General features: G+C 45.0%; 1 protein-coding gene across 1 annotated transcript; it reads right to left on the reverse strand.

Annotated features, from left to right (window-relative positions):
• Positions 1 to 29823: 29823 nt before the first annotated feature.
• On the reverse strand, positions 29824 to 83057 carry IRAK3 (interleukin 1 receptor associated kinase 3). The gene is made up of 11 exons (XM_069764668.1): positions 82921 to 83057; positions 73127 to 73303; positions 68012 to 68163; positions 65953 to 66017; positions 59990 to 60104; positions 57823 to 57941; positions 39355 to 39553; positions 34289 to 34351; positions 33544 to 33708; positions 31979 to 32408; positions 29824 to 31142 (listed from the first exon to the last, which is right to left on the reverse strand). The coding sequence occupies exons 1-10, from the start codon at positions 83036 to 83038 to the stop codon at positions 31995 to 31997; spliced, it is 1587 nt and encodes a 528-aa protein (XP_069620769.1). The 5' UTR covers positions 83039 to 83057; the 3' UTR covers positions 29824 to 31142; positions 31979 to 31994.
• Between the last annotated feature and the right edge of the window lie 61122 nt (positions 83058 to 144179).

Below are 144179 nucleotides of genomic sequence, written 5' to 3' on the forward strand. Positions count from 1 at the left end.
GATCACTGGTGACATTGTACACAGGACCTCTGTATATAGTATACAGTGTATAGTGTCAGTGTATAGGTAACACTGACTCACCAGTGACGTCTCTAGGTGAAGTCCTTCATCTTTCATCCAGCACAGACCGCCATCACTTCATCCAGCCAGGACTCGTCTCTGCAGGAAATAAAACAGTTATCTCGAGTTCCGCTTGTAGAACACATTACTTAATTTTCCCAACTTCTACATTACACCACATGAAGAAGGCAACATAGTATCACTCTACACAGTAACAGGACCGCCCCCCCCATTTAAAACAGTATACTCAAAAAATAAAATAAATACATCACTGCAATAATAATATCACTTAATTAGCCCCTATGGTAATATTCGCCATCCTAGCCCCCGTGTGTCTCATTCCAGGCTCCAGCCATATGTTCTCCCATTCTGCCCTCATGAGTATCCATTCTGCCCCATATGATCTCCCCATCCTGCCCCATCTGTCTCCATCGTATCCATCCTGCCCCATCTGTCTCCAATCTTGCTGCCCCATCTGTGTCCAGCACTCTGCCCCATCTGTGTCCAGCACTCTGCCCCATCTGTGTCCAGCACTCTGCCCCATCTCTGTCCAGCACTCTGCCCCATCTCTGTCCAGCACTCTGCCCCATCTCTGTCCAGCACTCTGCCCCATCTCTGTCCAGCACTCTGCCCCATCTCTGTCCAGCACTCTGCCCCATCTCTGTCCAGCACTCTGCCCCGTGTCCAGCTTTCTGCCCCCCATGTGTCCAGCTTTCTGCCCCCCATGTGTCCAGCTTTCTGCCCCCCCCGTGTCCAGCTTTCTGCCCCCCGTGTCCAGCTTTCTGCCCCCCTCCTGTGTCCAGCTTTCTGCCCCCCCTGTGTCCAGCTTTCTGCCCCCCCTGTGTCCAGCTTTCTGCCCCCCCCTGTGTCCAGCTTTCTGCCCCCCCTGTGTCCAGCTTTCTGCCCCCCCTGTGTCCAGCTTTCTGCCCCCCCCCGTGTCCAGCTTTCTGCCCCCTCTGTGTCCAGCTTTCTGCCCCCCCTGTGTCCAGCTTTACTGTCCCCTCTGTGTCCAGCTTTACTGCCCCCTCTGTGTCCAGCTTTACTGCCCCCTCTGTGTCCAGCCTTCTGCCCCCCCCTGTGTCCAGCTTTACTGCCCCCTCTGTGTCCAGCTTTACTGCCCCCTCTGTGTCCAGCTTTACTGCCCCCTCTGTGTCCAGCCTTCTGCCCCCCCTGTGTCCAGCTTTACTGCCCCCCTGTGTCCAGCCTTCTGCCCCCCCTGTGTCCAGCTTTACTGCCCCCTCTGTGTCCAGCTTTACTGCCCCCTCTGTGTCCAGCTTTACTGCCCCCTCTGTGTCCAGCATTCTGCCCCCCCTGTGTCCAGCTTTACTGCCCCCTGTGTCCAGCCTTCTGCCCCCCCTGTGTCCAGCTTTACTGCCCCCCTGTGTCCAGCGGCCTTCTGCCCCCGTGTCCAGCTTTACTGCCCCCTCTGTGTCCAGCTTTACTGCCCCCTCTGTGTCCAGCCTTCTGCCCCCCTGTGTCCAGCTTTACTGCCCCCCTGTGTCCAGCCTTCTGCCCCCCTGTGTCCAGCTTTACTGCCCCCCTGTGTCCAGCGGCCTTCTGCCCCCCCGTGTCCAGCTTTACTGCCCCCTCTGTGTCCAGCTTTACTGCCCCCTCTGTGTCCAGCTTTACTGCCCCCTGTGTCCAGCCTTCTGCCCCCCCTGTGTTCAGCTTTTCTGCCCCACTGTGTCCAGCGGCCTTCTGCCCCCTCTGTGTCCAGCTTTACTGCCCCCTCTGTGTCCAGCTTTACTGCCCCCCTGTGTCCAGCTTTACTGCCCCCTCTGTGTCCAGCCTTCTGCCCCCCCCGTGTCCAGCTTTACTGCCCCCCTGTGTCCAGCGGCCTTCTGCCCCCCCTGTGTCCAGCTTTACTGCCCCCTGTGTCCAACGGCCTTCTGCCCCCCCTGTGTCCAGCTTTACTGCCCCCTCTGTGTCCAGCTTTACTGCCCCCTCTGTGTCCAGCCTTCTGCCCCCCCTGTGTCCAGCTTTACTGCCCCCTATGTCCAGCCTTCTGCCCCCCCTGTGTCCAGCTTTACTGCCCCACTGTGTCCAGCGGCCTTCTGCCCCCTCTGTGTCCAGCTTTACTGCCCCCTCTGTGTCCAGCTTTACTGCCCCCCTGTGTCCAGCCTTCTGCCCCCCCTGTGTCCAGCTTTACTGCCCCCTCTGTGTCCAGCCTTCTGCCCCCCTGTGTCCAGCTTTACTGCCCCCCTGTGTCCAGCCTTCTGCCCCCCCTGAGTCCAGCTTTACTGCCCCCCTGTGTCCAGCGGCCTTCTGCCCCCCGTGTCCAGCTTTACTGCCCCCTCTGTGTCCAGCTTTACTGCCCCCACTGTGTCCAGCCTTCTGCCCCCCCTGTGTCCAGCTTTACTGCCCCCCTGTGTCCAGCGGCCTTCTGCCCCCCCTGTGTCCAGCCTTCTGCCCCCCGTGTCCAGCTTTACTGCCCCCCTGTGTCCAGCGGCCTTCTGCCCCCTCTGTGTCCAGCTTTACTGCCCGCTCTGTGTCCAGCCTTCTGTCCCCCCCCCCCCCCCCCCCGGATCGCCGCTCTCAATAGAAAAAAAAAAAAAGTTCTGCTTACCTGCCGCGCTCCTGATCTCTCCACGCAGCTGCAGTGTGCACTCGCCGGCGACTGACAATGACATCAGACGCCGGCGACCTGCACGCTGCGGCTGGCGGCTGTTAACTATTGACGTGCGGGCACGGGCCCGCATGTCAATAGCGTACAGCTGTAGCGCCGGCCGCTGCTAAGGGCCCGGTTCAGCCTGCGGCTGCCGGTAGGGGCCCGGTGAGCAGGTAAGAGGGGGCCCGATGCGGGCCCCCTCTGCTCACCGGGCCCCATACGCCAGTCACGGCTGTAATGCCCTGATGGCGGCCCTGCGCACCACACACACTCACAAAGTACCGCACACCCACACACACAGCACCGCACACATACACACACGCAGGCACAGACTCACACAGAGCAGCTCACCTCCCGGGCTCGGCGTCCTGCTTCCTGTCTGAGACAGCCCAGCTGGATGACGTCATCATCCAGTGTGCTGCTGTCTCAGTCAGAAAGCTTCCAGGAATCCAGCGAGGAAGAGGCAGCTGGAATGAGCTGCTGCTGCGGGGAGGTGAGCTGTGCTGCGTGCCTGCGTGTGTGCCTGCCTGTGTGTGTGTGTGTGATGAGCTGCGGTGAGCTGTGTGTGTGTGGTGAAGGACAATGATATAAGTGGGGGAAGACAATGATGGAGGTGATGGGCAATGATGGTGGTTGGGGGAGACAATGATGGAGGTGATGGGTAATGATGGTGGGGGAAGACAATGATGGAGGTGATGGGCAATGATGATGGTGGTGGTGGGGAGGCAATGATGGAGGTGAGGGGAGGCAATTATGGAAGTGATGGTGGGGGAGGGAATGATGGAGGAGATGGTCAATGAGGGTGAGGGGAGGCAATGATGGTGGGGGAGGCAATGATGGAGGTGATGGGCAATGATGGTGGTGGTGGGGAGGCAATGATGGAGGTGAGGGGAGGCAATGATAGAAGTGATGGGCAGTGATGGTGGAGGAGACAATGATGGAGGTGATAGGTAATGATGGTATGGGAGGCAATGATGGAGGTGATAGGCAATGATGGTGGGGAGGCAATGATGAAGGTGATGGGCAATGATGGTGGTGGGGGGAGGCAATGATGGAGGTGATGGGCAATGGTGGTGGTGGGAGGCAATGATGGAGGTGATGAAATGGGCAATGGTGGTGGGGGGAGGCAATGATGGAGGTGATGGGCAATGATGGTGGTGGGGGAGAGGCAATGATGGAGGTGATGGGCAATGGTGGTGGTAGGAGGCAGTGATGGAGGTGATGAAATGGACAATGATGGTGGGGGAGGAGGCAATTATGCAGGTGGTGGAATGGGCAGTGATGGAGGTGGTGGGGGAGAATGATAGGGGTGGTGGGGGAGAAGGCAATGATGGAGGTGGTGATGAGAACAATGATGGGGTGGAGAGGGACTGCATTATACTTTATGAGGGGGCTACATTATATTCTGTGGGGGGACTGCATTATTCTCAGGGGACTACATTATATTATGGGGGACTACATCATACTGTGTGAGGGGGCTACAGTATACTCTATGGGGAGGCTGCATTATATTCTGTGGTGGGGCTGCATTCTCTCAGTTGACTACATTATATTCTGTGGTGGCTACATTATACTATATGAGGGGGGCTGCATTATACCCTATGAGTGTGCTACATTATATTCTATGGTGGGGACTGCGTTATACCTGAGGGGGTTGCATTATATTTTGTGGGGTGCTGCATTATATTCTATTAGAGGGGACTGCATTATATTTTATGAGGGGGCTAAATTATATTCTGCAAGGGGGCTACCCCAACCCTTGCTACATAATTAAGACGCGTACTACCTTATATTATACCCTGATATTAGTGCTTTTTACCGTACAATTGGTGGTCTTGTATCTATTTCTACTTAGCTACATAGTGGGCCCCAAGAATGATTTTCTCTGGTGGGCCCAAGGTGCTCCAGTCCGACTCTGGACGGTAGTAACAGTAACTCTTCACAGTCGCCGAGCTCAGCACAAGACCCAAAATATCTGAAGAGCGGTGAAGTTACTGATGTCACGGCTTTTCAGAGTCACCGGGTCTGATGCTGCGCAGCGGAACCAAAAGTGGCAGTAGGCAAAGTTTATGGAGCATCAGAATGAGGTTACATAGCCTTTGGTTGTCTCATCCCTTCATTATCTATGAGATCCAGTTATGTAGGTAAAGTAGCGGCTTTTCTTGGTACTGCAACTAAAATCAATAAATAGGACTGAGCTGTAATGCTGGATACAGCTGTAATTATATGTTATATAGTCGTGTTACACTCCCCTCACTTCTTTTAACCTACAAGTGTACAAAGATATTATACAGTCACCATGTGACAAGTGGGTGCTGTGTAACTTCAAATGCCAGGGTCAAATTTTAGTCCCAGTCCGGCCCTGGTGTACAATGTCATTCTTGAGCGATCAAAATTGTCAGTCTAATTGGGAACTGCCACAGCACACACAGGGATAGATTTATCTTAACCAAATATCCATAACCAGGGAGAGTGAGAGTACTTTCCCATGATCAGTGTTTGTTCAGACTTTCATTTACCTGAATTTCCGTATGAATCAGGCACCTCAGTTCACTTGCGTTTTTGCAGCATGCATTTTTTAAGCGTTTTTAACTCATGCGTTTTTGTCTCACTTTGTTATTAGATGTGCAAAGATAGAGATTGATAGATATGGGCTAGATAGATATGTGGCGCCCCAGGGTCCTGGTCATCACAGTAATGTTGCTTTCCTCCAGGGGAGAGTGATGCTACGTTCGGAGGCAAGGAAGGATAACTGCATCCAGGTATCACAAACATGCAACACATTTCATACTTCAGGCCACCAGAGGGAGCTTTTGATCCTATTTACTAGGTGACTCCCCATATATATATAACTGATAGTCTGTAGGGAAAGTTAGAAAGTTCCAGACATCCGTCTTAGGAGGGCAGGGGGTCGACGGGGCTGTGCATGCCCTAAGAGATGCAGCTCCCAGAAAGAGACATTTTGAAGGCAGAATTGTATTGCAGCAAGCGTGAAGGAAATCAAAGCAAAGGAGAGGATACCAGAAGGGGACCAGCCCTGAACAGGCTGCCTCCTTCTGAGGCGCAGAACACCGGTAGCCGGAATACCGAGGTAATAAGGACCTCTATGCCTTACTTTAGAGACCGGCAGGACAGCTAATTGCATGTTACCTGTCCGCACCTACACCCAGGAGGCACGGTGACACCCCTCAGAGGCCGGGGTGTTATGGCTGGCAATCAGGCAACACAGCGTGCAGTAATCAGCGCACATACAGAGATCTGGCAATAACCAAAAACAATAGGACGAGCTCTGAGACGTGGAATCTCTGTAGACTGCAGTACCTGATCTATCCTCACACAACTATAAGCAGCAGTGGATTGCGCCTATCACTACCTATGCAACTCGGCACTGCCTGAGGAGCTGACTAGCCTGAAGACAGAAATACAAGCCTGACTTACCTCAGAGAAATACCCCAAAGGAATAGGCAGCCCCCCACATATAATGACTGTTAGCAAGATGAAAAGACAAACGTAGGAATGAAATAGATTCAGCAAAGTGAGGCCCGATATTCTAGACAGAGCGAGGATAGCAAAGAGAACTATGCAGTCTACAAAAAACCCTAAAACGAAAACCACACAAAGGGGCAAAAAGACCCACCGTGCCGAACTAACAGCACGGCGGTGCACCCCTTTGCTTCTCAGAGCTTCCAGCAAAAGTTAATAGCAAGCTGGACAGAAAAAACAGAAAACAAACTAGAAGCACTTATCTAGCAGAGCAGCAGGCCCAAGGAAAGATGCAGTAGCTCAGATCCAACACTGGAACATTGACAAGGAGCAAGGAAGACAGACTCAGGTGGAGCTAAATAGCAAGGCAGCCAACGAGCTCACCAAAACACCTGAGGGAGGAAGCCCAGAGACTGCAATACCACTTGTGACCACAGAAGTGAACTCAGCCACAGAATTCACAACAGTACCCCCCCCTTGAGGAGGGGTCACCGAACCCTCACCAGAACCCCCAGGCCGACCAGGATGAGCCACATGAAAGGCACGAACAAGATCTGGGGCATGGACATCAGAGGCAAAAACCCAGGAATTATCTTCCTGAGCATAACCCTTCCATTTGACCAGATACTGGAGTTTCCGTCTAGAGACACGAGAATCCAAAATCTTCTCCACAATATACTCCAATTCCCCCTCCACCAAAACAGGGGCAGGAGGCTCCACAGATGGAACCATAGGTGCCACGTATCTCCTCAACAACGACCTATGGAATACATTATGTATGGAAAAGGAGTCTGGGAGGGTCAGACGAAAAGACACCGGATTGAGAATCTCAGAAATCCTATACGGACCAATAAAACGAGGTTTAAATTTAGGAGAGGAAACCTTCATAGGAATATGACGAGAAGATAACCAAACCAGATCCCCAACACGAAGTCGGGGTCCCACACGGCGTCTGCGATTAGCGAAAAGCTGAGCCTTCTCCTGGGACAAGGTCAAATTGTCCACCACCTGAGTCCAGATCTGCTGCAACCTGTCCACCACAGAATCCACACCAGGACAGTCCGAAGACTCAACCTGTCCTGAAGAGAAACGAGGATGGAACCCAGAATTGCAGAAAAATGGAGAGACCAAGGTAGCCGAGCTGGCCCGATTATTAAGGGCGAACTCAGCCAACGGCAAAAATGACACCCAATCATCCTGGTCAGCAGAAACAAAACATCTCAGATATGTTTCCAAGGTCTGATTGGTTCGTTCGGTCTGGCCATTAGTCTGAGGATGGAAGGCCGAGGAGAAAGATAGGTCAATGCCCATCCTACCACAAAAGGCTCGCCAGAACCTCGAGACAAACTGGGAACCTCTGTCAGAAACAATATTCTCAGGAATGCCATGTAAACGAACCACATGCTGGAAGAACAAAGGCACCAAATCAGAGGAGGAAGGCAATTTAACCAAGGGCACCAGATGGACCATTTTAGAAAAGCGATCACAGACCACCCAAATGACCGACATTTTTTGAGAAACGGGAAGGTCAGAAATGAAATCCATCGAAATATGTGTCCAAGGCCTCTTCGGGACCGGCAAGGGCAAAAGCAACCCACTGGCACGTGAACAGCAGGGCTTAGCCCTAGTACAAATTCCACAGGACTGCACAAAAGCACGCACATCCCGTGACAGAGATGGCCACCAGAAGGATCTAGCAACCAACTCCCTGGTACCAAAGATTCCTGGATGACCGGCCAGCACCGAACAATGAAGTTCAGAGATAACTTTACTAGTCCACCTATCAGGGACGAACAGTTTCTCGGCCGGACAACGATCAGGTTCATTAGCCTGAAATTTCTGCAACACTCTCCGCAAATCAGGGGAGATGGCAGACACAATGACTCCTTCCTTGAGGATACTCGCCGGCTCAGATAACCCCGGAGAGTCGGGCACAAAACTCCTAGACAGAGCATCCGCCTTCACATTTTTAGAGCCCGGAAGGTATGAAATCACAAAATCAAAACGAGCAAAAAATAACGACCAACGGCCTGTCTAGGATTCAAGCGCTTGGCAGACTCAAGATAAGTAAGGTTCTTATGATCAGTCAAAACCACCACGCGATGCTTAGCACCCTCAAGCCAATGACGCCACTCCTCGAATGCCCACTTCATGGCCAGCAACTCTCGGTTGCCCACATCATAATTACGCTCAGCAGCAGAAAATTTCCTGGAAAAGAAAGCACATGGTTTGAACACTGAGCAACCAGAACCTCTCTGTGACAAAACCGCCCCTGCACCAATCTCAGAAGCATCAACCTCGACCTGGAACGGAAGAGAAACATCAGGTTGACACAACACAGGGGCACAGCAAAAACGACGCTTCAACTCCTGAAAAGCTTCCACGGCAGCAGAAGACCAATTAACCAAATCAGCACCCTTCTTGGTCAAATCGGTCAATGGTCTGGCAATGCTAGAAAAATTACAGATGAAGCGACGATAAAAATTAGCAAAGCCCAGGAATTTCTGCAGACTTTTTAGAGATGTCGGCTGAGTCCAATCCTGGATGGCCTGAACCTTAACCGGATCCATCTCGATAGTAGAAGGGGAAAAGATGAACCCCAAAAATGAAACTTTCTGCACACCGAAGAGACACTTTGATCCCTTCACGAACAAGGAATTAGCACGCAGTACCTGGAAAACCATTCTGACTTGCTTCACATGAGACTCCCAATCATCTGAGAAGATCAAAATGTCATCCAAGTAAACAATCAAGAATTTATCCAGATACTCACGGAAAATGTCATGCATAAAAGACTGAAAAACAGATGGAGCATTGGCAAGTCCGAACGGCATCACCAGATACTCAAAATGACCCTCGGGCGTATTAAATGCCGTTTTCCATTCATCTCCCTGCCTGATTCTCACCAGATTATACGCACCACGAAGATCTATCTTGGTGAACCAACTAGCCCCCTTAATCCGAGCAAACAAGTCAGAAATCAATGGCAAGGGATACTGAAACTTAACAGTGATCTTATTAAGAAGGCGGTAATCAATACACGGTCTTAGCGAACCATCCTTCTTGGCTACAAAAAAGAACCCTGCTCCCAATGGTGACGACGATGGGCGAATATGTCCCTTCTCCAGGGACTCCTTCACATAACTGCGCATAGCGGTGTGTTCAGGTACGGACAAATTAAATAAACGACCCTTAGGGAATTTACTACCAGGAATCAAATCGATAGCACAATCACAATTCCTATGCGGAGGTAGGGCATCAGACTTGGACTCTTCAAATACATCCTGAAAGTCCGACAAGAACTCTGGGATGTCAGAAGGAATGGATGACGAAATAGACAAAAATGGAACATCACCATGTACTCCCTGACAACCCCAGCTGGTTACCGACATAGAGTTCCAATCCAATACTGGATTATGGGTTTGTAGCCATGGCAACCCCAACACGACCACATCATGCAAATTATGCAGTACCAGAAAGCGAATAACTTCCTGATGTGCAGGAGCCATGCACATGGTCAGCTGGGCCCAGTACTGAGGCTTATTCTTGGCCAAAGGTGTAGCATCAATTCCTCTCAACGGAATAGGACACCGCAAAGGCTCCAAGAAAAATCCACAACGTTTAGCATAATCCAAATCCATCAGATTCAGGGCAGCACCTGAATCCACAAACGCCATGACAGAATACGATGACAAAGAGCACATTAAGGTAATGGACAAAAGGAATTTGGACTGTACAGTACCAATAACGGCAGAGCTATCGAACCGCCTAGTGCGTTTAGGACAATTAGAAATAGCATGAGTAGAATCACCACAATAGAAACACAGTCTGTTCAGACGTCTGTGTTCTTGCCGTTCTACTTTAGTCATAGTCCTGTCGCACTGCATAGGCTCAGGTTTACTCTCAGACAATACCGCCAGATGTTGCACAGATTTACGCTCGCGCAAGCGACGACCGATCTGAATGGCCAAGGACATAGACTCATTCAAACCAGCAGGCATAGGAAATCCCACCATTACATCCTTAAGAGCTTCAGAGAGACCCTTTCTGAACAAAGCCGCTAGTGCAGATTCATTCCACAGAGTGAGTACTGACCACTTTCTAAATTTCTGACAATATACTTCTACATCATCCTGACCCTGGCATAAAGCCAGCAGATTTTTCTCAGCCTGATCCACTGAATTAGGCTCATCGTAAAGCAATCCCAGCGCCTGGAAAAATGCATCAACATTACTCAATGCAGAATCTCCTGGTGCAAGAGAAAACGCCCAGTCCTGTGGGTCGCCGCGCAAAAAAGAAATAATAATCAAAACCTGTTGAATAGGATTACCAGAAGAATGAGGTTTCAAGGCCAAAAATAGCTTACAATTATTTCTGAAGCTCAGGAACTTAGTTCTGTCACCAAAAAACAAATCAGGAATCGGAATTCTTGGTTCTAGCATCGATTTCTGATCAATAGTATCTTGAATCTTTTGTACATTTACAACGAGATTATCCATTGAGGAGCACAGAGCCTGAATATCCATGTCCACAGCTGTGTCCTGAAGCACTCTAATGTCTAGGGGAAAAAAAAGACTGAAGACAGAGCTAAGAAAAAAAAATGATGTCAGGATTTCTTTTTTCCCTCTATTGGGAATCATTGGTGTGGCTCCTTGTACTGTTATGGCTGGCAATCAGGCAACACAGCGTGCAGTAATCAGCGCACATACAGAGATCTGGCAATAACCAAAAACAATAGGACGAGCTCTGAGACGTGGAATCTCTGTAGACTGCAGTACCTGATCTATCCTCACACAACTATAAGCAGCAGTGGATTGCGCCTATCACTACCTATGCAACTCGGCACTGCCTGAGGAGCTGACTAGCCTGAAGATAGAAATACAAGCCTGACTTACCTCAGAGAAATACCCCAAAGGAATAGGCAGCCCCCCACATATAATGACTGTTAGCAAGATGAAAAGACAAACGTAGGAATGAAATAGATTCAGCAAAGTGAGGCCCGATATTCTAGACAGAGCGAGGATAGCAAAGAGAACTATGCAGTCTACAAAAAACCCTAAAACGAAAACCACACAAAGGGGCAAAAAGACCCACCGTGCCGAACTAACAGCACGGCGGTGCACCCCTTTGCTTCTCAGAGCTTCCAGCAAAAGTTAATAGCAAGCTGGACAGAAAAAACAGAAAACAAACTAGAAGCACTTATCTAGCAGAGCAGCAGGCCCAAGGAAAGATGCAGTAGCTCAGATCCAACACTGGAACATTGACAAGGAGCAAGGAAGACAGACTCAGGTGGAGCTAAATAGCAAGGCAGCCAACGAGCTCACCAAAACACCTGAGGGAGGAAGCCCAGAGACTGCAATACCACTTGTGACCACAGAAGTGAACTCAGCCACAGAATTCACAACACCGGGGCATGCTAGAGTCCCTATAAACAGCCTCAAGCCACCAGTAATACGGGTTTTGTCCTATCCAACTACGTGGGACAGAGAGACATCACATCTGTGAGGACCTTATTTGAAGCTTATGCAGTAAGGGACTACACCACTACAGCGCAAGGGAAGGCCATTGATTTCCACCTGGGCAAGGGGACTCTGGACTTGCCTCCGAACCGGCCGGACTCTGCCTGCCCTGTGGTCTGGTACCCTGGACTGTGGATGCTGAAGTCTTCAGTAAAGGTAAAGAGACTGCAACTTTGTGTCCTCATTCTTCACTGTGCCATTCACCATTCACCATCTACACACTGGAAGCCCTGGGGATATACTTCACCTGTGGGAAGGTATACCATCTAGCTGCCATAACATCACCCCAGCAGACCCCTTAAAGCATCGTCGGTCACCTTGACCGAATACCACAGGTGGCATCACGAACATAAACTTTATCCCTTTAAAGACCTTTCCCTTTTATACGGACGTCCCAGGGCCACGGACTGGGTCAGCCACCATGACATTCCCCCTTTGAGCTAACTGCACCTGGTTCCGAGTACCCCACAGCCCTGATGGGGCGCTCCAGATACATGTGGGGTAGATAGCTAGATAGGTATCTGTGAGATAAATAATTAGTGCCTTGTGAGTGTCGTTTACTGTACAGGTGTTAACTTAAAAAATAAATGAAAAATATTACTTGGGGGTCCCTCCTATTTTTGATAACCAGCCAAGGTAAAGCAGGGGGCTGACATTATCAGGATGGGAAGGTCCCTGGCAATTAGACCTTTCCCAGCCTAAAAATACCAGCCCGCATCCACTCCAAAGTTAGCGCATCACATTAGATACACCAATTCTGGCACTTTGCCCAGCTTTTCCTGATTGCCTTGGAGAGGTGGCAATCGAGGTAATGGTAGTTGGGGTTCATGACAGCTGTGATTTGTCAAAAAATCAGCTGTGATCAATCCCTGGGGTTAATAATGGAGAGGTGTCGATCAGACACCCCTATTACTAACCCGGTAATAAAAAATAAAAACACACATAGAAATGAAAACTTTATATGAACAAAGACTTGCACACGATCCCTCGTTCATCAGTTTATTGAACAAAACAAAATCCCATGCAGGTCCGCAGTAATCCACTAAATCTGATGTACTCCAGAAATGAAAACCTGAAAAAAAACATAAAAAGACATAAATAAGCACAAGAGACAGCCCCTCGTTCACCGATTTATTTGTAAAAATGTTCCCATGAAGCTCCGATGTAGTCCACGTTCTCTGAATTTTACTCTGGCGACTGTGAATAGCAGAAAAGTTTCTGCATCATTGCAGGGCATGTTGCACCATACCCCGTGTCGGTGTGGGGGCATTTCCCTTCATCTGCCGCATGAATACAGGGCATGTAGTCCCAGCACATCATATAAATGAAGATATACACTCAGTCGCATCATTATAATGCATCTCATTTCATGTGTTGTTTTAATGTGTTCAGGGTATGTGCCATAATAGGCAGTACCATCGACGTCACTAAGCGACTTAATGATGCAATGAAGTGGGCGGCACTACTGACTGTCACAGACGTGGTTTGTGGAACCACTCTGCCTCGGATCGGTGAGAGCCTTGAGGGGCATGACTAAGCGAGCACCGGACTGTTCACTTGAGCCTCTGATGGTGAGGTTAGACTTGGTTCCCGATGAACGCCAGGTGCCACTCCAGGACAGACCAACGGACGCTCGGCAGCTAGACCCAGAAGGGCAGACTGGATGGTGCAGCAGGCAGTGTTTGAATCAGAGTGTAGCAGGCAGCGTACATATCGGAGTGCAGCAGGCAGTGTGTGTGTTAAAGTGCAGGAGACAGGATCTGCACCAGAGTGCAGCAGAAAGGATCTGCAAGAGGGCAGCAGGCATGATCTGCACCAGAGTGCAGCAGGCAGGATCTGCACCAGAGTGCTGCAGGCAGGATCTGCACAAGAGTGCAGCAGGCAGAATCTGCACCAGAGTGCAAGAGGCAGGATCTGCACCAGAGTGCAGCAGGCAGGATCTGCACCAGAGTCCAGCAAGGACTGGTATGCAAACTTACACAACTTAGACTGCAGAACAGGAAGGTTGCTCAGGCACCTCCCCAGTGGAGAGGAAGCAATAGATACATAATGCCCCACAGCCATTGGCTGGGGAGGAAATAGCAAGTGCACGCGCTGATCCTTTAAGAAGGCGGGAGCGCGCACGCATGCTCTAAAGATATGGCTAGAGGCCCGGCTGGAAGCTCTGCTGGAAGCATGCAGAGCATGGGGAAGGGAAGCTCCAACTGCAGCACGGGTGAGTGAAGTGATAAGCCGGAGATCCTGCTTGTCAGAGCAGGGATCCGGCTTGGTGCTAACACTGATGTCACACTCTCATATTAGTTCCGGTCTTTGAAAGACATTAATAACCAGGCAGAAGGTGGGTCACATAGTCCATAGCACCACGCAATTTCTACCTTTCATATCACTGCTTTTACACAGAGGTTATTACATTCTCCATAATCTGCTAAGCTTAATTTGTGTATATGCATTTAATTCACAGTGTATTTGAGCTATATTTCCAATTTTTTCACTGAAGACAACAAGCATCATTGGACCCTGCTATGCAAATTAATAACTTCCACATGTCAAGGGTTCTCCTTTATTGTTTCTATTTGCCTTTTTTCTGTTTATTTTTTTTATTATTTTTATATTTCCATTTTTTCATTGTTGGAACTTTATAAATCACTGAAGGTGACTTGCTTCATAAATATCTTTTGTAACTTTTTTTTGCCTTTTATCTAATTGTGGGTCACATATTCTAGTAACTCAGTAACAGGCATAATAATAATAATAATCTTTATTTTTATATAGCGCTAACATATTCCGCAGCGCTTTACATCACATTATCATCACTGTCCCCGATTGGGCTCACAATCTAGAATTCCTATCAGTATGTCTTTGGAATGTGGGAGGAAACCGGAGTGCCCGGAGGAAACCCACGCAAACACGGAGAGAACATACAAACTCTTTGCAGATGTTGTCCTGGGTGGGATTAGAACCCAGGACCCCAGCGCTGCAAGGCTGCTGTGCTAACCACTGCGCCACCGTGCTGCCCAAGGCATACATTTATATATACATAAAATTTATCAGATTATATTTGGAAAAAAAAATTCTAAACATTATTACTAAGTGACATAAAGGGTGTTTTTGACATGGACAGATATTCCATAGTGACAGATTGCTATGGCTACTAGCTGAATATTGTATTTATTTATTTGTTTCTATTTTTCTTTTGTACCTTTACTTGTATATATAGGACATTATGTCAGTCCTTATCAATAGATGATTATATATTGTAAGGAGGCTAATGGCCGTGTAGTCAATGGGAGGAATGTGTTGCAGTGATGGCTGCTCTCTGTGATGCAACCCAAAGTATTTTTCTTTAGTGTACGTGAGCACTAAGATGTTGTTTAGTGTACCTGGGTCTGGGTTGCGGGTAGCTATGGGTCTGTAGTTTGGCACATGGTCTGTGTGCAGAGAGAGAGAAACCTTCCGGTGTTTGGGGCTCCAGACCGAGCCTGAGTTCTGGACATTGCCCCAGTCTATGTGCCCACAGGCATGAGGGATCAGAATCCGGCTAATGACATTTGTGTTGTTATGCCTGCTCTAAAGGCCGTGAACCTTTTGCTGTTACTGTTGGGTTTATGAAGCAAATAAACCCACATGAACTTTTAAGGCCTCTTTCACACTTCCGTCTTTTCAGATCCGTTTTGGGGAAAAAACGAATCCTGCTAATGTGCCCGCAGGATCGTTTTTTTTTCCCAGACTTGTATTAGCGATGGATCGCAACGGATGGCCACACGTCGCATCCGTCGTGCGACGAATCCGTCGTGTTTTGGCGGACCGTCGTCTGGAAAAAGCGTTCAATGTAACGTTTTTTTGTCTGCGTCGGGAAAACAGTGGATCCTGCGGCATACGTCGTTCACTAGAATGGAAGCCTATGGACGCAGGATCCGTCGTGACACGTTGTATGACGGAATCCAGTGCTGGAATCCATTTTTTTACACTGAGCATGCTCAGAATCAGGAATTTGTAGCCAATTGGTCAGACATGCCCCAAATCTATATAAACCTGGCCTGGGGCGTCACCCCCAAATGTGCCAGCAAGACTCCTGCCAGCCTGAAGACAGCCAGCTAGTCAATATATTGGTTTCCCTATTTTCCAGTAGCCAATCACATTTGGGAGACTCCCATTTTTAGGCATGGAAAACGGATCCGTAAAAAAAACGGATGAAACGGATGGTAAAAACAGACAAAACGTATGCAACGGATCCAGTTTTTCGACGGAACTGTCTAGCGGATTCGTCGAAATACTGGATGCGCTGCATCCGTTTTTCACTATTTTTGACGCATTCATCGAGCCGACGCATTGTGACGGATTAAAAGAGTGAGTAAGAAACCCTTACAATATGAATTAACACTTTTTTTGTTTTTATGTCACAAAGGCCCATACTGTAGGGCCGAAACGTTACATTTTTTAGTTATTGCCTTACAAATAAATAATATATTCTTTTCAATTTTGACTGCCAAGTACTTTATAATGTTATCAATACTGAGTGGATCCATTACTAGAGAGCCAACATTTTGAGTGTCGTATATCTATTACTATATCCTGTCTAAAACAAAGAGAGGTGCTGGCCTCCCTCCCTTTTTTTGTCTCAAGGCCCACTGCATTGGCAATAACTGATTTATGGGGGATGCCAGTTTCCAGCCCCCCACAGATTGGACATTGATGATCTAGGCTAAGTAATTAATAATTATTTGTATTATTATTATTATTATTATTATTATTATTATTATTAAAGGTCATCCATATCATTGTAGTTGAAAGCCTTATTTAAAGACAAAGTTGAAACCACATAGATATTTTTCTTTTTTTTTTTAGACAGAAAATTATTACTTTGCATTAAAATTCTTGTTACATTTCTGATTAGGTGAGTATAGAAATTTTTGCCATTTTATCAATCTTCCTCTATAGACAAGTCTATTGGCTGGGCTTCAGATAACATTCAATTAATAGAATATACTGTAAAATATTGAACATGAAACTGAATACCGTAGTTAATTTATAAGCATCTGGTGCTGCTGTCTATCTCTCTTACAGACTCAAAGCTCCCTCTTGTGGTGATTTAGACTTTTAAGTGCCCAAGTCATCTGTAAATCGTATTTATAGGTGTCATTGTGTGACATTAGTTCTGTTTTTTTGTTTATTTGTGTTGCTATGATGTATTTACTAAGTTCTGCACCTATTGGCTAAATTAGGTTGCTGGACTTTTTTCATTGCATTTGTTAGCAAACTTTTTACATGCATTTTTTTATTGCGTTTAAGACATTGCGTTTTTTGTCTCATTTTGGTATATGAGTGAGCTTAAAATTTCTATAAATCCCATCCACTTTGCCTGAAACGTAAATCAAAAATTCAGCATGGGAACTGAAGTGATCAAATAATTGCAGGTTCAACTCTGATGGGGGGGCTAAAAAATAATGTAAAAATAAAAATGTTATAAAAAAATTAAACAAATAAACAAAAGTTTACATTTACCTCTTTCCCATAAAATATTAAAAAATAAATATACCTTTTGTTTGTCTCCCTCCCCTCCTTTAGTTTGAATAAACATTGCGATTGTTGAATAATCATAATGAGAATTATATTGGTTATTAACCACTCAAGTGGTTCTTAATTGTTAATATTTTATAATACCAATCAGTAGTATTATTCATCAGCTTGTTAATGCGCAAGATACATGATGTTGTTGTAACGCATTTCTTAATTAACATGTAACTCTACTTGGTATCCTGTTGATCTACTTGATTGTACCTTTCACTTTTACTCTTTTTGCTTCACTTAATAAACATGATTTATACAAAAAATAAATATACCTTAAACTGTCATATCCATAAAAGTCTGATCTATTAGTATATAAAATTATTGAAACCATATGTTAAAGGGAACCTGTCACCCCGTTTTTTGAGATTGATATATAAATACTGTTAAATAGGGCCTGCGCTGTGTGTTACTATAGTGTATGTAGTGTAGATGCAAACTCGGCTTTGGGAAAATGGCCGCCGCGATCTCTAATGCGCACGCGCGGCATCCCGCGGCCATTTTCCTGAAGCCCCGTGCAGCAGAGCACTCGATCTGCGCACGCGCGGCCCAAGGAAGATGGCCGCCCCCACCGACGAAAGGGATGACAGCGCAGATCGCGCGCTGCTTGTTCACATGCCCACAGTGGATTAGTCACCTCAACATGCGGACACCACTACGCCACCAACGTAAAGCTGAGGAAGAACCAGCGCTGTGAACACGCCCTCCCGAAATGACCAGCCTGATTGACAGGCGAAAACGGCGACTTTGGTAAGTTATTTCTCAGCATAGGTGGGGAATCGGGGTACACTACATACACTATAGTAACACACAGCGCAGGCCCTATTTAACAGTATTTATATCTCAATCTCAAAAAACGGGGTGACAGGTTCCCTTTAAATGCTAAAAAGAAAAATATTAACCTTAACTTAAACACCAGAATTACCATTTTTGGTCACTGCAAGTCCCTCCCAAAAAAGAAGTAAAAGCAATCAAACAAATTGCACTTCCCCCAAAAAATCAAGCCCTCACGCAGGTCCACTGATAGAAAAATAAAAATATTTTGGGTCTCAAAAAGTGGTGAGGCAAACAAAATTTGCTTTGCAAAATTCATATTTTCTGAAACCACTGAAATATAAAAGTAATGTTATCAGTTAAAAAAGAATGGAACTTAGGTACTACGATTTATATCCTTTTCATGTTCCAAATTATTTATTTGTTGTTACGGGTCATTAAATGTACCCATACAGAGCAGGTGCTATTTTCTTACTGAGCGCCAGATTACTACATTTTGTTCATAAATATAAACATATTGCCTAAAATGTTACCGCAAATATGTGAATTTATACATGTATGTAAACCTGCTCTTTTCCCCTACCGTTAGGGGTTTATTTTCTTTCCTTATTTTATCCCCTCCCCTTCCTCCCCTTCCTTTCCTGTTTTTTTTCCTTCCCAGTTAAAGGTAAAAGTCTAATAAAAATTATTGGAACAAAAAAAAAAAAAGAATGGAACAACCAGAGCCCAGACCTGAATATAATTGATTATATGTGGTTTGACCTGAAGACACAGGAGATGCCCTCACAATCTGACAGATTTGCCGCATTATTGCAAAGAAGAGTGGGCAAAGATTGCCAATTCTAGATGTGCTGATAGAATCCTTTCCAAAAAGACTTGAATGCTGTCATAAATTCAAAGAGACCGTAACAAAGTATTAGGGTAATGGTGTGTATATTTAGGCAGTCACATTAATTTACCGTAGTTCTTTATTTTTCTTTGTCCACCCATAAAGATTTCAGTTTGTTTTTCAATTGAATTGTTCGGAATGTACCTTATATAGTCGAGTACAACTCGACCCGAGTAAAAGCCTGGCACCGAGTTTTACCTAAAAAAAATGGGAAAACTTATTGACTAGAGTAGAGGCCTGGTATGCATTGTCCCCTCATCCCCATCCTGGTATGCACGGCCTCCTCAGCCTCATTCGGCTATGCATGGACTCTTCATCCCTATCCTGGTATGCATGGCTGCTCATCCCTATCCTGGTGTGCATGGCCCCATCCCAGTCCTTGCATGTATGGCTCCATCCCTATCCTTGCATGCATGGCTCCATCCCTATCCTTGTATGCATGGCTCCATCCCTTTTCTTGAATGAATGGCTCCATCCCTATCCTGGTATGCATGACGCCATCTCTATCCTTGTATGCATGGCCCAATCCCTATCCTTGTACGTGTAAGAGGGTGGTGCTGTTATGGACAGTAAGGAACACGCTGTCACTTTAAGACACTGCACCCCCTTGTCTGGTGTGATGGAATGTTCTGCTTCTCCCCTGCAATAGACTGTGTGAATGAGCTGGACTGTGCAGAGGGTGGGAGTGGAGCCTGAACAGCATATGTGAGCTGAAGCTACTGCAGAGAGAATTTTGTGCTGTTTTCTGCAAGAGAGGACCCACAACCTGTAAAGGAGTGGACTTGTGAAATTTGACAGACTTTTCCGGGTGCAGCGAGAGTGGCTGTCCTGTGTGAGTTTGAGAAGCCACGAAGATACCGAGAAAGGGATTTACAGTTTCCAGGAGCACCTCCAGGACCCAGAAGCAAGGAGAAGACCACGTTTGACGGAGCTGGCAGAAAGCCGTGCGCACCACCTAACTAGACTGTTGGGGCCCCCCGGGACTGGATCTGAGTCCCCAACATCACTGTGAGTTTGTTCCTGTTTTGTGCACATATTAGGGCCTAGTGTAGGCTTCAATAGTCAGTACACGGGAGCCATGCGGCCTGCTTAGTAAAGGCCAGGGAGGTTATACGTAGAGTAGCATCATTATTTGTTTATTGTTTGCATTTACTTGTGTGACGTATGTTGATTCTGTAATAGTTGGAGCACCATGCTATTTTGCGGACAAGCTAAAGAATATAACTCTTGTAAATTATCTTTTGCCATTGCATACCCCTGTTTGCATCTTCCTCATCCACTTCATTCCTTGCCTTCCAATAAATCTACCCTTTGTTGTTTGCACCTCATCTTGTGTATGGTAGTCTTCCTGCAATGTGGTGGTCCCCCAGCCATCGCTTCATATGCATGGCTCCATCAATATCCTTGTATGCATGGCTCCATCCCTATCCTTGAATGAATGGCTCCATCCCTATCCCTGTATGCATGGTGCCATCCCTATTCTTGTATGCATGGCCCCATCCCTATCCTTGTATCTATGGCTCCATCAATATCCTTGTATGCATGGCGCCATCCCTATCCTTGCATGCATGGCTCCTCATCCCTATCCTTGTATGCATGACCCTATTCTTGTATGCATGGCCATCCCTATCCGTGTATGCATAACTCCATCCTTATCCTGGTATGACTGGCACTCATCAAAAGACATTAAAAAATAAGCCATTACAATTACCTTCCTGCGCTCCCTCGCGTCTTGTTCCAGTGGTGCCAGCAGCTGCTTTATGCTTGTATGCATGGCAGGGACGTCATGCGCTGCTCACAAGCAGAGCACAGCTGCCGGAATACTCACCGCTCCCCACGCTGGAAGTGCAGTGAGTAGTAAGCAGCGCACACAGTTGTCAGCCACCGGGCGGTTACATGTGCCGCTACTTAAGAGAGGTGAATATTCATTTCTCTTAAGTAGCAGCACATGTGACCGCCTGGCAGCTGCAGGAGCCGTTTGGTGCGACTGATGCTGTGCGTGCTATTACAGAGAAATGAATATTCATTGCCAGTGCAGTGAATATTCATTTCTCTTTAGCAGCGGGCACAGGAGTTAGCCGTAGCAGCCGGCTCCTGCCTCCTGGGACCCAATGCTCCGCCGCTGCCCCTCCCCCTCCATGTTCTGGACACCTCACTCGATTATAAGCCCAGGGGGGCATTTTCAGCACAAAAAATGTGCTGAAAAACTCGGCTTATACGGTAGGTGAAAATAAAGGTGAAAAAAGTTCTGAAATGATTCTTCTTACTATGATTCTTTACATTACAAAAAACTGGCATTTTAAAAGAGGTGTGTATACTGTTAATAGCTCTTGAAAGAAACTGAAGGAAAAAACTAAAGCGCAAAAATTTAAAATTGCTATGTCTTTAACCCCTTAGCGACCGCCGATACGCCTTTTAACGGCGGCCGCTAAGGGTACTTAAACCACAGCGCCGTTAATTAACGGCGCTGTGGAAAAAGTCAATAGCGCCCCCCAGAGGCCGATTTTCTCCGGGGTCTCGGCTGCCGGGGGTAGCCGAGACCCCAGAGAACATGATTCGGGGGTTTTTTAACCCACCCCGCATTTGCGATCGCCGGTAATTAACCGTTTACCGGCGATCGCAAAAAAAAACAAAAAAAAAAACGCGATCTCTTTTTAATTTCTTTGTCCTCCGATGTGATCGCACATCGGAGGACAGAGAAAAGGGGTCCCAGGTGGCCCCCCAATACTCACCTAGCTCCCCCGATGCTCCTCGTGTCTCCCGGTGGGCGCCGCCATCTTCAAAATGGCGGGCGCATGCGCAGTGCGCCTGCCGGCCGGCACCGGCAGGGTCTTTGGGGTCTCGGCTGCCGGGGGTAGCCGAGACCCCAAAGAGCATGATCGGGGTCGGTATTACCGACCCCTGTTTTGCTATCGCCGGTAATTAACTGTTTACCGGCGACCGCAAAAAAAAAAGTAATGTGTAATTCTCTGTCCTCTGATGTGATTGCACATCAGAGGACAGAGAAATAGGGGGATTCGGGGACCCTAGCATACTCACCTAGGTCCCTGGATCCTCTTGCTGCTCCTCCTGGCCGCCGGCAGAAGAAAATGGCGGGCGCATGCCCAGTGCCATCTGTCTCCATCTGCCGGCCGGCAGGAGAACAGCAGTTGGGGCTAAAATTAGGGTTAGGGGTAGGGTTAGGGTTAGGGGTAGGGTTAGGGTTAGGGGTAGGGTTAGGGTTAGGGTTAGGGGTAGGGTTAGGGCTAGGGTTAGGGCTAGGGTTGGGGCTAAATTTAGGGTTAGGGTTGGGGCTAAATTTAGGGTTAGGGTTGGGGGTAAATTTAGGGTTAGGCTTCTTTCACACTTACGTCGGTACGGGGCCGTCGCAATGCGTCGGCCCGACATACCGACGCACGTTGTGAAAATTGTGCACAACGTGGGCAGCAGCTGTAGTTTTTCAACGCATCCGCTGCCCAATCTATGTCCTGGGGAGGAGGGGGCGGAGTTACGGCCACGCATGCGCGGTCAGAAATGGCGGATGCGACGTACAAAAAAACGTTTCATTGAATGTTTTTTTGTGCCGACGCTCCGCCAAAACACAACTGATCCAGTGCACGACGGACGCGACGTGTGGCCATCCGTCACGATCCGTCGGCAATACAAGTCTATGGGCAAAAAATGCATCCTGCGGGCACATTTGCAGGATCCGTTTCTTGTCCAAAACGACGGATTGCGACGGAATGCCAAACGACGCAAGTGTGAAAGTAGCCTTAGGGCTAGGGTTAGGGTTGGGGCTAAAGTTAGGGCTAGGGTTGGGGCTAAAGTTAGGGTTAGAGCTGGGATTAGGGTTAGGGTTTGGATTAGGGTTGGTATTAGGGTTAGGGTTGGCATTAGGGTTACGCTTGGGATTAGGGTTAGGTTTGGGATTAGGGTTAAGGTTAGGGTTGTGATTAGGGGTGTATTGGGAATAGGGTTAGGTTTGAGGTTAGGGTTGAGATTAGGATTAGGGGTGTGTTGGATTTAGGGTTTTGATTAGGGTTATGGTTAGGGTTGACATTAGGGTTGTTTTGGGGTAAGGGTTGTGATTATGGTTAGGGTTAGTGATTAGGATTATGGATCAGGTTGGGATTAGGATTAGGGGTGTGTTGGGGTTAGCGTTGGAGCTAGAATTGGGGAGTTTCCACTGTTTAGGTACATCAGGGGGTCTCCAAACACGACAGCCAATTTTGCGCTCAAAAAGTCAAATGGTGCTCCCTCCCTTCTGAGCTCTGCCGTGCGCCCAAACAGTGGGTTACCCCCACATATGGGGCATCAGCGTACTCGGGATAAATTGGACAACAACTTCTGGGGTCCAATTTCTCTTGTTACCCTTGTGAAAATAAAAACTTGGGGGCTACAATATCTTTTTTGTGAAAAAAAAAATATTTTTTATTTTCACGACTCTGCATTCTAAACTTCTGTGAAGCACTTGGGCATTCAAAGTTCTCACCACACATCTAGATAAGTTCCTTGGGGGTTGAACTAAACAAAGAAAAAAGAAAGGACTTACACAAAGGCTCGCACAACCATATATAATATGAAAATACAAAAATGTTTATTCAAAACACCACAACACAACAGATAAAAGCATTAAAAACACAATATCCTGTATAAATCACCCACATATAATTATATAGACCAGTAGGAAATAAATCCAAATAGCTGTATCACAAATATCATGCAATGGACTAAGTTAGGCACCAGGCATAATACCTCAGATATCGTGGCGGCTAAGCCAAGAGCCCACATAAATATAATAATTCACAATAACTCCGCTATAAAAAAGAACCCCCCTAAATAGAGTCTGGATGAATAGGTAAATGGCAATAAGGTGTAAACCTATACAGACCTAGAGGGTGACGTAACGTCAAGTTGTCAATCGGTTAAGCTCCTCCGCTATTTAGCTTAACCGATTGACAACTTGACGTTGGATTTATTTCCTACTGGTCTATATAATTATATGTGGGTGATTTATACAGGATATTGTGTTTTTAATGCTTTTATCTGTTGTGTTGTGGTGTTTTGAATAAACATTTTTGTATTTTCATATTATATATGGTTGTGCGAGCCTTTGTGTAAGTCCTTTCTTTTTTCTTTGTTTAGTTCAGGTTCTACACTATTGGACTTGGCTCTGCACACCTTAAACTATTCCCTGTATACGGCTCGAGTGCACCCTTCTTTTTATTATATTAAGTTCCTTGGGGGGTCTAGTTTCCAAAATGGGGTCACTTGTGGGGGGTTACTACAGTTTAGGTATATCAGGGGCTCTGCAATCGCAACATAATGCCCACAGACCATTCTATCAAAGTCTGCATTCCAAAAAGGCGCTCCTTCCCTTCCGAGCTATGCCGTGCGCCCAAACAGTGGTTTACCCCCACATATGGCACATCAGCGTACTCGGGATAAATTGGACAACAACTATTGCAGTCCAATTTCTCCTGTTACCCTTGTAAAAATAAAAACTTTGGGGCTACAATATCTTTTTTGTGGAAAAAAAAAATATTTTTTATTTTCACGACTCTGCATTCTAAACTTCTGTGAAGCACTTGGGCATTCAAAGTTCTCACCACACATCTAGATAAGTTCCTTGGGGGGTCTAGTTTCCAAAATGGGGTCACTTGTGGGGGGTTACTACAGTTTAGGTACATCAGGGGCTCTGCAATCGCAACATAATGCCCACAGACCATTCTATCAAAGTCTGCATTCCAAAAAGGCGCTCCTTCCCTTCCGAGCTCTGCCGTGCGCCCAAACAGTGGTTTACCCCCACATATGGCGCATCAGCGTACTCAGGATAAATTGGACAACAACTATTGCAGTCCAATTTCTCCTGTTACCCTTGTGAAAATAAAAACTTGGGGGCTACAATATCTTTTTTGTGGAAAAAAAAATATTTTTTATTTTCACGACTCTGCATTCTAAACTTCTGTGAAGCACTTGGGCATTCAAAGTTCTCACCACACATCTAGATAAGTTCCTTGGGGGGTCTAGTTTCCAAAATGGGGTCACTTGTGGAGGGTTTCTACTGGTTAGGTACATCAGGGGCTCTGCAAACGCAACATAATACCCGCAGACCATTCTATCAAAGTCTGCATTCCAAAACGGCGCTCCTTCCTTCCGAGCTCTGCCGTGCGCCCAAACAGTGGTTTACCCCCACATATGGGGTACCAGCATACTCAGGACAAATTGGACAACAACTTTTGGGGTCCAATTTCTCTTGTTACTCTTGTGAAAATAAAATCTTGGGGGCTAAAAAATCTTTTTTGTGGAAAAAAAATATTTTTTAATTTCACGGCTCTGCATTATAAACTTCTGTGAAGCACTTGGGCATTCAAAGTTCTCACCACACATCTAGATAAGTTCCTTAAGGGGTCTAGTTTCCAAAATGGTGTCACTTGTGGGGGGTTTCCACTGTTTAGGCACATCAGGGGCTCTCCAAACGCGACATGGCGTCCAATCTCAATTCCAGCCAATTCTACATTGAAAAAGTAAAACGGCACTCCTTCTCTTCCAAGCTCTGCGGTGCGCCCTAACAGTGGTTTACCCCCACATATTGGGTATCAGCGTACTCAGGAGAAATTGCACAACAACTTTTGTGGTCTAATTTCTCCTGTTACCCTTGTGAAAATAAAAATTTGTGGGCAAAAAGATCATTTTTGTTGAAAAAATGCGATTTTTTTTTTTTTTCACGGCTCTACATTATAAACTTCTGTGAAGCACATGGGGGTTCAAAGTGCTCACCACACATCTAGATATGTTCCTTAAGGGGTCTAGTTTCCAAAATGGGGTCACTTGTGGGGGGTTTCCACTGTTTAGGCACATCAGAGGCTCTCCAAACGCGACATGGCGTCCAATCTCAATTCCAGCCAATTCTACATTGAAAAAGTAAAACGGCGCTCCTTCACTTCCAAGCTCTGCGGTGCGCCCAAACAGTGGTTTACCCTCACATATGGGGTATCGACGTATTCAGGAGAAATCGCACAACAACTTTTGTGGTCTAATTTCTCCTGTTACCCTTGTGAAAATAAGAATTTGTGGGCAAAAAGATCATTTTTGTTGAAAAAATGCGATTTTTTTTTTTTTTCACGGCTCTACATTATAAACTTCTGTGAAGCACATGGGGGTTCAAAGTGCTCACCACACATCTAGATATGTTCCTTAAGGGGTCTAGTTTCCAAAATGGGGTCACTTGTGGGGGGTTTCCACTGTTTAGGCACATCAGAGGCTCTCCAAACGCGACATGGCGTCCAATCTCAATTCCAGCCAATTCTACATTGAAAAAGTAAAACGGCGCTCCTTCACTTCCAAGCTCTGCGGTGCGCCCAAACAGTGGTTTACCCTCACATATGGGGTATCGACGTATTCAGGAGAAATCGCACAACAACTTTTGTGGTCTAATTTCTCCTGTTACCCTTGTGAAAATAAGAATTTGTGGGCGAAAAGATCATTTTTGTGTAAACAAAAGCGATTTTTTATTTTCACGGCTCTACGTTATAAACTTCTGTGAAGCACTTGGGGGTTCAAAGTGCTCACCACACATCTAGATAAGTTCCTTAAGGGGTCTAGTTTCCAAAATGGTGTCACTTGTGGGGAGTTTCCACTGTTTAGGCACATCAAGGGCTCTCTAAACGTGACATGGCGTCCGATCTCAATTCCAGCCAATTCTGCATTGAAAAAGTCAAACGGCGCTCCTTCACTTCTAAGTTCTGCGGTGCGCCCTAACAGTGGTTTACCCCCACATATGGGGTATTGGCGTATTCAGGAGAAATTGCATAACAAAATTTATGGTTACATTTCTGTTTTTACACTTGTGAAAATAAAAAAAATGGTTCTGAATTAAGATGTTTGCAAAAAAAAGTTAAATGTTAATTTTTTCCTTCCACATTGTTTCAGTTCCTGTGAAGCACGTAAAGGGTTAATAAACTTCTTGAATGTGGTTTTGAGAACCTTGAGGGGTGTAGTTTTTAGAATGGTGTCACACTTCATTATTTTCTATCATATAGACCCCTCAAAATGACTTCAAATGTGATGTGGTCCCTAAAAAAAAAATGGTGTTGTAAAAATGAGAAATTGCTGATCAACTTTTAACCCTTATAACTCCCTATCAAAAAAAAATTTTGTTTCCAAAATTGTGCTGATGTAAAGTAGACATGTGGGAAATGTTATTTATTAACTATTTTTCGTGACATATCTCTCTGATTTAAGGGCATAAAAATACAAAGTTTGAAAATTGCAAAATTTTAAACATTTTCGCCATATTTCCGTTTTTTTTCATAAATAATCGCACGTAATATCGAAGAAATGTTACCACTAACATGAAGTACAATATGTCACGAAAAAACAATCTCAGAATCAGCGGGATCCGTTGAAGCGTTCCAGAGTTATAACCTCATAAAGTGACAGTGGTCAGAATTGCAAAAATTGGCCTGGTCATTAAGTACCAAATTGGCTCTGTCACTAAGGGGTTAAATGGTTATTTTTGCAAACATTGTTTGCTTTAGTTACTTCCACTGTGGAATCTGATGTAGTTAATCTCGCACAGACATCTTATAACACCGTTTCTGACTTTTATAATAATACAATTACAACCAAGCAGAATTGTCAATTTATGTTAAATATTATTTAATGTCATTTATATAACAGTCCTTGAAGTTGAATGTATTCTCTAATCTTTAATGTCAGGTGTAATATTCCAAATTGTCCAGTTTACAGGGAAATTTTAATAATTTAAAAGAAACAATAAGTTACACATCAATATGTTAAAATATAAATACAACATGTATGTGAAAACGTCATCTTCCAGAAGGCCCTATTTTTTACTGTTTGCTAGATACAGATTTTATACACTCTAACCCAAACTCACAGACCTTAATTATATTAAATACTGTAAACATGCATTACCTGTACTTAAAAGAAATCGGTCAGCAGGATTGTGCACAGTAATGTACAGACACTATCAGGTTGGCGCCGTTATACTGATTACAATGATACATGGGTGATGAAATCCATCTTGTGGTTGTTGTTTAATCTTTATTTACATTCTCGTGTTCCAGGCGGGGCTGTGGGGAGGGCTTTATGTGGTGCTCTGATTAGGTATTAATGCTGATGGCTTATGACAGGCCACTGATCCCTCAGTGACCTACCCCCTTTTTACATACTGCATAGAATTATGGTTTGAAAAAAACATTTACATTTATCAGGCAGGCGCCTGTGCTGTAGCATGTTACGGTGGATAATATGGCCGTATTCATGTTATTTAGAAATATAGTTTTGTTGTAAAAAAAAAAATTGTAATCAAAATGGCCCAGGCGGCTACGCCTGCGCAGTAGCATCTATCGCGTTCTGATAGATGCTACTTCGCAGGCGCAGGCACCATTTTGCTAGAGAAAAAATAAAGCTAAGCTCCATCAAAATGGCGCCGCTTGAACAGTAGCATCTACCAAAATGTGATAAATCCTACTGCGCGGGCGTCGGATCCATTTTGGTAGAGAATAAAGCATTAGGTTCCATTCAAAATGGTGCTGGCGGCGGCTGCGCACTAGCCTCTATCGGAACGAAGCTATTATGCAGGCGCTGCCGGCGCCATTTTAATGGAGCTTTTTATTATCTCTAGCAAAATACCGCAGGTGCTTGTGCAGCAGTATCTATCGGAACACGATAGATACTACTACGCAGGCGCAGCCGATGCCATTTTCATTAAGAAATGTTTTATCTTTTTTTACAACAAAACTATAGTTCTAAATAACATGAAAGCGGCCATATTATCCACCTTATCATGCTACAGCATAGGTGCCTGTCTGATAAATGTGAATTTATTTTTTTCAAACCACAATTCTATGCAGTATGTAAAAAAGGGGGCAGGTAACTGAGGGATCACTGACCTATCATAAGTCCATACAGATGCATATATAATCAGAGCACCACATAAAGCCCCCCACAGGCCGCCCGGAGCACCAGAATCCCATTAACAGAAAACTACAAATACAGATTACACAACAACCACAAGACGGATGTCATCACTCAGGTATCATTTTAATTAGTATAACGGCGCCGACTTGACACTGTCTGTTGGTTACTGTGCACAATGCTGCTGACAGGTTCCCTTTAATAGGTTTAGGATTGTCATATATTTTTAACTCCCTCATACCACAATCTTTGCTAGTTTTTGACACTGTGAGTTGGGTCAAAACTAAGACCTGTTGAACAGCTTAATTTCTAAGAATGCTAAAAGCGTACCTGTCATTTTTATTGATAGTTGCCATGTATGTGTGGCCAAGAATGTGCCACTAATTTTCCTGCATTTTTTCGGTTTGCAGGCTTTATCTCTAATTTTTAGTTCCTTCTGAGCTAGTGAGTGCAAATTGTCATGATGTTTCCAGTACACAAAAGCAGAGGGGTTCCAGGTTTTTTCACAGTATGACAGTTTGACAATTCTTCAGCAACACCATGGGACACACTATGCAGCAATACTGAGTGATATAGCTATAAATCCAGCTCTGGGATAAGCTAAATCACTCACTAAAGGTACCGTTACACTAAACGACTTACCAACGATCACGACCAGCGATACGACCTGGCCGTGATCGTTGGTAAGTCGTTGTGTGGTCGCTGGGGAGCTGTCACACAGACAGCTCTCTCCAGCGACCAACGATCAGGGGAACGACTTCGGCATCGTTGAAACTGTCTTCAACGATGCCGAAGTCCCCGGGTAACCAGGGTAAACATCTGGTTACTAAGTGCAGGGCCGCGCTTGGTAACCCGATATTTACCCTGGTTACGATTGTAAAAGTAAAAAAAACAGTACATACTCACATTCCGATGTCTGTCACGTCCCCTGCCGTCAGCGCTGGCCGTAAAGCAGAGCACAGCGGTGACGTCACCGCTGTACTCTGCTTTACGGCCGGCGCTGACAGTCAGTGCAGGGAAGCTGACGGCGGGGGACGTAACAGACATCGGAATGTGAGTATGTACTGTTTTTATTTTTTTTTTTTATTTTTACAATGGTAACCAGGGTAAATATCGGGTTACTAAGCGCAGCCCTGCGCTTAGTAACCCGATATTTACCCTGGTTACAAGTGAACACATCGTTGGATCGGCGTCACACACGCCGATCCAATGATGACAGCGGGTGATCAGCGACCAAAAAAAGGTCCTGATCATTCCCCAGCGACCAACGATCTCCCAGCAGGGGCCTGATCGTTGGTCGCTGTCACACATAACGAGATCATTAGCGGGATCGTTGCTACGTCACAAAAAGCGTGACGTTGCAACGATATCGTTAACGAAATCGTTATGTGTGAAGGTACCTTAAGTGTAGTACAATCTTCCTGTCTCTCCCCCTGAATGTTTCTCACTCTGCTCCTTATTTCTCTTCCCAATTACATAGCGCATAGGAGTTATTCGCTAACGTCTCACTGTACTAGTATTTCCCATTTCATTGATTGAAATGGATTCAAGCAGTTTGTCAGAGTGGAAACTGAAGTGGCTCACAAGGATGTTAAAAAATAAAATAAAATATGTATTGCTGCATGTATAAAAGTCTGATCTACAAAAATATAAATAAATTTAACCTGATAAATAAAAACTGTAAACAGAAAAAAAAAATCGAAACACCACAATTCCATTGACTGCAAAATGAAAACGCTATCGGTCATGGAAACTGGTGGCTCAAGCTAATTTTGTTCTTTTTTCACAAATGTCCATTTTTTTATTTTCACCCCATATGTATATTACAAAAATATGCACGTTTGGTATTGCTATATCCATACTGATCATATTTCCAGGTCATATCTCCTGCACAATGAATGCAATAAAAACAAAATCTAGAAAAGAAATGCGTATCTGCATTTTTTTGGCAATTTCACCTCAGTTGGAATTTTTCTCTGTTTTCCAGCACATTATATGGTAAAGTGAATGGTATCATTCAAATGTAAAACTCATCCCGCAAAAAACAAGCCCTCATATGGCTATGTTGACAAAATAAATAAAAAAAAAAGTTTTGGCTCTTGGAAAAGACGAGGAAAAACTGTCTGGTTTATAAAGAGTTAAAAAGTATCTTAGCTTTGCATCTACTATTGATTTATGTTTAGATTTTTGATAGAACAGTGACCAAATATTGAAGTGACTTCCTTAGTCGACTTTGGTCCTTGGAATTAATCATATTGTCTATGCAGATCTTCAGTATACCCTTTCATGCACCTGCATGCTTCCAGAACGTGATTCTTAGCTGAAACACAAAAAATTAAATAACTGATTAAACATAACTTCTATGTTAAAAAACCCATCCAGGACGGATACCTATTGTCACCAGGTCCCATGCACTGAGATAGCAGAAGTGAGTGTGTACACGTATGTTGGTGTTATTGTAGCAGGAGGTTATTGTATGTATTAAAAGGAATCTGTCACCAGGTTTATGTCACCTAATCTGAGAGCAGCCTAATGTAGGGCCAGATATCCTGATTCCAGTGATGCATCACTTACTGAGCTGCTTAGTGTAGTTTTGATAAAATTACTGTTTTATCAGCAGGAGATTATCACTAGAGCACTAGTACACCTACTTCCAGATAGTCAAGCATATTAATTAGTTCTCTATAGCCCCGCCCCATCACTGATTGGCAGCATTCTGTGTACAGTGAACATGGGAAAATAGCTGCCAATCAGTGATGTGGGCGGGGGTTACACAGAGCTCAGCATTCAGAGAACTGGTAGATCTGCAGCAGATAAAACTGTGATTTGATCAAAATGACAGCAAGCAGCCCCCTAACTGATACACTGCTGTAATCAGAGCATCTGTCTCTATATTATGCTGCTCTCAGTTGGAGTATCAAAAACTGATGAAAAAATCCCTTTAATTGTAACTAATATAAAAGTTAATGAGTTGACTATATACAGGCCATTAATGTGCAGATGATAGAAAGGCATGAAAGGCAAGCCTGGAGAGAAGACAGTGTGTGAGATTGATAGCCCTTTGTGATCTCATTATATTTGTCATATAAATGTGCTAGAATTAATGGCAGTCATGCGTTTGTCTTTTATTTGATGTGAGGTGAACAAAGTACTAACCTTCATTTTTCATCATTTATTCTGCATTGCCAAACCCATTTGTCAGACATTCGTCACAGTATGATGTGCTGTCTTGTCCTGATGAGCAGCTACACTCCACCGGCCTGCTTGGATAAGATAGGTCACTCATCCGCAGCTTCTGCTCACTTTCTGATGTATTTCTGCTTTGTACTGGTGTACCAATAACGTTACATTTCCTGGAGCCTCCTAAATATGTTACTTCAGACTGGCTGCATTCGCATGGAGTTATGGAGTCTTGTTTTCTTTCATGTACACTGAAATAACTGTCCACATTTTCATCACTTTCAACGGGAACATTGGCATGGCTCAAAGGCAGTGGGCAAAGACACGGTGGAACGGACAGAAGTGACTTAGGATGATCTTCAGTGCACTTGTCAGTAGTCGTACAGCTATTAGTCATTTCCAGAATCTGTGGGGACATTTACAGTCAGTCTAGGTGGAGAGAAAGATATTTTCAAAGTGTCATATTCACCATAAAATTGTACATCACTGATTTTCCACGTTTAATTTGAAAATATTTATAGGCCGAATTTTCCACCACACATTTTTGTATTGCTATATAACATTCTTTACACTTTTAATAAAATGGTTGTCTCCTCTACAGAACTCTACTCTACAGAACTATATTGAGATCTGATTTGGCGGGGTTAGACGCCTCTCACAGGTGTATAAAGGTGATGCAAATAGTCTCTGCAAAGAGGAAGAGGACTTGAACTTTAGTGCCACTCATTTGAGGTAGCAAGCCTGAAAGTCAATATCAAATTTTTGTTGAGCCTTACCACATTATTTATGATAAAAAGCCAATCTGACAATCCATTTGCAGACATAGGATTCAGGGTTTTTGTCCCTCCTCAGTGCAAAGCAGGAGATCTGATTTGGCTGGGCGAAAGGCCTTTGACAGGGGTGTGTAAAGGTGATGCAAATAGTCTCTTCAGAGAGGAAAAGGACTTAAATTATAGTGGCAATTAGAGCAATGCTCCTCTGGGAAATTGAATATGCAAATAGCCTAGTGCCCCCTATTGGATGTATCAAGCCTGAAAGTCAATATCAACTCTTTTAAGCCCTTCCACATAACTTGGGTTAAAAAGCCAAATCAGACAATCCATTTGCTGACGTGTTTAAGGGCTTGTTTCCACTTGCAAGAAACACGTCCGTGTCTCGCATGTGGAAACGAAGCTCTGGTGCCGGCACTTGGGAGTGGAGCGTGCGGCCGCATAGCAACACATGCAGCCGAACGCTCTGCTCCGGAGTGCCGGCACCAGAGCTTCGTTTCCACATGCGAGACACGGACGTGTTTCTCGCAAGTGGAAACAAGCCCTTAGGGTTGTTCCCTCCTCATTACAAAAGCAGGAGATCTGATTTGGCTGGGCGAGAGGCCTTGGATGGGGTGTAAGGGTGATGCAAATAGACTCTTTAGAGAGGAAAAGGACTTGAATTCTTGATCAAGGAAAAGGACTTGAATATTTATTGGATGTAGCAATCCAATAGGTCAATATTGAGCCTTTAATGAGCCTTGGTGGTAAATATAATGAATTAATACGAACCATTTCAAATGTGGGTCTTCGCTTGGCACGCAATGACGTAGCTTCAAAAGATATGTTTAGAAGTTGGTGTGCAACATCAACTGGCCAGTTCTTGGCTTTCGAGTCCACAATCTGGAGAAGAGGTTCAGTGCCATTTTTATCCATTTCATTCCAAAACAAATCTCTCTATACATTGAAAATAATAGAATATAGATTACACTATGAGTAAATAAACAAATTAATAGAAACACAGATAAATAGCTGGTTAGAACATAAATGTAAAACAATTCACCAAAATGTACAGGCCCCATTGTGGAACCAACATTACTCCCATAGGCGAATAGATATAAGGCAATAGCTGCAGAAACATTAACCTGTTTGCATCCATTCCTATTCAGAAATCTTCGATTTGTACCAAACCAGCCTGACATGCACCATGGGATTATTTTTGTTGTATTATGGATTATCAGGATTTCTAGATTTCTGCTGCTGATTGGAATTTTACTGAATAAACCAAATAAAACATAAAACTCAAGCTAATTACAGTTTTGGATAATGGTCAGTGGGCAATTATGTACATGACAAAACAACTTATTGTGCAGCTCTAGGGAAAATTATCTCTAATGGTAACAGTAGACAATTCAAATAAAAATCAAGAAAAGGAATTGAAAAGTCCAAATTTTTTTCTACCTTGGGTGGTCCTGTGTGCAGTTTTCACATGACAAAAAAAAGAAGAAAGTAATAATGGTAATATAATAAAACTTACCAAATATGTACTTTTGGGTCCATTAAAAACAGCTTGCCTTCCACTTAAGACTTCCATTATTAGCTTCATAAAAACGAAGTAAAGCTGTATTAGTACAATGGTTGCTAAACATAATAAGAAAATATATTAACTAGTTTCTGGTTGTTATTCATTTTCTGCGAGTAATTGAATTTATGGACTATAGAAACAATAAATTATACATATTTCCTATTAAATTTAGGTCTACATATGTACTGCCAATTTTTCCCATGTTTGTCTGCATTCTCTTTTTTTGTTGAGTTTAAAATCCTAACAGTGCCAAGTCTTATGTTTTTGAGTAATCTGGCCTTAATATACAAAAATAAAAAAAAAAATATGAAATATGCCACAGTGCACGCAATTTCTATGATTTACCCATTTATTAACAAGAATAAAAAGAATAAACAAAAATATACTAAATATAACTACAAAACAATTTATTTCACTGTAACGGCTGTTTATCCGACTGGGCTTGAGTACTCACAGCTTGTAGCTTACACCTAATCAATGTGCCTTATAATGAGGCCGGACGGGCAATCTGCTCGATGGGCCGGCTCTCTGATCTGCAAAGTGGGCCGCCAACCCTTAAAAACTTTTGAATAAAGTCCCTGTGTCAACGCACTGACAAGGCCGCCCTGCTGTGGCCCTTGGCAGCGTGTAAGCACCATAGTGGCCCTTGTAAGCAAGTGCAAGAGAGAGAGCGCGCACACCGGGCCTTTATTCAAAGGTTTTAAAGGGCCATTACGATGCACACAGGGCTCTTTCTGTCTGACATTGGCTTGTATTTTTGGGTGGAGCTCCAATTACAGAGACAAATTGCAGCATGCTATGATTTTTTTTCTCACACCGGATCGGTATGAGAAAAAGTAATGTTTCTCTGCACTGCTTCATTGAATAAAATCTGTCAGTGTACTATCTGATAAAAAAATCACATAGCACACGCCTGATTTAAATGCTTGTTTGCATGAGCCCTTGGCGGCATTGGACTTCTGGATTTTCATTATTACTGGTTTATTATTTTCTACGTTCCTATGGGCTGACTGACAGCATGATTTAACATGCCATTGCTAGCAGCGCCTCATTAATTCCACCCATCAGCACCCCGTTGTGTAATCATGGGGCGCCAATGGGTTGTCATGACAGCTGGGGGTCTGCTGATAAACACTGTGCCTGTCATTGTGAATGTCCTGTGAATGCCAGCCTGTGGCTGTCATTCATAAGGCTGGATTCACATGTCCTGATATTTCCGGTACCGGTAAACATGGTACCGGAGATATCCCTGTCCGTGTGTCCATGTGATACATCCGTGTGGTACACATGTGGCAACCGTGTGCCACCCGTGTGTCGCATCAGGACGACACGGACGGCTGCCGAGAAGCAGCGCTACAGTAAGTGCTGTTCCCCTGTGTGTGGTGCTGAAGCTGGCTGTCATCCCTTCTCCCCTGCTCGGCCAGCGATCAGTGCAAGCAGGGGAGAATGTATGAAAAAAAAAATGACGTGGGGTCCGCCCTATATTTAACAACCAACCTGGCAAAACTGACAGGTGCAGGCTGCTATTCTCAAGCTAGGAAGGGGCCATGGATATGGGGCCCCCCAACCTAAAAAAAGCAGCCCACAGCTGCCCATTAGCTGCCAATTCCGGTGCTTTGCCCGGTTCTTCCCACCTGCCATGTAGTGGTGGTAATGAGGGGTTAATGTCACCTTCGTATTGTAAGGTGACATTAAGCCAGCTTAGTAATGGAGAGGTGTCAATAAGACATGCAGCACGGTGGTGCAGTGGATAGCACAGCAGCCTTGCAGCGCTGGAGTCCTGGGTTCAAACCCCACCAAGGACAACATCTGTAAATAGTTTGTATGTCATCTCCGTGTTTGTGTGGGTTTCCTCCGGGTACTCCGGTTTCCTCCCACATTCCAAAGACATACTGATAGGGAATTTAGATTGTGAGCTCCATCGGGGACAGCGATGATAATGTGTGCAACCTATAAAGCGCTGCGGATATGTGCAACCTGTAAAGCGCTGCGGATATAAAAATAAAGATTATTAAGACACCTATCCATTACTAATCCTATAGTTCTTAAAGGGTTAATCAAACACACCACACAGTAAGAAAAAGTCTTTTAATGAAATAAAACAATATACACATTTGTTCCATCTTTATTAGTTTGCCATTCCAGGCGAAGCCCTCGATCTCTTGGAAACATGTCAAAATAATAAACCAACAATATACCATACCAGTCCGGCGTACAGTCAGTCCCACGCAGTAATCCATATCTAGGGGCATTTACAGTTTACATCCGGGAGCGCTGCTAAGGCCGGAGTCACACATGCGAGAAACACGTCCGTGTCTCGCATGTGAAAAGCAAGCTCTGGCGCCGGCACTTTGGAGCGGAGCGTGCGGCTCCATGTGTTCCTATGCGGCCGCACGCGCCGCCCCGAAGTGCCGGCGCCACAGCTTGCTTTTCACATGCGAGACACGGACGTGTTTCTCGCATGTGTGACCCCGGCCTAATGCAACCGCTCCCGGCTGTAAACTACTGGTGAATGAATGAAACGCTGGGAGCGGTGATGTCAGCAAAGCTGCGCTCCCTGGCGGCCTGAACTAAAATGAACTCTTCAGCATGGGAAAATGCCCGCTGATTTTCCCACGCTGAAGAGTTCATTTTAGTTCAGGCTGCCAGGGAGAGCAGCTTCCATGACGTCACCACGAGTCACCAAAGCTCCGCTCCCGGCGTTTCATTCATTCACCAGTAGTTTACAGCTGGGAGCGGTCGCATTAGCAGCTCTCCCGGTTGTAAACTGTAAATGCCTCTATTTAGGGATTACTGCATGGGACTAATGGTACGCTGGACAGGTATGGTATATTGTTGGTATATTATTTTGACTTTTTTTTCCAGGAGATCAAGGGCTTCACTTGGAATGGCAGACTAATAAATATGGAAAAAATGTGTATATTGCTTTATTTCATTAAAATACTTTTTTCTTACTGTGTGGTGTATTTGATTAACCTTTTAACAACTATAGGATTAGTAATGGATAGGTGTTTTATTGACACCTCTCCATTACTAAGCCAGCTTAATGTCACCTTACAATAGGAAGGTGACATTAACCCCTCATTACCCCACTTGGCTCCTCTACAGGGCACTTGGGAAGAACTGGGCAAAGCTCCAGAATTGGCGCATCTAATACATGCGCCTTTTCAAGGCAGCTGCGGGCTGCTTTTTTTTAGGCTGGGGGGAGGCCATATGCATGGCCCCTTACCAGTCTGAGAATAGCAGCCCACACCTGTGAGTTTTGCTGGGTTGGATGTTAAATATAGGGGGGACCCCACGTCGCTTTTTTCTTTCATTCATTGTCCCCTGTTCTTGCTGCTCGCTGGCACAGCAGGGGACAATGGATGAAAGCCAGGTTCAGCACCACACGCAGGGGAACAGCGGCTTACAGTAGCACTGCTTTCACCGCGACCATCCGTGTGTACGGAGGAAAGTGTACACTGTTCTCCGTGTGCACGTGTGCGGGACGTTTGGCGGGCTCTGTGTCCGGGTAAAAACTGACATGTCTGCTTGCTTTGCACATGGACACACGGTCCGTGAAAACACGCTGACATCTGCATAGACCCATTCATTTGAATGGGTCTATGTGTGTCAGTGTCTCCGGTACGTGAGAAAACTGTCACCACACGTACTGGAGGCACTGACGTGTGAAACCGGCCTACGAGATAGTGATTTCTGCTATACACAGCACTGCTGTAGCACTTCTATGTAAAGTCTGTTGAAGTCTCCGGAGGCAGTAAAAAGTGTGAAATTTAAAAAAATATATGAAAAATATTAAAAAAACAAAAGTTCAAATCACCTCCCTATTGCCCCATTGAAAATAAAACAATAAAAAATACACATATTTGGTATGGCTGTGTTCAGAAATATCCGATCTATGAAAATGTAAAATAAATTAATCTGATTGGTAAACAGCATAATGAGAAAAAAATCAGAACACAAGAAATATGTTTTTTTTTTCTGTCAGACGCAACGCTGCAATAAAATGCAATAAGAGGCAATCAAAACATTGTATCTACTCCAAAATGGAATCAATAAAAAATATCAGCTCAAATCATAAAGAAAATAAGCCATCACCAATCCCAGATAGCAAAAAATGAACTCTACACGTCTTGGAAAGTGGCAACATAAGCAAAAAAAAATTTCTTACAAATTTTAGATTTTTTCACCCCTTAAATGAAAAAAAAATATGTATACATGTTTAGTATCTGCGTACTCATACTGACCTGATGAATCATATCAGATCAGATTTACTGTATAGTGAACACGGTAAATAAAAAATCCAAAAAACAATTGTGGAATTGCACTTTTTTTTACAATTTCTCTGCACTTCGAATTTTGTCCTGCTTTCCATTACGCTATATGGAAAATTCAATGGTGTCTTCAAACGTACAACTCGTCCTGCTAAAAACAAGCCCTCATATGGCTATATATACAGAAAAATAAAAAAAGATATGGCTCTTGGAAGAAGGGGAGGACAAAGCAAAGGGTTCAATCAAGTTTTTGTGTTACATGTATTTTTAAAAGCATTTTGGCAATGGATTTTTTTTCATGACACAATCTTTATTTTATGGAACCTGTCTGGTTCTTAAATATTTTGCAAAAAATACACCAAAATACTGTAACTGGCATACATCAAATCATAACAGGGGGAATTCAAAGTACACTTGCAAGAAATGTGACTTTTCAAAAAGTTGCAAATGATGAATCAACTGTATACATCTGAGAAACCTAAACTCTGGCCACAATAATGAACTAAAAGGAAAAACACAGAAAAACACATAAAATAAAGTTAAATTAACCCAACCCAACAAATTAAAACAGGAAGTAGGCGTGAACAAGAAAAACAGACAACACACACCGAAAGCTAGTCAAAAAAGGTGCAAATGCAAAAATGAATTGAACCCAGAGTGATCTTTTATATAACTTGATTTGCATAGTAAACCTTGGTAATGAAGTTTATCATTAAATCAAAGGTGTTTTTTTTACACACTCACAACTCCATAACTGTACACATCAGTTTTCGATGACAGTTCTCCCCTCCTAATGTACTCCTCTGGCAAGTATCCCAGGAACTGTAGTGTGGCATTATCCATCTTTATAGAGTTTAGCGGATTTATCAAGTAAGATCTCAAATGGACCATGGCAAAGTCTGAGAGCTTTGGTTGAAAATGCTGATCAAGCAATATACCTTTGCTGAAAAAAAACAGGGAAAATTAACTATTAACTGTGATATATAGAATCTGTTCATTTTAGTTATAAGTTTGCGTTCACACTAATGTAAAGCCTCATCATGCAAGATACCATTAGCCTTCAAAACCTCATCAAACCAAAATTTCTTCAAGGTGCACCTGCACACAGTTTTTGAGAGAACGAGGCATGGAATTTGTTTCAAACATCTTGAAGAACTAACCACCAATGTTCTGTAGATGTAGGCTTGTGCAAATCCTTCTGTCTCTTCACGTAATCCCACACAGGCTCGTTGTTGAGATCATGTCTTTGTGGGGCCATATCATTACTTCCAAGATTCTGTGTTCTTCTTTATGCTGACACTGGATACATGCTTGGAGCCAATTAGACTGTTCCCTGATATTACATGATGTATCTGCCTGTAGTTCTCAGCATTGAGGACACCTGATCTGACTTTAATCCTGACTAAATTCCCAGCTCCTTTTGCTGAAAGTAAGTCCCAAACATGCAAGGAACCTCTACCACACTTCACTGTTGCCTGCAGACGCTCATTATGGAACCACTTTCCAGCCCTTTGGCAACAAACTGCCTTTTGGTACAGTCTTATATTTTGCATCTTGACTAATAAATACAGAGGACATTCTGCCATTGTTCTGTGCCCAGTTCTTATGTTTTCATGCATAGTTGAGTGGCTTGGCTTTGTTTTATATGTGGATGGTATGCTTTTTTTTTGCTGCAATTGTTCCATGAATGCCACCTTTGGCCAGGCATCTCCTAACAGTTGATGGGTGTAGCTTGGTCGCACTGGTTGCTGCCAGTTCTGAGATTATGGTACTATTTCAGAGGGAAGTAAGCATGATGTCACTGGGATACCACAACAGAAGGGCTAGAAGATCGCATTGTCTGATCACACAAAATTCTGCACTGATTATAACTGCTTAATCATCCTATTAAACAATGCATTTTTTCCTTGCTCTGCCATTGCAAGAGTTAAAGGCAGGGGCTGACTGGCAAATTTTAGCCTGGGGGGCAAGCACAAGCAGTGGCCCATGAGTAGCGGCCCATCCTTAAAGGGGTTGTCGGATCTTAAGCTACATGTCTACAGTCACTATGTGTGAATCCTCATATCGTGCGCACTGTGCGCTGTGAGGATTCTCTGGTGCCATCGCCGGGAACAGGTGGTCTGGTGACCGCAAGCATGTGATAGATAGAGATATTATATATATATATATATATATTTAGACACACACGTTCCCACTGTATAATGACAGGCACAGCCCCACTGTATAATGACACGCACAACGCTACTGTATCATGACATCATGACACACACACACACACAGCCCCACTGTATAATTAATGACACACACAGCCCCACTGTATAGTGACAGACACACAGCCCCACTCTATAATGAGGAGTGGTACTGTGCAGTGTATAGATACAGAATAAGGCCACATTCAGTATTTGACCTCAGTATTTGTAGCCAAAACCAGGAGTGGGTGATAAATACAGAAGTGGTGCATATGTTTCTACTGTACATTTCCTCTGGATTGTCCCACTCCTGGTTTTGGCTTACAAATACTGATGAAAACACTGAACAAATACTGACCGTGTGAACGTGGGCTTAATACAGGTGCTCATTAGGGTGGAATAACACTAGCATATGGCATCAGATGTGATATGCCAATGATACTCGGCTCTTGCTCTGCTGTGAGCGTGATCAGAGTGTCCGTGCTCCAATGCTCTCGCAGCACAGGTGTGGAGGAGACGGAGAAATTAATTTCTCCATCTCCTCAATGGTCTGACTCGCCGTGTATCAGACTGCAACATCTGCTGAGAAAAAAAAAAAAAACACGACTGCACACGGACAGCAAGAGAGAAGAAGATTGTACCACTTTTGTGGAAGAAAATGGAACCGATTTTTTTTTTAATACTCTTTATTAGTCAATGTGGCAACATTTCACTTCCATATCAGAGAAATGTTCAGTTATGGATCCAAAACGTTGCCACATGGGCCAATAAAGAGTCCGCTACTTTTCTCATAATTAATCGTTGTGCTAGATAGACAGATACACACATACAATAGAAAAGATACTGAGAATTACACCATTTATGCAGGACATTAGAAGTATACACAGCTCCACAATATACTGTATATACTTGAGTATAAGTCGACCCAAGTATATGCCGAGGCACCTAATTTTGCCACAAAAAACTGTGAAAACGTATTGAGTCGAGTATAAGCCGGGTATGCATTGTCCCCACATCCCCGTCCTAGTATGCATGGCTCCCCTGTCCCTGTATGCATGGCTCCTCATCCCCGTCCTTGTCTGCATGGCTCCTTATCCCCGTGTTTGTGTGCATGGCTTCTTATCCCTGTTCATGTATGCATGGTTCCCAAAAAAGAAAAAAAAAAAAAAAAAACATCCTACTTACCTTCACTGCATGCCCTCGCAGCATCTCGTTCCGGTGCCAGCAGCTCCTGTGGCCAGGCGATCACGTGTCCCCCGCTCATTAAGGTAATGAATATTTACCCACACCTATGGGAGTGGAGAGGGGTGAATACTCATTACCTTAATGAGCAGAAGACACGTGATCGGTCGCCCTGAAGAGCTGCTAGCGCCAGAACGAGATGCAGCGAGGGTGCGCAGGGAAGGTAAGTATGATGTGTGCTGGAAGCCGGCGGCTGTGGCTGTCAACACTCTAAGAGAAATGAATATTCACTGCCATTGCAGTGAATATTCATTTCTCTTTAGCAGCGGCACAGGCTTTAGCCACAGCCGCCGGTTCCTGCCTCTGTCACCCGCTGCTCCTCCTCCATCTTTCTGGGACAATGATTTGTGAATAAAGGTACCGTTACACTAAACGATTTACCAATGATCATGACCAGCGATACGACCTGGCCGTGATTGTTGGTAAGTCGTTGTGTGGGGGGAGCTGTCACATAGACCAACGATCAGAGGAAAGACTTCGGCATCGTTGAAACTGTCTTCAACGATGCCGAAGTCCCCGGGTAACCAGGGTAAACATCGGGTTACTAAGTGCAAGGCCGCTCTTAGTAACCCGATATTTACCCTGGTTACCATTGTAAAAGTAAAAAAAACAGTACATACTCACCTTCCTGTCACGTCCCCCAGCATCAGCTTCCCTGCACTGTGTAAGCACCGCTGTGCTCTGCTTTACGGCCGGCGCTGACACAGTCAGTGAGGAAAGCTGACGCTGAGGGACGTGACAGGAATGTGAGTATGTAATGTTTTGTTTTTTTTAACTTTTACAATGGTAACCAGGGTAAATATCGGGTTACTAAGCGCGGCCCTGCGCTTAGTAACCCGATACTTACCCTGGTTACCAGTGAACACATCGCTGGATCAGCGTCACACACGCAGATTCAGCAATGACAGCGGGTGATCAGCGACCAAAAAAAAAAGGTCCTGATCATTCCCAGCAGGGGCCTGATCGTTGGTCGCTGTCACGCATAACGATTTCATTAACGATATCGTTGCTACGTCACAAAAAGCAACGATATTGTTAACGAAATCGTTATGTGTGAAGTTACCTTAAGCCGAGGGGAGTGTTTTCAGCACAAAAAAATATGCTGAAAAACTCGGCTTATACACGAGTATATATGGTATACTACAATCTATTATATACAGAGAGGCATATTATATACCATGTTAAGGAATATAGAGCGGTGCATATATTATATAGTGTAGAGATGTGGCAGCAGTGTATATAGTGTGAATTCCACACTATATGCATAGCGCCATACTATATAAACATCTCTACACTATATAAACATCTCTACAATATACGGTAATTAAGACAGCATTATACTATATTATGATGCATACATCACATAGGAGACACTGCAACTGCTGAACATATATCAAATTGAAACTACTGTATATACAATACATATTAGATGGTGGCCCGATTCTAACGCATCGGGTATTCTAGAATATGCATGTCCACATAGTATATTGCCCAGTCACGTAGTATGTTGCCCAGCCACGTAGTATGTTGCCCAGCCACGTAGTATATTGCCCAGTCACGTAGTATATTGCCCAGTCACATAGTATATTGCCCAGCCACGTAGTATATTGGCCAGTCACGTAGTATATTGCCCAGCCACGTAGTATATTGCCCAGTCACGTAGTATATTGCCCAGCCACGTAATATATTGCCCAGTCACGTAGTATATTGCCCAGCCATGTAGTACATTGCCCAGCCATGTAGTACATTGCCCAGCCACGTAGTATTCAGCACACAGCCACGTAGTATATTGCCCAGTCACGTAGTATATTGCCCAGCCACGTAGTATATTGCCCAGCCACGTAGTATATTACCCAGTCACATAGTATATTGCACAGCCACGTAGTATATTGCCCAGTCACGTAGTATATTGCCCAGTCACGTAGTATATTGCCCAGCCACGTAGTATATTGCCCAGCTACGTAATATATTGCCCAGTCACGTAGTATATTGCCCAGTCACGTAGTATATTGCCCAGCCACGTAGTATATTGCCCAGTCATGTAGTACATTGCCCAGCCATGTAGTACATTGCCCAGCCACGTAGTATTCAGCACACAGCCACGTAGTATATTGCCCAGCCACGTGGTATATTGCCCAGCCATGTAGTACATTGCCCAGCCATGTAGTACATTGCCCAGCCATGTAGTACATTGCCCAGCCACGTAGTATTCAGCACACAGCCACGTAGTATATTGCCCAGTCACGTAGTATATTGCCCAGTCACGTAGTATATTGCCCAGACAGGTAGGTATATAACACTGCCCACGCAGCATTTAGCAGTGTGTGCACCATATCCCTGTTAAAAAAAAATTAATTAAAATAAAAAAGTTATATACTCACCCCTGGGATCCAGCGAAGCTGTGTGATGCGGCCGCCATCTTCCGTTCCCAGGATGCATTGCAAAATTACCCAGATGACTTAGCGGTCTCGTGAGACCGCTAAGTCTTATGGGTGAGTACACAATGCATCTTTGGGAACGGAAGATGGCGGCCGGCCGGAGCGCATCGTCCGACGACGGAAGGTGAGAATAGCAGGTTTTTGTTTTTTTAACATTACATCTTTTTACTATTGATGCTGCATAGGCAGAATCAATAGTAAAAACTTGGTCACAAAGGGTTAATAGCGGCGGTAACGGAGTGCGCTAACCGCGCCATAACGCGGTCTGTTACCGCTGGCATTAACCCTGTGTGAGCGATGACTGGAGGGGATTATGGAGCGGTCACTGACTGCGGGGAGTATGGAGCGGGCGCCGGGCACACGGACTGCGGGGAGTATGGAGCGGGCGCCGGGGACACTGACTGCGGCGAGTATGGAGCGGGCGGTGGGCACTGTGACTGCAGGGGTGTAGGGGAGGGACTAATCGGACTGTGCCCATCGTTGATTGGTCACGGCAGCCATGACAGGCAGCTGGCAAGACCAATCAGCGACGCGGGATTTCCGTTACGGAAATTGCCGACAGAAATACGGAAGTACCCCTTAGGCAATTATATATATATATATAGATTAGACACAGTAGTAGAAAAAACGGAACAGCCCAACGCTTTACCTATCTTCTGGGTGCAAAGCCTCCAGGCAGCCCGTCCACCGGCTCTCCTTAGTCCATAGATTCAAGCAAAAAACAGGCAGCACTCCATTATATCTCAAGGCTTGAGAAAGGCTCATTTGGAGCCGAAACGTCATGGTAAAGACATGTGGGTCTAATTAAACTCTGCACAGTTGACAAAGATATAATGGAGTGCTGCCTGTTTTTTGCTTGAATCTATAGATTAGACACAGATAGATAGTGCGACTATACACAGCAGTGTCGCCTATATAACGCATATACATTAGTCGGTACATTATACAGGTGATACTGCAAATGTTGGATACACGTTATATAGGCGATAGTGCTGTATATAATGATAGTATCACCTATATATCATATATACAGCAGTCTATATTCATTATATAGGCAATACTGCTTCTGATGTGTATATACGTTATATATAGGTGTTACTGCTGTGTATATATGTACGTGTGTGTATGTGTGTGTGTATATACATACACACACACACACCAGTATCACCTACATAACGACATATATACACAGAAGTATCACCTATATGCACATCAGTAGCAGTATTGCCTATATAATGTGTATAGACTGCTATATATATATACATTATATAGGCGATACTGCTGTATATAATCACTATACCACCAATATAATGTATGTATAGCAGTCTATATCCTATATAGGTGACACTGCTACTGATGTGTATATACCTTATATAGGTGATACTGCTGTGTATACATGTACATATATGTGTGTGTATATATATATATATATATATATATATATATACATACATACACACACCGCAGTGTCACCTATATAAGGTATATACGCATCAGTAGCAGTGTCACCTATTAAGATATAGACTGCTATACATGCATCATAGTGGTATAGTGATTATATACAGCAGTATCACCTATATAATGTATATATAGCAGTCTATACACATTATATAGGCAATACTGCTGTATATGCATTAAAAAAATCATCTTGGGACTCACCCAGGTCCCTGAGATGGGGGGAGGTTGGGAGGATAAAGAGCTGAGGTGGGTCGGGTGACGGGTCCTGGCCAACGTTGGCAGTGAAGTGGAGAGGAAGGATGGATCATCCCAGGCATTGGTGAGCAGTCTGTCTGACGCTGGTGCAGGCCGGCCAGCATCAGACACAGTCAGGCTATGCGCGCCAGCTTTTTCAAATATGTGCGCGCACCCGCGCATGGTCTCCTCTCTCCTGCTTGCCCGCTCTGACATGGCCAGCGAGCACGCGCAGGAACTAGGACCGCGGCCGTGCTCGCACACTAGTGCGGGCCGCCGCGGCACTTCAGAGCAGGCAACGCGCGCGCACAGGACCTGACTAAAGGGCCGGCTGGAGGGACGCGGCGCGCTATGTATTAAAATCGCTGCCGATCCTCCAGCGGCCCTGTGCACCTGCTCAGGCACCGGCCCGGGGGGCAGATGCATTCCTGCCACCCGGCCCAGTCCGCCCCTGGTTAAAGGGAATCTGTCACCTAATTTTGGCCCTATAAACTGTGGCCACCGCCATTAGGGGCTTATCTACAGCATTACCTGAAAGACAAGAAAAACAAGTTATATTATACTCACCCAGGGGCGGTCCTGCTGCGATCCGGTCCGATGGGCGTCGCGGTCCGGTCCGGGGCCTCCCATCTTCATACGATGTCGTCCTCTTCCTTGCTGTTGTCGTGGCTCCTACGCAGGAGTAATTCTCTGCCCTGTTGAGGGCAGAGCAAAGTACTGCAGTGCGCAGGCACCGGAAAAGGTCAGGGAGGCCCGGCGCCTGCTCACTGCAGTACTTTACGCTACCCTCAACAGGGCATATCAGTACACCTTCGCAGGAGCCGCAACAGAAGAAAGGATGATGACATCATATGAAGATGGGAGGCGCCGGACCCGGACCCGGACCATTTCAGAATGCTGTAGATAAGCTCCTGATGGCGGTGGCCAAAATTAGGTGACAGATTCCCTTTAATCAGTTCAGTTGATCTCCTGGAGCTCTCCACCCTGAATTGCCTCAGCTGTTCTGTATTGGCCACTCCTGTATATATGCTAGCCACTGGCACTTTTGAGTTGCCAGTGATAGTTCTACTTCCTGGTTAGGTGTTTGGAGTAGGCGGTTGGAGGGTTGCTCAAGAGATTTCTGTTTGGAGTTTGCTTGCATGCTTATCCTTATCCTCTCCTATTTTGTTTCTACTACCTACCCCTCCGATATCTTCCACTCTGTTGTTTTGTGAGTATATTTGTATGATTGTAGTATTCTTTCATCCCTGTCTACCATTGTCTGTCCGCAGGGCTGGTTTTAGACAAAGTAGGGCCCTGGGTAAAAGTTTAAAGTGGGGCTCCAAATGCTCACATATTACACCATTACACAGAAACATTTCTGTTGTATTTACATGCACTAAGTTCAGGCCGCTGCATGATCGACAATATTGAAGTTGTTTGATGCTTGTTTCCCGACCTCTTTACACTGGCTGAGGAAGAATGATGGGTACAGTATAATGCAGGTCCCATATAGTACATATAGTATAATGCAGCACCCCTCATAGAGTATAATGTAGTCCCCTCAGAGCATAATGCAGCCCCCTCAAAGTAAAATGCAACCCCCTCAGAGTATAATGTAGTCTCCCTCATAGAGTATAATGTATTCCCCCACACACAGTATAATGCAGCCCCCTCAGAGTATAATGCAGTCCCCTCAGAGTGTAATGCAGCCCCCTCAGAGTGTAATGCAGCCTCCTCAGAGGATAATGCACCCTCACACAAAGTATAATGTAGCCCACACACATCACACATAGTATAATGCAGCCCCTTCAGAGGATAATGCATCCCCCTCAGAGTATAATGCAGCCCCCCCACACACAGTATAATGCAGCACCCCAGAGTATAAAGCAGTCCCCTCAGAGTATAATACAGCTCTGTTATGGCTGGCAATCAGGCAACACAGCGTGCAGTAATCAGCGCACATACAGAGATCTGGCAATAACCAAAAACAATAGGACGAGCTCTGAGACGTGGAATCTCTGTAGACTGCAGTACCTGATCTATCCTCACACAACTATAAGCAGCAGTGGATTGCGCCTATCAACTACCTATGCAACTCGGCACTGCCTGAGGAGCTGACTAGCCTGAAGATAGAAATACAAGCCTGACTTACCTCAGAGAAATACCCCAAAGGAATAGGCAGCCCCCCACATATAATGACTGTTAGCAAGATGAAAAGACAAACGTAGGAATGAAATAGATTCAGCAAAGTGAGGCCCGATATTCTAGACAGAGCGAGGATAGCAAAGAGAACTATGCAGTCTACAAAAAACCCTAAAACGTAAACCACGCAAAGGGGCAAAAAGACCCACCGTGCCGAACTAACAGCACGGCGGTGCACCCCTTTGCTTCTCAGAGCTTCCAGCAAAAGTTAATAGCAAGCTGGACAGAAAAAACAGAAAACAAACTAGAAGCACTTATCTAGCAGAGCAGCAGGCCCAAGGAAAGATGCAGTAGCTCAGATCCAACACTGGAACATTGACAAGGAGCAAGGAAGACAGACTCAGGTGGAGCTAAATAGCAAGGCAGCCAACGAGCTCACCAAAACACCTGAGGGAGGAAGCCCAGAGACTGCAATACCACTTGTGACCACAGAAGTGAACTCAGCCACAGAATTCACAACAGTACCCCCCCCTTGAGGAGGGGTCACCGAACCCTCACCAGAACCCCCAGGCCGACCAGGATGAGCCACATGAAAGGCACGAACAAGATCTGGGGCATGGACATCAGAGGCAAAAACCCAGGAATTATCTTCCTGAGCATAACCCTTCCATTTGACCAGATACTGGAGTTTCCGTCTAGAGACACGAGAATCCAAAATCTTCTCCACAATATACTCCAATTCCCCCTCCACCAAAACAGGGGCAGGAGGCTCCACAGATGGAACCATAGGTGCCACGTATCTCCTCAACAACGACCTATGGAATACATTATGTATGGAAAAGGAGTCTGGGAGGGTCAGACGAAAAGACACCGGATTGAGAATCTCAGAAATCCTATACGGACCAATAAAACGAGGTTTAAATTTAGGAGAGGAAACCTTCATAGGAATATGACAAGAAGATAACCAAACCAGATCCCCAACACGAAGTCGGGGTCCCACACGGCGTCTGCGATTAGCGAAAAGCTGAGCCTTCTCCTGGGACAAGGTCAAATTGTCCACTACCTGAGTCCAGATCTGCTGCAACCTGTCCACCACAGAATCCACACCAGGACAGTCCGAAGACTCAACCTGTCCTGAAGAGAAACGAGGATGGAACCCAGAATTGCAGAAAAATGGAGAGACCAAGGTAGCCGAGCTGGCCCGATTATTAAGGGCGAACTCAGCCAACGGCAAAAATGACACCCAATCATCCTGGTCAGCGGAAACAAAACATCTCAGATATGTTTCCAAGGTCTGATTGGTTCGTTCGGTCTGGCCATTAGTCTGAGGATGGAAGGCCGAGGAGAAAGATAGGTCAATGCCCATCCTACCACAAAAGGCTCGCCAGAACCTCGAGACAAACTGGGAACCTCTGTCAGAAACAATATTCTCAGGAATGCCATGTAAACGAACCACATGCTGGAAGAACAAAGGCACCAAATCAGAGGAGGAAGGCAATTTAACCAAGGGCACCAGATGGACCATTTTAGAAAAGCGATCACAGACCACCCAAATGACCGACATTTTTTGAGAAACGGGAAGGTCAGAAATTAAATCCATCGAAATATGTGTCCAAGGCCTCTTCGGGACCGGCAAGGGCAAAAGCAACCCACTGGCACGTGAACAGCAGGGCTTAGCCCTAGCACAAATTCCACAGGACTGCACAAAAGCACGCACATCCCATGACAGAGATGGCCACCAGAAGGATCTAGCAACCAACTCCCTGGTACCAAAGATTCCTGGATGACCGGCCAGCACCGAACAATGAAGTTCAGAGATAACTTTACTAGTCCACCTATCAGGGACGAACAGTTTCTCGGCCGGACAACGATCAGGTTTATTAGCCTGAAATTTCTGCAACACTCTCCGCAAATCAGGGGAGATGGCAGACACAATGACTCCTTCCTTGAGGATACTCGCCGGCTCAGATAACCCCGGAGAGTCGGGCACAAAACTCCTAGACAGAGCATCCGCCTTCACATTTTTAGAGCCCGGAAGGTATGAAATCACAAAATCAAAACGAGCAAAAAATAACGACCAACGGGCCTGTCTAGGATTCAAGCGCTTGGCAGACTCAAGATAAGTAAGGTTCTTATGATCAGTCAAAACCACCACGCGATGCTTAGCACCCTCAAGCCAATGACGCCACTCCTCGAATGCCCACTTCATGGCCAGCAACTCTCGGTTGCCCACATCATAATTACGCTCAGCAGCAGAAAATTTCCTGGAAAAGAAAGCACATGGTTTGAACACTGAGCAACCAGAACCTCTCTGTGACAAAACCGCCCCTGCACCAATCTCAGAAGCATCAACCTCGACCTGGAACGGAAGAGAAACATCAGGTTGACACAACACAGGGGCACAGCAAAAACGACGCTTCAACTCCTGAAAAGCTTCCACGGCAGCAGAAGACCAATTAACCAAATCAGCACCCTTCTTGGTCAAATCGGTCAATGGTCTGGCAATGCTAGAAAAATTACAGATGAAGCGACGATAAAAATTAGCAAAGCCCAGGAATTTCTGCAGACTTTTTAGAGATGTCGGCTGAGTCCAATCCTGGATGGCCTGAACCTTAACCGGATCCATCTCGATAGTAGAAGGGGAAAAGATGAACCCCAAAAATGAAACTTTCTGCACACCGAAGAGACACTTTGATCCCTTCATGAACAAGGAATTAGCACGCAGTACCTGGAAAACCATTCTGACTTGCTTCACATGAGACTCCCAATCATCTGAGAAGATCAAAATGTCATCCAAGTAAACAATCAAGAATTTATCCAGATACTCACGGAAAATGTCATGCATAAAAGACTGAAAAACAGATGGAGCATTGGCAAGTCCGAACGGCATCACCAGATACTCAAAATGACCCTCGGGCGTATTAAATGCCGTTTTCCATTCATCTCCCTGCCTGATTCTCACCAGATTATACGCACCACGAAGATCAATCTTAGTAAACCAACTAGCCCCCTTAATCCGAGCAAACAAGTCAGAAATCAATGGCAAGGGATACTGAAACTTAACAGTGATCTTATTAAGAAGGCGGTAATCAATACACGGTCTTAGCAAACCATCCTTCTTGGCTACAAAAAAGAACCCTGCTCCCAATGGTGACGACGATGGGCGAATATGTCCCTTCTCCAGGGACTCCTTCACATAACTGCGCATAGCGGTGTGTTCAGGTACGGACAAATTAAATAAACGACCCTTAGGGAATTTACTACCAGGAATCAAATCGATAGCACAATCACAATTCCTATGCGGAGGTAGGGCATCAGACTTGGACTCTTCAAATACATCCTGAAAGTCCGACAAGAACTCTGGGATGTCAGAAGGAATGGATGACGAAATAGACAAAAATGGAACATCACCATGTACTCCCTGACAACCCCAGCTGGTTACCGACATAGAGTTCCAATCCAATACTGGATTATGGGTTTGTAGCCATGGCAACCCCAACACGACCACATCATGCAAATTATGCAGTACCAGAAAGCGAATAACTTCCTGATGTGCAGGAGCCATGCACATGGTCAGCTGGGCCCAGTACTGAGGCTTATTCTTGGCCAAAGGTGTAGCATCAATTCCTCTCAACGGAATAGGACACCGCAAAGGCTCCAAGAAAAATCCACAACGTTTAGCATAATCCAAATCCATCAGATTCAGGGCAGCGCCTGAATCCACAAACGCCATGACAGAATACGATGACAAAGAGCACATTAAGGTAATGGACAAAAGGAATTTGGACTGTACAGTACCAATAACGGCAGAGCTATCGAACCGCCTAGTGTGTTTAGGACAATTAGAAATAGCATGAGTAGAATCACCACAATAGAAACACAGTCTGTTCAGACGTCTGTGTTCTTGCCGTTCTACTTTAGTCATAGTCCTGTCGCACTGCATAGGCTCAGGTTTACTCTCAGACAATACCGCCAGATGGTGCACAGATTTACGCTCGCGCAAGCGACGACCGATCTGAATGGCCAAGGACATAGACTCATTCAAACCAGCAGGCATAGGAAATCCCACCATTACATCCTTAAGAGCTTCAGAGAGACCCTTTCTGAACAAAGCCGCTAGTGCAGATTCATTCCACAGAGTGAGTACTGACCACTTCCTAAATTTCTGACAATATACTTCTACATCATCCTGACCCTGGCATAAAGCCAGCAGATTTTTCTCAGCCTGATCCACTGAATTAGGCTCATCGTAAAGCAATCCCAGCGCCTGGAAAAATGCATCAACATTACTCAATGCAGAATCTCCTGGTGCAAGAGAAAACGCCCAGTCCTGTGGGTCGCCGCGCAAAAAAGAAATAATAATCAAAACCTGTTGAATAGGATTACCAGAAGAATGAGGTTTCAAGGCCAAAAATAGCTTACAATTATTTCTGAAGCTCAGGAACTTAGTTCTGTCACCAAAAAACAAATCAGGAATCGGAATTCTTGGTTCTAGCATCGATTTCTGATCAATAGTATCTTGAATCTTTTGTACATTTACAACGAGATTATCCATTGAGGAGCACAGAGCCTGAATATCCATGTCCACAGCTGTGTCCTGAAGCACTCTAATGTCTAGGGGAAAAAAAAGACTGAAGACAGAGCTAAGAAAAAAAAATGATGTCAGGATTTCTTTTTTCCCTCTATTGGGAATCATTGGTCGGGCTCCTTGTACTGTTATGGCTGGCAATCAGGCAACACAGCGTGCAGTAATCAGCGCACATACAGAGATCTGGCAATAACCAAAAACAATAGGACGAGCTCAGAGACGTGGAATCTCTGTAGACTGCAGTACCTGATCTATCCTCACACAACTATAAGCAGCAGTGGATTGCGCCTATCACTACCTATGCAACTCGGCACTGCCTGAGGAGCTGACTAGCCTGAAGATAGAAATACAAGCCTGACTTACCTCAGAGAAATACCCCAAAGGAATAGGCAGCCCCCCACATATAATGACTGTTAGCAAGATGAAAAGACAAACGTAGGAATGAAATAGATTCAGCAAAGTGAGGCCCGATATTCTAGACAGAGCGAGGATAGCAAAGAGAACTATGCAGTCTACCAAAAACCCTAAAACGAAAACCACGCAAAGGGGCAAAAAGACCCACCGTGCCGAACTAACAGCACGGCGGTGCACCCCTTTGCTTCTCAGAGCTTCCAGCAAAAGTAAATAGCAAGCTGGACAGAAAAAACAGAAAACAAACTAGAAGCACTTATCTAGCAGAGCAGCAGGCCCAAGGAAAGATGCAGTAGCTCAGATCCAACACTGGAACATTGACAAGGAGCAAGGAAGACAGACTCAGGTGGAGCTAAATAGCAAGGCAGCCAACGAGCTCACCAAAACACCTGAGGGAGGAAGCCCAGAGACTGCAATACCACTTGTGACCACAGAAGTGAACTCAGCCACAGAATTCACAACAGCAGCCCCCCACATACACAGTATAGTGCCGCCCCCTCAAGGTATAATGCAGCCCCATCAGTGTAATGCAGCTCCCTCAGAGTGTAATGCAGCCTCCTCAGAGTATAATGCACCCTTACACACGGTATAATGCAACCCCCTCAGAGTATAATGCACCCCCACACACACAGTGTAATGCAGCCCCCACACACCACATACACAGTATAATGTATCCTCCTCAGAGTATAATGCAGCCCCCCCACACACACAGTATAATGCAGCCCCCACACACCACACACAGTATAATGCAGCCCACACACACCACACACAGTATAATGCAGCCCCACACACAGTATAATGCAGCCCCCTCAGAGTATAAAGCAGCTCCCCTCAAAGTATAAAGTAGCCCCCACAGACTATAATGCAGCCCCCTCAAAGTATAATGCAGCCCCGATACAGTATAATACAGCCTCCCACACACAGTTTAATTCAGCACCCCCACAAATACACACACAGTATAATGAAGCCCACACACACACAGTATAATTCAGCCTGCCCACAAACACACAGTACAATTCAGCCTCCTCCACAAAAACACACACACACAGTATAGTGCAGCCCCCACACACACAGTATAATGCAGCCCCTTCAGAGGATAATGCAGCCCCCACACACACAGTATAATGCAGCAACCCAGAGTATAAAGCAGCCCCCTCAAGAGTATAATGCAGCTCCACACACAGTATAATGCAGCCCTCCACATAGTATAATGCAGCCCCCTCCACTCACAGTATAGTGCAGCCCCCTCCACTCACAGTATAATACAGCCCCCACACACAGTATAGTGCAGCCCCCCACACACAGTATAGTGCAGCCCCCCACACACAGTATAGTGCAGCCCCCCCACACACAGTATAATGCAGCACCCCCACACAGTATAGTGCAGCCCCCCACACAAAGTATAGTGCAGTTCCATCGCACACAGTATAGTGCAGCCTCCACATACACAGTATAGTGTAGCCCCCCACACAGTAAAGTGCAGTTCCCCCACACACAGTATAGTGCAGCAGACACACACTGTATAATGCAGTCCCCCACGTTCACAGTATAGTGCAAAGGATACAATTGCTAGCACTCAACTAAAGATTAGAATGATGGTGCTATATGACGTTTCGGCCAGTTAATAGCCTTGATCACATAGTTGCCCATTTGATGAAGCATCTTAGGTCAAAGATAGTTATTGACCCTGTGGTGTAGTATTTCATACAATATATGATGTATCAAGGATCTTTACACAGGTGCTGACAAAAGATGGTTCCACACAGTAGGTTCTGGTGTGGAGCTGTCGTTATCTGTTGGTGGCACAGTGGTAGAAGCTGACACTTCCGTGTCTAAGCCTGGTGTAGCTACACAGATAGCGACAGCTCCACACCAGAACCTACTGTGTGGAACCTTCTTTTGTCAGCACCTGTGTAAAGATCACTGATACACTATATCATATTGTATTGAAATACTACACCACAGGGACAATAACTATCTTTGACCTAAGATGCTTCATTAAATGGGCGACTATGTGATCAAGGCTATTAGCTGGCCGAAACGTCATTTTGCCTGTCACTTCAGCAATCACTATTAATAAATTCTCACTTGAAGCATAATTTTCAACTCGTACGTGTGCAGTGATTTTTTTTCAACCACAGTATAAGTGCAGTCCCCCCACACACAGTATAGTGCAGCAGACACACACACACTATATAATGTATATATACACACAAACACACACACACACACTAGAATGCATGCACACACAGTTTAGTGCAGCAGACACACACACACACACAGTATAGTGCAGCAGGCACACATGCACTAGAATGCATTCACACACAGTATAGTGCAGCAGACACACCCACACAATGCTTACCACTCCTCCTCATTCCCCTCTGCTCTTGCTCTGGCTTCTGCACTCTGGGAAACGCTGAGACAGAGGCATAGGGGGATGATGGGAGAGGGAGTGTCATGTGACGATCTCTCTTCCATCACTGCTTTCAACTGTATTGGCATCTATGATGCCGATAAGTTGAAATGCGGGTGAGGGGGTGGCACCACGGGGCTGAGAGCCCCTGGAGGAACAGGGGCCCTAGGCAGCTGCCTAGTCTGCCTGCCCCTAACGCCGGCCCTGTCTGGTTAGTGTAATCCTACAAAAAATATAGAATACGGCATTCTAAAAGCTGAATTTTTATTGAAATCAAGAAATAGTGTATAAAAATATGACATTTCAGTCTAGTCGACCTTCATCAGATATACATTAGAAGCATATCATTTAAAAAATGTCTGGAAATTAGATTCCAGCTGTTTAAATTTCAAATTGCAGCCCCTGTGCTTGTGAACCCAGGATATGCCTAGTGCAGTTGCGATGTCCGTCGCAATGGTTGTAAGTTTCATTCAAATATGCACCAGGCATATCTTGAAATGTCCACAGCCAGGGTCTAATTTCCAAGCATTTATAAAATGATATGCTTCTAGTGTATATCTGATAAAGGTCTACTAGACAGAAACGCCATATATTCGTATACACTATTTCTTGATTTCAATAAAAATTCAGCTTTTAGAGTGCCGCATTCTATATTTTTTGTATCCTAAGGGTTTGGACCCTATGCCTGTACTTTTTTCACCAACAGGAGTGCCGTTCTTCCCTTCAATTTCTAGAGTAATCCTATACACTTCAGCCTCACACCTCCCTGGGGGGTGGGGGAGGGAACAGATAAGGTTTAAGATAGGAGCATAGCAAGGTACATGACCCCGCGTCTCTACCTTCCTGGGTAATCTGGGGATAGGGACAGATAAGGGCACACCCATTTACAAGGGATCAGGTAGGCGCCCACCGTTCCTAGTCACTATGTGACACATGATGTGGCTTTCATTTGCTGGGTTTATGTTCCTCAGTATTGGCCATTTCTTGAAGTCCTCAATGCTGAGAAATATAGGCAGATATTTATCTATTTTGCAATACCATCAGGGAGGCATCTGATTTTCTACAAATTTATTCTGCAGCAGGAGAGCAACCCCAAATATACAGCCAATGTCATTAAGAACTTTCTTCAACATAAAAAAGATAAGGAGTCCTGGAAGTGATGGCATGGCCCCCACAGAGCCCAGATCTCAACATCAAGTTTGTCTGGGATCTCATGGAGAAAGATGTGCACAGACGCGACCACAGAAGATCTGTGTTTAGTCCTCTAAGATGTTTGGAAGCACATCCCTGCAGAGTTCCTTCAAAAACTGTGTGAAGTATATCAAGAAGAAAGGATGCTTGGATGTTGTTTTGAAGACAAAGGATGGTCACACTAAATATTGATTTGAAATAGCCATCTCTTTAGTTCATTCACGTTTCATTTTATTAATTGATAATAGTTTATTTTTAACATTTCCATTATTGAATGCATTTTTTCCACAATTGCTAAAAACTTTTATTCAGTACTGTATATGTTGCATGTATGTATGCATCAGTTAAAATTGTCCACTACTTGGACAACCCCTTGTTATACCCTATGCTTGGCTCCAATAAAATAACAAAGCTAATACTCACCTCCCGTGTCGGAGCCGTTCTCGCAGTTTCGGCACTCGCTCTCCCCGGGGCTCCCGTGAGGTTGTTGTGACACATGGGCCCGGTGCCCAATCAGCGCTGGCATGACTGGCTCCACCTTCTGTCGAATTGAACATGAAGAGTACGTCAGGGATCAGCTGCAGCTCTGACTTCCTCTTCATGTTTAATTCAACAAAAGGCGGGGACAGTCATGCCAATGCTGATTGGGCTCCGAAGTCACGTGTCACAACAACTGCATAGGAGCCCTGGGACCGCAAATGCAGACACTGCTGGATCAGCGCCGGCACGGGAGGTCTGTATAAGTTTTTTTTATTCTATGAGGATCAAAAATTTAGCTTCAGAAAGGGTTGTCCTAGTAGTGGACAACCCATTCAAGGAAATTGAATTGTTCTTGAAGGCAGCTCACAACGTTCATATGCAGATGGATGTGATGGAATGTGATAAAGGCATGTGAAATTTCATAAAATCTTCATTATGGCTTACCTGGTTATATTTCCACATATGACTGGACAAGGGTTCATTGTATGCAGATAGTAAATGGCATTTGCTACACCAATCAGAATATTGTAACGTATATGCCAAGATAGTGGAGAAGTTATTTTCTTTAAAAAAAAAAGAAAATTGTTCTGAATTATCCATTTACATGAACAGATGTTCTGTCCTATCTGATATGATTGTCCTAAAAGACAACCTCTCTACTTTCTATAATGGCGCTGTATTTCAGATATCTGTTTACACACTGCAATCATTGTATTTGGCACACACTTTATAAAGTGGGGAGACCTTGGCCAAGAGGGGTTATGACTAAGCGAGCCTCTCAAATTCATCATAAATCCTTAGTTGATAACTGACATACATTTCGAGGTAACGAGCACACTTCGTTCTGACTGAAGCATAATAAATCAGAACCAATATCTCATTTTCATGGCTGACTTACAATGGGGCAAAAAAGTATTTAGTCAGTCAGCAATAGTGCAAGTTCCACCACTTAAAAAGATGAGAGGCGTCTGTAATTTACATCATAGGTAGACCTCAACTATGGGAGACAAACTGAGAAAAAAAAATCCAGAAAATCATTGTCTGTTTTTTTAACATTTTATTTGCATTTTATGGTGGAAAATAAGTATTTGGTCAGAAACAAACAATCAAGATTTCTGGCTCTCACAGACCTGTAACTTCTTCTTTAAGAGTCTCCTCTTTCCTCCACTCATTACCTGTAGTAATGGCACCTGTTTAAACTTGTTATCAGTATAAAAAGACACCTGTGCACACCCTCAAACAGTCTGACTCCAAACTCCACTATGGTGAAGACCAAAGAGCTGTCAAAGGACACCAGAAACAAAATTGTAGCCCTGCACCAGGCTGGGAAGACTGAATCTGCAATAGCCAACCAGCTTGGAGTGAAGAAATCAACAGTGGGAGCAATAATTAGAAAATGGAAGACATACAAGACCACTGATAATCTCCCTCGATCTGGGGCTCCACGCAAAATCCCACCCCGTGGGGTCAGAACGATCACAAGAACGGTGAGCAAAAATCCCAGAACCACGCGGGGGGACCTAGTGAATGAACTGCAGAGAGCTGGGACCAATGTAACAAGGCCTACCATAAGTAACACACTACGCCACCATAGACTCAGATCCTGCAGTGCCAGACGTGTCCCACTGCTTAAGCCAGTACATGTCCGGGCCCGTCTGAAGTTTGCTAGAGAGCATTTGGATGATCCAGAGGAGTTTTGGGAGAATGTCCTATGGTCTGATGAAACCAAACTGGAACTGTTTGGTAGAAACACAACTTGTCGTGTTTGGAGGAAAAAGAATACTGAGTTGCATCCATCAAACACCATACCTACTGTAAAGCATGGTGGTGGAAACATCATGCTTTGGGGCTGTTTCTCTGCAAAGGGGCCAGGACGACTGATCCGGGTACATGAAAGAATGAATGGGGCCATGTATCGTGAGTTTGAGTGCAAACCTCCTTCCATCAGCAAGGGCATTGAAGATGAAATGTGGCTGGGTCTTTCAACATGACAATGATCCAAAGCACACCGCCAGGGCAATGAAGGAGTGGCTTCGTAAGAAGCATTTCAAGGTCCTGGAGTGGCCTAGCCAGTCTGCAGATCTCAACCCTATAGAAAACCTTTGGAGGGAGTTGAAAGTCCGTGTTGCCAAGCGAAAAGCCAAAAACATCACTGCTCTAGAGGAGATCTGTATGGAGGAATGGGCCAACATACCAACAACAGTGTGTGGCAACCTTGTGAAGACTTACAGAAAACGTTTGACCTCTGTCATTGCCAACAAAGGATATATTACAAAGTATTGAGATGAAATTTTGTTTCTGACCAAATACTTATTTTCCACCATAATATGCAAATAAAATGTTAAAAAAACAGACAATGTGATTTTCTGGATTTTTTTTTCTCTGTTTGTCTCCCATAGTTGAGGTCTACCTATGATGTAAATTACAGACGCCTCTCATCTTTTTAAGTGGTGGAACTTGCACTATTGCTGACTGACTAAATACTTTTTTGCCCCACTGTATAGGTACTGTGTTTCAGACAACTGCCATATTCTTCTCTCTGCCATGGTTTTTCTCAAATTGATTGAAACCTGTACTTTGAAACTACCCTATAAAAAATGATATAACTCACAGCATGATGTAGTTTACGAAAGAGCGATCCATTGATCATATTTGGATAGACCAAACATGTTATTTCTCCCATTGTTACACAACTGATCAATTTTATAATATTCTCGTGTTGAAATCTAATTAAAAAAACAAAGAAACAAAACTTAATTACAAATAACATTCTAATGGCAAAACTGAGGTTTAGATATGACTTGCAAATTATGGAGTTATAACAATGTGGGGCTGAATGGTAATCAATGCTTAAAGATTTACAATATACAGAATATCAATATTTTTGTAGTTAATTAAAACAATTATTTATTCAGTACAGCTAAAACTGGGAGATTTTAATGTCAGAAGTTAAGACCTTTAAAAAAAAAAAGATTAAATAGTTACTCTGATGTAGATTTTCAGGTCATAGTAACATACATAGTAACATAGTTAGTAAGGCCGAAAAAAGACATTTGTCCATCCAGTTCAGCCTATATTCAATCATAATAAATCCCCAGATCTACGTCCTTCTACAGAACCTAATAATTGTATGATACAATATTGTTCTGCTCCAGGAAGACATCCAGGCCTCTCTTGAACCCCTCGACTGAGTTCGCCATCACCACCTCCTCAGGCAAGCAATTCCAGATTCTCACTGCCCTAACAGTAAAGAATCCTCTTCTATGTTGGTGGAAAAACCTTCTCTCCTCCAGACGCAAAGAATGCCCCCTTGTGCCCGTCACCTTCCTTGGTATAAACAGATCCTCAGCGAGATATTTGTATTGTCCCCTTATATACTTATACATGGTTATTAGATCGCCCCTCAGTCGTCTTTTTTCTAGACTAAATAATCCTAATTTCGCTAATCTATCTGGGTATTGTAGTTCTCCCATCCCCTTTATTAATTTTGTTGCCCTCCTTTGTACTCTCTCTAGTTCCATTATATCCTTCCTGAGCACCGGTGCCCAAAACTGGACACAGTACTCCATGTGCGGTCTAACTAGGGATTTGTACAGAGGCAGTATAATGCTCTCATCATGTGTATCCAGACCTCTTTTAATGCACCCCATGATCCTGTTTGCCTTGGCAGCTGCTGCCTGGCACTGGCTGCTCCAGGTAAGTTTATCATTAACTAGGATCCCCAAGTCCTTCTCCCTGTCAGATTTACCCAGTGGTTTCCCATTCAGTGTGTAATGGTGACATTGATTCCTTCTTCCCATGTGTATAACCTTACATTCATCATTGTTAAACCTCATCTGCCACCTTTCAGCCCAAGTTTCCAACTTATCCAGATCCATCTGTAGCAGAATACTATCTTCTCTTGTATTAACTGCTTTACATAGTTTTGTATCATCTGCAAATATCGATATTTTACTGTGTAAACCTTCTACCAGATCATTAATGAATATGTTGAAGAGAACAGGTCCCAATACTGACCCCTGCGGTACCCCACTGGTCACAGCGACCCAGTTAGAGACTATACCATTTATAACCACCCTCTGCTTTCTATCACTAAGCCAGTTACTAACCCATTTACACACTATTTCCCCCAGACCAAGCATTCTCATTTTGTGTACCAACCTCTTGTGCGGCACGGTATCAAACGCTTTGGAAAAATCGAGATATACCATGTCCAATGACTCACCGTGGTCCAGCCTATAGCTTACCTCTTCATAAAAACTGATTAGATTGGTTTGACAGGAGCGATTTCTCATAAACCCATGCTGATATGGAGTTAAACAGTTATTCTCACTGAGATAATCCAGAATAACATCCCTCAGAAACCCTTCAAATATTTTACCAACAATAGAGGTTAGACTTACTGGCCTATAATTTCCAGGTTCACTTTTAGAGCCCTTTTTGAATATTGGCACCACATTTGCTATGCGCCAATCCTGCGGAACAGACCCTGTCGCTATAGAGTCCCTAAAAATAAGAAATAATGGTTTATCTATTACATTACTTAGTTCTCTTAGTACTCGTGGGTGTATGCCATCCGGACCCGGAGATTTATCTATTTTAATCTTATTTAGCCGGTTTCACACCTCTTCTTGGGTTAGATTGGTGACCCTTAATATAGGGTTTTCATTGTTTCTTGGGATTTCACCTAGCATTTAATTTTCCACCGTGAATACCGTGGAAAAGAAGGTGTTTAATATGTTAGCTTTTTCCTCGTCATCTACAACCATTCTTTCCTCACTATTTTTTAAGGGGCCTACATTTTCAGTTTTTATTCTTTTACTATTGATATAGTTGAAGAACAGTTTGGGATTAGTTTTACTCTCCTTAGCAATGTGCTTCTCTGTTTCCTTTTTGGCAGCTTTAATTAGTTTTTTAGATAAAGTATTTTTCTCCCTATAGTTTTTTAGAGCTTCAATGGTGCCATCCTGCTTTAGTAGTGCAAATGCTTTCTTTTTACTGTTAATTGCCTGTCTTACTTCTTTGTTTAGCCACATTGGGTTTTTCCTATTTCTAGTCCTTTTATTCCCACAAGGTATAAACCGCTTACACTGCCTATTTAGGATGTTCTTAAACATTTCCCATTTATTATCTGTATTCTTATTTCTGAGGATATTGTCCCAGTCTACCAAATTAAGGGCATCTCTAAGCTGGTCAAACTTTGCCTTCCTAAAGTTCAGTGTTTTTGTGACTCCCTGACAAGTCCCCCTAGTGAAAGAAAGGTGAAACTGTACAATATTGTGGTCGCTATTTCCTAGATGCCCGACCACCTGCAGATTTGTTATTCTGTCAGGTCTATTAGATAGTATTAGGTCTAAAAGTGCTGCTCCTCTGGTTGGATTCTGCACCAATTGTGAAAGATAATTTTTCTTGGTTATTAGCAGAAACCTGTTGCCTTTATGGGTTTCACAGGTTTCTGTTTCCCAGTTAATATCCGGATAGTTAAAGTCCCCCATAACCAGGACCTCATTATGGGTTGCAGCTTCATCTATCTGCTTTAGAAGTAGACTTTCCATGGTTTCTGTTATATTTGGGGGTTTGTAACAGACCCCAATGAGAATTTTGTTACCATTTTTCCCTCCATGAATTTCGACCCATATGGACTCGACATCCTCATTTCCTTCGCTGATATTTCCTTCATTAGGTGGATCTAGTGAAGGTAAAAATTTCCATCAAGATTCTATTACTCAGCCATGAATTTGGCACCATTTCTCTTTGAATTAGGCTGAATGAACTATTTCTCTGTTACTTATACAAAATATTGATCATAACATCTGATGACAAATCTTATCAATTTGTATGCAACACGTAATACCATTGCATCAGAATGCATTGCTTTATATTCATTTTGTTTAGATCATTAATTTTTACGACATTTATTGGATATTTTTTGCCTTGAGATCAATAGGGGACAGTCACTATGATGAAGAATGACCTACTTAATTCCTTATTCTAGGAATTGTGAGAGGATACAGCTGCTGCAGTTTCACTGATCCAAAGTTTATGGTATAGCTAATGCAATTGACTTATGATCGATGTTCAGTTGTCGAAAAAAAGCTTTAAAAAATGTCACTCTGGGTAAAAGTTGAAAACACACTCATTCTACTTCTCTACAACAAAGCTGCAGATATGGCCTGGATCTCCCAATTACAGGGACCTGAATTTAAAACTTTTCCAACAAAATAAATTACTTTGAGTTTTGGCAGGCTGACTGCTAAAGATTGGTCAATAACATTATTTCTCACGCTCAAGCATGGAGTTTGCAAAAAGCAAGCAACCGAAGTCTGCTATTTCATTTGCATTTTTCTATTATATCAAGTGTAGACGACTTAAGTTTGGGATTGCAGAACAAAGGCGCAGAGAGAGAAGCACACAATGGGATAATTCTGCAAGGAAAATCGGTTATGCCGTAGCCCTCCTCATTATACTTGTAGCCAGCAAGAAGTGTGTATTCACCATGAAATACAAGAAACAGAATATACTTAACTCCACAATGATTCAATTTGCAATTGTCTCTATTTTTAATTTTTAATTGTAAAAAGTTTGCATTTAATTTAACGGTAAACTCAATTTCAGAATAACAAAGAAATGTAAAGTATGCGTCATGATATTATTCTCTATGAATACATTCAGGTTGCAAATACATGCCATGCTGCGCTTGTTTGCAGCAAAAAAAACAACCACAAAGAGATTGCAAAGTGTCAACACAGCCTTAAACCCTTCATGGCCGGAGGTAGTTTTGTTTTTGCGTTTTCGTTTTTTGCTCCCCTTCTTCCCAGAGCCATAACTTTTTTAGTTGTCTGTCAAAATGGCCATTTGAGGGCTTGTTTTTTGCAGGACGAGTTGTACTTTTGAACGACCTGTTTGGTTTTAACATATTGTTTACTGGAAACCGGGTAAAAAAATCCAAGTGCAGTGAAATTGCAAATAAAGTGCAATTCCACAGTTTTTATTTTCACCATGGTCACTAAACGCTAAAACTGAACTGCCATTATGATTCTCCAGGTCATTACAAGTTCATAGACTCCAAACATGTCTAGGTTCTTTTTTACATAACATGTGAAAAAAAAAAATCAAAACTTTAGTAAAAAAAAAAAAAAAGGCGCCATTTTCCGAAACCCGTAGTGTCTCCAATTTTTTTGATCTCGGGTTGGCTGAGGGCTTATTTTTCGCACGCCGAGCTGACGGTTTTATTGATACTATTCTGGTGAAGATACGATCTTTTCATCGCCTGCTACTGCATTTTATTGCAATCTAGCGGCGACCAAAAAAACGTAATTCTGATGTTTTTAATTTTTTTCTGGTTACGCTGTTTAGCATTTGGGTTAATTTTTTTGTTTCACTTTGAATGAGGCAAAGGGGGTGGCGATTTGAACGTTAACATTTTTTAAATTTTTTTTAATATTTTGAAAATTTTTTTTTTTTACTTTTGGCATGCTTCAATAGTTTCCATGAAAGACTATAAGCTGCAGTACTTTGATCAGCTCTGCTACATACAGGCGATGATCAGATCGCCTGAATGTAGCAGAAATGCTCACTTGCTATGTGCGCCGATCACCGGACGACACTCATAGCAATCCGGCTATGACAACCATAGTGGTCTGATGGAGACCTCTGGTTGTCATGCCAACCCATTGGTGACCTGCGATCACGTGACCGGGTCACTGATGGGCGGGATTTCCAGAGCACTTCCAGAAAGCACGAGTTAAATGCCGCTGTCAGAGATTGACAGCAACATTTAACGGGTTAACAGCCGCAGGTGGATCACGATTTCATCTGCGCCTGTTAGAGATACATGTCAGCTGTTCAAAACAGCGGACATGTGCCGGGAAAGATGTGGGCTCAGCGCTGGAGCCCACATCAAAGGGAGGGACTCTGATGTGGACGTACTATTACGCCCAGCATCGGAAAGGGGTTAAAGAGAACATGTCACGAATAAACACTATTATCTACAGATATGGGGTTAATCCACAGGTTAATACCATTTTGAAGCCATGCAGCCACCACACTGGAGGCCTGGAAGGAAATTAACTTTATTCCTTCCGGCAGCCTTGGACTTTCAGTCATAGAGGCGTGGCTTCAGTCACCGCTCAGTGCATAGTGAGAAGTGACTAAAACCACCCCCAGGCACTGACTGACAGCCGACTCAGCAGTGTATCAGTACAGAGCTGGCTGTCAGTCAGTGTGGGGGTGTGGTTACAGCTGACATTCACTATCTACTAAGAGGTGACAGCCCACCCCTATGACTGAAAACCAGAGTCTGCTGGGGGGAATAAAGTTAATTTAACTCTCGATAGCCAGGCTTTCAGTGCGACAGCCACTTGGTTCCAGAACGTTATTAAACTGAAGATTAACCTGCAGGTTAATAGCGTTTTTCAAATGACAGGTTGGTTCCCTTTAAGGTTCTTTTTTTAACACAACCTAGTATTATGGGGAATTAATAAATATTAATTTCTGTTTAAAAAAAAATAATAATTATAAAAAAAATGTAAACATTTTACACTTATACTAAGGATTATGCTATAAAATACTTACCTAGGCAAACTTTTCCATTTTGACATAAAATGGGAAAATGCTTTCTGATCTACTTTTTGATTCTTCTGCAAGAACAGAAAAAATAACATTACTGATGTATTTTTAAATAATAGATATGATATAGTTATTAATATGACAAGTACCATCATATTGGGATTGAGATTGAGCATTGGTCATTGGACAATCATGCTGTTCTTGACAAAGTCCGAACTTTACTTATGTGCTGATACATTGCATTATAACATTCTACTAACAGACCATTATTGAGATGGTGAGGTGGTCTCAAAGGAGATTTGTTCTGTCTTATTGTATAGATAAGTGTCAGAATATCAAATCCATTGGGCCATTAGCTTAGATCTCTACCAAATCCTGAATCTATGAAGGCCAAGTTCTTCCAGCACTGCCCTCACAATCTCAACACGGATGATTTGTGACACTACAATGTAGGTTCACAGCATACAGATCAAGGAAAATAATGCTGTGTCTAACATTACCAGTAACTGAAATCTATTTGAAGCTGCAGCCCACCAATTCTAGAAATCACAAATTCTAAGTTGTCAGCAATACATGAATCAGACCCGCTCTGTTATTGCTACAACATTTCAGAAAAAATATACCCCTATATACTGGAGTATAAGCCGTCCCGAGCATAAGCCCCTAATTTTGCAACAAAAAACTGGGAAAACTTATTGACTCGAGTATAAGCCTAGGGTGGGAAACACAGCAGCTACTGGTAAATTTCAAAAATAAAAATAGATATCAATAAAAGTAAAATTGATTGAGACATCAGTAGGCTAAGTGTTTTTGAATATCCATATTGAATCATGAGCCCATATAATGCTCCATACAAAATATGCCTCATATAATGCTCCATAAAGTTCATGATGGGCCCCATAAGATGCTCCATATTAAAATATGCCCCATATAATGCTGCACAAAAGGTTAATGATGGCCCCTTAAGATGCTCCATAGAATATTATGCCCCATAATGCTGCACAAAGGTGGATGGCCCCATAATATGCTCCATAGATTATGCTCCATATAATGCTGCACAAAGGTTGATGGCCCCATAAGATGCTCCATAGATTATGCCCCATATAATGCTGCACAAAGGTGGATGGCCCCATAATATGCTCCATAGATTATGCTCCATATAATGCTGCACAAAGGTTGATGGCTCCATAAGATGCTCCATAGATTATGCCCCATATGCTGCTGCTGCTGCGATGAAAAAAAAAATGACATACTCACCTCTCATCGCTCAGGTCCCTGGCACTTGCGATATTCACCTATCCCTGTTCCACCACCGTGCGTCGCTCCTTCTTCCGGCTCTCTGACTGTTCAGGCAGAGGGCGGCGCGCACACTAAACACGTCATCGCGCCCTCTGACCTGAACGTCACAGCCAGAGGATGCGGAAGACGGAGGCAAGATTGCCTTGCGCAGGCGTGTACTACGGAGGACAGAGAATGAACTTCAATCCAATATTGCGGCCAGCATGCAGCCAGCGGGTAAGGAAAGGGTGAATCAAACACCTGAAAACTCCACCCATATGACCAAAAACTGGTCCCACCAAATTCAGGTGACAGGTTCCCTTTAAAGGCTACATTCTTTCAATGAGTATTTGGTGAGTTTTTGATGTTGTTGAGTTCCTGAAATATTTCTGCACCTATTGTGTGAATTAAGTTACCTGCCTTGCATTTTTTAACGTGTGTCTTTGTTTTGGCGCTTTTGGTATACCTTAATTTTCTTATGAAAAAAATGCTATAACAATTTAAAATAAACCTAATACAAAAATCTGTGAATATTGCATGAGAGTTCACACCCAGCTAATTGCAGAGTAAGTTAATCAATGAACATGCGCTGCGGTATTGCTCTCTCCTAGCGTACACACAAAATGTGACTATTTACTATAAAGAATATTTAGTATAATAATCAAGCTATAAACCAACAGAATTAACGTCATTGTAAGCCTCACAGATTACATGCATACTATATAGTTCACTGCTGAAAATGAGTTTCCAAGCCACACAGTTCAGCTTGATAAATGCTGGATTTTACCTGTTTAAGCAGCTTTACAATACATAATTCTTTCCTAATTTGTGCCTTGAAAATGTCAAAAAAATGACCTTCTCCAATCATGAAATCCTTATGGAAGTTATGAGTTGCTTCTGTAATCTCTTTAACACTCATACATGATACGGCATTTATCTCTATGGAAACATAAAGGCATAATATATTGTTTCCCATCATGAGTTAATTATATTACTGTCAAATTGGAATAATGATTGGTCAGAAAATAATATCAGATGGTTGAATCAAATGATATATAAGAAAGTACATAGTCTATGGAGATAAGAAATCCTATAAATACCGAGTGACCCACTACTACCAATATATTGCTTACTTACTTATCCTTTTATCTGAAGCCTACTGCCTTATATGAGGTACCAGCTCATTTCCAGTGTACCATTACTACAACTTAAACTTGCAAATTGAGAAAGAAACGGGCTTAGGCCAAAAAGTTAAGAAATCGCTTGGAAAATATTTTTTTCATTCTTTGTCATTTATCACTGTGGTGGGCATATTTGGAAAGAACCCCTACGAGTGTGGCTGTATACTATATGCTTTAGTACCTGGGATTGATTTGAGTCTGGCCAGCACCGCTACCTATTTCTGAGTGCGCATCTTTACTACTATTCAAGGAGGAATTGGGCAGGAAGCCAAGAATGGCTATCTGCAGCTAAGCTGCGATTCTCTATTGCCAGCAGCGAAGTAACAGGAATGCTCCCTGTCTGGTATGCTGCAAATGGTGGCAAATAAACTACTGTAGTGAGGGCAATCTGGCCATGCACCCTTGAATCCTCAGGTGGTAGCCAAGATTGCTCCCAATATAATCTAAACTATGAATCCCCTTTACCACTCCATCAGGTTCAATTAATTTCTGTACGTTATTTTTCATCCTTGCTAGGATCCCTGAGGTATGTAAAGCATTAACTTTGTTATAAATGCATGAGCAAATTCAATATAAGCATTCCCATAGCCAACTTTCCCAGAATCTTCATAGCAGATACCCATTGTGTGGAGAAACCTATTAAGGAAATTTACATTTTCGAAATACTGGCTGAACTACCTGTCCAAAGCCTTAGGATACAATATGAGTTCAGGCGCATTTGTCCTTTTCTCCAGCTCCTGGGCAGATTCCTGGGTGCCACTGTGTTTGGCACGGGCGTGGCAGTGGTCAGGCCGCTGACTGGCCAAACACCGGCTGCTGGTCCCTTAATTACTCTATTTACTGCATGCACGCAGCGTATACTGAACACTGCGACACGTGGAATTACATCATGCCTCAGGACGTACTTTGTGGGCAGAGTCAGCGTGCTCTGTGCTCCAGTCCCACCAACAGCAGAGGCAGCACCGACCCTCCTGTGATGTATATGCCCCAGCATCTACTGTGATGGATGTGCACCAACCCCAGCTACTCCTGTGCTGTATGTGCCACAGGCTCTCCTGTGATGTATATGCCCGTCATCTCTTGTGATGTACATGTATGCATCCAGCGTCTCCTGTGATGTACAAGCGCCAGCATCTTCTGTGATGTATAAGCCCCCAGTATCTCCTGGGATTTAAATTACCAGCTTTCCTGTGATGTATATTGCCCCCAATCTCTCCTGTGATGTATATGCCACAGCATCTCCTGTGATGTATGTGCCTCAGCCCCTCATATGATGTATGTGCTCCCTGAGTTTCCCATGATGTATATGCCCCCAGCATATCATACTTCAAACATGAAGATACCAAATGTAAATTTTTGGTGGAGAATCAACAACAAGTGGAACACAATTGTGAAGTTGAACGAAATTTATTGGTTATTTTAATTTTTTTTTGGAAATTCAAAAACTGAAAAGTGGGGCGTGCAATATTATTCAGCCCCTTTAACTTAATACTTTGCTGCGCCAGCTTTTGCTGTGATTACAGCTGCAAGTCGCTTGGGGTATGTCTCTATTAGTTTTGTACATCGAGAGACTGAAATTGTTGCCCATTCTTCCTTGGAAAACAGCTTGAGCTCAGTGAGGTTTGATAGAGATTGTTTGTGAACAGCAGTTTTCAGTTTTTTCCACAGATTCTCGATTGGATTGAGGTCTGGACTTTGACTTGGTCATTCTAAGGGTACCGTCACACTAAAACGACGCTGCAGCGATACGACAACGATGTCGATCGCTGCAGCGTCGCTGTTTGGTCGCTGGAGAGCTGTCACACAGACAGCTCTCCAGTGACCAACGATCCCGAAGTCCCCGGTAACCAGGGTAAACATCGGGTTACTAAGCGCAGGGCCGCGTTTAGTAACCCGATGTTTACCCTGGTTACCAGCGTAAACGTAAAAAAACCCAAACACTACATACTTACATTCCTGTCGCGTCCCTCGGCGCTGTGCTTCTCTGCACTGACAGTGAGCGCCGGACAGCCGGAAAGCAGAGCGGTGACGTCACCGCTGTACTTTACGGCTGGCCGGCGCTCACCAGTCAGTGCGGGAAGCTGAAGGCGAGGGACATGACCAGACACCGAGAATGTAAGTATGTAGTGTTTTTTTTTCTACATTTACACTCGTAACCAGGGTAAATATCGGGTTACTAAGCGCGGCCCTGCGCTTAGTAACCCGATGTTTATCCTGGTTACCAGTGAAGACATCGCTGAATCGGCGTCACACACGCCGATTCAGCGATGTCAGCGGGAGATCCAGCGACGAAATAAAGTTTCAAACGATCTGCTACGACGTACGATTCTCAGCGGGGTCCCTGATCGCAGTAGCGTGTCAGACACAGCGAGATTGTAAGGATATCGCTGGAACGTCACGGATCGTGCCATCCTAGCGACCAAAGTGCCACTGTGTGACGGTACCCTAACACCTGGATACGTTTATTTGTGAACCATTCCATTGTAGATTTTGCTTTATGTTTGGGATCATTGTCTTGTTGGAAGACAAATCTTCGTCCCAGTCTCAGGTCTCTTGCAGACTCAAACAGGTTTTCTTCAAGAATGGTCCTGTATTTGGCTCCATCCATCTTCTCATCAATTTTAACTATCTTCCCTGTCCCTGATGAAGAAAAGCAGCCCAATCCATGATGCTGCCACCACCATGTTTGACAGTGGGGATTGTGTGTTCAGGGTGATGAGCTGTGTTGCTTTTACGCCAAACATATCGTTTGGCATTGTTGCCAAAAAGTTTGATTTTGGTTTCATCTGACCAGAGCACCTTCTTCCACATGTTTGGTGTGTCTCCCAGGTGGCTTGTTACAAACTTTAAACAACACTTTTTATGGATATCTTTGAGAAATGGCTTTCTTCTTGCCACTCTTCCATAAAGGCCAGATTTGTGCAGTGTACGACTGATTGTTGTCCTATGGACAGACTGTCCCACCTCAGCTGTAGATCTCTGCAGTTCATCCAGAGTGATCATGGGCCTCTTGGCTGCATCTCTGATCAGTCTTCTCTTTGTTTGAAATGAAAATTTAGAGGGACGGCCGGGTCTTGGTAGATTTGCAGTGGTATGATACTCCTTCCATTTCAATATGATCGCTTGCACAGTGCTCCTTGGGATGTTTAAAGTTTTGGAAATCATTTTGTATCCAAATCCAGCTTTAAACTTCTCCACAACAGTATCATGGACCTGCCTATTGTGTTCCTTGGTCTTCATGATGCTCTCTGTGCTTCAAACAGAACCCTGAGACTATTACAGAGCAGGTGCATTTATAAGGAGACTTGATTACACACAGGTGGATTATATTCATCATCATTAGGCATTTAGGACAACATTGGATCATTCAGAGATCCACAATGAACTTCTGGAGTGAGTTTGCTGCACTGAAGGTAAAGGGGCCGAATAATATTGCACGCCACACTTTTCAGTTTTTGAATTTCCACAAAAATTTAAAATAACCAATAAATTTCGTTCAACTTCACAATTGTGTTCCCCTTGTTGTTGATTCTTCACCAAAAATTTACATTTGGTATCTTTTATGTTTGAAGCATGATATGTGGGAAAAGGTTGAAAAGTTCCAGGGAGCCGAATACTTTCGCAAGGCACTGTATGTATCTTCTGTGATATATACGCCCCCAGCATCTCCTGTGAATAGCATTTCATCAATACCACGTAACATCACAGCCGCACTAAAGAGAAGCGGTAAAGATGTCAGGATAAATTTCAAAGTGATAATTTTGTATGGCCCACGAGTGATGGTCTAAATATCCAAATAGCACCATGTATTAAAAAGGTTCTCCACTACTGGTCTACATAATCAATGATCTGATGTGAAATAAAGAACTTAGGACTGTTTCACACATTCAATGTTTATGGTTTGAGTTTGAACTGTGAATATTGGACCAGCTGCGAGTTACTGATTCAAACTCATCAGTCTCATATGCATATATGAGGATGATGAGTTTGAGTCAGGAGATCCACGGCTGGTTCAAAATTCACAGTCTATGGTTGCACATACTTGGACAGTAAATGTTGGACATGTGAAACCAACTTTAAAGTGGTATTCTTAAGTTGTCTCTTGAACAACTCAGAGCAATAAAATCTCTATACTTTCCGGTTGCTTGGGGGAAGGCAGGTCCTGCTGCTTGAGTGACAGTTTTTATTAGGAGCGCCATCCTGCTTAAACACATTAACATCTGTCAGTGTTCCGAGTCTACACTGCTATCATATTTCAGAGATAACAGTGCATTTGAACAAGCACATAACTGGGGAGGTGAGGGATGTGATTTGGAGAACTGCTCTGGATACTGCTGATGCTGGGTGTTGGTGGATTGTGATCATGCAGGACTGATAAGAACTCTTGTCAAAAAAATTGAAGAGAAGAGCAGATAACTGCTATATAGAAAGCAATAGACTGGAGAGAGATGACTGGTATGTTAGGTGTTCGCTCCTTGACTGAAATGTAATTACTGCTCACACTCCAAGCTCTGGTGGCCAAACTGCATGGAAACAAGCTGTACACTTTGTAAGACAAAAGTTCTCTTTGCAGGAAAATTACAGCAATCTAAAAAGCGAGTCAACAGCAAACTTGCCAATTTTCATATTGTTTAATAAATAAAGCTATTTAACAACATGAAAATTCACCTTTCACATTTTAAGTATTTTAGAATTAAATGCCATGATGAAAGTTTATATACCGTTGAATATGGTAATTGCTCTCTGATGTCCCATTTCCTGAAGAACTTTCAATAAGTCACCAACAGTCTTATTTTTGTGTGCCCAGCTCCAAAGCAGTTCCTTTGTTCTGCTTTTACCTTGTTCAGCACACTTCTCAATTTTACGGAAGTCCATCCAATCTGAAGAGAGGCGCTCAGCTAGAAGAATGATTGTAAAAGTATAGTCAGACTATACCAATAATACAATATAAGCATAAATAGTTGCAATTTTAGCAGTCTGTATGTGAAAGGACAAGACTCGATCTACCATCATAGTTATGTCAATTGAAATTAACCACTGGAAAGATAAATATATGCATAACACTAACTAAAGGATTATCTACAAAATAAATTAAATTAATGAAGCTGCCGTTTGAATAATATACCAACACTATGCAACAGCACTCTGCAATTAATGATTACATGAATTCCACTATAGCTATACAGGAAAAAAAAGAGAGGTAATTAAAGTAGTTAAGATTCTCTGATTAGAAAATGTATAAGCCATCCATCAGTTACAATGTGATCTCATGGATAGACCCTATTTCTACTGATTTACCTCTACGTGCCTAACCAGATCAGAAATGAACCAGGGAAGAGATATAATCCAGTATAGCCCTAGTTAAAACCTGTCTGAAGAAGATGGGTGGGTAAGAGTGCATGGCCTAAGGGGGCAGTCACAATTCTTAATGCACAAAATAGAAAAATATAGGATAAGACCAGCTCTCCTCTATTAAATTAATGTGCAAGTGCATGTATGCCATGGACCAATATACATACATACATACTGTATACTATGTAAAGGCATTAGTGGCTCCATGAATTCTACTATTGATCATGCACCAGAGACAAGGTGACCGAATGGTTGGTCACTAACTCTAGTCACTCACTTTTCTATTAGACCACCCATCTCTCCAGTTCATCTAATTATGTGCTATTGCATAATGAATGCATACTGAACAGTAGCATGTAAACGTTTGGTGGGCACCCCTGTTCTGGTGTACAGCTAAGCAAGTTGAAGATGAAATTATCTGTAAAAGGCCTCTGTAATGATGCTGCCTGGTGTTGTAGAGAGGCAGCTTAAGGGGGGCGATAGCGGAAGCGCAGGGAGAGGGAGAAATGAGGCACGCAGTGCACACTATCAGTCTTATTATTTGGTGCGTTCCGCTAGCCCTAACATTACACTAGCGCCAGGGTCTGGCTAGTGATGACGGACAAACAGCAATCCCTGCGGTATATACAGCAGCTGGAGGGTAGGTTGGCGACTCTCGAGAGCGCAACCTCAGCTGTGGATGTTACCGCAGTTGCTGTACAGGCTGCCAGCGTGGCTGCAGCAACTTTGTCCATTGCCACCCCTGTTCCGACATTTTCTCGCCTCCCGCTGCCAGAAAAATTTTCTGGTAATAGCAAATTTTGTAGGGGATTCGTGAGTCAGTGCTCTATTCATCTCGAGCTTCTGGCTGCACGTTTCCCCACAGAGCGGGCTAAGGTGGGATTTATTGTGTCTCTATTGTCGGACAGGGCGTTGGAATGGGCTACGCCGCTGTGGGAGCGTGGCGATCATGTGGTGCAGAGTGCTCCTCTGTTTTTGAGCACTTTAAAACAGGTCTTTTTAGGACCTCAAGTCACCCATGACACTGCGCTCCAACTGCTGGCATTAACTCAGGGTGAGTCCTTGGTCAGTCATTTTGCCGTCCAATTCCGCACTTTAGCATTTGAGCTGGAATGGTCGGATAAAGCTCTTATCCCCATATTTTGGAGGGGCTTGGCTGACCATGTAAAGGACGCTCTGGCCACTAGGGAGATTCCTGCCACACTGGAGGAGTTAATAACAGTCTCCACTCGAATTGACCTCCGTTTTAACGAGCGGAGGTTAGAGCGAGCCCAGTGTAGGCAGAGGTTTCGGCTGGCTCCTACTTTCGCCAAACCTCTGGAATCTCCGGTCCTGGTTCCTGAGTCACATGAGGCCAGGGAAGTGTCACAAGCGGGACCTAAGTCCCGGACCGCTTGTGCACTCAGGGTCTGTCATGTTTGCCAGCAGTCTGGACACTTAGCCACCAGATGTCCTAAGCGGTCGAGGAAACGTCAGCGTCTAGTGGTCGTAGGTGGAGGTACACTAGACACGGCGACGTTTGCCTCTAAATTGTCCTTTAAGGGGACAATTACTATAGGCTCATTCTCCCACTCGGTAGAGCTCTGCGTGGATTCTGGGGCGGAGGGCAACTTTATGTCTTCTGCCTTCGCCCAACGCCACGCAATACCTCTGGTTATGCTAGCTCAACCTGTAACGGTACGAGTGGTGAATGGGTCGACTCTGCCCTCACAGATAACTCACCAGACCATCCCTTTTACTCTGTCCATGTCGCCATCTCATCAGGAGATTATTTCTCTGCTCGTCATTCCAGAGGGAATTGATGAGGTCCTGTTGGGAATACCTTGGCTACGGTACCACTCTCCTCATATAGAGTGGTCCTCAGGCAGAATTCTGGGATGGGGTGAATCTTGTGGGGGTAGGTGTCAGAGGGAGTGCGTTCAGGTAGCTACAACTGAGGTACCCGCAGATCTTTCCTCTCTCCCCAAGCAGTATTGGTCGTATGCAGACGTATTCTCCAAAAAGGTGGCGGAGACCCTTCCGCCCCATCGCCCCTATGACTGTCCTATTGACCTCTTGCCTGGTGCTGAGCCTCCCCGGGGTCGAGTCTATCCGCTATCTCTCCCAGAGACGGAGGCAATGTCACAGTACATCCAGGAAAATCTGGCAAGAGGGTTCATCAGGAAGTCAGTGTCACCTGCTGGGGCAGGGTTCTTCTTCGTGCAGAAGAAGAGTGGGGAATTGCGTCCATGCATAGACTACAGGGGTCTTAACGCCATCACCGTTAAGAATAAATACCCTTTGCCTTTGATATCTGAACTGTTCGATAGGCTTCGGGGAGCAAGGGTATTTACTAAATTAGATCTGCGGGGTGCTTACAACCTGATTCGTATCCGTGAGGGGGATGAATGGAAGACGGCTTTTAACACCAGGGATGGGCACTATGAATATCTGGTGATGCCCTTTGGGCTCTGTAATGCCCCAGCCGTTTTCCAAGACTTTGTGAATGATATCTTCCGGGATATGCTTTCCACCTCGGTCGTAGTCTATCTGGATGATATTCTCATCTACTCTCCAGATATTGACTCCCACCGGAGAGATGTTTGCAAAGTCTTCGACCTCCTACGGGCAAACTCCCTCTATGCCAAGTTGGAGAAGTGTATGTTTGAGCAGGAGTCCTTACCTTTCCTAGGCTACATCATCTCAGCCCAGGGATTGGCTATGGATCCTGCCAAACTACAGGCTGTGATGGACTGGCAGGAACCCCATTCTCTTAAAGCGGTGCAGCGCTTTATGGGGTTCATCAATTATTATCGCCAGTTCATCCCGCATTTCTCAACTTTGGTAGCTCCCTTGGTTGCCCTCACCAAGAAGGGGGCGAATCCCAAATTGTGGTCTGAGGAGGTCTCCAAGGCCTTTATCTCTATAAAGTCACACTTCGCTAGCGCTCCCATTCTTCATCGCCCCGATGTTGATAAGCCATTTATCATGGAGGTGGATGCCTCTTCTGTTGGTGCTGGAGCAGTCCTCTTCCAAAAGGATGCTCAAGGTCGGAAGCGTCCTTGCTTCTTTTTCTCCAAGACCTTCGCACCAGCAGAGAGGAATTATTCCATCGGGGACAGGGAGTTGCTAGCCATGAAGTTGGCTTTCTCGGAGTGGAGACATCTCTTGGAGGGAGCACGTTTTCCCTTCCAAGTCTTCACAGATCACAAAAATTTGGTGTATCTGCAGACAGCTCAGCGGTTGAATTCTTGCCAGGCCAGATGGTCCTTGTTCTTCTCCCGGTTTCATTTCACCCTCCATTTCCTTTCTGGGGAGAAGAACATTCGGGCCGACGCTCTCTCTCGCTCCGTTGTGTCATCTGCGGAGGAGGAGGAGGAGCCTCGGCTTATTGTCCCCACCGAGAGTTTGAGAACCGTGGCCCTGGTTTCGCTGGAGTCTGTGCCCCCGGGCAAGACTTTTGTTCCATCTAGTTTGCGACCGGAGGTTCGCTCTTGGGCGCATTCATCCAGGGTGGGTGGACATTTTGGTACTAAAAGGACATCAGAGTTACTGGCGAGGACATACTGGTGGCCGCATATGGCTCGTGATGTCGCGGAGTACGTTCGGGCGTGTGTCTCTTGCGCCAGGAACAAGACTCCTCGGCAACGGCCAGCTGGTTTGCTTTATCCTCTGCCTGTGGCTGACAGGCCCTGGGAGATGGTCGGGATGGACTTTGTGGTTGGCTTACCCAAGTCTCGTAATTGCACCATTATCTGGGTGATCACCGATCATTTTTCCAAAATGGTGCATTTGGTGCCTCTTCCACGGCTACCATCTGCACGAGCGTTGGCTGTCTTGTTTATCAAGCATATCTTTCGCTTACACGGTATGCCAGACAAAATTGTTAGTGACCGGGGTCCCCAGTTTGCGTCTCGATTCTGGAGGGAGCTATGTCGTCTACTCAGTATTGAGTTAAATCTCTCTTCGGCATATCATCCCGAGACGAATGGGTTGGTAGAAAGGGCCAACCAGACCTTGGTCACATATCTGCGACATTTTGTTTCTGCCAGACAGGATGACTGGGCATCCTTGCTACCGTGGGCAGAGTTTGCACTTAACAATGCCGTAGCCGACTCCACCGGTCAGACTCCATTCCTCTTAAATTACGGCCAGCATCCGCATGTTCCTGTGCCCATGCCTGTGTCTTCCGCTGATCCCAGGGTGGCAGACTGGGCTGTGGAGGCACGGGACATTTGGGATCGCACGCAGGATGCCATTCGGGCCTCCAAGGAGAGAATGAGCTCCTCCGCCGATGTTCATCGGCGCCCCGCTCCGACTTTTGCCCCTGGCGACTTGGTGTGGCTCTCCGCCCGTAACATCAGGCTGCGAGTTGAGTCCACTAAGTTTGCTCCTCGCTACTTGGGTCCCTTCAAGGTTCTCGAACAGGTTAATCCTGTGGTCTACCACCTGGCTCTTCCTCCACGCTTGGGTATCACCGACACCTTTCATGTGTCCCTCTTGAAACCCATATACATGTCCCGGTTTTCCGAGTCATCTGCCGGGACATCGGGTTCGTCTACGGACGATTACGAGGTGAACGCTATTTTGGGGTGCAAGGTGGTACGCGGCAAAAAGTTTTATTTGGTGGATTGGAAGGGTTATGGTCCAGAGGACAGGTCTTGGGAGTCTGCTGAAAACATTAGGGCCCCACAGCTCATTGCTGCCTTCGAGCGTAGCGAGGCCCAAGGAGAGGGGGGCCCTAGGAGGGGGGGTAATGTTAGGAGTCGAGTTTCCTCTGCTGCACAGGGGGAATTTCGATCCGTCTCCGCTGCGGTCTCCCATTCTCCTCCAGCCGCAGTGGAGTCTGCTCAGCAGGGACGTCGCTCCCAGTGTCTTGCTCGCTCTCACTCTGTACAGAGAGTTACTGCTGCTTCTTCAGCTCCTGCCATTAAAGTCAGTGCTGGTCAGCGGCGAGCGGACTTCCCTGGGACTAAGTCCTTGTTTGCGCACACTGAGCATGCCCAGAGCAAGATCTCCCGTTGGAGATCGAGGGTCATGTGCTCTGGCTCTGCAGCGCATTCCATTGGTCCTCTTGGCAGGTCTTGGAAGGGCAAAGTTTCTGTGGCCACTTCCTGTCCTGCAATTATATAAACTGCGCATGACCGCACGGCCATGCGCTAGTGTACAATTGAATACGTGTGTTTGTTGTGAGTGCAAGTCGTTCATTAAATACCCCTACCCTATTGTATGACTGTTCGCGTATGGAGTATGGCTGCTATCTAGCGCCCGACAAATCACTCAACGTGTCACACACGTATCAGCGTCTATTGCTGTGACCGCCAGTGCGGCGCCACGCGCCAGTAGTGCGCTTCCTGACCCACGTCTGGGTGCTTAGTGGTGCCTGCCAGCACGGCACAGTTCGCACTTCGGTGCTCTTATTATAAGAGTTGCCTAACACACCCTGTTGCGGTGTTGTGTCAGCAAGTGGTCTAATCGGACTTCAATCCTAGTTGGGGTTAAGTTCGCTGACTGCTTGCTCGCCTTCTATGTGCGGTACCGCGATCCTGTGACGCAACAGGATCGCTTCCTTCACGTTGGGTGAAGTTTAACCCACGCGAGTATACTTATGAGTACCGCCATATAGTCCGTCATTACTCAGCAGCAGGTTCCATCTCTGCACGGTGGACCCCGGGCTACGAACGCACCGTACACTATCAGTCTTATTATTTGGTGCGTTCCGCTAGCCCTAACAGATACAATCACCTGACAAAAGACAACCCAGCACCAGGGGAAAAAGACCAGCAGCCAGAAAACCACAACAAGATGGCGGATGGTCAAAACAAAACAGATTCTAACAGTCAGAAAGCCAGGACAGACAGAGAAGTACCAAGCAGGAAACAGGGGCAGTAGTCAGGGGGCAAACCAGGTCATACACAGCAATGCACACATGCACAGAGGCACAACGATTACAGACGAATAACCTGGGTCAGCTATCTCAGACTGACTAGACGGAAGTATAACCGACTCAGAACCTAGGAACTACCAGCATTAAACAGCCGCCCCAGAACCATCTTTTACACTTTAAAAATACAAAAAGGAAAATGGGCCGATGCAAAAGTTTGGGCCACCTTTACGGTTAGTACCTAGTGGCATCCATTTTTAAAAATATCACATTTGTAAACACTTTTTGTAGCCAGTCAAGAGTCTCCGTTCTTGTTTGAGGGATTTTCACCCATTCTTCTTTGCAAAATTCCTCCAGTTCTGTGAGATTCCTGGGTCGTCTTGCATGCAGTGCTATTTTGAGTTCTAGCCACAGATTTTCAATGATGCTCAGATCAGGGAACTGTGAGGGCCACTGTAAACCCTCAGCTTGCAGATTTTGAGGTAGTCTATTGTGGATTTTGACGTGTGTTTAGGATCATTATCCATTTGTAGAAGCCATCCTCTTTTCAAATTCAGCTTTTTATAACAGATAGTGTTATGTTTGCATCAAGAATTTGTTGAAATGTCATTGAATCCATTCTTCCCTCTACCCGTGAAATGTTCCTCATGCCATTGGCTGCAACAGAACCCCAAACCATGATTCATCCACTCCCATGCTTAGTGGTTGGCAAGATGTTCTTTTCCTGAAATTCTGTGCCCTTTTTTTTCTCCACACATACCTTTGATCATTGTGGCCAAAGAGTTCTATTTTAACCTCATCAGTTCAAAGGACTTATTTCCAAAATGCATCAAGCTTGTTTAGATGTTCTTTTGCATACTTCTGATGCTGAATTTTATGTTGAGGGCACAGGAGAGGTTTTTTTCTGATGACTCTTCCATGAATGCCATATTTGTGCAGGTGTCTCTGAACAGTAGCACAATGTACCACAACTCCAGAGTCTGCTAAATATTTCTGCAGTCAAGTGAGGGTTCTGATTTGCCCCTGTAGCAATCCTATGAGCAGCTCTCACAGAAATTTTACTTGGTTTTGCAGACCTTATCTTGACCTCCACTGTTCCTGTTAACTGTCATTTCTTAATTACATTTTGAACCGAAGGGCAACTTGAAAACGCTTTGCTATCTTCTTATAGCATTCTCCCGCTTTGTGGGCTTCTACCATTTTCATTTTCAGAATGCTAGACAGCTGCTTAGACCAATCCATGGCTGCTGTTTTTTTGGCACAAGGTTAGAGGATGCAGGGTTTTTATAAATCTGATAACAGGCTAATTAAGGTCTGAAACCTTGGTCAAAGTTATCTGAGGACACAAATCTCCAAGGGTGTCCAACCTTTTGCATCAGCCCATTTTCCTTTTGTAATTTTTAAAATGTAATTATTTTTTGCCTAAAATACAAAGGAAATGTGTCATCTTTAATTTTAGGCATTTTAGAGATCATTTAACCTTCAACTTGCTTAACTGTTCACAATAACAGTAATTTTGACCAAGGGTCCCCAAACTTTTACATGCCACTGTACAGTACAGACAAAAAGTTTGGACACACCTTCTCATTTAAAGATTTTTCTGTATTTTCATGACTATGAAAATTGTACATTCACACTGAAGGCATCAAAATTATGAATTAACACATGTGGAATTATATACTTAACAAAAAAGTGTGAGACAACTGAAATTATGTCTTATATTCTAGGTTCTTCAAAGTAGCCACCTTTTGCTTTGATGACTGCTTTGCACACTCTTGGCATTCTCTTGATGAGCTTCAAGAGGTAGTCACCGGGAATGGTTTTCATTTCACAGGTGTCCCCTGTCACGTTTAATAAGTAGGATTTCTTGCCTTATAAATGGGGTTGGGACCAACAGTTGTGCTGTGCAGAAGTCTGGTGGATACACAGTTGATAGTCCTACTGAATAGACTGTTAGGGTATGTTTCCACGTGCAGGAAACGCTGCGTGTCTGACGCTGCAAAGAGACGCAGCGTCAGACACACAGCGTCCAGATGTTACAGCATAGTGGAGGGGATTTAATGAAATCCCGTCTCCACTATGCGTGGTAACACGCACGCGGCGGCCCTGCGACTCCGGACATGCTGCGCGTCTTTTCAGATCGCAGCATGTCCGTATATCTTGCGGCGCCGTTGCGTCGCCGCAAGATATAGCACAGGGCCCTATGCGATGGGTGCGATGATGCCGGATGTGTGCTGTGAACACATCCGGCATCATCTCGTCCCAGAAGGGGGCGGGGCTTAGCGCAGAGCGGCAAAGCCGCTCCGACGATACCGCCTGCCATCCTGAAAGTGGACACATACCCTTAGAATTTGTATTATGGCAACAAAAAAGCTGCTAAGTAAAGAAAATCGAGTGGCCATCATTACTTTAAGAAATGAAGGTCCGTCAGTCTGAAAAATTGGGAAAACTTTGAACGTGTCCCCAAGTGCAGTGGCAAAACCCATCAAGCGCTTCAAAGAAACTGGCTCACATGAGGACCGCCCCATGAAAGGAAGGCCAAGAGTCACCTCTGCTGAAAACCCTCATGCCTGCCATTATGATACTACTTTGAACATTAGCCTATGTCCATTGATCACAGGAGACTGTGATGTTCATATATACGCTAATACTATGGTATTGCAATGCAATGAGCTATCAGAAGTTTGCAGGTTCAAGGGGGCTAAAAAAATAAGGCTTTAAATATATAGAAAATATTTAAAAATTATATAGAAATTTTAGACACTCCCACTTTCCCCCCCATTAAAAATAAACAATAAAAATAAACATATTTGGCATCACTGTGTCCACAGAAGTTCAATCTATCAAGATATAAAATTAATTAACCCAATTTGTAAATACCATAAAGAGAGGAAAAAAAAATCTAAACTCACATTGTGTTTATTTTGATCGCCAAAAAAATGCAATAAGGAGCAAGTCTAAAAAATGAAAATGGCAACAACAGCAATTTTTTTTCTGTTCCAAATTTTCTTTCACAAAGTAAATAAATAAAACAAACTACCGCATTCATATTTAGTATCAACGTTATTGTAGTGACATGGAGAATCATGCTGCAGTCATGTTTACTGTTCATAGCTTGAATACCACCTGCTCATTGTCCGACACAAGCATTGCAGGCATCAGGAACTTTGGGTTTATTTTTAGTTTTTCTTAAAAAACCACACAGCAGAACTGGTATAACGGCATTGTTTCTAACATTTAACGACTCCATGAATGAGGAATAGGAGACAGACAGATAATAATTTAGTATTTTAGACTTACCTAAACCTTTCCATCCTAAACCTCCATCACTGCAGTCCATGAGTTCACATAAATGTTCCATAATTATAGGAGGAACTTCAAAAAGAGAGGTATTTAGCCCAAGTGACAGCTCCGCCATTGTATAGGTATACTGATCATCAAATCATGAACTGTGCTAACTTCTTATGTCTTGAGCTGAAATACGTCGATATAATGCTGGAATTTCCCAGTCTCCACCCCACAGCTGAATGGTTAGCTAAGCAAGGAAATCCTGCAGTTGCACAAGTTCTGTGTGTTCAGAGCTCATAATACAGCTATGATCCTCTGGTGGGATTTCTTATACATCTTGAGGGTATTCTCATTATTCCAGATATTGTGAATAACTGCTGAGATCAGCACTGGGAAAGGGCAGTGACACAAAGGAAATACATATCAGCTGCAGCCTTTAAACGCTATGTGCGCCCGGGGACACTGTTATTTTCTTGTACTGAGGCCGTTCTATCATTTACATGAATTGTGCTGTTCAGGTCTAAATATGTCAATCTGCTGTGAATACAGAATCTATCTTTAGATGCGAGATAAATCTCCACGCCTGTGCCCACCTACCCATATGTGCAAAATATCAGTCTACAAAATAAAAGAACATCTAATAGTATCACAAAACTTTAATAATATCCAGCAATGCTACTGTTCTAGTGAATAGGAACTTTAAGGGAATCTGCATTGTGCACAGTAACCTACAGACAGTGTCAGGTCGGCCCCGTTATACTGATTACAATGATACCTTAGTTGATGAAATCTGTCTTGTGGTTGTTGTTTAAACTTTATTTTCAGTTTTGAGTTAATGATATGCTCGTGCTCTGGGGCGGCCTGTGGGGGGGTCTTCATGTGGTGCTCTGATTAGGTATTCATCTGTATGGCTTCTGACAGGTCACTGATTACTCACTGACCTGCCCCCTAGTTTACATAATGAATATTATATATATCTTGGGAAAAAAAAACTTTTGCAGGCAGGCGCCGGCAGTGGTACCTGTGCTGCAGCCCGATCGCATATGTAATGTGTTTCTAATTAATTTCTTAGTTGTTCTCCTGATATTTCTAAAAAAAAGTTTGTAAATGGCGCTGGTTGTGCCTGTGCTGTAGCAGCTATCGGTGATCGCCGGCATATAAGCAAAATTAAAGGTGCAGTGACGGCCAGCCGTGTCACTACTGGCAGACATGGCGTACACTGCACTGTGCGCGGCCATGTCTGTTACAGTGACGGCCATCAAGCAGCGCTCCCTGCACAGCTACTTGACAGAGGAGCTGAAACGGTAGACAAGACGGGTGGGAGGTGAACGAGGCTTGTTGCCGGCTAAAAGAGAACCTAGACATGTTTGGTGTCTATGAACTCGTAATGACCTGGAGAATTATAATGGCAGGTCAGTTAAGTGAATCTAGTACAAAAGCCAAACAAAAAACAAGTGCGGAATTGCACTCTTTTTGCAATTTCACGGCACTTGGATTTTCCCTTGTTCTAGTACACGACATGATAAAACCAATGATGTCATTCAAAAGTACAACTTGTTTCGCAAAAAATAAGCTCTCACATGGCCATATTGACGGAAAGATAAAAAGTTATGGCTCTGGGAAGGAGGAGAGCGAAAAACGAACATAGAAAAACGGAAAATCCCAAGGTCATGAAGGGGTTAATAAAATTATTAAATGTTTGCGGCGAGGGGTGGCAATGAGGATTAATTGAGACTGGAGGTTGGGGTACAGCAAATGAGGATGAATTGAGACTGGGGGCTGGGGAACAGTAAATGAGGATGAGTTGAGAGAGGGGGTGGGGAACAGTATGGTGGCTTGTAAAAACTTGGGCACCCCGGCAGAGGCGTAGCTAGAGCTTTTGCCGCCCGGGGCTGTTCCCGAGTTTGGCGCCCCCCCCCCCGGCTCAATACACACAAAGGTTACCAAAAACGGTTTTCCTGTTTTGTAGAACTTAAACTGGGCCTAATGGTGTCACCCCCACATGCCACACCTGTGACTTAATACCACCACACCATGACCAGGCCACATAGTGACCGAATAATACTACATACAAGGGACAAATACCACAACACCATTTCCAGACCACATATTACCACCACATAGTGACTGAATACTACAATACTGATCAGTAATAAAAAAAACCCCACAATACTATCACCATAAGTGCCAGTATTCACAGGAGATCTGTACTTAGTATGCAGTGTCTGTGTAGAGGTAATACAGAGATCACTGGTGACATTATACACAGGACCTCTATATAGTATACAGTGTATAGTGTCAGTGTATAGGTAACACTGACTCACCAGTGACGTCTCTAGGTGAAGTCCTTCATCTTTCATCCAGCACAGACCGCCATCATTCCTTCCAGCCAGGACTCGTTTCTGCAGGAAATAACACAGTTATCTCGAGCTCCGCTTGCAGAACACATTACTTAATTTTTCACAACTTCTACATTACATCACATGAAGAAAAAAGGTGATATAGTGTCACTCTGCACAGTAACAGGACCGCCCCCCCATTTAAAACAGTATACTCAAAAAATAAAATAAATACATCACTGCAGTAATAATATCCCTTAATTAGCCCCTATGGTAATAATATTCCCCACCCTGGCCCCGTTTCTCATTCCTGGCTCCAGCCATATGTTCTCGCATCCTGCCCTCATGAGTATCCATTCTACCCCATATGATCTCCACATCCTGCCCCACCAGCCTCCATCGTATCCGTCCTGCCCCATGATCCAATCCTGCCCCGTGTCTCCAATCATGCCCCGTATCTACATTCTGCCCATGCCTCAAGTCCTGCCCCCAGTGTGTCCAGCATATTACCCCCATGTTGTCCAGCAATCTGCCCCAGTGTGTCCAGCATATTACCCCCATGTTGTCCAGCAATCTGCCCCAGTGTGTCCAGCATATTACCCCCAGTGTGTCCAGCAATCTGCCCCAGTATGTCCAGCACTGCCCCCAGTGTGTCCAGCAATCTGCCCCAGTGTCCAGCCTTTCCCCAGTGTGTCCAGCAGTCTGCCCCAGTGTGTCCAGCATATTACCCCCAGTGTCCAGCATTGCCCCAGTGTGTCCAGCATATTACCCCCAGTGTGTCCAGCAATCTGCCCCAGTGTCCAGCATTGCCCCAGTGTGTCCAGAAGTCTGCCCCAGGGTCTCCAGCATTGCCTCAATGTGTCCAGAAATCTGCCCCAGGGTCTCCAGTATTGCCCCAGTGTGTCCAGCAATCTGCCCCATGGTCTCCAGTATTGCCCCAGTGTATCCAGCAATCTGCCCCATGGTCTCCTGTATTGCCCCAGTGTGTCCAGCATTCTGCCCCATGGTCTCCAGTATTGCCCCGGTGTGTCCAGCAATCTGCCCCATGGTCTCCAGTATTGCCCCAGTATGTCCAGAAGTCTGCCCAGGGTCTCCAGCATTGCCTCAATGTGTCCTGAAATCTGCCCCATGGTCTCCAGTATTCAGTGTGTCCAGCAATCTGCCCCATAGTCTCCTGTATTGCCCCAGTGTGTCCAGCATTCTGCCCCATGGTCTCCAGTATTTCCCCAGTGTGTCCAGCATTCTGCCCCATGGTCTCCAGTATTGCCCCAGTGTGTCCAGCAATCTGCCCCATGGTCTCCTGTATTGCCCCAGTGTGTCCAGCATTCTGCCACATGGTCTCCTGTATTGCCCCAGTGTGTCCAGCATTCTGCCCCATGGTCTCCTGTATTGCCCCAGTGTGTCCAGCATTCTGCCACATGGTCTCCTGTATTGCCCCAGTGTGTCCAGCAATCTGCCCCATGGTCTCCAGTATTGCCCCAGTGTGTCCAGCAATCTGCCCCATAGTCTCCTGTATTGCCCCAGTGTGTCCAGCAATCTGCCCCATGGTCTCATGTATTGCCCCAGTGTGTCCAGCAATCTGCCCCATGGTCTCATGTATTGCCCCAGTGTGTCCAGCAATCTGCCCCATGGTCTCATGTATTGCCCCAGTGTGTCCAGCATTGCCCCAGCCCCAGACAGTCAGACATAAAGAAAAAAAAAAAAAAAGTAAAATCCTCACCTCTCCCGTTCCTAGCGCAGGTCCGGTGCAGTCAGCGTCTCTCCGGCTCTGCGACGCTCAGGACAGAGAGGCAGAGCGGCGCGCACAGTAGTGACGTCATCGCGCCCTCTGCTCTGAGACGTCGCAGAGTCAGAGGACGCTGCAGCTGCCGGCGCCGCAGGAACCAGGAGAGGTGAGTATAGAGCGGGGGGCGGAGTCCGGTGGTGGGGGGAGCTGGCCCTGGTCGTGTCGGCGGACGGCGCCGCCCGAAGATTTAAAGGGGCGTCTTTTTTTTTTTTTCTTCTCCTGCAGCGCCGGACGCCCCCCGCATTGTGCCGCCCGGGGCGGACCGCCCCCCCCGCACCCCTCTTCCTACGCCACTGTACCCCGGGTCAAAATTACTGTTATTGTGAACAGTTTAACAAGTTGAAGATGAAATGATCTCTAAAAGGCTTAAAGATAAAGATGACATGTATTTTAGGAAACATACATATATAATATCACAGAACATATAATGAAGGTGCCAAAAAAAAAACAGAAATTCACAGCAAAGAAACACCATATATGAATAGAATAATATACCCAATAAAACTTAACATTTAATAATACTCCTTATAATAAAAACACATACCACATACAACCTAAAACCAGTATAAGCTGTTTGACACAAAGATATAAGACCAAGATACAGGGTGCTCTCGATCCCTAGGGTCCCAACTGTCTGTCCCCTACCTTGCTGCGGAGGTTGGCACTCTAAATATCCTGCACAATGGCGCCCCCGCTCAACGTAGGCTATTCCTAAATCTCCCTAATAGGCCCTGACGTGCAAGAAAAATAGAAAAAAAGTCAAACAGCAGAACATACACTCATGAACTAATAACTGATAATAATGAACCTATTGCCCTTGCCCAGATACAAAAGTGCATATCATAACATACGTTTGGATGTTGCATAGGAGTAATGAGCAACAAACCAGGGAAACCTGTATCAGATCCCTAGTATGCCCCTGCCTGCCAGTGGGGGTTGGCACCCTAGAATCCTGCGCAAATGGCGCCCCCACTCCACGTAGTCTACCCCTAGTACCACCCTAGGCTACTTGCAAGGGGAAAAACAAAAGATACCATACAACATATATGGATAGGGGCAAAAATAACACTTCAATCAGAGTAGAAATGATATACAATAAAGCCCAACACAACACACCAAACAGTATCGATAAATAGGAAAAATCAAAATGTTTAACTTTCAAATATAAAATCCTCTTTAAAGTATGAAAATCTCGACATGTTTCCCTGAAATCAGTTCATCAGGAGACATACTTATGAGCATTAAGAGAACTTATCTGAGTGACGGTTCAGGAGGATAAAGATCACACACTAAGCCATTAATGTGCGGTGGGGAACAGTGTCCATCCGATACCACAGCTCTAAATCAGCCTTATGTTACAGACTTTGTGACCAGCTTATATAGAGCAAATACCTTCTTGTTAGTTCTGATTTCCCCGCTCGTTCTGGCATCAATAGTACTTCCGGGGTCACAGTTCAGCCTTACCATATCATGTGACTAATTACTATAATAGTCACTAATGCGCCTACACATATCCCAGCGCTCAATTTTCTCAGACATGTAAAGCGCTAATGCGCTACAATTGTGACCATACTCCGTTAAATTTGGAGCACACTGAAAAGTCACGGAGCAGTGAGCCGGTATTGGTACTTCCGGGGTTATGAACTCCTCACTATGCGATTCACCACTGCGTCTCACAGCGCGCAGTCGCACAAGATGTAAGGCGCAACTTAGTACACAGCGTACCCACCATTAGAAAAAGAAGGAGAAAAGCACTACCAGACAAAGCCGGTACGCATGCGCTGACAGTGCATTAATACTCCAATTGATTTGAAACTGATTCCTACAGAGTACTTTAAAATGCGGTACACTCATACACTTCCTAGTGCGAAATCGCACACTATAAAGAGCGCTACTCAGTGCACAGGCGCACCCTTCGGAGAACTTTTTCTTTATATATATAAATGTAATTTGAGGAGTTACTAACAAAAAAGTATAAATCAAAAAATCCTCCTGACTATACAGCCAAGGTTATATCAGAGAATAAATTTACAAATGCAATATAAATCATATACAGATAGCGATCAGACCCCATTAGGGGCAATGGATCATGGGAATTATATCAAGTCTGGGATTCAATAGGGGACAGGGTCCCGACACCTTCTATACAAAACATCCAAATTGTAGTTGATCATTCAATCCTATTGGTTTAATACTCTTCATACAGAAGATCCATTTTGTCTCCTTTTGGAGGATTAGACGATCCCAATCCCCCCCTTGCTCTGACGGTTTAACCACTTCCATCACAGAAAAACAGAAACAATTGAGGTCACCCCCATGCACTTCCCTCACGTGATTAGAGATAGAAGTATCACGCTTATTTATTATGTCCCCCACATGTTCACCAACTCTTCTGCGTAGCTCCCTCTTTGTTTTACCCACATAATCTTTAGGGCAGTGTAAGTTTTGTAAGTATGTTTCCAGATCCAACTCTTTTGCTAGCTCCCATACTAAAATCAGGTATGACATGAGGCATTTTGCCAACTGTAAAACTGAGGGGGTGGTCTACCTGTTTCAGTGTAGCTGCCCTAAAGATTATGTGTATCTGTATATGATTTATATTGCATTTGTAAATTTATTCTCTGATATAACCTTGGCTGTATAGTCAGGAAGATTTTTTGATTTATACTTTTTTGTTAGTAACTCCTCAAATTACATTTATATATATAAAGAAAAAGTTCTCCGAAGGGTGCGCCTGTGCACTGAGTAGCGCTCTTTATAGTGTGCGATTTCGCACTAGGAAGTGTATGAGTGTACCGCATTTTAAAGTACTCTGTAGGAATCAGTTTCAAATCAATTGGAGTATTAATGCACTGTCAGCGCATGCGTACCGGCTTTGTCTGGTAGTGCTTTCCTCCTTCTTTTTCTAATGGTGGGTACGCTGTGTACTAAGTGGTGAATCGCATAGTGAGGAGTTCATAACCCCGGAAGTACCAATACCGGCTCACTGCTCCGTGATTGTTCAGTGTGCTCCAAATTTAACGGAGTATGGTCACGATTGTAGCGCATTAGCGCTTTACATGTCTGAGAAAATTGAGCGCTGGGATATGTGTAGGCACATTAGTGACTATTATAGTAATTAGTCACATGATATGGTAAGGCTGAACTGTGACCCCGGAAGTGCTATTGATGCCGGAACGAGCGGTGAAATCAGAACTAACAAGAAGGTATTTGCTCTATATAAGCTGGTCACAAAGTCTGTAACATAAGGCTGATTTAGGCTACGTTCACATTAGCGTTGCGCCGCTGTTGCGTCGGCGACGCAGCGGCGACGCAGCGGCGACGCGCCCCTATGTTTAACATAGGGGACGCGTGCGTTTTTTGGGTGGCGTTTTTCGCCACGTGCGTCGTTTCCGACGCTAGCGTCGGACGCAAGAAAATGCAACAAGTTGCATTTTCTGTGCGTCCGATTTTCGTCAAAAACGACGCACGCGTCGCAAAACGCGCGCGTTTTTGCGCGCGTTTGCGCGCGTTTTTCCGTGCGTCGCGCGTTGCGTCGCCGACGCAGGGCGGCGCAACGCTAATGTGAACGTAGCCTTAGAGCTGTGGTATCGGATGGACACTGTTCCCCACCGCACATTAATGGCTTAGTGTGTGATCTTTATCCTCCTGAACCGTCACTCAGATAAGTTCTCTTAATGCTCATAAGTATGTCTCCTGATGAACTGATTTCAGGGAAACGCGTCGAAATTTTCATACTTTAAAGAGGATTTTATATTTGAAAGTTAAACATTTGGATTTTTCCTATTTATCGATACTGTTTGGTGTGTTGTGTTGGGCTTTATTGTATATCATTTCTACTCTGATTGAAGTGTTATTTTTGCCCCTATCCATATATGTTGTATGGTATCTTTTGTTTTTCCCCTTGCAAGTAGCCTAGGGTGGTACTAGGGGTAGACTACGTGGAGTGGGGGCGCCATTTGCGCAGGATTCTAGGGTGCCAACCGCCACTGGCAGGCAGGGGCATACTAGGGATCTGATACAGGTTTCCCTGGTTTGTTGCTCATTACTCCTATGCAACATCCAAACGTATGTTATGATATGCACTTTTGTATCTGGGCAAGGGCAATAGGTTCATTATTATCAGTTATTAGTTCATGAGTGTATGTTCTGCTGTTTGACTTTTTTTCTATTTTTCTTGCACGTGAGGGCCTATTAGGGAGATTTAGGGATAGCCTACGTTGAGCGGGGGCGCCATTGCGCAGGATATTTAGAGTGCCAACCTCCGCAGCAAGGTAGGGGACAGACAGTTGGGACCCTAGGGATCGAGAGCACCCTGTATCTTGGTCTTATATCTTTGTGTCAAACAGCTTATACTGGTTTTAGGTTGTATGTGGTATGTGTTTTTATTTTAAGGAGTATTATTAAATGTTAAGTTTTATTGGGTATATTATTCTATTCATATATGGTGTTTCTTTGCTGTGAACATACATATATAAATAGCATTTGGTTATTTTGCGTTTTAAAAATTACAAAAAGGAAAAAGGGCTGATGCAAAAGATTGAGAACCCTTTGCGATTCGTGTTCTCAGATAACTTTGGCCAAGGTTCCAGTCCTTAAAGGGACTCTGTCACCTGAATTTGGAGGGAACAATTTTCAGCCATAGGGGCGGAGTTTTTGGGTGTTTGATTCACCCTTTCCTTACCCGCTGGCTGCACGCTGGCTGCAATATTGGATTGAAGTTCATTCTCTGTCCTCCATAGTACACGCCTGCGCAAAAAGTGTCTGTTGTGCTTAACTGGCCAGGTCTTCAGGAAGTAAAAGCTATCCAATGCTTCCTCGGGTTTGCAAATAACTACCGGCAGTTTATCCCACATTTCTTCACTCTGGTCGCCTCAATTTCTGCTTTGACTGGCAAGGGGTCCAACCCCCACATCTGGTCTTCTGAAGCTGAAGATGCTTTTCATTCTCTGAAACAAGCCTTTGCTTCGTTTCCTCTACTCCGTTGGCCTGAGGTCAACAAGCCCTTCATTCTTGAGGTAGACGCTTCTGCCATTGGTGCTGGTGCGGTACTTTCTCAAAGATCCTCTTCTGGACATCTGGCTACTTGTGGTTTCTTTTCCAAAATCTTCCCCGCCTCGGAGAGGAACTACGCCATCGGTAACAAGGAACTATTGGCCATAAAATTGGCGCAGGAGTGTGAGGGTGATCTTTTAAGTGAGATCTATATGATTGCTTGTACCTGACCAAATATAAGCTGAGTGCTAGCTTAGAGGCTAAGAATGCATCAGATACACAGACAAACACTCCTCTCTCAGTCAAAGTTGGTACCCAACTGAACTTTATTCTCAAAAACAAAAGAATATACTAAGAGCAGGAAATAGGGGGGTCGCCATCTTGCTACACCATATCTGAACTGACTTATATAAGGTTTAATAATTGATTTAATTAGCCATTTTCTCCTTCACAGTCCCCCCTAAATCAATTATTAACCTGATGTCACGATGCAATATGATCCAACTGGTGATCATTCAATCAATGGCGCAACACACATAAAAAAGGATGGAAAATGGGGAAAGGAAGGTCTTACCGATAGGGAAATGGGGAATGGTCACCACCTGAATTTAACCTGAACCTGTCCCTGCACTGCCCTAAGTGGGTCCTTCCCCCACCGCCGCCAGGAACCTCGTCCCTCACTGATACCTAACTCTGCCCTGACTAGTGCACTGGCCGGCAATGGACGCTAGCCTCACCACTGCAAATAATACACACAGGGAACTGTTGTGAATTCTGTGGTCGAGCTCCCTCCTGTGGTCACAAGTGGTACTTCGGCTGATTCTGTCTATGGGCTTTCGTTGGTGGATGTGAGTGGTACTGTGGCTTCTGAGTTTCCTTCCTCAGGTAATGAGGTTAAGTCGTTAGGTGCTGCTCTATTTAACTCCACCTAGTGCTTTGATCCTGGCCTCCAGTCAATGTTCTAGTATTGGTCTTGCTTCCTCCTGGATCGTTCCTGTGGCCTGTCTGCTCAGCATAAGCTAAGTTCTGCTTGTGTTACTTTTGTTGCTATATTTTATGTCCAGCTTGCTTTATTGGTTTTTCTTGCTTGCTGGAAGCTCTGAGACGCAGAGGGAGCACCTCCGTACCGTTAGTCGGTGCGGAGGGTCTTTTTGCCCCTCTGCGTGGTTGTTGTAGGTTTTTGTGTTGACCGCAAAGCTATCTTTCCTATCCTCGGTCTATTCAGTAAGTCGGGCCTCACTTTGCCAAATCTATTTCATCTCTGTGTTTGTATTTTCATCTTAACTCACAGTCATTATATGTGGGGGGCTGCCTTTTCCTTTGGGGAATTTCTCTGAGGCAAGGTAGGCTTATTTTTCTATCTTCAGGGCTAGCTAGTTTCTCAGGCTGTGCCGAGTTGCATAGGGAGCGTTAGGCGCAATCCACGGCTACCTCTAGTGTGGTTTGATAGGTTTAGGGATTGCGGTCAGCAGAGTTTCCACGTCTCAGAGCTCGTCCTATGTTTTTTGGTTATTGTCAGGTCACTTTGTGTGCTCTGAACTTCAAGGTCCATTGTGGTTCTGAATTACCTATTCATAACAGTACTGGAGGCCCAAAGTACTATGCTTCTCAATAGAGGGAAAAAAGAAGTTCTGAGACCATTTTTTTTTCTTTGCACTGTGTTTTGCCTTTTTTTTCCCCTAGACATTTGGGTGGTTCAGGACACAGGTGTGGTGATGGACATTAAAGGTCTGTCTTCATGTGTGGATCTTCTCACTGCAAGAGTACAAAATATTCAAGACTTTGTGGCTCAGAATTCTATGTTAGAACCAAGAATTCCTATTCCTGATTTGTTTTCTGGAGATAGAGCTAAATTTCTGAGTTTCAAAAATAATTGCAAACTGTTTCTGGCGTTGAAACCTCGCTCCTCTGGTGACCCAGTTCAACAAGTTAAGATCATTATTTCTTTATTACGTGGCGACCCTCAAGACTGGGCATTTTCCCTTGCGCCAGGAGATCCTGCATTATGTAATATTGATGCGTTTTTTCTGGCACTCGGATTACTGTACGATGAACCTAATTCAGTGGATCAGGCAGAGAAAAAATTGCTGGCTCTGTGTCAGGGTCAGGATGAGATAGAGATTTATTGTCAGAAGTTTAGAAAGTGGTCCGTGCTCACTCAATGGAATGAATGTGCGCTGGCAGCTATGTTCAGAAAGGGTCTCTCTGAAGCCCTTAAGGATGTCATGGTGGGATTTCCTATGCCTGCTGGTCTGAATGAGTCTGTCTTTGGCCATTCAGATCGGTCGACGCTTGCGTGAGCGTAAATCTGTGCACCATTTGGCGGTATTATCTGAGCATAAACCTGAGCCTATGCAGTGCGATAGGACTTTGACCAGAGCTGAAAGGCAAGAACACAGACGTCAGAATGGGCTGTGTTTCTACTGTGGTGATTCCACTCATGCTATCTCCGATTGTCCTAAGCGCACTAAGCGGTTCGCTAAGTCTGCCACCATTGGTACGGTACAGTCGAAATTTCTTTTGTCCGTTACTTTGATCTGCTCTTTGTCTTCCTATTCTGTCATGGCATTTGTGGATTCAGGCGCTGCCCTGAATTTGATGGACTTGGAGTTTGCTAGGCGCTGTGGGTTTGTCTTGGAGCCCTTGCAGTGTCTTATTCCATTGAGAGGAATTGATGCTACGCCTTTGGCCAAGAATAAGCCTCAGTATTGGACCCAGCTGACCATGTGCATGGCTCCTGTGCACCAGGAGGATATTCGCTTTCTGGTGTTGCAAAATCTGCATGATGTGGTCGTGTTGGGGTTGCCATGGCTACAAGTCCATAACCCAGTATTAGATTGGAAATCAATGTCTGTGTCTAGCTGGGGTTGTCAGGGGGTACATGGTGATGTTCCATTTCTGTCTATCTCATCATCCACCCCTTCTGAGGTCCCAGAGTTCTTGTCTGATTACCGGGATGTATTCGATGAGCCCAAGTCCAATGCCCTACCTCCGCATAGGGATTGTGATTGTGCTATCGAGTTGATTCCTGGTAGTAAGTTTCCTAAGGGTCGACTGTTTCATTTATCTGTACCTGAGCACGCCGCTATGCGGAGTTACGTAAAAGAATCTTTGGAGAAGGGTCATATTCGCCCGTCGTCATCGCCATTGGGAGCAGGGTTCTTTTTTGTGGCCAAGAAGGATGGTTCGCTGAGACCTTGTATTGATTACCGCCTTCTAAATAAAATCACGGTCAAATTTCAGTACCCCTTGCCGCTGCTATCTGATTTGTTTGCTCGGATTAAGGGGGCTAGTTGGTTCACCAAGATAGATCTTCGTGGTGCATATAATCTTGTGCGTATTAAACAGGGCGATGAATGGAAAACTGCATTTAAATACGCCCGAGGGCCATTTTGAGTACCTAGTTATGCCATTCGGACTTGCCAATGCTCCATCAGTATTTCAGTCCTTTATGCATGACATCTTCCGAGAGTACCTGGATAAATTCCTGATTGTATACTTGGATGATATTTTGGTCTTCTCGGATGATTGGGAGTCTCATGTGAAGCAGGTCAGAATGGTGTTCCAGGTCCTGCGTGCTAATTCTTTGTTTGTGAAGGGGTCAAAGTGTCTCTTTGGTGTTCAGAAGGTTTCATTTTTGGGGTTCATTTTTTCCCCTTCTACCATCGAGATGGACCCTGTTAAGGTCCAGGCCATTTATGATTGGACTCAGCCGACATCTCTGAAGAATCTGCAAAAGTTCCTTGGCATTGCTAATTTTTATCGTCGCTTCATCTGTAATTTTTCTAGTATTGCTAAACCATTGACCGATTTGACCAAGAAGGGTGCTGATGTGGTCAATTGGTCTTCTGCTGCTGTGGAAGCTTTTCAAGAGTTAAAGCGTCGTTTTTCTTCTGCCCCTGTGTTGTCAGCCAGATGTTTCGCTTCCGTTCCAGGTTGAGGTTGATGCTTCTGAAATTGGAGCGGGGGCTGTTTTGTCGCAAAGAGGTTCTGATTGCTCGGTGATGAAGCCATGCGCCTTCTTTTCCAGGAAGTTTTCGCCTGCTGAGCGAAATTATGATGTTGGCAATCGAGAGTTGCTGGCCATGAAGTGGGCATTCGAGGAGTGGCGTCATTGGCTTGAAGGAGCTAAGCATCGCATGGTGGTCTTGACTGATCACAAGAACTTGACTTATCTTGAGTCTGCCAAACGGTTGAATCCTAGACAGGCTCGTTGGTCGCTGTTTTTCTCCCGTTTTGACTTTGTGGTTTCGTACCTTCCGGGCTCTAAAAATGTGAAGGCGGATGCCCTGTCTAGGAGTTTTGTTCCCGACTCTCCGGGTTTGCCTGAGCCGGCGGGTATTCTCAAAGAGGGAGTAATTGTGTCTGCCATCTCCCCTGATTTGCGGCGGGTGCTGCAAAAATTTCAGGCTAATAAACCTGATCGTTGCCCAGCAGAGAAACTGTTTGTCCCTGATAGGTGGACGAATAAAGTTATCTCTGAGGTTCATTGTTCGGTGTTGGCTGGTCATCCTGGAATCTTTGGTACCAGAGATTTAGTGGCTAGATCCTTTTGGTGGCCATCTCTGTCGCGGGATGTGCGTTCTTTTGTGCAGTCCTGTGGGATTTGTGCTCGGGCTAAGCCCTGCTTTTCTCGTGCCAGTGGGTTGCTTTTGCCCTTGCCGATCCCGAAGAGGCCTTGGACACATATCTCTATGGATTTTATTTCGGATCTCCCCATCTCTCAAAAAATGTCGGTCATTTGGGTAGTTTGTGATCGCTTCTCTAAGATGATCCATTTGGTACCCTTGTCTAAATTACCTTCCTCCTCTGATTTGGTGCCATTGTTCTTCCAGCATGTGGTTCGTTTACATGGCATTCCAGAGAACATTGTTTCTGACAGAGGTTCCCAGTTTGTTTCGAGGTTTTGGCGAGCCTTTTGTGCTAGGATGGGCATTGATTTGTCTTTTTCCTCGGCTTTCCATCCTCAGACAAATGGCCAGAGTGAACGAACCAATCAGACCTTGGAAACATATCTGAGATGTTTTGTTTCTGCTAATCAGGATGATTGGGTGTCCTTTTTGCCGTTGGCTGAGTTCGCCCTTAATAATCAGGCCAGCTCGGCTACCTTGGTTTCGCTGTTTTTCTGCAATTCTGGGTTCCATCCTCGTTTCTCTTCAGGGCAGGTTGAGTCTTCGGACTGTCCTGGTGTGGATACTGTGGTGGACAGGTTGCAGCGGATTTGGACTCATGTAGTGGACAATTTGACCTTGTCCCAGGAGAAGGCTCAACGTTTCGCTAATCGCAGACGCTGTGTGGGTCCCCGACTTCGTGTTGGGGATTTGGTTTGGTTGTCATCTCGTTATATTCCTATGAAGGTTTCCTCTCCTAAGTTTAAGCCTCGTTTCATTGGTCCGTATAGGATTTCTGAGGTTCTTAATCCTGTGTCTTTTCGTTTGCCCCTTCCAGATTCTTTTTCGATCCATAACGTATTCCATAGGTCATTGTTGCGGAGATACGTGGCGCCTGTGGTTCCATCTGTTGATCCTCCTGCCCCGGTTTTGGTGGAGGGGGAGTTGGAGTATATAGTGGAGAAGATTTTGGATTCTCGTGTTTCGAGACGGAAACTCCAGTATCTGGTTAAGTGGAAGGGTTATGGTCAGGAAGATAATTCCTGGGTCTTTGCCTCTGATGTCCATGCTGCCGATCTTGTTCGTGCCTTTCATATGGCTCATCCTGGTCGGCCTGGGGGCTCTGGTGAGGGTTCGGTGACCCCTCCTCAAGGGGGGGTACTGTTGTGAATTCTGTGGTCGAGCTCCCTCCTGTGGTCACAAGTGGTACTTCGGCTGATTCTGTCTATGGGCTTTCGTTGGTGGATGTGAGTGGTACTGCGGCTTCTGAGTTTCCTTCCTCAGGTGATGAGGTTAAGTCGTTAGGTGCTGCTCTATTTAACTCCACCTAGTGCTTTGATCCTGGCCTCCAGTCAATGTTCTAGTATTGGTCTTGCTTCCTCCTGGATCGTTCCTGTGGCCTGTCTGCTCAGCATAAGCTAAGTTCTGCTTGTGTTACTTCTGTTGCTATATTTTCTGTCCAGCTTGCTTTATTGGTTTTTCTTGCTTGCTGGAAGCTCTGAGACGCAGAGGGAGCACCTCCGTACCGTTAGTCGGTGCGGAGGGTCTTTTTGCCCCTCTGCGTGGTTGTTGTAGGTTTTTGTGTTGACCGCAAAGCTATCTTTCCTATCCTCGGTCTATTCAGTAAGTCGGGCCTCACTTTGCTAAATCTATTTCATCTCTGTGTTTGTATTTTCATCTTAACTCACAGTCATTATATGTGGGGGGCTGCCTTTTCCTTTGGGGAATTTCTCTGAGGCAAGGTAGGCTTATTTTTCTATCTTCAGGGCTAGCTAGTTTCTCAGGCTGTGCCGAGTTGCATAGGGAGCGTTAGGCGCAATCCACGGCTACCTCTAGTGTGGTTTGATAGGTTTAGGGATTGCGGTCAGCAGAGTTTCCACGTCTCAGAGCTCGTCCTATGTTTTTTGGTTGTCAGGTCACTTTGTGTGCTCTGAACTTCAAGGTCCATTGTGGTTCTGAATTACCTATTCATAACAGGGAACAGTGACAAACACAAAAGGACAAGGAGAAAACACAGTACATGGATCATGATATCTGAGCTGAGCTGTCCATTAGACGGCAAAGTTAAGCTTTTACCCCCCTTTATGCAATCTTTATTCATGTAGAAGTCAGATATATATATTTATCCCTGTTTAATAAATCAAATTGGTCTTCAGGGGTTTTATAGTAGAATCATGGCCATCACCATCTTCTTGGAAAGCCAGGGTAGGGGTCAGGCTGTCCACGCTCTTAGTGACCATCTGTTTAACACAAGGAAATATACAGCAAGAAACCACAGACATGAAAATAAGGATTACCATAATAATTGTACCAATCTGTGCCATCCCGTCATTCACCCAAACCAAGTATTCTACAGATCATCAACTGAATTTTCTTAAGTTCCTCAGATAAGGATTCAAACTTTTTTATAGCTAAGGTAACCTTTCCATTCGGACCTGTGTTATCGGGATAAAGGTACAACAAGTTTCTCCAATCATTTTACATACCCCTCCTTTCTCTGCTAATAACTTATCCAAAGCCATCCGGTTTTGGAAAGCCATAGTGGATATAGCTTCCAACTGTTCAGCTATCCCCTTTATTGCATCCTTAGTATAATTTATGAATCTTTGTTGGTTATAATATATGTAGTTAATCCAATCTACGTCTTTATTGACAGTTACAATAGGGATTATAGACTCAAATCCTGCTTTAACCTGGTCCCTTGCTTTAAACTCATCAGGGACCCCCTTGGTACCCCTATAGCATCAATATACACATGAGGGTCAAAGCTTTCTTTGTGGGCAATTCCCCTTTTCATATCTTGGGGCTGTTTCTGATTAGTCAAAGGCGAACCTTCAGGGATAAGATGAAAAGGCATGATGGCCTTGGCCAAAGTACACTGTCCCGTCCAATTACCCTCTAACTTAGACCTTATCTTCATATCCCCACATATCCAGAATATGTCCGCTACTGAGGAGACCTGATGTGTTAACTTCTCGGGGGTTGCTGAGGAGTAATTATGGCAAAAACCCTTACTAAAATTCCCCAAGAAACGGCCCGCTCCTTGTATTTGCATACAGGTGTAATTCCCAAGATAGATAGTAATACTTCGACCAAGAGACGGAGTTTTATCCAACACAGGATATTTATCCCTCCATCTCCCACATTGTGTATAATTAGTGGAGGTGTTGGTAAAGAGGGCAAGGACACACTCCTCCTTCAATTCAGGGATTAATAGGGGAACAGATCCCAAATGGGGCCTGGCTGCTGCACACACATAACAGTTGGTCCTATTTTGTTGTTGTGCAGTGTACCTCATCCACTCAATCCAGTTAACTTCTGTATATCCAATCTCTATAGCAAGTGTTTCCTCATAACTGGGGTTCTGCATTGCAGTTATGCCCCTAAAAACACAAACATGTTGAAGAAGTGGAATCCATGGTATTCCTGATTTGTCACTTTTACCCTGCACATTTGCCCATTCCTGAGACTCCAACATACAGTATCTTTAAATTGGAAATTGCCTGTTGGGGTCTTTCCCCCCTAACTATAATATGCACCCAAAGTATACTCTCCTGCATCATTAGGTGATGGATCCTCAATAGTGAGTATCAAAGGATGACACTTTGTCCTACATTGGTCACTAGAGTCAGACTTGAGTAGCGTCATCCGCGTAAGTAAGGACTTCCCTTTACTACTCTTTTGTTTGAGGGCAGGGGTCGGTTTATATCCCCACTCTTTATCACTTGTATCCCATCCTACAGATGTCCAAGAACCACAGTTTTTATTTCTTCTTTCTTAATTACCACAAATAAAGAATACAAACTGTTCTGTCTTTGCCGAGAGTCGTGACACTCCTGGCTCCCCACACCCACTTCCCTGTATTATGTCACAGGCATCAAACCCATATGTAGCCACCACTGTACTCGAGGACTTGTCCCAAAAAGTAATAATTCCCTTTTCTTTAGTTACATCTACCTGTTACCCATTTCCTATACATAACAGCATTAGGTAGATGATGGCAAGGATATGTATTACTCGGGTGGTTAGTCTACTTTTTTTTTTTTTTTTTTTTTTTAATGTTAGGCATGAATCCATGGTGGTCTCCCTAGAGTTTCACTGAGGTAGGCGTTGTCAGGAGAACTTGGTACGGGCCCCTCAAAATGTGGATCTAGGCTTCTTCTCACGTGTCTGCATATGACCACCAATCACCTGGATTCAGCTGATGCACGTCTGCACTTTCATTAGGATCTGGAATGGATGAGAATACATGTTTATGCACCACATTAAGTCTTTTCTGCAAGGCCTGGACATAGGCTGTAGTACTTATGGGAAGTACAGACCAGTCTTTGGGACACTACCAAACAGGACTTCAGAAGGAGATAAGCCTGTCTTTCTATTTGGAGTGGGTCTGACTGAAGAGAGTGCAAGAGACAAGCATTCTACCCAATTCTTTCATGTGTCTGTCATGGCCTTCTGAATTTTTAAGTTTAAGTGTCATTTTAGCATTAATTAGCACATTTTACTGGATAAGCTTCTGGCTAACCATAGGAGAGATCTACACATGCTAGGACATATTGATACACTCCTACCTGGGTAGTTGTATGTAGTCAGTCTGCAGTCTCTGAAGCGGGTAGAGAGGCCTCAGTGTCGCTTTCTTAGGGATTTTTACTGTTTTACCTGGGTTGTGCTGTGCACAGATGAGGCATGACTGTACGAGTTTCACCGCTACGTAACTGAAAGCAGGAGTGACCTAGAAGGCATTTACCATGGTACACTTGTGACATTTTGAGGTATGAGTGGGGCCATATGTTGCTTGTGCCATAATTAGGAACAGGGACCTTGGTATATACAATTCATCCTTATTCTCCCATACTCAATTCGAGTTCAGCTCAGCTCCCATTCTCTCACAGTGTTCCTTCTCTGTTTGTGCAGCTGGAAGGATTTCAGGATATCTAGGCTCAGTGTGGCTGGAATATGCTGACTCTCCTCGCCACCGTCCACTGCTCCCTAGGCTGCCTTGCTGCTACTTTAGCAGCCTCGTCCGCCCTTCTGTTGCCCTCTACCTCCACGAAGTCACCGTTTGTGTGTGCTTTCACCTTGATTATGCCAACCTGGACTGGTAACATCAATGCCTCCATTAATTGTTTCACCAGCTCTGCTTCTCCAGATAGGGCCATAATCATGGGATATTCCCCTTTTATAATTTGTATCTGTGTAAATATTAGTGACTTTACCTGCAGCAGCTCTACACGCCTCAGTGAGTGCCTTCAACTCTGCCTCCTGCACCGACATGTGAGAAGCGAGTGGTTCAACTCGGATTACCTCATGTGAGGATACTACTGCATATCCAGTGTAGAAGCGCCCATCCTGGTAGTATCTAGAGCCATCTACAGGAAAAAAACTCAAAATCTGCATTAGGATCAGGTTTATAACGGACATGTGTAAAACCCACGGTCTCCTGACTCATCTATGCAGTCATGTTCGTGCGTCACGTCAGAGTACTCTTCCTGGAAAGCCATGTGTGGGGACAACGGTTCCACATTTATGGTTTCATGGACCAACAGCATGTTCGGTGTAGAACTGGTCACCTATACCATACTGCAATCCATCCACAAAGAGCTCATGGTCTGGGTTATCTAGTGGGACATCGGCACCATGACTGAAACCCCCCTGTGGGACATTATCTGTACACAGTCATGGTTCTGTTGTAGTTCAACTAGCAGGTCAGGCAGGTTCCACTACCACCCACTTCCCTCCTCTTCCCCCCAGAGGCAGCAGGATGGCTGAAATCAGTAGTGTGCCATGAATGCTGATATTATCAGACATAAGGAGGCAGAGTGAAACCTGAGATGTCAGCAGCACTGATATAAGGGGGAGTGTTATGCAGTGCTATCAGGCAACACAGTGTGCAGTAATCAGCGCACATACAGTGATATGGCAATAACCCAAAAACAATAGAACAAGCTCTGAGACGTGGAATCTCTGCAGACTGCAATACCTGAACCTATCCTCAACCAACTAAAAGCAGCAGTGGATAGCGCCTAACACTACCTATGCAACTCGGCACTGCCTGAGGAGCTGACTAGCCTGAAGATAGAAATACAAGCCTGACTTGCCTCAGAGAAATACCCCAAAGGAATAGGCAGCCCCCCTACATATAATGACTGTTAGCAAGATGAAAAGACAAAACGTAGGAATGAAATAGATTCAGCAAAGTCAGGCCCGATATTCTAGACAGAGCGAGGATAGCAAAGAGAACTATGCAGTCTACAAAAAACCCTAAAGCAGAACCACGCAAAGGGGGGCAAAAAGACCCACCGTGCCGAACTAACGGCACGGCGGTGCACCCTTTGCGTCTCAGAGCTTCCAGCAAAAGAGAATAGCACAGCTGGACAGAAAAAACGGAAACAAAAACAAAGTAACACTTATCTAGCAGAGCAGCAGGCCACAGGAAAGATGCAGTAGCTCAGATCCAACACTGGAACATTGACAAGGAGCAAGGAAGACAGACTCAGGTGGAGTTAAATAGCAAGGCAGCCAACGAGCTCACCAAAACACCTGAGGGAGGAAGCCCAGAGGCTGCAATACCACTTGTGACCACAGGAGTGAATTCAGCCACAGAATTCACAACAGTACCCCCCCCTTGAGGAGGGGTCACTGAACCCTCACCAGAACCCCCAGGCCGACCAGGATGAGCCACATGAAAGGCACGAACATGATCTGGGGCATGGACATCAGAGGCAAAAACCCAGGAATTATCCTCCTGAGCATAACCCTTCCATTTGACCAGATACTGGAGTTTCCGTCTAGAGACACGAGAATCCAAAATTTTCTCCACAATATACTCCAATTCCCCCTCCACCAAAACAGGGGCAGGAGGCTCCACAGATGGAACCATAGGTGCCACGTATCTTCTCAACAACGACCTATGGAATACATTATGTATGGAAAAGGAGTCTGGGAGGGTCAGACGAAAAGACACCGGATTGAGAATCTCAGAAATCCTATACGGACCAATAAAACGAGGTTTAAATTTAGGAGAGGAAACCTTCATAGGAATATGACGAGAAGATAACCAAACCAGATCCCCAACACGAAGTCGGGGACTCACACGGCGTCTACGATTAGCGAAAAGCTGAGCCTTCTCCTGGGACAAGGTCAAATTGTCCACTACCTGAGTCCAGATCTGCTGCAACCTGTCCACCACAGAATCCACACCAGGACAGTCCGAAGACTCAACCTGTCCTGAAGAGAAACGAGGATGGAACCCAGAATTGCAGAAAAATGGAGAGACCAAGGTAGCCGAGCTGGCCCGATTATTAAGGGCGAACTCAGCCAACGGCAAAAATGACACCCAATCATCCTGGTCAGCAGAAACAAAACATCTCAGATATGTTTCCAAGGTCTGATTGGTTCGTTCGGTCTGGCCATTAGTCTGAGGATGGAAGGCCGAGGAAAAAGATAGGTCAATGCCCATCCTACCACAAAAGGCTCGCCAGAACCTCGAGACAAACTGGGAACCTCTGTCAGAAACAATATTCTCAGGAATGCCATGCAAACGAACCACATGCTGGAAGAACAAAGGCACCAAATCAGAGGAGGAAGGCAATTTAACCAAGGGCACCAGATGGACCATTTTAGAAAAGCGATCACAGACCACCCAAATGACCGACATCTTTTGAGAAACGGGAAGGTCAGAAATGAAATCCATCGAAATATGTGTCCAAGGCCTCTTCGGGACCGGCAAGGGCAAAAGCAACCCACTGGCACGTGAACAGCAGGGCTTAGCCCTAGCACAAATCCCACAGGACTGCACAAAAGCACGCACATCCCGTGACAGAGATGGCCACCAGAAGGATCTAGCCACTAACTCTCTGGTACCAAAGATTCCTGGATGACCAGCCAGCACCGAACAATGAAGTTCAGAGATAACTTTACTAGTCCACCTATCAGGGACGAACAGTTTCTCGGCCGGACAACGATCAGGTTTATTAGCCTGAAATTTCTGCAACACTCTCCGCAAATCAGGAGAGATGGTAGACACAATGACTCCTTCCTTGAGGATACTCGCCGGCTCAGATAACCCCGGAGAGTCGGGCACAAAACTCCTAGACAGAGCATCCGCCTTCACATTTTTAGAGCCCGGAAGGTACGAAATCACAAAATCAAAACGAGCAAAAAATAACGACCAACGGGCCTGTCTAGGATTCAAGCGCTTGGCAGACTCGAGATAAGTAAGATTCTTATGATCAGTCAATACCACCACGCGATGCTTAGCTCCCTCAAGCCAATGACGCCACTCCTCGAATGCCCACTTCATGGCCAGCAACTCTCGGTCGCCCACATCATAATTACGCTCAGCAGCAGAAAATTTCCTGGAAAAGAAAGCACATGGTTTCAACACTGAGCAACCAGAACCTCTCTGTGACAAAACCGCCCCTGCTCCAATCTCAGAAGCATCAACCTCGACCTGGAACGGAAGAGAAACATCTGGTTGACACAACACAGGGGCACAGCAAAAACGACGCTTCAACTCCTGAAAAGCTTCCACGGCAGCAGAAGACCAATTAACCAAATCAGCACCCTTCTTGGTCAAATCGGTCAATGGTCTGGCAATGCTAGAAAAATTACAGATGAAGCGACGATAAAAATTAGCAAAGCCCAGGAATTTCTGCAGACTTTTCAGAGATGTCGGCTGAGTCCAATCCTGGATGGCCTGGACCTTAACCGGATCCATCTCGATAGTAGAAGGGGAAAAGATGAACCCCAAAAATGAAACTTTCTGCACACCGAAGAGACACTTTGATCCCTTCACGAACAAGGAATTAGCACGCAGTACCTGGAAAACCATTCTGACTTGCTTCACATGAGACTCCCAATCATCAGAGAAGATCAAAATGTCATCCAAGTAAACAATCAGGAATTTATCCAGATACTCACGGAAAATGTCATGCATAAAAGACTGAAAAACAGATGGAGCATTGGCAAGTCCGAACGGCATCACCAGATACTCAAAATGACCCTCGGGCGTATTAAATGCCGTTTTCCATTCATCTCCCTGCCTGATTCTCACCAGATTATACGCACCACGAAGATCAATCTTAGTAAACCAACTAGCCCCCTTAATCCGAGCAAACAAGTCAGATATCAATGGCAAGGGATACTGAAACTTAACAGTGATCTTATTAAGAAGGCGGTAATCAATACACGGTCTTAGCGAACCATCCTTTTTGGCTACAAAAAAGAACCCTGCTCCCAATGGTGATGACGATGGGCGAATATGTCCCTTCTCCAGGGATTCTTTCACATAACTGCGCATAGCGGTGTGTTCAGGCACGGACAAATTAAATAAACGACCCTTAGGGAATTTATTACCAGGAATCAAATTGATAGCACAATCACAATTCCTATGCGGAGGTAGGGCATCAGACTTGGGCTCTTCAAATACATCCTGAAAGTCAAACAAGAACTCTGGGATGTCAGAAGGAATGGATGACGAAATAGACAAAAATGGAACATCACCATGTACTCCCTGACAACCCCAGCTGGTTACCGACATAGAGTTCCAATCTAATACTGGATTATGGGTTTGTAGCCATGGCAACCCCAACACGACCACATCATGCAGATTATGCAACACCAGAAAGCGAATAACTTCCTGATGTGCAGGAGCCATGCACATGGTCAGCTGGGCCCAGTACTGAGGCTTATTCTTGGCCAAAGGTGTAGCATCAATTCCTCTCAACGGAATAGGACACCGCAAAGGCTCCAAGAAAAATCCACAACGTTTAGCATAATCCAAATCCATCAGATTCAGGGCAGCGCCTGAATCCACAAACGCCATGACAGAATACGATGACAAAGAGCATATCAAGGTAATGGACAGAAGGAATTTGGACTGTACAGTACCAATGACGGCAGAGCTATCGAACCGCCTAGTGCGCTTAGGACAATTAGAAATAGCATGAGTGGAATCACCACAGTAGAAACACAGCCTGTTCAGACGTCTGTGTTCTTGCCGTTCAACTTTAGTCATAGTCCTGTCGCACTGCATAGGCTCAGGTTTACTCTCAGACAATACCGCCAGATGGTGCACAGATTTACGCTCGCGCAAGCGACGACCGATCTGAATGGCCAAGGACATAGACTCATTCAAACCAGCAGGCATAGGAAATCCCACCATGACATCCTTAAGAGCTTCAGAGAGACCCTTTCTGAACCAAGCCGCCAGTGCAGATTCATTCCACAGAGTGAGTACTGACCACTTCCTAAATTTCTGACAATATACTTCTACATCATCCTGACCCTGGCATAAAGCCAGCAAATTTTTCTCAGCCTGATCCACTGAATTAGGCTCATCGTAAAGCAATCCAAGCGCCTGGAAAAACGCATCAACATTACTCAATGCAGGGTCTCCTGGCGCAAGAGAAAACGCCCAGTCCTGTGGGTCGCCGCGCAAAAAAGAAATAATAATCAAAACCTGTTGAATAGGATTACCAGAAGAATGAGGTTTCAAGGCCAGAAATAGCTTACAATTATTTTTGAAGCTCAGGAACTTAGTTCTGTCACCAAAAAACAAATCAGGAATAGGAATTCTTGGTTCTAGCATAGATTTCTGATCAATTGTATCTTGAATCTTTTGTACATTTATAACGAGATTATCCATTGAGGAGCACAGAGCCTGAATATCCATGTCCACAGCTGTGTCCTGAAGCACTCTAATGTCTAGGGGAAAAAAAAAAAAAAAAAAACTGAAGACAGAGCTGAGGAAAAAAAAATGATGTCAGGACTTCTTTTTTCCCTCTATTGAGAATCATTGGTGAGGGCTCCTTGTACTGTTATGCAGTGCTATCAGGCAACACAGTGTGCAGTAATCAGCGCACATACAGTGATATGGCAATAACCCAAAAACAATAGAACAAGCTCTGAGACGTGGAATCTCTGCAGACTGCAATACCTGAACCTATCCTCAACCAACTATAAGCAGCAGTGGATTGCGCCTATCACTACCTATGCAACTCGGCACTGCCTGAGGAGCTGACTAGCCTGAAGATAGAAATACAAGCCTGACTTGCCTCAGAGAAATACCCCAAAGGAATAGGCAGCCCCCCTACATATAATGACTGTTAGCAAGATGAAAAGACAAAACGTAGGAATGAAATAGATTCAGCAAAGTGAGGCCCGATATTCTAGACAGAGCGAGGATAGCAAAGAGAACTATGCAGTCTACAAAAAACCCTAAAGCAGAACCACGCAAAGGGGGGCAAAAAGACCCACCGTGCCGAACTAACGGCACGGCGGTGCACCCTTTGCGTCTCAGAGCTTCCAGCAAAAGAGAATAGCACAGCTGGACAGAAAAAACGGAAACAAAAACAAAGTAACACTTATCTAGCAGAGCAGCAGGCCACAGGAAAGATGCAGTAGCTCAGATCCAACACTGGAACATTGACAAGGAGCAAGGAAGACAGACTCAGGTGGAGTTAAATAGCAAGGCAGCCAACGAGCTCACCAAAACACCTGAGGGAGGAAGCCCAGAGGCTGCAATACCACTTGTGACCACAGGAGTGAATTCAGCCACAGAATTCACAACAGGGGAGAGAGGGAGTGGGCTATCACAGCAGCACAGCTTTATGACCCTGACCTCCCCCTAAGAGACTGAAGAGGGGAGAAGGAGGGGGTTATTCCCATGCACAGCCTCTGTGTGCATACTTTACACATGTAGGAAAGATATATCTTGGTAAAAGGTATCAACCACTGAGGACTCTCAGTTATAAATATTTTTTCTACTTTACACATTAAGATGGCCCTCACAGTTCCCATGATATGAACATAATTGAAAATCTGTGGCCAGACCTCAAAGTAGGAGTGCATGCAAGACGAAAAAAAAATTTTCCAAAGAAGAATGGATGAAAATCCTTCAAAAAAGAATTGAAAGACTCTTGGTGTTTACAAACTGTGATACTTTAAAAAGGGCGTGCTACTATGTCATAACCATGCAGGGTGTCCAAACATTTTAAAAGGCACCATTTTCCTTTTTCTAATTTTTAAAATGTAAAAGTTAAAAAATATATATATTTTTTGGCTAAAACTCAAAGGAAATGTGTCATCTTTAGCTTTAGGCCTTTTAGAGATCATTTAATCTTGAACCTGCTTAATTGTTCACTATAACAGTAATTTTGACCAAGGGTGCTCAAACTTTTACATGCCACTGTAAATGATGATGAATTGAGACTGGGGGATGGGGTCCAGCCGGCGTCGGACTGGGGTGCCTTGGACCCACAGGAGGAACTGACCCTGTTAACTGTTCTCCCCGTTATAGTGGAGCATCCACTGTAAACAAAAGTGTCTCCTGCACATCTATTGTGCACACATCATAACTGGGATGTACAATTAATGTTTGCATTAAAGAGGTTCTTTGGTTAAAACACACTGATCCATGGGCTCCACAGGACAGGCGATAAGTTATTGATCATTTGGGTCCGACCATTGGAATTCACACCGATCAGAAGAAATGGGAAGTTTTATGCCTGACAGGACACTTTTATCCCCATTTTAAAATGTAGTAGCAGGTGGGATGTCTAACCGCAGCCAGAAAAAAACAAATGCAGAACTTACAGCCATTGAGGGAATGAATGGATCAGTGGTCAAGTTTAACATGCTGCTCCAGTCTAATGAGGATAAAAGATCCACATTCTGCCAATTGGTGTGGGTCCCAGCAGTTGGACCCCCACCAATCAATAAGTTATTACTTATCCTGTGGAAAGGAGCAGTTGTAAAACCGCTGCGGAATCCGCAGAAAGAAGTGACATGCTGCGGAATGTAAACCGCTGCGTTTCCGTGCAGTTTTTCTGCAGCATGTGTACAGCAATTTTTGTTTCCCATAGGTTTACATTGAACTGTAAACTCATGGGAAACTGCTGCGGATCCGCAGTGTTTTCCGCAGCGTGTGCACATACCTTTAGAATTAGGCTATGTGCACACGGTCCGGATTTTGCTGCGGGTCCGCAGCGGATTGGCCGCTGCGGATTTGCAGCAGTATTCCATCACGTTTACAGTACCATGTAAACCAATGGAAAACCAAATCCGCTGTGCCCATGGTGCGGAAACGCTGCGTTGTATTTTCCGCAGCATGTTAATTCTTTGTGCGGATTCCGCAGCGTTTTACACCTGTTCCTCAATATGAATCCGCAGGTGAAATCCACACAAAAAACACTGGAAATCCGCGGTAAATCCGCAGGTAAAACGCAGTGCCTTTTACCAGCGTATTTTTCAAAAATGGTGCGGAAAAATCTCACACGAATCCGCAACGTGGGCACATAGCCTTAGGGTTAGGGTTGGAATTAGGGTTGTGGTCAGGGTTATGATTAGGGTTATGGCTACAGTTGGGATTAGGGTTAGGGGTGTGTTGGGGTTAGTGTTGGAGGTAGAATTGAGGGGTTTCCACTGTTTAGGCACATCAGGGGTCTCCAAACGCAACATGGCGCCACCATTGATTCCAGCCAATCTTGTATTCAAAAAGTGAAATGGTGCTCCCTCACTTCCGAGCCCCGACGTGTGCCCAAACAGTGGTTTACCCCCACATATGGGGTATCAGTGTACTCAGGACAAACTGCGCAACAATTACTGTGGTCCAATTTCTCCTGTTACCCTTGTGAAAATAAAAAATTGCTTGCTAAAACATCATTTTTGAGGAAAGAAATATGATTTTTTATTTTCACGGATCTGCGTTGTAAACGTCTATGAAGCACTTGGGGGTTCAAACTTCTCACCACATATCTAGATAAGTACCTTGGAGGGTCTAGTTTCCAAAAAGAGGTCACTTGTGGGGGGTTTCTACTGTTTAGCCACATCAGGGGCTCTGCAAACGCAACGTGACGCTCGCAGACCATTCCATCAAAGTCTGCATTTCAAAACGTCACTACTTCACTTCCGAGCCCCGGCATGTGCCCAAACAGTGGTTTACCCCCACATATGGGGTATCAGCGTACACAGGAGAAACTGGACAACAACTTTTGGGGTCCAATTTCTCCTGTAACCCTTGGGAAAATATACAATTCTTTGCTAAAAAATTATTTTTGAGGAAAGAAAACGTATTTATTATTTTCACGGCTCTGCGTTATAAACTTCTGTGAAGCACTTGGGGGTTCAAAGTGCTCACCACATATCTAGATAAGTTCCTTTCGGGGTCTAGTTTCCAAAATGGGGTCACTTGTGGGGGGTTTCTATTGTTTAGCCACATCAGGGTCTCTGCAAACGCAACGTGACGCGCGCAGAGCATTCCATCAAAGTCTGCATTTCAAAACGTCAATACTTCACTTCCGAGCCCCGGCATGTGCCCAAACAGAAGCTTACCCCCACATATGGGGTATCACCGTACTCAGGAGAAACTGGACAACAAATATTGTGGTCAAATTTCTCCTGTTACCCTTGGGAAATTTAAAACATTTTCACTGCTCTGCGTTATAAACTTCTGTGAAGCAGTTGGGGGTTCAAAGTGCTCACCACACATCTAGATTAGTTCCTTTGGGGGTCTAGTTTCCAAAATGGGGTCATTTGTGGGGGATCTCCAATGTTTAGGCACACTGGGGCTCTCCAAACGTGACATGGTGTCCACTAATGATTGGAGCTAATTTTCCATTTAAAAAGCCAAATGGCGTGCCTTCCCTTCCGAGCCCTGCCGTGCGCCAAAACAGTGGTTTACCCCCACATATGGGGTATCAGCGTACTCAGGACAAACTGGACAACAACATTTGGTGTCCAATTTCTCCTATTATCCTTTGCAAAATAGGAAATTCCAGGCTAAAAAATCATTTTTGAGGAAAGAAAAATTATTTTTTGTTTTCATGGCTCTGCGTTATAAACTTCTGTGAAGCACCTGGGGGTTTAAAGTGCTCAATATGCATCTATATAAGTTCCTTGGGGGGTCTAGTTTCCAAAATGGGGTCACATGTGGGGGAGCTCCAATGTTTAGGCACACAGGGGCTCTCTGTTATGAACTGGTGGCCTAGGAGCAGCATGAGACGTACTCTGGAGAAGGTGGTACCTGTACTGACCGCAGACCCTGAACTTAGCACAGCAACTAGAAGTAGCCGTGGGATGTACCTAACACTCCCTAGACACCTCAACACAGCCTAAGGACTAACTTCCCCTAAAGATAGAAACGGGAAAACTATCTTGCCTCAGAGAAAATCCCCAAAGGATAGACAGCCCCCCACAAATATTGACTGTGAGAGGAGAGGGAAATGACATACGCAGACTGAAATCAGGATTTAGCAAAGGAGGCCTTTCTAGCTAAAAAGAAAGAATAGGACAGAGTACTATGCGGTCAGTATTAAAACACTAGAAAATATCCACCACAGAAAATACAAAATCTCCACATCTGACTAAAGACATGGAGGGTATATCTGCATCTCCAAAGATACAGCTTGGCTGAAAAAATCCTTACACAGACCAAGCTGGACAAGACAAAACATGAAAATGCACTGAACTATAAGGTCCACAGCATGTGGACAGCAAAACAAAGCCAGAACTTATCTTTGTTGAAATGAACAGCAAAACAGGAGAGACCAGGTATGGATGTGAATCCTCCAAAAACAATGGACAACTGGCACTGACTAAAGAATCAAGCAAGACTAAATAGCCCAGTCCAAATTGCAACAAGTGGACACACCTGATAAATGCTGCGATCCAAAGACAGCAGTACTACCACTCATAACCACTGGAGGGAGCCCAAGAGCAGAATTCACAACAGTACCCCCTCCTTGAGGATGGGTCACCGAACCCTCACCAGAGCCCCCAGGCCGATCAGGACGAGCCAAATGAAAGGCACGAACCAAATCGTCAGCATGAACATCAGAGGCCAGAACCCAAGAATTATCTGCCTGGCCATAACCCTTCCATTTGACAAGATACTGAAGCTTCCGCCTCGAAAAACGAGAATCCCAAATCTTCTCAACCACATAATCCAACTCTCCATCAATCAACACCGGGGCCGGAGGATCAACAGAGGGAACAACGGGCACCACATATTTCCGCAACAAAGATCTATGGAAAACATTATGGATGGAAAAAGAGGCTGGAAGGGCCAAACGAAAAGACACTGGATTGATAATCTCAGAAATCCTATAAGGACCAATAAACCGAGGCTTGAATTTAGGGGAAAAAACCTTCATAGGAACATGACGGGAAGACAACCAGACCAAATCCCCAACCCGAAGCCGGGAACCAACACACCGACGACGGTTAGCAAAACGCTGAGCCTCCTCCTGAGACAACACCAAATTGTCCACCACATGAGCCCAAATTTGCTGCAACCTGTCAACCACAGAATCCACACCAGGACAATCAGAAGGCTCAACCTGCCCTGAAGAAAAAACGAGGATGAAAACCAAAATTACAAAAAAAGGGCGAAACCAAGGTAGCAGAACTAGCCCGATTATTAAGGGCAAACTCGGCCAATGGCAAAAAAGCCACCCAATCATCCTGATCAGCAGAGACAAAGCATCTCAAATAAGTTTCCAAAGTCTGATTAGTTCGCTCGGTTTGGCCATTTGTCTGAGGATGAAATGCGGAGGAAAAAGACAAATCAATGCCCAGCCTAGCACAAAAGGCCCGCCAAAACCTAGAAACAAACTGGGAATCTCTATCGGACACAATATTCTCCGGAATGCCATGCAAACGAACCACATGCTGAAAAAACAGCGGAACCAAATCAGAAGAGGAAGGCAATTTAGGCAAAGGTACCAAATGAACCATCTTAGAAAACCGGTCACAAACCACCCAGATAACCGACATTCTCTGGGAAACCGGAAGATCTGAAATAAAATCCATAGAAATATGCGTCCAAGGTCTCTCAGGGACCGACAAAGGCAGAAGCAACCCACTAGCGCGGGAACAGCAAGGCGCACAAGTCCCACAGGACTGCACAAAAGAACGCACATCCCGTGACAAAGAAGGCCACCAAGAGGACCTACTAACCAAATCTCTGGTACCAAAAATCCCAGGATGGCCAGCCAACACAGAACAATGAACCTCAGAAATTACCTTACTAGTCCATCTATCAGGAACAAATAGTTTCCCCACTGGACAGCGGTCAGGTTTATTAGCCTGAAATTCCTGAAGAACCCATCGTAAATCAGGGGAGATGGCAGAAAGAATCACCCCTTCCTTCAGAATACCAACCGGCTCAAGGACCCCAGGGGAATCAGGCAAAAAACTCCTAGAGAGGGCATCAGCCTTAACATTCTTAGAACCCGGAAGATACGAGACCACAAAATCAAAACGGGAGAAAAACAGAGACCATCGAGCCTGTCTAGGATTCAGCCGTTTGGCAGACTCGAGTTAAATCAGATTCTTATGATCGGTCAGGACCACAATACGGTGCTTGGCCCCCTCAAGCCAATGTCGCCATTCCTCAAATGCCCACTTCATAGCCAACAACTCCCGATTGCCGACATCATAATTGCGTTCCGCAGGCGAAAACTTCAGAGAAAAGAAGGCACACGGTTTTTGTCAAGGAACCATCAGAATTCCTCTGAGACAAAACGGCCCCTGCCCCAATCTCAGACGCGTCAACCTCAACCTGAAATGGAAGAGAAATATCCGGCTGACGCAACACAGGGGCAGAAGTAAATCGGCGTTTAAGCTCCTGAAAGGCAGAAACAGCTGCGGAGGACCAATTCGTCACATCCGCGCCTTTCTTCGTCAAATCGGTCAGGGGTTTAACCACACTGGAGAAGTTGGCAATGAAACGGCGATAAAAATTAGCAAAGCCCAAAAATTTCTGAAGACTCTTCACAGATGTGGGCTGAATCCAATCATGAATGGCCTGAACCTTAACCGGATCCATTTCTATAGATGAGGGAGAAAAAATTAAACCCAAAAAAGAAACCTTCTGCACTCCAAAGAGGCACTTAGACCCCTTCACAAATAAAGCATTATCACGAAGGATCTGAAATACCATCCTGACCTGTTTCACATGAGACTCCCAATCATCGGAAAAAATCAAAATATCATCCAAATATACAATCATGAATTTATCAAGATAACTCCGAAAGATATCATGCATGAAGGACTGGAACACAGATGGAGCATTAGAGAGTCCGAATGGCATCACAAGGTATTCAAAATGGCCTTCGGGCGTATTAAATGCAGTTTTCCATTCGTCACCCTGCTTAATACGAACAAGATTATATGCCCCTCGAAGGTCAATCTTAGTAAACCAACTAGCCCCCTTAATCCTAGCAAACAAATCAGAAAGCAAAGGTAAAGGGTATTGAAATTTGACCGTGATCTTATTCAAGAGGCGATAATCAATACAGGGTCTCAAGGAGCCATCCTTCTTGGCAACAAAAAAAACCCCTGCTCCCAATGGTGAAGAAGATGGCCGAATACGCCCCTTCTCCAAAGACTCCTTAATATAGCTCCGCATGGCGGCATGTTCTGGCACAGACAGGTTGAAAAGTCGGCCCTTAGGGAACTTACAACCTGGAATCAAGTCAATAGCACAATCACAGTCCCTATGCGGTGGAAGGGAACTGGACTTGGGCTCATCGAATACATCCTGGAAATCTGACAAAAACTCAGGAACTTCAGAAGAGGGGGAAGAGGAAATTGACATCAAAGGAACGTGACCATGAACCCCCTGACAACCCCAACTAGTCACAGACATAGATTTCCAATCCAACATCGGATTATGTACCTGTAACCATGGAAAACCCAGCACAATATCATCATGCAAATTATGCAACACCAGAAAACGACAATCTTCCTGATGGGCTGGCGCCATGCACATGGTCAGCGGTGTCCAAAACTGAGGTTTATTTATAGCCAACGGTGTGGCATCAATTCCCCTTAAAGGAATAGGGTTCTGCAAAGGCTGCAAGGGGAAACCACAACGTTCGGCAAATTCCAAGTCCATTAAGTTCAGAGCGGCACCTGAATCCAAAAACGCCATGACAGAAAACGACTACAATGAGCAGATCAAGGTCACAGATAACAGAAATTTAGGTTGTACAGTACTGATAGTAACAGAACTAGCGATTCTCTTTGTACGCTTAGGGCAATCAGAAATAACATGAGCAGAATCGCCGCAGTAAAAACACAACCCATTCAGCTCTAGACAAAATCCTATCACACTGCATAGGCTCCGGACTCTGCTCGGAGGATAACGCCACAGTGTGCACAACTCTGCGCTCGCGCAAGCACCGATCAATCTGAATGGCCAGAGACATAGAATCACTCAGACCAGCAGGCGTGGGGAACCCCACCATAACATCTTTAACAGATTCAGAAAGACCCTTTCTGAAAATTGCCGCCAAGGAACCCTCATTCCATTTAGTCAACACAAACCATTTTCTGAATTTCTGGCAATACGATTCTGCCGCTTCTTGACCCTGACACAGGGCCAACAAGGTCTTCTCTGCATGATCCACAGAATTAGGTTCATCATACAATAACCCTAGTGCCTGAAAAAAGGTGTCTACATTAAGCAAAGCAGGATTCCCAGATTCCAGGGAAAATGCCCAATCCTGAGGATCACCACGCAGCAGGGAAATAACAATTTTAACCTGCTGAATGGGATCACCAGAAGAACGGGGTTTCAGAGCAAAAAACAGTTTACAGTTATTTTTAAAGCTCAAAAATTTGGACCTGTCCCCAAAAAACAAATCAGGAGTTGGAATTCTAGGCTCTAAAACCAGAGTCTGAACGATATAATCGGAAATACCCTGTACTTTAGCAGCAAGTTGGTCCACACGAGAAACCAATTCCTGAACCTCCATGCCAGCGCCTAACTCCTGAGCCACCCAGAGGAAAAGAGGGAAGGAAAGACACAACAGACTACAGAAAAAAAAATGGCTCAGCACTTTCCTTCCCTTCTTCTGAGATGCGTTTAACTCATTGTTGGCCAGTTGTACTGTTATGAACTGGTGGCCTAGGAGCAGCATGAGACATACTCTGGAGAAGGTGGTACCTGTACTGACCACAGACCCTGAACTTAGCACCGCAACTAGAAGTAGCCATGGGATGTACCTAACACTCCCTAGACACCTCGACACAGCCTAACTTCCCCTAAAGATAGAAATGGGAAAACTATCTTGCCTCAGAGAATATCCCCAAAGGATAGACAGCCCCCCACAAATATTGACTGTGAGAGGAGAGGGAAATGACATACGCAGACTGAAATCAGGATTTAGCAAAGGAGGCCTTTCTAGCTAAAAAGAAAGAATAGGACAGAGTACTATGAGGTCAGTATTAAAACACTAGAAAATATCCACCACAGAAAATACAAAATCTCCACATCTGACTAAAGACATGGAGGGTATATCTGCATCTTCAGAGATACAGCTTGGCTGAAAAAATCCTTACACAGACCAAGTTGGACAAGACAAAACATGAAAATGCACTGAACTATAAGGTCCACAGCATGTGGACAGCAAAACAAAGCCAGAACTTATCTTTGTTGAAATGAACAGCAAAACAGGAGAGACCAGGTAGGGATGTGAATCCTCCAAAAACAATGGACAACTGGCACTGACTAAAGAATCAAGCAAGACTAAATAGCCCAGTCCAAATTGCAACAAGTGGACACACCTGATAAATGCTGCGATCCAAAGACAGCAGCACTACCACTCATAACCACCGGAGGGAGCCCAAGAGCAGAATTCACAACAGCTCTCCAAACGTGACATGGTGTCCGCTAACAATTGGAGCTAATTTTCCATTCAAAAAGTCAAATGGCGCGCCTTCCCTTCCGAGCCCTGCCGTGTGCCCAAACAGTGGTTTACCCCCACATATGAGGTATCAGCGTACTCGGGAGAAATTGCCCAACAAATTTTAGGATCCATTTTATCCTATTGCCCATGTGAAAATGAAAAAATTGAGGTGAAAAGAAATTTTTTGTGAAAAAAAAAGTACTTTTTCATTTTTACGGATCAATTTGTGAAGCACCTGAGGGTTTAAAGTGCTCACTAGGCATCTAGATAAGTTCCTTGGGGGGGGGGGCAGTTTCCAAAATGGGGTCACTTGTGGGGGAGCTCCAATGTTTAGGCACACAGGGGCTCTCCAAATGCGACATGGTGTCCGCTAACGATGGAGATAATTTTTCATTCAAAAAGTCAAATGGCGCTCCTTCCCTTCCGAGCCTTACCATGTGCCCAAACAGTGGTTTACCCCCACATGTGAGGTATCAGTGTACTCAGGAGAAATTGCCCAACAAATTTTAGGATCCATTTTATCCTGTTGCCCATGTGAAAATGAAAAAATTGAGGATAAAATAATTTTTTTGTGAAAAAAAAGTACTTTTTCATTTTTATGGATCAATTTGTGAAGCACCTGGGGGTTTAATGTGCTCACTATGCATCTAGATAAGTTCCTTGGGGCGTCTAGTTTCCAAAATGGGATCACTTGTGGGGGAGCTCCAATTTTTAGGCACACGGGGGCTCTCCAAACGTGACATGGTGTCTGCTAAAGAGTGGAGCCAATGTTTCATTCAAAAAGTCAAATTTCGCTCCTTCCCTTCCAAGCCCTGCTGTGCGCCCAAACAGTGGTTTACCCGCACATGTGAGGTATCAGCGTACTCAGGACAAATTGGACAACAACTTTCGTGGTTCAGTTTCTCCTTTTACCATTGGGAAAATAAAAAAATTGTTGCTAAAAATCATTTTTGTGACTAAAAAGTTAAATGTTCATTTTTTCCTTCCATGTTGCTTCTGCTGCTGTGAAGCACCTGAAGGGTAAATAAACTTCTTGAATGTGGTTTTGAGCACCTTGAGGGGTGCAGTTTTTAGAATGGTGTCACTTTTGGGTATTTTCAGCCATATAGACCCCTTAAACTGACTTCAAATGTGAGGTGGTCCCTAAAAAAAATGGTTTTGTACATTTTGTTGTAAAAATGAGAAATCGCTGGTCAAATTTTAACCCTTATAACTTCCTAGCAAAAAAAAATTTTGTTTCCAAAATTGTGCTGATGTAAAGTAGACATGTGGGAAATGTTATTTATTAATTATTTTGTGTCACATAACTCTCTGGTTTAACAGAATAAAAATTCAAAATGTGAAAATTGCAAAATTTTCAAAATTTTCGCCAAATTTCCGTTTTTATCACAAATAAACGCAGAATTTATTGACCTACATTTACCACTAACATGAAGCCCAATATGTCACAAAAAAACTATCTCAGAACCGCTAGGATCCGTTGAAGCGTTCCCGAGTTATTACCTCATAAAGGGACACTGGTCAAAATTGCAAAAAACGGCCAGGTCATTAAGGTGAAAATAGGCTGGGTCATGAAGGGGTTAACCCTTCAGGTGTTTCACAGCAATTAAATGTGAAAGAAAAAAATTACAATTTTACCTTTTCCAACAAAAATGTTACTTTAGTCCAAAGATTTGCTTTTCACAAGGCTAACAGGAGAAAATTCACTGTACAATATGTTGTTCAATTTCTCCTGAGTACACTAATACCCCATATGTGGAGGACAACTACAGTTTGGGCACAAGACAGGGCTTGGAAGGGAGGGAACACCATTTGACTTTTAGAACTCAAAATTGGCGTCATGGGTTTACCGCGACAGGTAGAAACCAGAAGACAGCAGCGTCTGATTTTTTCTACTCCTGCACAGGTTTCTTTTAGCGGTGTAGGGGTTAATCTGCTCAGTTGAGAGCTCTTAGAAACTTTCCTGTATTATGGCTCTCAGCTGTTCATTGTCAGCCACTCCCATGTCCTATATAATCTGGGCTCAAGCAAGCATTCATTGCCAGAGCTAGCTTATGCTGCATGGTTAGGAGATGGTGGTTTGTTGTAGTTGTTTGAGAAGGCGTTTGGTGGATTTATCTGAGACTGTTGTGAGGTTCTGGGTGTGTGCTAATCCCCTTCTTCTCCTACTTTGGTTTTTCCCCATCTCCACTCTCCAGTGTGTACCTCTGTTGTTTCTGTATTTTTGTATGATTGGTATTTTCCTTTATCCCTCTTTGTATTACCTTGTTAGTCTGGTTGGTTTATTACAGTACACTAATACTGCCAACTTCCCTCGGTGGGGGAAGGGTAAAGACTGAGGGCGGATTCAGAAGCTAAAGCAAAGTACGTGACCCCAGCATCTTCACCATCAGAAGTAATCTGGGGAACAGGGCAAGCTAGTGCACCCCTAGTGTTAGTGACAGGGAAGGAGCCCTGGTTCCGGGATACATACAAAAGTCATGACAATTGGCTGGAATAGATAGCGGACGGCATGTATTTGCAGAGGCCCTAAACAGTGGAAACGCCCCACAAGTGACTCCATTTTGGAAACTACACTGCTCAATGAACTTATCTAGATGTGTGATGCGCACCTTGAACCCACCGATGCTTCACAGAATTTTATACAATTGGGCAGTTAAGAAAAAATAATTACATTTTTACAACAAAAATGTTGTTTAAGCCCCAGATTTTACATTTTGTCACAGCTAAATGGGTAAAAATGGCACCAAAATTAGTCACACAATTTCTGCCGAATGTGGAAATACCCCATATGTGGCTGTAAAGTACTGTTTAGCAACACAGCGATACTCGAGAGGGACATAGTGTTATTTCTCTCATGTTGACTCTTGGAGAACACATTTTTGTAGAATAGTTAGTAAACTCCATTAACCAAACACCTAAATGCCAGAAGAGCAGAATCATCCCTCAAGTGACCACATTTTGAAAAAATCCTCTCGGATTTTATCTCCAGATGTCGTGATGATTTTGATTCCATTTGGTTTTCGAGAAACAGGCAGCAGTGGATGTTGCTAAGTGAAAATTGTAAATCTTCCATTGTAGTGTACCTATATTGCAGTGCCCAGTACGTTGTAGTGCATAGTACATTATGCCTAGCTCATGTTTCAGGAGCCATGCACCCGTAAATTAAATGGGCTCTCATAGCTACAAAACTGCCAAACATGTGAACGCTATATGTGGCTTAGGCAGAGTGTGGGGCTCAGAAGGGACATTAGGATATATGAGCACAAAATTTGCTGGATTTCTTTTGGGGTCGAGGAGCAATTGCGTTTTTTGTATTATAAGTCACAATGACGCCCCCTATATTTTTACTAGATGGAGGCCAGATGCTATCGCATCAGGAGGGTGGTGAAGTGCCGATGGGGGCATGCTGCAAAGCCTGCCCCCATCGGCAGGTCACCACCCTCCCGATGCAATAGCTCCATACACCTAATACACACACGGCTCCGCTCCGTACACCTCGTACACATTCAGCTCCGCTCCATACACCTTATACACACACGGCTTCGCTCCATACACCTCGTACACATTCAGCTCCGTTTGTGAGCTCTTGGGCTCCCTCCGGTGGTTGTAAGTGGCACTTTTGTGAGTTCTGCTCTTGGGCTTCCTCTTGTGGTTTCAAGTGGTATGGCTGCTCCTTGGAGTTAGCTGTCATCAGCTGCCTCCATTTATCGTCTCTTCTGCTCTGCTATTTAGGCCTGGCTCTTTCCTTCAGCCAGTGCCACTTGTAAATGGTTCCTGGTTGGATTCACATCTCTTTGGATTTCCCTGTTATCCTGACCAGTTCAGCAAAGCTAAGTTTTTGCTTGCTCTTTTCTGTCCATAGATTGTGGACTTATCCGTTCTGTGCTTTCTTTGTTTGTCCAGCTTATCAGTATGAATTCTGTCTTGCTGGAAGCTCTGGGAAGCAGATTTACCCTCCACACCTTTAGTCAGGTGTGGAGATTTTTGTAAACTCTGCGTGGATTTTTTGTAGTGTTTTATACTGACCGCACAGTATTCCATCCTGTCCTATCTATTTAGCTAGACTGGCCTCCTGTGCTCATCCTGGTTTCATTTTGTGTATGTCTTTTCCCTCTCCATTCACAGTCATTATTTGTGGGGGGCTAATCTATCCTTTGGGGATTTTCTCTGAGGCAAGATAGCTTTCCTGCTTCTATCTTTAGGGGTAGTTAGCTCTTAGGCTGTTGTTATGGCTGGCAATCAGGCAACACAGCGTGCAGTAATCAGCGCACATACAGAGATCTGGCAATAACCAAAAACAATAGGACGAGCTCTGAGACGTGGAATCTCTGTAGACTGCAGTACCTGATCTATCCTCACACAACTATAAGCAGCAGTGGATTGCGCCTATCACTACCTATGCAACTCGGCACTGCCTGAGGAGCTGACTAGCCTGAAGATAGAAATACAAGCCTGACTTACCTCAGAGAAATACCCCAAAGGAATAGGCAGCCCCCCACATATAATGACTGTTAGCAAGATGAAAAGACAAACGTAGGAATGAAATAGATTCAGCAAAGAGAGGCCCGATATTCTAGACAGAGCGAGGATAGCAAAGAGAACTATGCAGTCTACAAAAAACCCTAAAACGAAAACCACGCAAAGGGGCAAAAAGACCCACCGTGCCGAACTAACAGCACGGCGGTGCACCCCTTTGCTTCTCAGAGCTTCCAGCAAAAGTTAATAGCAAGCTGGACAGAAAAAACAGAAAACAAACTAGAAGCACTTATCTAGCAGAGCATCAGGCCCAAGGAAAGATGCAGTAGCTCAGATCCAACACTGGAACATTGACAAGGAGCAAGGAAGACAGACTCAGGTGGAGCTAAATAGCAAGGCAGCCACCGAGCTCACCAAAACACCTGAGGGAGGAAGCCCAGAGACTGCAATACCACTTGTGACCACAGAAGTGAACTCAGCCACAGAATTCACAACAGTACCCCCCCCCTTGAGGAGGGGTCACCGAACCCTCACCAGAACCCCCAGGCCGACCAGGATGAGCCACATGAAAGGCACGAACAAGATCTGGGGCATGGACATCAGAGGCAAAAACCCAGGAATTATCTTCCTGAGCATAACCCTTCCATTTGACCAGATACTGGAGTTTCCGTCTAGAGACACGAGAATCCAAAATCTTCTCCACAATATACTCCAATTCCCCCTCCACCAAAACAGGGGCAGGAGGCTCCACAGATGGAACCATAGGTGCCACGTATCTCCTCAACAACGACCTATGGAATACATTATGTATGGAAAAGGAGTCTGGGAGGGTCAGACGAAAAGACACCGGATTGAGAATCTCAGAAATCCTATACGGACCAATAAAACGAGGTTTAAATTTAGGAGAGGAAACCTTCATAGGAATATGACGAGAAGATAACCAAACCAGATCCCCAACACGAAGTCGGGGTCCCACACGGCGTCTGCGATTAGCGAAAAGCTGAGCCTTCTCCTGGGACAAGGTCAAATTGTCCACTACCTGAGTCCAGATCTGCTGCAACCTGTCCACCACAGAATCCACACCAGGACAGTCCGAAGACTCAACCTGTCCTGAAGAGAAACGAGGATGGAACCCAGAATTGCAGAAAAATGGAGAGACCAAGGTAGCCGAGCTGGCCCGATTATTAAGGGCGAACTCAGCCAACGGCAAAAATGACACCCAATCATCCTGGTCAGCGGAAACAAAACATCTCAGATATGTTTCCAAGGTCTGATTGGTTCGTTCGGTCTGGCCATTAGTCTGAGGATGGAAGGCCGAGGAGAAAGATAGGTCAATGCCCATCCTACCACAAAAGGCTCGCCAGAACCTCGAGACAAACTGGGAACCTCTGTCAGAAACAATATTCTCAGGAATGCCATGTAAACGAACCACATGCTGGAAGAACAAAGGCACCAAATCAGAGGAGGAAGGCAATTTAACCAAGGGCACCAGATGGACCATTTTAGAAAAGCGATCACAGACCACCCAAATGACCGACATTTTTTGAGAAACGGGAAGGTCAGAAATGAAATCCATCGAAATATGTGTCCAAGGCCTCTTCGGGACCGGCAAGGGCAAAAGCAACCCACTGGCACGTGAACAGCAGGGCTTAGCCCTAGCACAAATTCCACAGGACTGCACAAAAGCACGCACATCCCGTGACAGAGATGGCCACCAGAAGGATCTAGCAACCAACTCCCTGGTACCAAAGATTCCTGGATGACCGGCCAGCACCGAACAATGAAGTTCAGAGATAACTTTACTAGTCCACCTATCAGGGACGAACAGTTTCTCGGCCGGACAACGATCAGGTTTATTAGCCTGAAATTTCTGCAACACTCTCCGCAAATCAGGGGAGATGGCAGACACAATGACTCCTTCCTTGAGGATACTCGCCGGCTCAGATAACCCCGGAGAGTCGGGCACAAAACTCCTAGACAGAGCATCCGCCTTCACATTTTTAGAGCCCGGAAGGTATGAAATCACAAAATCAAAACGAGCAAAAAATAACGACCAACGGGCCTGTCTAGGATTCAAGCGCTTGGCAGACTCAAGATAAGTAAGGTTCTCATGATCAGTCAAAACCACCACGCGATGCTTAGCACCCTCAAGCCAATGACGCCACTCCTCGAATGCCCACTTCATCGCCAGCAACTCTCGGTTGCCCACATCATAATTACGCTCAGCAGCAGAAAATTTCCTGGAAAAGAAAGCACATGGTTTGAACACTGAGCAACCAGAACCTCTCTGTGACAAAACCGCCCCTGCACCAATCTCAGAAGCATCAACCTCGACCTGGAACGGAAGAGAAACATCAGGTTGACACAACACAGGGGCACAGCAAAAACGACGCTTCAACTCCTGAAAAGCTTCCACGGCAGCAGAAGACCAATTAACCAAATCAGCACCCTTCTTGGTCAAATCGGTCAATGGTCTGGCAATGCTAGAAAAATTACAGATGAAGCGACGATAAAAATTAGCAAAGCCCAGGAATTTCTGCAGACTTTTTAGAGATGTCGGCTGAGTCCAATCCTGGATGGCCTGAACCTTAACCGGATCCATCTCGATAGTAGAAGGGGAAAAGATGAACCCCAAAAATGAAACTTTCTGCACACCGAAGAGACACTTTGATCCCTTCACGAACAAGGAATTAGCACGCAGTACCTGGAAAACCATTCTGACTTGCTTCACATGAGACTCCCAATCATCTGAGAAGATCAAAATGTCACCCAAGTAAACAATCAAGAATTTATCCAGATACTCACGGAAAATGTCATGCATAAAAGACTGAAAAACAGATGGAGCATTGGCAAGTCCGAACGGCATCACCAGATACTCAAAATGACCCTCGGGCGTATTAAATGCCGTTTTCCATTCATCTCCCTGCCTGATTCTCACCAGATTATACGCACCACGAAGATCAATCTTAGTAAACCAACTAGCCCCCTTAATCCGAGCAAACAAGTCAGAAATCAATGGCAAGGGATACTGAAACTTAACAGTGATCTTATTAAGAAGGCGGTAATCAATACACGGTCTTAGCGAACCATCCTTCTTGGCTACAAAAAAGAACCCTGCTCCCAATGGTGACGACTAGAGTTGAGCGACCTTGACCTTTTTAGAGTCGAGCCGGGTTTTGCGAAACCCGACTATGTCCAAAGTCGGGTCGAGTGAAATCGGCCGATTATGACGTAAAGTCGGGATCGACCGAAACACGAAACCCAATGCAAGTCAATGGGGCAGCATAGTCGGCAGTGAGTGGGGGCCAGGAAAACACCTAGAGTGCCCATTTTAATGTCAAAACCATCCATTCTTCTTAATGAAGCTTGTCAAGCGTAATTTACCTTATAATAATTGGAAGGCATTTGAAATTGGGGGTCATTTGGCTAAAGTTGTGGGGGGTAGGGCTGGTTCAAGTAATTAGTGGGCCCAGGAAATCTGGACCACGTCACGGCAGTGGAGCAGGGAGAGGTAAGTATTTCAACTTTGCAAGTGCTGTGAACCTGAGCAAGCAGGGGGGGCCCACTCGTTGGCATTGGCACTGGCACAGGGCCCCTCAAAGTACAGCGGTGTGTTTGCACGGCGGGGGCGCCTCCCACCGGCAGCAACACTTTTGCGTACTATGAGAGGCCCTGTGCCAGTGACGTCGCCAACTAGTATTCCTCCCCCCACCTGATGAAGGAACCTGCACTTTCATCTGCACCTTCCTCTTTGTCCCCGTGTAAGGTGGTATGGTATGCGGGAAGAGCAACCTGACTTTCAGCAGGGTCACAATGTTGTTGTGTAGCGTGCACGGGGAATGTTGCGTTATGGGTCAATGTACCAGCAGACTCATCTATCACTGGCTGGGCAATGGGCACGATGAAGTGGAAACACAGATATAGGCCCAAAGAAGAAAGTGGGCTAAATGCAGTTCAAAATTGGTAACACAGGAATAACCAGGGGGCATTGCAGTGGAGGACAACTGGAATGAGAGGCTGACACAGAGAGTAGGGCCAAATCAGTAAGTAGTCGAAATGCAGTTCAAAATTGGCAACCGTAGTAAACAGGCGGCACAGCTTTGTTCAGTGGAGGAGAACAGCAAGGAGTGGCAGACACCGATAGTAGGCCCCAAACCAACTAGTACGCCAAATGCAGTTGTTCCATTTAACCACAATTTAATGAGAGCCTGAAGATAGAAGCTCAGGAAAGGCAACCTGGGGAACACCTTGGAGTGTAACACACCATCTCTCTCCACCCCATACCCATTTTGTATGGCCTAATGCAGTGTACTTTTCTACAACTACTAAACGAGAGTCGGAAGACCGAAGCAATGGCAAGGAAACCTGGGGAACACCTTAGAGTGTAACACACCCTCTCTCTACACCCCATACCCAATTTGAAGGTCTAATGCAGTGTAGTTTCCAAGAACTACTAAACGAGAGCCGGAAGATCGAAGCTCAGGAAAGGCAACCTGGGGAACACCTTGGAGTGTAACACACCCTCTCGCTACACCCCATACCCAATTTGAAGGCCTAATGCAGCGTAGTTTCCAACAACTACTAAACGAGAGCCGGAAGATCGAAGCTCAGGAAAGGCAACCTGGGGAACACCTTGGAGTGGAACACACCCTCTCTCTACACCCCATACCCAATTTGTAGGCCTAATGCAGCGTAGTTTCCGACAACTACTAAACGAGAGCCGGAATATCGAAGCTCAGGAAAGGCAACCTGGGGAACACCTTGGAGTGTAACACACCCTCTCTCTACACCCCATACCCAATTTGAAGGCCTAATGCAGTGTAGTTTCCAAGAACTACTAAACGAGAGCCGGAAGATCGAAGCTCAGGAAAGGCAACCTGGGGAACACCTTGGAGTGTAACACACCCTCTCGCTACACCCCATACCCAATTTGAAGGCCTAATGCAGCGTAGTTTCCAACAACTACTAAACGAGAGCCGGAAGATCGAAGCTCAGGAAAGGCAACCTGGGGAACACCTTGGAGTGGAACACACCCTCTCTCTACACCCCATACCCAATTTGTAGGCCTAATGCAGCGTAGTTTCCGACAACTACTAAACGAGAGCCGGAATATCGAAGCTCAGGAAAGGCAACCTGGGGAACACCTTGGAGTGTAACACACCCTCTCTCTACACCCCATACCCAATTTGAAGGCCTAATGCAGTGTAGTTTCCAAGAACTACTAAACGAGAGCCGGAAGATCGAAGCTCAGGAAAGGCAACCTGGGGAACACCTTGGAGTGGAACACACCATCTCTCTACACCCCATACCCAATTTGAAGGCCTAATGCAGCGTAGTTTCCAACAACTACTAAACGAGAGCCGGTAGATCGAAGCTCAGGAAAGGCAACCTGGGGAACACCTTGGAGTGTAACACAACGTCTCTCTACACCACGGAAGGGATGATTCTTAGGAAGGAAGGCTGTTGGAAATAAGCATTGCGCGTCCGAGGGTGATTAGATTCTTATTAGGTATATACTCACCCTCGGACGCGCCCTGCTTCTTTATTTGGAATGAATGTTTATTTGCAATGTGGTGTTGACTTTCTCTATTATTTTGGTAATTAATGATTTTATTATTTTCATTATTTTGCATCTTATCGGCAATAATATAAAGAAGACGCGACAGGACAACACTCGGTGGATGCCATATGTGTGTTTTCAATTTAAAAAACCTTTCAGTTAACTACTTGCAGGAGAAAGTAATTGTAGCTGGTGGCCATTTTTAGTACTGTACCAGATTTTAGCTGTTTGTTTGTTTTTAATGTCAAAATGTCTGCATTTGATATCTCACCAGTATTTTCTTTTTTATAAGCAAAATCCTTTTTTTTTTATTTTATGATGTTGGTTCAAGGGGTACACGGGCAGCAGTAGACAGGTCAGTGGAGGCCTAGTGGAAGGAGGGACCGCAGACAGGCTTCGAAGCCCTAACATAATAAATTGGGCTGCCTGTAGGCAATTTAAAATTGGTTCCAGGGGAACACGGGCAGCAGTAGACAGGTCAGTGGAGGCCTAGAGGAAGGAGGGACCGCAGATGCGCCAATGTTTCCCCCATACCAAATTTGTAGGCCTAATGAAGTGTAGTTTCCAACAACTACTAAACGAGAGCCGGAATTTCGAAGCTCAGGAAAGGCAACCTGGGGAACACCTTGGAGTGTAACACACCCTCTCTCTACACCCCATACCCAATTTGAAGGCCTAATGCAGTGTAGTTTCCAACAACTACTAAACGAGAGCCGGAATATCGAAGCTCAGGAAAGGCAACCTGGGGAACACCTTGGAGTGTAACACACCCTCTCTCTACACCCCATACCCAATTTGAAGGCCTAATGCAGTGTAGTTTCCAAGAACTACTAAACGAGAGCCGGAAGATCGAAGCTCAGGAAAGGCAACCTGGGGAACACCTTGGAGTGTAACACAACGTCTCTCTACACGACGGAAGGGCTGATTCTTAGGAAGGAAGGCTGTTGGAAATAAGCATTGCGCGTCCGAGGGTGATTAGATTCTTATTAGGTATATACTCACCCTCGGACGCGCCCTGCTTCTTTATTTGGAATGAATGTTTATTTGCAATGTGGTGTTGACTTTCTCTATTATTTTGGTAATTAATGATTTTATTATTTTCATTATTTTGCATCTTCTCGGCAATAATATAAAGAAGACGCGACAGGACAACACTCGGTGGATGCCATATGTGTGTTTTCAATTTAAAAAAACTTTCAGTTAACTACTTGCAGGAGAAAGTAATTGTAGCTGGTGGCCATTTTTAGTACTGTACCAGATTTTAGTTGTGTGTTTGTTTTTAATGTTAAAATGTCTGCATTTGATATCTCACCAGTATTTTCTTTTTTAGAAGCAAAATACTTATTTTTATATTTTCTGATGTTGGTTCCAGGGGTACACGGCCAGCAGTGCCCTGGTCAGTGTAGTAGTAGTTGAAAGAATGGACCGCAGACAGGCATCGAAGGCCTAAAATAAAAACACATGGCTGTAGGCAATTTTAAATTGGTTCCAGGGGTACACGGACAGCAGTGGTGTGGTCAGTGGAGGCCTAGTGGAAGGAGTGACCGCAGACAGGCATCGAAGGCCTAAAATAATAACACATGGCTGTAGGCAATTTTAAATTGGTTCCAGGGGTACACGGGCAGCAGTGACCTGGTCAGTGTAGTAGTAGTTGAAAGAATGGACCGCAGACAGGCATCGAAGGCCTAAAATAAAAAAATTGGGCTGGCTGTAGGCAATTTTAAATTGGTTCCAGGGGTACACGGGCAGCAGTGGTGTGGTCAGTGGAGGCCTAGTGGAAGGAGTGACCGCAGACAGGCATCGAAGGCCTAAAATAATAACACATGGCTGTAGGCAATTTTAAATTGGTTCCAGGGGTACACGGGCAGCAGTGACCTGGTCAGTGTAGTAGTAGTTGAAAGAATGGACCGCAGACAGGCATCGAAGGCCTAAAATAAAAAAATTGGGCTGGCTGTAGGCAATTTTAAATTGGTTCCAGGGGTACACGGACAGCAGTGGTGTGGTCAGTGGAGGCCTAGTGGAAGGAGTGACCGCAGACAGGCATCGAAGGCCTAAAATAATAACACATGGCTGTAGGCAATTTTAAATTGGTTCCAGGGGTACACGGACAGCAGTGGTGTGGTCAGTGGAGGCCTAGTGGAAGGAGTGACCGCAGACAGGCTTCGAAGGCCTAACATAACAAACTTGGGCTGGCTGTAGGCACTTTTAAATTGGTTCCAGGGGTACACGGGCAGCAGTGGTCTGGTCAGTGGAAGTCTAGTGGAAGGAGTGACCGCAGACAGGCTTCGAAGGCCTAACATAACAAAATTGGGCTGGCTGTAGGCACTTTAAATTGGTTCCAGGGGTACATGGGCAGCAGTGTATGGTCAGTGGAAGTCTAGTGGAAGGAGTGACGGCAGACAGTCTTCGAAGGCCTAACATAACAAAATTGGGCTGACTGTAGGCACTTTTAAATTGGTTCCAGGGTAACACGGCCAGCAGTGCCCTGGTCAGTGTAGTAGTAGTTGAAAGAATGGACCGCAGACAGGCATCGAAGGCCTAAAATAATAACACATGGCTGTAGGCAATTTTAAATTGGTTCCAGGGGTACACGGGCAGCAGTGACCTGGTCAGTGTAGTAGTAGTTGAAAGAATGGACCGCAGACAGGCATCGAAGGCCTAAAATAAAAAAATGGGGCTGGCTGTAGGCAATTTTAAATTGGTTCCAGGGGTACACGGGCAGCAGTGACCTGGTCAGTGTAGTAGTAGTTGAAAGAATGGACCGCAGACAGGCATCGAAGGCCTAAAATAAAAAAATGGGGCTGGCTGTAGGCAATTTTAAATTGGTTCCAGGGGTACACGGGCAGCAGTGACCTGGTCAGTGTAGTAGTAGTTGAAAGAATGGACCGCAGACAGGCATCGAAGGCCTAAAATAAAAAAATGGGGCTGGCTGTAGGCAATTTTAAATTGGTTCCAGGGGTACACGGACAGCAGTGGTGTGGTCAGTGGAGGCCTAGTGGAAGGAGTGACCGCAGACAGGCATCGAAGGCCTAAAATAATAACACATGGCTGTAGGCAATTTTAAATTGGTTCCAGGGGTACACGGGCAGCAGTGACCTGGTCAGTGTAGTAGTAGTTGAAAGAATGGACCGCAGACAGGCATCGAAGGCCTAAAATAAAAAAATTGGGCTGGCTGTAGGCAATTTTAAATTGGTTCCAGGGGTACACGGGCAGCAGTGGTGTGGTCAGTGGAGGCCTAGTGGAAGGAGTGACCGCAGACAGGCATCGAAGGCCTAAAATAATAACACATGGCTGTAGGCAATTTTAAATTGGTTCCAGGGGTACACGGGCAGCAGTGGTCTGGTCAGTGGAAGTCTAGTGGAAGGAGTGACCGCAGACAGGCTTCCAAGGCCTAACATAACAAACTTGGGCTGGCTGTAGGCACTTTTAAATTGGTTCCAGGGGTACACGGGCAGCAGTGGTCTGGTCAGTGGAAGTCTAGTGGAAGGAGTGACCGCAGACAGGCTTCGAAGGCCTAACATAACAAAATTGGGCTGGCTGTAGGCACTTTAAATTGGTTCCAGGGGTACATGGGCAGCAGTGTATGGTCAGTGGAAGTCTAGTGGAAGGAGTGACGGCAGACAGTCTTCGAAGGCCTAACATAACAAAATTGGGCTGACTGTAGGCACTTTTAAATTGGTTCCAGGGTAACACGGCCAGCAGTGCCCTGGTCAGTGTAGTAGTAGTTGAAAGAATGGACCGCAGACAGGCATCGAAGGCCTAAAATAATAACACATGGCTGTAGGCAATTTTAAATTGGTTCCAGGGGTACACGGGCAGCAGTGACCTGGTCAGTGTAGTAGTAGTTGAAAGAATGGACCGCAGACAGGCATCGAAGGCCTAAAATAAAAAAATTGGGCTGGCTGTAGGCAATTTTAAATTGGTTCCAGGGGTACACGGGCAGCAGTGACCTGGTCAGTGTAGTAGTAGTTGAAAGAATGGACCGCAGACAGGCATCGAAGGCCTAAAATAAAAAAATGGGGCTGGCTGTAGGCAATTTTAAATTGGTTCCAGGGGTACACGGACAGCAGTGGTGTGGTCAGTGGAGGCCTAGTGGAAGGAGTGACCGCAGACAGGCATCGAAGGCCTAAAATAATAACACATGGCTGTAGGCAATTTTAAATTGGTTCCAGGGGTACACGGGCAGCAGTGACCTGGTCAGTGTAGTAGTAGTTGAAAGAATGGACCGCAGACAGGCATCGAAGGCCTAAAATAAAAAAATTGGGCTGGCTGTAGGCAATTTTAAATTGGTTCCAGGGGTACATGGGCAGCAGTGTATGGTCAGTGGAAGTCTAGTGGAAGGAGTGACGGCAGACAGTCTTCGAAGGCCTAACATAACAAAATTGGGCTGACTGTAGGCACTTTTAAATTGGTTCCAGGGTAACACGGCCAGCAGTGCCCTGGTCAGTGTAGTAGTAGTTGAAAGAATGGACCGCAGACAGGCATCGAAGGCCTAAAATAATAACACATGGCTGTAGGCAATTTTAAATTGGTTCCAGGGGTACACGGGCAGCAGTGACCTGGTCAGTGTAGTAGTAGTTGAAAGAATGGACCGCAGACAGGCATCGAAGGCCTAAAATAAAAAAATTGGGCTGGCTGTAGGCAATTTTAAATTGGTTCCAGGGGTACACGGGCAGCAGTGACCTGGTCAGTGTAGTAGTAGTTGAAAGAATGGACCGCAGACAGGCATCGAAGGCCTAAAATAAAAAAATGGGGCTGGCTGTAGGCAATTTTAAATTGGTTCCAGGGGTACACGGACAGCAGTGGTGTGGTCAGTGGAGGCCTAGTGGAAGGAGTGACCGCAGACAGGCATCGAAGGCCTAAAATAATAACACATGGCTGTAGGCAATTTTAAATTGGTTCCAGGGGTACACGGGCAGCAGTGACCTGGTCAGTGTAGTAGTAGTTGAAAGAATGGACCGCAGACAGGCATCGAAGGCCTAAAATAAAAAAATTGGGCTGGCTGTAGGCAATTTTAAATTGGTTCCAGGGGTACACGGGCAGCAGTGGTGTGGTCAGTGGAGGCCTAGTGGAAGGAGTGACCGCAGACAGGCATCGAAGGCCTAAAATAATAACACATGGCTGTAGGCAATTTTAAATTGGTTCCAGGGGTACACGGGCAGCAGTGACCTGGTCAGTGTAGTTGTAGTTGAAAGAATGGACCGCAGACAGGCATCGAAGGCCTAAAATAAAAAAATTGGGCTGGCTGTAGGCAATTTTAAATTGGTTCCAGGGGTACACGGGCAGCATTGGTGTGGTCAGTGGAGGCCTAGTGGAAGGAGTGACCGCAGACAGGCTTCCAAGGCCTAACATAACAAAATTGGGCTGGCTGTAGGCACTTTAAATTGGTTCCAGGGGTACATGGGCAGCAGTGTATGGTCAGTGGAAGTCTAGTGGAAGGAGTGACGGCAGACAGTCTTCGAAGGCCTAACATAACAAAATTGGGCTGACTGTAGGCACTTTTAAATTGGTTCCAGGGTAACACGGCCAGCAGTGGCCTGGTCAGTGTAGTAGTTGTAGAAAGAAGGGACCGCAGACAGGCTTCGAAGGCCTAACATAACAAAAATGTCAAAACAATGGTATTGTCAGTGCCAGGCATTGAAGGATGTCAGCGCCTAGACTACACATTGGTGAAGCTGTGAGAGATAATTTTGCTAGTGGTAGAGCACTGTTTGAGCTGGGGGGGGGAACTGTCTTGTGGCCGGCGTTACAGGCACAGGGCCCCTCATATTACAACGGTGTGTCTGACGTTGGGTGCGCACCACCACCGCCAGAGACACTTTATTGTACTATGAGGGACCCAGTGGCAGTGCCGTCGACCAAAAGCGGCCACACCCACCTCTTCAGACAAACAGCACTCTCAAGGGTCCAAGCGCAAAGTGGCGATAGAACGGCCCCGTGTGGGGAGTTTGGCCATTTCGTGAGGTGGAAACATGTCGTATGCTGGACAATCAGGTGAAGAAAATTACGAGATTGGAAAAGTCATTCAGAATAGTCCACAGGCAAGACCTTTTCATAGGAAAGCTAGGTGTCAGCCGGGCAGGGTGGGGCAAAAGATTTTGAAATCCAGTTGTGGTTCATTTTAATGAAGGTTAGATCATCTACATTTTGGGTAGCCAGACGAGTCCTTTTTTCTGTTAGTATTGAACCTGCAGCACTGAATACTCTTTCTGATAGGACACTAGCTGCCGGGCAAGCAAGCTCCTGCAATGCATATTCTGCCAATTCTGGCCAGGTGTCTAATTTGGATGCCCAGTAATCAAATGGGAATGACGGTTGAGGGAGAACGTCGATAAGGGATGAAAAATAGTTTGTAACCATACTGGACAAATGTTGTCTCCTGTCACTTTGAATTGATGCTGCAGTACCTGTCCTGTCTGCGGTCATAGAAAAATCACTCCACAACCTGGTCAGAAAACCCCTCTGGCCAACGCCACTTCTGATTTCTGCCCCTCTAACACCTCTGGTCTGCTGGCCCCTGGAGCTCGTGTGAGAACGATCACGGGCGCTGTGTGCAGGGAATGCCAGAAGCAAACGGTCAACAAGAGTTGATTGTTTTGTTGCTAATATTAGTTCCAAGTTCTCATGTGGCATAATATTTTGCAATTTGCCTTTATAGCGAGGATCAAGGAGGCAGGCCAACCAGTAATCGTCATCGTTCATCATTTTTGTAATGCGTGTGTCCCTTTTGAGGATACGCAAGGCATAATCCGCCATGTGGGCCAAAGTTCCCGTTGTCAAATCTGCGGTTGTGCTTGGTTGAGGGGCAGTTGCAGGCAAATCTACGTCACTTGTGTCCCTCAAAAAACCAGAACCCGGCCTTGCCACGCCACCAATTTCCCGTGCCCCCGGGAAAGCTTCCTCATTAAAAATATACTCATCCCCATCATCCTCCTCATCCTCCACCTCCTCTTCGCCCGGTACCTCGTCATGTACACTGCCCTGACCAGACAATCGCTGACTGTCATCAAGGCTTTCCTCTTCCTCTGGTGCAGACGCCTGATCCTTTATGTGCGTCAAACTTTGCATCAGCAGACGCATTAGGGGGATGCTCATGCTTATTATGGCGTTGTCTGCACTAACCAGCCGTGTGCATTCCTCAAAACACTGAAGGACTTGACACATGTCTTGAATCTTCGACCACTGCACACCTGACAACTCCATGTCTGCCATCCTACTGCCTGCCCGTGTATGTGTATCCTCCCACAAAAACATAACAGCCCGCCTCTGTTCGCACAGTCTCTGAAGCATGTGCAGTGTTGAGTTCCACCTTGTTGCAACGTCTATGATTAGGCGATGCTGGGGAAGGTTCAAAGAACGCTGATAGGTCTGCATACGGCTGGAGTGTACAGGCGAACGGCGGATATGTGCGCAAAGTCCACGCACTTTGAGGAGCAGGTCGGATAACCCCGGATAACTTTTCAGGAAGCACTGCACCACCAGGTTTAAGGTGTGAGCCAGGCAAGGAATGTGTTTCAGTTGGGAAAGGGAGATGGCAGCCATGAAATTCCTTCCGTTATCACTCACTACCTTGCCTGCCTCAAGATCTACAGTGCCCAGCCACGACTGCGTTTCTTGCTGCAAGAACTCGGACAGAACTTCCGCGGTGTGTCTATTGTCGCCCAAACACTTCATAGCCAATACAGCCTGCTGACGTATGCCAGTAGCTGCCCCATAATGGGAGACCTGGTGTGCAACAGTGGCAGGTGCGGATGGAGTGTTTGTGCGACTGCGGTCTGTGGACGAGCTCTTGCTTCTGCAGGAGGACGAGGAGGAGGAGGAGGAGGGGGTGCGAACGGCTACAGACAACTGTTTACTAGACCGTGGGCTAGGCAGAACTGTCCCAAACTTGCTGTCCCCTGTGGACCCTGAATCCACCACATTTACCCAGTGTGCCGTGATGGACACGTAACGTCCCTGGCCATGCCTACTGGTCCATGCATCTGTTGTCAGGTGCACCTTTGTGCTCACAGATTGCCTGAGTGCATGGACGATGCGCTCTTTAACATGCTGGTGGAGGGCTGGGATGGCTTTTCTGGAAAAAAAGTGTCGACTGGGTAGCTCGTAGCGTGGTACAGCGTAGTCCATCAGGTCTTTGAAAGCTTCGCTTTCAACTAACCGGTAGGGCATCATCTCTAACGAGATTAGTCTAGCTATGTGGGCGTTCAAACCCTGTGTACGCGGATGCGAGGCTAAGTATTTCCTTTTTCTAACCATAGTCTCATGTAGGGTGAGCTGGACTGGAGAGCTGGAGATCGTGGAACTAGCGGGGGTGCCGGTGGACATGGCAGACTGAGAGACGGTGGGAGATGGTATTGTTGCCGCCGGTGCCCTAGATGCAGTGTTTCCTACTACGAAACTGGTGATTCCCTGACCCTGACTGCTTTGGCCTGGCAAAGATACCTGCACAGATACAGCAGGTGGTGCGCTAAATGGTGGTCCTACACTGCCGGAAGGGATGTTGCGTTGATGACTAGCTTCATTGGCCGAGGGTGCAACAACCTTAAGGGACGTTTGGTAGTTAGTCCAAGCTTTCAAATGCATGGTGGTTAAATGTCTATGCATGCAACTAGTATTGAGACTTTTCAGATTCTGACCTCTGCTTAAGGAAGTAGAACATTTTTGACAGATGACTTTGCGCTGATCAATTGGATGTTGTTTAAAAAAATGCCAGACTGCACTCTTTCTAGCATCGGATACCTTTTCAGGCATTGCAGACTGAGCTTTAACTGGATGGCCACGCTGTCCTCCACCAGGTTTTGGCTTTGCCACGCGTTTTGGGCAAGATACGGGCCCGGCAGATGGAACCTGTGGCGATGTTGATGCCTGCTGCGGCCCCTCCTCCTCCTCTGCTTCAGAACTGCTGCCGCCTGCACCCTGTTCCCCCAATGGCTGCCAATCGGGGTCAAGAACTGGGTCATCTAATAACTCTTCTTGTACCTCCTGCGCAACTTCGTCTGTGTCACCGTGTCGTTCGGTGGTATAGCGTTCGTGATGGGGCAACATAGTCTCATCAGGGTCTGATTCTTGATCAGCACCCTGCGAGGGCAATGTTGTGGTCTGAGTCAAAGGACCAGCATAGTAGTCTGGCTGTGGCTGTGCGTCAGTGCACTCCATGTCAGATTCAATTTGTAATGGGCATGGACTGTTAACTGCTTCACTTTCTAAGCCAGGGACGGTATGTGTAAAGAGCTCCATGGAGTAACCCGTTGTGTCGCCTGCTGCATTCTTCTCTGTTGTTGTTTTTGCTGAAGAGGACAAGGAAGTGACTTGTCCCTGACCGTGAACATCCACTAACGACGCGCTGCTTTTACTTTTACCAGTTTCACGAGATGAGGCAAAAGAGCTAGAGGCTGAGTCAGCAAGATAAGCCAAAACTTGCTCTTGCTGCTCCGGCTTTAAAAGCGGTTTTCCTAATCCCAGAAAAGGGAGCGTTCGAGGCCTTGTGTAGCCGGACGACGAACCTGGCTCCACAGCTCCAGACTTAGGTGCAATATTTTTTCCCCCACGACCACCTGATGCTCCACCACTACCACTACCCTCATTACCAGCTGACAATGAACGCCCCCGGCCACGACCTCTTCCACTAGACTTCCTCATTGTTTTAAAAACGTAACCAAACTAACGTTATTTGTTGCAGTCACACAACTTACACGGTGAGCTATAACTTCAGTATGATTTAGCTACCCCTTTACAGGTTGGTGAGACCACAGCGAAAATCAGGCCCAATGTTACACACTCTTTTTTTGGTGGCTGCAAATTAGAGAGATGCCCCACACGCAGGACTGTCACTGAAGCACAAATGTTAATATTAATGTCACACTATTATTTTTTTTTTATTTTTATTTTTTTCAGGAACACTTTAGAAACCCCCCCAAAAAAAAAAAAAAGATTTTTGCAGGGAGAATTTAGAAAACAAATGTAACAAACTATATGCTTTCTATGGGCCACTGAGTGAGAGATGACGCACACAGGAATCAGGAGTGGCACACAAGCCCAGAGGCCAATATTTTTCTACCAATGATTGATGGAGTTATTTTCTCTGGTAGATTTTGGAACCCAAATCAAGGAAAAAAAATGTAGGCTTTCTATGGACCACAATTGGAGAGAGAGAGAGAGAGAGAGAGAGATGGCACACCCAGGAGTCAAGACTGGCACACAAGCAGAAAGGCCAATATTAATCTCCCACTGTTTTTTTTGTTTTTTTTTTTTTTTTTTTTTTTTTTCAGGGAGACTTTAGAAAAAAAAATAATAAAAAAAATATGATTTTATCAGGAAGAATTTAGAAACCAAATAAAATAAAATGATTTTTTCAGGGAGAATTTATAAAACAAATAAAAACAAAAATAGGCGTTCTATGGCCCACTGACTGAGAGATGACGCACACAGGAGTCAGGAGTGGCACACAAACCCAGAGGCCAATATTTTTCTACCAATGATTGATGTAGTTATTTTCTCTGGTAGATTTTAGAACCCAAATCAAGGAAAAAAAATATAGGCTTTCTATGGACCACAATTGGAGAGAGAGAGAGAGAGAGAGAGAGAGAGAGAGAGAGAGAGATGGCACACCCAGGAGTCAAGACTGGCACACAAGCAGAAAGGCCAATATTAATCTCCCACTGTTTTTTTTGGTTGTTTTTTTTTTTTTTTTTTCAGGGAGACTTTAGAAAAAAAAATAATAAAAAAAATATGATTTTATCAGGAAGAATTTAGAAACCAAATAAAATAAAATGATTTTTTCTGGGAGAATTTATAAAACAAATAAAACCAAAAATAGGCGTTCTATGGCCCACTGACTGAGAGATGACGCACCCAGGAGTCAAGACTGGCACACAAGCAGAAAGGCCAATATTAATCTCCCACTGTTTTTTTTTTTTTTTTTCAGGGAGACTTTAGAAAAAAAAATAATAAAAAAAATGTGATTTTATCAGGAAGAATTTAGAAACCAAATAAAATAAAATGATTTTTTCAGGGAGAATTTAGAAAACAAATAAAACCAAAAATAGGCGTTCTATGGCCCACTGACTGAGAGATGACGCACCCAGGAGTCAAGACTGGCACACAAGCAGAAAGGCCAATATTAATCTCCCACTGTTTTTTTTTTTTTTTTTCAGGGAGACTTTAGAAAAAAAAATAATAAAAAAAATGTGATTTTATCAGGAAGAATTTAGAAACCAAATAAAATAAAATGATTTTTTCTGGGAGAATTTATAAAACAAATAAAACCAAAAATAGGCGTTCTATGGCCCACTGACTGAGAGATGACGCACCCAGGAGTCAAGACTGGCACACAAGCAGAAAGGCCAATATTAATCTCCCACTGTTTTTTTTTTTTTTTTTCAGGGAGACTTTAGAAAAAAAAATAATAAAAAAAATGTGATTTTATCAGGAAGAATTTAGAAACCAAATAAAATAAAATGATTTTTTCTGGGAGAATTTATAAAACAAATAAAACCAAAAATAGGCGTTCTATGGCCCACTGACTGAGAGATGACGCACCCAGGAGTCAAGACTGGCACACAAGCAGAAAGGCCAATATTAATCTCCCACTGTTTTTTTTTTTTTTTTCAGGGAGACTTTAGAAAAAAAAATAATAAAAAAAATGTGATTTTATCAGGAAGAATTTAGAAACCAAATAAAATAAAATGATTTTTTCAGGGAGAATTTAGAAAACAAATAAAACCAAAAATAGGCGTTCTATGGCCCACTGACTGAGAGAGAGAGAGAGAGAGATGGAACGCTTAGTACTGGCACACAAGCCCAAAGGGCAATATTAATCTCCCTTTTTTTTTCCAGGGAGAATTTCTAAAACCCAAAAAAAAAAAAAAATAGGCTTTCTATGGCCCACTATTTGTGAGAGAGATGGGACGCTCAGGACTGGCACAGATGGCACGCTCAGGACTGGCACAGAAGCCCAGAGGCCAATATTAATCTCCCTTTTTTTCTGGTAGAATTTATAAAACCAAAAAAAAATTTAAATAGGCTTTCTATGGCCCACTATTTGTGAGAGAGATGGCACGCTCAGGACTGGCACAGATGGCACGCTCACAACTGGCACACAAGCCCAGAGGCCAATATTAATCTCCCTTTTTTCAGGGAAAATTTATAAAACAAAAAAAATAAATAAATAGGCTTTCTATGGCCCACTATTTGTGAGAGAGATGGCACGCTCAGGGCTGGCACAGATGGCACGCTCAGGACTGGCACACAAGCCCAGAGGCCAATATTAATCTCCCTTTTTTTCAGGGAGAATTTATAAAACCCCCAAAAAAAATAAAATAGGCTTTCTATGGCCCACTATTTGTGAGAGAGATGGGACGCTCAGGACTGGCACAGATGGCACGCTCAGGACTGGCACAGATGGCACGCTCACAACTGGCACACAAGCCCAGAGGCCAATATTAATCTCCCTTTTTTCAGGGAAAATTTATAAAACAAAAAAAAAAATTAAATAGGCTTTCTATGGCCCACTATTTGTGAGAGAGATGGCACGCTCAGGGCTGGCACAGATGGCACGCTCAGGACTGGCACACAAGCCCAGAGGCCAATATTAATCTCCCTTTTTTTCAGGGAGAATTTATAAAACCAAAAAAAAAAATTAATAGGCTTTCTATGGCCCACTATTTGTGAGAGAGATGGCACGCTCAGGGCTGGCACAGATGGCACGCTCAGGACTGGCACACAAGCCCAGAGGCCAATATTAATCTCCCTTTTTTTCAGGGAGAATTTATAAAACCCCAAAAAAAATAAAATAGGCTTTCTATGGCCCACTATTTGTGAGAGAGATGGCACACTCAGGACTGGCACACAAGCCCAAAGGCCAATATTAATCTCCCACTGTATTTTTATCAGGGAGAATTTATACACCCCACAAAAAAAAATACAGAAAAATGAAAAGGCTTTCTATGGCCCACTATGTGAGAGAGATGGCACACACAGGGATGGCACTCTAGCAGAAATGCCAAATTGCCAATCTTAATCTCCCACCAAAAAAAAAAAAAAAAAAAAAACAGGGAATGTCCTACAATTACTATCTCCCTGCCTGCAGTAATCTCAGCCAGGTATGGCAGGCAGCTACTATCTCCCTGCCTGCAGTAATCTCAGCCAGGTATGGCAGGCAGCAATAAGGAGTGGACTGATGCACAAATGAAATAAAAAGTGTGGACAAACAAAAAAGATAGCTGTGCAGAAAGGAAGGAACAAGAGGATTTGTGCTTTGAAAAAAGCAGTTGGTTTGCACAGCGGCGTACACACAGCAATGCAGCTATCAGGGAGCCTTCTAGGGCAGCCCAATGAGCTACAGCGCTGAGGGGAAAAAAAAAAAAAAAAAAAAACTTCCACTGTCCCTGCACACCGAGGGTGGTGTTGGACAGTGCAAATCGCTGCAGCACAAGCGGTTTTGTGGTTAATGGACCCTGCCTAACGCTATCCCTGCTTCTGACAAAGCGGCAGCAACCTCTCCCTAAGCTCAGATCAGCAGCAGTAAGATGGCGGTCGGCGGGAACGCCTCTTTATAGCCCCTGTGACGTCGCAGACAGCAAGCCAATCACTGCAATGCCCTTCTCTAAGATGGTGGGGACCAGGACCTATGTCATCACGCTGCCCACACTCTGCGTTTACCTTCATTGGCTGAGAAATGGCGCTTTTCGCGTCATTGAAACGCGACTTTGGCGCGAAAGTCGCGTACCGCATGGCCGACCCCGCACAGGGGTCGGATCGGGTTTCATGAAACCCCGACTTAGCCAAAAGTCGGCGACTTTTGAAAATGTTCGACCCGTTTCGCTCAACCCTAGTGACGACGATGGGCGAATATGTCCCTTCTCCAGGGACTCCTTCACATAACTGCGCATAGCGGTGTGTTCAGGTACGGACAAATTAAATAAACGACCCTTAGGGAATTTACTACCAGGAATCAAATCGATAGCACAATCACAATTCCTATGCGGAGGTAGGGCATCAGACTTGGACTCTTCAAATACATCCTGAAAGTCCGACAAGAACTCTGGGATGTCAGAAGGAATGGATGACGAAATAGACAAAAATGGAACATCACCATGTACTCCCTGACAACCCCAGCTGGTTACCGACATAGAGTTCCAATCCAATACTGGATTATGGGTTTGTAGCCATGGCAACCCCAACACGACCACATCATGCAAATTATGCAGTACCAGAAAGCGAATAACTTCCTGATGTGCAGGAGCCATGCACATGGTCAGCTGGGCCCAGTACTGAGGCTTATTCTTGGCCAAAGGTGTAGCATCAATTCCTCTCAACGGAATAGGACACCGCAAAGGCTCCAAGAAAAATCCACAACGTTTAGCATAATCCAAATCCATCAGATTCAGGGCAGCGCCTGATCCACAAACGCCATGACAGAATACGATGACAAAGAGCACATTAAGGTAATGGACAAAAGGAATTTGGACTGTACAGTACCAATAACGGCAGAGCTATCGAACCGCCTAGTGCGTTTAGGACAATTAGAAATAGCATGAGTAGAATCACCACAATAGAAACACAGTCTGTTCAGACGTCTGTGTTCTTGCCGTTCTACTTTAGTCATAGTCCTGTCGCACTGCATAGGCTCAGGTTTACTCTCAGACAATACCGCCAGATGGTGCACAGATTTACGCTCGCGCAAGCGACGACCGATCTGAATGGCCAAGGACATAGACTCATTCAAACCAGCAGGCATAGGAAATCCCACCATTACATCCTTAAGAGCTTCAGAGAGACCCTTTCTGAACAAAGCCGCTAGTGCAGATTCATTCCACAGAGTGAGTACTGACCACTTCCTAAATTTCTGACAATATACTTCTACATCATCCTGACCCTGGCATAAAGCCAGCAGATTTCTCTCAGCCTGATCCACTGAATTAGGCTCATCGTAAAGCAATCCCAGCGCCTGGAAAAATGCATCAACATTACTCAATGCAGAATCTCCTGGTGCAAGAGAAAACGCCCAGTCCTGTGGGTCGCCGCGCAAAAAAGAAATAATAATCAAAACCTGTTGAATAGGATTACCAGAAGAATGAGGTTTCAAGGCCAAAAATAGCTTACAATTATTTCTGAAGCTCAGGAACTTAGTTCTGTCACCAAAAAACAAATCAGGAATCGGAATTCTTGGTTCTAGCATCGATTTCTGATCAATAGTATCTTGAATCTTTTGTACATTTACAACGAGATTATCCATTGAGGAGCACAGAGCCTGAATATCCATGTCCACAGCTGTGTCCTGAAGCACTCTAATGTCTAGGGGAAAAAAAAGACTGAAGACAGAGCTAAGAAAAAAAAATGATGTCAGGATTTCTTTTTTCCCTCTATTGGGAATCATTGGGGGGCTCCTTGTACTGTTATGGCTGGCAATCAGGCAACACAGCGTGCAGTAATCAGCGCACATACAGAGATCTGGCAATAACCAAAAACAATAGGACGAGCTCTGAGACGTGGAATCTCTGTAGACTGCAGTACCTGATCTATCCTCACACAACTATAAGCAGCAGTGGATTGCGCCTATCACTACCTATGCAACTCGGCACTGCCTGAGGAGCTGACTAGCCTGAAGATAGAAATACAAGCCTGACTTACCTCAGAGAAATACCCCAAAGGAATAGGCAGCCCCCTACATATAATGACTGTTAGCAAGATGAAAAGACAAACGTAGGAATGAAATAGATTCAGCAAAGGGAGGCCCGATATTCTAGACAGAGCGAGGATAGCAAAGAGAACTATGCAGTCTACAAAAAACCCTAAAACGAAAACCACGCAAAGGGGCAAAAAGACCCACCGTGCCGAACTAACAGCACGGCGGTGCACCCCTTTGCTTCTCAGAGCTTCCAGCAAAAGTTGATAGCAAGCTGGACAGAAAAAACAGAAAACAAACTAGAAGCACTTATCTAGCAGAGCAGCAGGCCCAAGGAAAGATGCAGTAGCTCAGATCCAACACTGGAACATTGACAAGGAGCAAGGAAGACAGACTCAGGTGGAGCTAAATAGCAAGGCAGCCACCGAGCTCACCAAAACACCTGAGGGAGGAAGCCCAGAGACTGCAATACCACTTGTGACCACAGAAGTGAACTCAGCCACAGAATTCACAACAGGCTGTGACGAGATGCCTAGGGAGAGTTAGGAGCATTCCACGGCTACTTCTAGTGTTGTGTTGAGCTTAGGGACTGCGGTCAGTAGTTACCACTTCCTTCAGAGCTCGTTCTATGTTGCTCCTAGACCACCGCATCATAACAGCTCCGCTCCATACACCTCATACACATACTTACCATGGCAACCAGCACAGCAGAGTCCTGCAATCCATGGAGGTCCCGATCATGTGACCCCTGACTCCTCCCCTCCTGTGACCTCATCACAGGTCCTGTTTGCACAGAGCAGCCAATATGTGGTGTTCTGCTCTGCGGGTGCAGGGATGACCAGCTGATATTGCACACCGTGGGTTGTGAGCAGGGGCGCGTGCACCGCACTAGTGACAGCAAATGTCAGGGAGAGTCTGCACCAGGTGTTCTGACCGCCGCTCTGCTGCCCCCTGTCTTTCAGTGACGACTGCCTCCTGAAGCAAAGGGCTCAACTTGCCCCGTGATAGCGGCGCCCCTGCCGCTAGGATTGTCGGCGGGAGGAGCAAGGAGATACGGGGGCTGTGGAGAGGAGCGAGGTGAGACGGGGGGGTGACGGAGAGGAGCGAGGGGAGCAACGGACAGAAGAGAGGGGAGACGGGGAGAGACGGAGAGGAGCGAGGGGAGACGGGGAGAGACAGAC

This window comes from Ranitomeya imitator, chromosome 4 (assembly GCF_032444005.1).
Source record: "Ranitomeya imitator isolate aRanImi1 chromosome 4, aRanImi1.pri, whole genome shotgun sequence".
Classification (NCBI taxonomy): domain Eukaryota; kingdom Metazoa; phylum Chordata; class Amphibia; order Anura; family Dendrobatidae; genus Ranitomeya; species Ranitomeya imitator.

Bases quoted from the DNA above. Each gene is read 5' to 3' on its own strand.
- IRAK3 (XM_069764668.1), bottom strand. From the start codon at position 83,038: ATGGCGGAGCTGTCACTTGGGCTAAATACCTCTCTTTTTGAAGTTCCT. The intron at 60,105-65,952 runs GTAAGTATTTTA...TTTTTTAATTAG, and splicing joins AAATGGAAAAGTTTGCCTAG to ATTTCAACACGAGAATATTA. The intron at 33,709-34,288 runs GTAAGTTTTATT...TTCAATGTATAG, and splicing joins GACCCAAAAGTACATATTTG to AGAGATTTGTTTTGGAATGA.